The sequence below is a fragment of the Oncorhynchus mykiss genome, chromosome 7 (assembly GCF_013265735.2).
Source record: "Oncorhynchus mykiss isolate Arlee chromosome 7, USDA_OmykA_1.1, whole genome shotgun sequence".
NCBI classification, from domain to species: Eukaryota; Metazoa; Chordata; class Actinopteri; order Salmoniformes; family Salmonidae; genus Oncorhynchus; species Oncorhynchus mykiss.
Window position 1 is genome coordinate 65,245,980 of NC_048571.1, and position 116,977 is coordinate 65,362,956.

At 42.2% G+C, this 116,977-nt stretch overlaps 8 protein-coding genes, 1 long non-coding RNA gene and 1 pseudogene across 16 annotated transcripts; 4 read left to right on the top strand and 6 right to left on the bottom strand.

Moving 5' to 3' along the window:
• Positions 1 to 605: 605 nt before the first annotated feature.
• LOC110528259 (LETM1 domain-containing protein 1) lies at positions 606 to 28,041 on the top strand. Of its 3 annotated transcripts, XM_036983844.1 has the most exons (10): positions 606 to 626; positions 1,059 to 1,135; positions 18,536 to 18,669; positions 19,020 to 19,135; positions 19,419 to 19,501; positions 19,705 to 19,891; positions 20,352 to 20,453; positions 20,841 to 20,993; positions 21,424 to 21,520; positions 27,128 to 28,041. In XM_036983844.1, the coding sequence occupies exons 4-10, from the start codon at positions 19,031 to 19,033 to the stop codon at positions 27,190 to 27,192; spliced, it is 792 nt and encodes a 263-aa protein (XP_036839739.1). In that variant the 5' UTR covers positions 606 to 626; positions 1,059 to 1,135; positions 18,536 to 18,669; positions 19,020 to 19,030; the 3' UTR covers positions 27,193 to 28,041. The 3 variants fall into 3 exon arrangements, with proteins under 3 accessions (XP_036839739.1, XP_021465845.1, XP_036839740.1); XM_021610170.2 differs by lacking the exons at positions 606 to 626; positions 1,059 to 1,135 and adding an exon at positions 17,075 to 17,254; XM_036983845.1 differs by lacking the exons at positions 606 to 626; positions 1,059 to 1,135 and adding an exon at positions 17,283 to 17,703.
• Positions 28,042 to 31,240: 3,199 nt separating this feature from the next.
• Positions 31,241 to 34,437, top strand: zgc:113184 (uncharacterized protein LOC553745 homolog). 2 transcript variants are annotated; one of them, XM_036983847.1, is made up of 4 exons: positions 31,241 to 31,968; positions 32,781 to 32,935; positions 33,133 to 33,515; positions 33,611 to 34,437. In XM_036983847.1, exons 2-4 carry the CDS (start codon positions 32,824 to 32,826, stop codon positions 33,788 to 33,790), a joined length of 675 nt encoding a protein of 224 aa, XP_036839742.1. In that variant the 5' UTR covers positions 31,241 to 31,968; positions 32,781 to 32,823; the 3' UTR covers positions 33,791 to 34,437. The 2 variants fall into 2 exon arrangements, with proteins under 2 accessions (XP_036839742.1, XP_036839741.1); XM_036983846.1 differs by having other exon boundaries at positions 31,248 to 31,968; positions 32,807 to 32,935.
• LOC110528260 (NGFI-A-binding protein 2) lies at positions 34,374 to 42,581 on the bottom strand. Of its 3 annotated transcripts, XM_021610172.2 has the most exons (8): positions 42,315 to 42,580; positions 42,015 to 42,140; positions 40,321 to 41,238; positions 40,046 to 40,179; positions 39,286 to 39,337; positions 38,508 to 38,622; positions 37,507 to 37,692; positions 34,374 to 35,894 (listed from the first exon to the last, which is right to left on the bottom strand). In XM_021610172.2, the coding sequence occupies exons 3-8, from the start codon at positions 41,227 to 41,229 to the stop codon at positions 35,797 to 35,799; spliced, it is 1,494 nt and encodes a 497-aa protein (XP_021465847.1). In that variant the 5' UTR covers positions 41,230 to 41,238; positions 42,015 to 42,140; positions 42,315 to 42,580; the 3' UTR covers positions 34,374 to 35,796. The 3 variants fall into 3 exon arrangements, with proteins under 3 accessions (XP_021465847.1, XP_021465846.1, XP_021465848.1); XM_021610171.2 differs by having other exon boundaries at positions 42,015 to 42,580; XM_021610173.2 differs by lacking the exon at positions 37,507 to 37,692 and having other exon boundaries at positions 42,015 to 42,581.
• A 4,251-nt stretch (positions 42,582 to 46,832) lies between these two features.
• On the top strand, positions 46,833 to 62,357 carry LOC110528262 (dnaJ homolog subfamily C member 14). The gene is made up of 7 exons (XM_021610176.2): positions 46,833 to 47,144; positions 47,761 to 49,313; positions 52,537 to 52,643; positions 53,022 to 53,141; positions 53,380 to 53,540; positions 53,948 to 54,053; positions 58,090 to 62,357. Exons 2-7 carry the CDS (start codon positions 48,021 to 48,023, stop codon positions 58,409 to 58,411), a joined length of 2,109 nt encoding a protein of 702 aa, XP_021465851.2. The 5' UTR covers positions 46,833 to 47,144; positions 47,761 to 48,020; the 3' UTR covers positions 58,412 to 62,357.
• Positions 62,269 to 77,328, bottom strand: LOC110528263 (inositol polyphosphate 1-phosphatase). 3 transcript variants are annotated; one of them, XM_036983849.1, is made up of 7 exons: positions 76,995 to 77,328; positions 74,616 to 74,688; positions 74,141 to 74,357; positions 73,918 to 73,978; positions 73,523 to 73,729; positions 65,991 to 66,159; positions 62,269 to 64,198 (listed from the first exon to the last, which is right to left on the bottom strand). In XM_036983849.1, exons 3-7 carry the CDS (start codon positions 74,342 to 74,344, stop codon positions 63,694 to 63,696), a joined length of 1,146 nt encoding a protein of 381 aa, XP_036839744.1. In that variant the 5' UTR covers positions 74,345 to 74,357; positions 74,616 to 74,688; positions 76,995 to 77,328; the 3' UTR covers positions 62,269 to 63,693. The 3 variants fall into 3 exon arrangements, with proteins under 3 accessions (XP_036839744.1, XP_021465852.2, XP_021465853.2); XM_021610177.2 differs by having other exon boundaries at positions 74,141 to 74,362; positions 76,995 to 77,327; XM_021610178.2 differs by lacking the exon at positions 74,616 to 74,688 and having other exon boundaries at positions 74,141 to 74,362.
• A 1,832-nt stretch (positions 77,329 to 79,160) lies between these two features.
• Positions 79,161 to 81,117, bottom strand: LOC110528264. Its single transcript, XR_002474224.2, has 3 exons — positions 80,984 to 81,117; positions 80,070 to 80,159; positions 79,161 to 79,990 (listed from the first exon to the last, which is right to left on the bottom strand). It is a non-coding gene; the product is annotated as an uncharacterized LOC110528264 (long non-coding RNA).
• Positions 80,380 to 82,363, top strand: sys1 (SYS1 homolog). Its single transcript, NM_001160611.1, is given in 4 exon segments — positions 80,380 to 80,528; positions 80,991 to 81,191; positions 81,284 to 81,351; positions 81,631 to 82,363. Coding segments are annotated over 3 exon segments (471 nt in total). The 5' UTR covers positions 80,380 to 80,528; positions 80,991 to 81,029; the 3' UTR covers positions 81,872 to 82,363.
• Positions 82,364 to 91,218: 8,855 nt separating this feature from the next.
• On the bottom strand, positions 91,219 to 96,787 carry LOC110528265 (neuritin). The gene is made up of 3 exons (XM_021610179.2): positions 96,263 to 96,787; positions 92,522 to 92,672; positions 91,219 to 91,646 (listed from the first exon to the last, which is right to left on the bottom strand). Exons 1-3 carry the CDS (start codon positions 96,375 to 96,377, stop codon positions 91,421 to 91,423), a joined length of 492 nt encoding a protein of 163 aa, XP_021465854.2. The 5' UTR covers positions 96,378 to 96,787; the 3' UTR covers positions 91,219 to 91,420.
• A 1,255-nt stretch (positions 96,788 to 98,042) lies between these two features.
• Positions 98,043 to 101,289, bottom strand: LOC100136780 (signal sequence receptor, alpha). The gene is given in 9 exon segments (NM_001124726.1): positions 98,043 to 98,117; positions 98,349 to 98,442; positions 98,574 to 98,652; positions 98,790 to 98,866; positions 99,032 to 99,166; positions 99,503 to 99,630; positions 99,783 to 99,876; positions 99,989 to 100,107; positions 101,183 to 101,289. Coding segments are annotated over 9 exon segments (867 nt in total). The 5' UTR covers positions 101,253 to 101,289; the 3' UTR covers positions 98,043 to 98,046.
• Positions 101,290 to 114,090: 12,801 nt separating this feature from the next.
• Positions 114,091 to 116,520, bottom strand: LOC110529000 (annotated as a pseudogene).
• Between the last annotated feature and the right edge of the window lie 457 nt (positions 116,521 to 116,977).

Here is a 116,977-nt window from a genome sequence, read left to right on the forward strand (position 1 = left end):
GGCGCCAGTTCAGCTAGGTGCGGTCTCCGCATGTGTGGAGGTGGGACAGAGGAGCTATCTGAAGCATGTTGAGCGGTACTAGCTCCGCAGTAAAAAACAACAATGAGAGCTACCCTAAACAACAGTATACAAGTCATATTGACATTACAGAGATGCATAAAGCTATCACAGGTGTTGATTGGGAGGGCTAAGACAACAACGGGTAAAGACAACAACGGGTAAACAGCTAAGACAACAACAACGGGAAAATGGCGATTAATGGGCAGAGAGAGTCAGTTAGCTACACACAGGGCTTGAGTTCGGGCTGGGGCCGACAGATAAACAAAATGAAGTACCATGTTAATGAACAGTCCAGCAGGCATCAGCTGTGAAGCCAAGTGATCATAGGGTCCAGCAATAGATGAAACAGGAAGCCGTTCGGTAGTCGTTACTACGCTAGACGAGCGGGAGACACGGCGTTCAGGAAGCTAGTGGGCCGGGGCTAGCAGAAGGATCTTCACCGACATCCACGACGCAGAGGCCAGTTGAGAGCACATCGGCCGAATTACGTCAGCAGACCAGCAGACCAGTCGTGATGGATCGGCGGGGCTCCGTGTCGACAAAGAGCCCAGGCCAATTCGCAACAGGTATTGTAGTTGGTGTACTTCGTTTGCTAGCTGATGGGCCTAGCTCGAGGCTAACTCGAGGCTAGCTGGTGCTTGCTTCTGGACAAGAGCGTTAGCCACAATAGCCACTTGGTAGCAGCTACTTAGCTGCGATGATTTGATGTAATGGTCCAGAGCTTGCGGCAGGAATCAGGTGATGTAGTGGGAAAAAAAACAGTCCGATATGCTCAGGGCTGATATCGCGCTGTGCAGACTGGCAGGCATTATGCAGGCACCATCTTGCATAACAATGAACAGGTGCATAATGAGTGTGTGAGAGAGACAGTATGGTTAGTAGCAAGGAATAGACCAGGTAGAGTTTTACTCCTGGTTTTAATATTTTAATTATGTTTTGACCATGTTTCTTCCCTTGCAAGAGACAAATGCATTTGTTCATGGGTTTATGTACCTTAGATGGCTGTCTTACACCTTGGAAGAAGAACTCTTGCAGCTGAGAAAACGTAGTGTACTGACAGTGTCCCAGTCTGACGGTAAGACACTGCAGATTTATAATCTTCAAAGAGATTAAATTACACCCCACCACTCTCATCCCTCAACCACAGAGAGCCTGCACACACACACACACGCACGCACGCACACACAACGGCTTGGGTTTCACCGGCAGATGACAGTCTGGCATTCGGCCTGAAAGTTGTTCACAGCAATACCACCCCACCACATGCCACCCCCCTTCCCCCACAACACACACACACAAACACATACACACACTTCAGAAAGGCCCAATATAAAAGGCGGGGGGACAAGGTCAGAAGGAACACATGCTGTCAGACACACTAGTCCAGGTGAGAAACAATCAGGTAATGCTTTGATTCCCCTCCAACCTCCAACCTCTAACACAGAACCGCAAACCATTTAGGCATTATGCCTGAACCTGACTGGTAGATTACATATATAGGCTAGTATTGATTGGAGTTATAATTGGGACAGGAAATTCCAAGCACTAGTTATAGTCTATAACTATGACCCTTTATTCCGATAATTCAAGTTGGTATTTTAACTTGCTAAGCATTCAACACTGTTTTAAATATTTAGCACACTACCATAAAAATTGAATTCACAATTTAGTTTCAGGGGTTGTTTTAGATTCCTTGTCTACATAAATCCACAATTGGCCCTTCTTTAAGCCATGCCCCCCCCCCCCCCCCCCCCCCCCTTGATTACCGTTGCAACCTTGGACAACATTTTCCCGGGAAGCCCAACTACCCATTTCACTGCTGGTGAAATCCCTTCACAATGATCCCAAACTGTGTTTCTAAAACACAAAGAAATTAAACCCCTTGCTAATCAAGAAACTCTTGGGTATGTTGTGGTAGACTGTCAATACAATTGCTTTACAGGAACCTGGTAAAATTACGTTTGTAGTGTAGCTAACCACTGAAAGGCTCTGAATTCACTGTCAGCATGCAGTCAAAGCTATGACCACTTTTGGTGCAAACTAGTGCTCTCAAATTGAATCCTGATGTCGACAGCAGATGGGAGTTGTATTCATAACATTGCTAACTGAGTTAGCTAACATACATTTTAAGAAAACAAGTTGTATTAAGTGGCCAGCTACAGTAGCTAAATCAAAATCAAAATCAAATCAAATGTATTTATATTGCCCTTCGTACATCAGCTGATATCTCAAAGTGCTGTACAGAAACCCAGCCTAAAACCCCAAACAGCAAGCAATGCAGGTGTAGAAGCACGGTGGCTAGGAAAAACTCCCTAGAAAGGCCAAAACCTAGGAAGAAACCTAGAGAGGAACCAGGCTATGTGGGGTGGCCAGTCCTCTTCTGGCTGTGCCGGGTGGAGATTATAACAGAACATGGCCAAGATGTTCAAATGTTCATAAATGACCAGCATGGTCAAATAATAATAAGGCAGAACAGTTGAAACTGGAGCAGCAGCACGGCCAGGTGGACTGGGGACAGCAAGGAGTCATCATGTCAGGTAGTCTTGAGGCATGGTCCTAGGGCTCAGGTCCTCCAAGAGAGAGAGAGAAAGAGAGAATTAGAGAGAGCACACTTAAATTCACACAGGACACCGAATAGGACAGGAGAAGTACTCCAGATATAACAAACTGACCCTAGCCCCCCGACACATAAACTACTGTAGCATAAATACTAGAGGCTGAGACAGGAGGGGTCAGGAGAAACTGTGGCCCCATCCGAGGACACCCCCGGACAGGGCCAAACAGGAAGGATATAACCCCACCCACTTTGCCAAAGCACAGCCCCCACACCACTAGAGGGATATCTTCAACCACCAACTTACCATCCTGAGACAAGGCTGAGTATAGCCCACAGAAATTTCCGTCACGGCACAACCCAAGGGGGGGCGCCAACCCAGACAGGAAGATCACATCAGTGACTCAACCCACTCAAGTGACGCACCCCTCCTAGGGACGGTATGAAAGAGCCCCAGTAAGCCAGTGACTCAGCCCCTGTAATAGGGTTAGAGGCAGAGAATCCCAGTGGAAAGAGGGGAACCGACCAGGCAGAGACAGCAAGGGCGGTTCGTTGCTCCAGTGCCTTTCCGTTCACCTTCACACTCCTGGGCCAGACTACACTCAATCATATGACCCACTGAAGAGATGAGTCTTCAGTAAAGACTTAAAGGTTGAGACCAAGTTTGCGTCTCTTACATGGGTAGGTAGACCATTCCATAAAAATGGAGCTCTATAGGAGAAAGCCCTGCCTCCAGCTGTTTGCTTAGAAATTCTAGGGACAATTAGGAGGCCTGCGTCTTGTGACCGTAGCGTACGTGTAGGTATGTACGGCAGGACCAAATCAGAGAGATAGGTAGGAGCAAGCCCATGTAATGCTTTGTAGGTTAGCAGTAAAACCTTGAAATCAGCCCTTGCCTTGACAGGAAACCAGTGTAGGGAGGCTAGCACTGGAGTAATATGATCAAATTTTTTGGTTCTAGTCAGGATTCTAGCAGCCGTATTTAGCACTAACTGAAGTTTATTTAGTGCTTTATCCGGGTAGCCGGAAAGTAGAGCATTGCAGTAGTCTAACCTAGAAGGGACAAAAGCATGGATTAATTTTTCTGCATCATTTTTGGACAGAAAGTTTCTGATTTTTGCAATGTTACGTAGATGGAAAAAAGCTGTCTTTGAAATGGTCTTGATATGTTCTTCAAAAGAGAGATCAGGGTCCAGAGTAATGCCGAGGTCCTTCACAGTTCTATTTGAGATGACTGTACAACCATTAAGATTAATTGTCAGATTCAACAGAAGATCTCTTTGTTTCTTGGGACCTAGAACAAGCATCTCTGTTTTGTCCGAGTTTAAAAGTAGAAAGTTTGCAGCCATCCACTTCCTTATGTCTGAAACACATGCTTCTAGCGAGGGCAATTTTGGGTCTTCACCATGTTTCATTGCTAGCTAGCGTTAGCAATGCTTGGTTGTCAAAGAGAGTGAGAGCTAGCTAGCTAACCAGCTGAGCTAGCAAACAATGTAACAAAAGTATAATTTTGTATAATTTTTTCAATAGGCTCTGCACTTCAGGAATCACAGTAGCAAGTACTCTTGGTGCACTGTACAATTATTAAGCTATTTAAACATACAGTTTTCAAAGAAAACTATCAGTTTTTGCCATAGACCTCACTGGCTTTCATGCGATTTAAACATGAGCTTGTCTGACAGTTGCTATCCAGCGATGGAGTGCTGCGATTAGTTGGCCAAAATTTGGGGCGAGGCTTATCAAAGGGTCAATTGTTCCCAGACTTATGCCAAGGCATTAGGGTGAAAAAGCTCTCATTCATATGTGGACACTTACATTACATGTACTAGAACAATAACTAAGCAAGTAAGTACCACACATCTTCCATATGAGCTTCTTGCAACCTGAGAACACTTGCATGGGCCCCAGGTCTTAAAGAGGCATTAACATGCTAGCTCTAGCACAAAAGGGGAGTAGCATAACAAAAACATAGGCCTCTCACCACTGTGAAGTGTCAGGGGGATGAAGGCTGTCCTTCACCGAGTCTGATACATTTCAAACAATGTGTTTAAAATTGCACTCTATTCTCAATGTAGTTCACTACTACCCATAGGGCTCTGGTCAAAAGTAGTGCACTACATAGAATAAAGTCCTTTTTGGAACGCAGTGTTACGTAATACTGCCGAAGGACAAGGAGAGGGAGTCTGCTATGCGCCCTTTTAGGTATGGTTGCTGCTCACCGTAGAGGACAAAATCTATCGCACTCCATTGGGGGGATGCCACCTCCAATGTACCGTTCGCTGTCTTGGGACAGGAAGTACAGAGCTATTTCTGAACCAATGTCAGCCACAGCCCCATGACTCGTCTTCCCACATCCCAACTCGTCCCCCCACCCACCCCACCGTCACCCCCCTCCGACCCAGCCCCCACTACAAAACCCTAGCCTGGGTTCTGATTGGAGAGCACTGCTGTGTCTGCAAAATATAGCCTGGCAGACTGCAGACAATGGCTCCAGCTCAACTCTGCAGTCAACGGTCATGTTTGGGGAATAAAGCATTAGCAAGGGTCTCATAGCATCCTGTCACAGAAGATCCCTGTCTATGACGCGGTGGACAGCGGTGCCAATATATCAATATAGCGCCATGTCAAGTGTTTAGTGCCCAAGTACCTATTGACTGTTTTCTTCTCTGTGTTAGACTTATTAGCATGTCTATATTCAGCACCGTCAGTGCGGTCTGATTTATTCATATTATATGACAGGTCTTTGTACTTCCCATCTACCAGGGATGGTGTGGAGCTATTGGGAGAACAGGCCCCGAGTAATATATTTTTGTGTCATAAAGAGTAGTATATAACTGCAGTATGTGGAGAGTAGTACAGTGGTAAATAGCATTAGAATAGTATAGTACAGTATGTACAAGCCCCTAACGATGTGACTATCTCCTTCTAGCTGTGCTTGATAAAGTGGAGTGTAACTACAGTGTAGCAGGATAACAAACAGTCTTATTGAGGGATTCAATGATGTACACTATACAGAGGAGCCAATAGTGTGAATCACCAAGCCAGCATGTTCATAACAACACCAACCCCTGTACACAATCCTGCCCTTGACAAAACCTGACGAAAACCCCCAACAAAAGACATTTTCCTTCTTTTCTTTTTTTTTGTCACTTTTTTGTTCATACCCCCCCTCCCCTGCAATGGAGACATATTTGAATGTGTGGGCATTGGAAATCCTGCATCACACATTACCAGAGATTTCATCTCCACTGAATGGATGTGTTTGACCATTTTTTTGTGGGAACTGTTTCCCACTGAACGAGTAGAGAACAAGGCCCGTTGTTCGACAGAGGAACCATTGCAGCAGATGACGGTTGTGGAGGGAAGACATGAATAAAATGATTTAAAGAGGTCCCTCCCATTCACTTTGTCTTTGACTCTCACTCCCACTCATGTTTTTATGACGTGTTTCAATAATTACCTCAGGCTGAGTTCATCTGGAGGACTGGCTTTGTGAAAGAGAGAAATGGAAAAGACCCACACACATGAAGAAAAGAGATAAGACCTACTTTGTGATGGGAAGAGGACAGAAATGAGTTTGTTGACAACACATAAACATATTTTCCACCCTTTTCATTTGTAGTGGTGGCTCCTGGCTTCCTAAAATGTTTGGTCCATGTATGTTTTTTGTCACACTCTTAGTTTTAGTCTCACATCTTTAAAATGACAGTCATTCAGGCTTGTCCACACTCAGTAACTAAAACAACTCCTAAGCTGACCCACTGTCTCATAAATGTGCAGAGCATGTGGGTTTTCAATTATAACTTCAAGGCAGTAACCTGTATTGACACTTAAAACTGTGAAAGGGGAAACTTCTTATGGTCTAGTAGTAGAGAATGCCCAGTCAGCGGTCACAGTCTGAATAAGACAGGCACACTTGTACTGTATGATGTATCTACATAGATTTATTGAGTCATGCATGCACAGACAGAACACACAGTATATGTCCAAGAATAACTTTATGAAAGCCCAGCAGAATGTATACCGTACACATAGCAGCCTGTGACAATAAATCATATAGATAACGCCTTTTTACCCCTTAAAAAGGCTGAAAAGATGTTGTCATGGGCCTTCAGATCCTCAAAACGTTATACAGCTGCACCATTGAGAGCGTCTTGACTGGCTGCATCACCGCTTGGTATGGCAACTGCTTAGCATCCGACTGCAAGGCGCTACAGAAGGTTAGTGCGTACGGCCTAGTACATCATTGGGGCCGAGCTCCCTGCAATCCATGACCTCTATATCAGGCAGTGTCAGAGGAAGGCCCTAAAAAAAAACAGCCACCAAGATCATAGACTTTCTCTCTGCTACCACACGGCAAGCGGTACTGATGCACCAAGACTGGATCCAACAGGACCCTGAACTGCTTCTACCCCAAGCCATAAGACTGCTAAATAGTTAGAAACATAGCTACCCAAATAACTACCTGGACTATCTGCATTGACCTTTTTTGCACACATTTTTCTGACTCATCACATACAGTACGCTGCTACTGTTTATCTGTCACTTTATTCTTAGTTATACTGTACATGTCTACCTCAATTACCTCATACCCTTGCACATCGACTTGGTACTAGTGCCCCGTGTATATAGCCATGTTATTGTTACTCATTGTGCATTATTATAACTATTTTTATTACCTGTTTTTTCTATTATTTCTCTATTTTCTTTCTCTCTGCATTGTTGGGAAGGACCCGTGAGTAAGCATTTCACTGTTAGTCTACACCTGTTGTTTAAGAAGCACGTGACAAATAAAATGTGATTTTATTTGATTACTGAATATGCAGGTCAGTGAGGAAGGAGACAGCTTCAGTATGCGCCCCAAATGGCACCCTATTCGCCATGGTCAAAAGTAGTACACTAAAAAGGGAATAGGGTGCTATTTAGAATGCACCTCAGTTAAAGGAGAAAAATCATAAGACATTAAACTGTGATGAATGGGTCTGAACCGTCACCGAAGCACCCAGCTGCTGTGGACAACATGCTTAGTCACTGTCATCAAATATAAGTATGAAGTGAGACAGCATTAGTCTAACATGGGTTCTCTCACTTTTCCTCCAAAGCCAGGCGCAAACCCTTCAATAAAGGAACTGAAGTTCCTCTTCTAACTGATTCACATTTTAGCTGAGGGACCACACATTTGTTTTTTTTACCAGGTAGGCCAGTTGAGAACAAGTTCTCATTTACAACTACGACCTGGCCAGGATAAAGCAAAGCAGTGCGCCAAGAACAACAACACAGAGGTACACATAAACAAACGTACAGTCAACAATACGATAGAAATATCTATGTACAGTGTGTGCAAATGTAGAAGAGTTGGGAGGTAAGACAATAAATAGGTGAAATAATTACAATTTAGCATTTACACTGGAGTGATATATGTGCAGATGATGATGTGCAAGTAGAGATACTGGGGTTCAAAAGAGCAAGAAGATAAATAACAATATGGGGATGAGGTAGTTGGGTGTGCTATTTACAGATTGGCTGTGTACAGGTACAGTTATCGGTAAGCTGCTCTGACTGCTGATGCTTATAGTTAGAGAGGGAGATATAAGACTCCAGCTTCAGTGATTTTTGCAATTCGTTCCAGTCATTGGCAGCAGAGAACTGGAAGAAAAGGATGCCAAAGGAATTGTTGGCTTTGGGGATGACAAGTGAAATATACCTGCAGGAGCACGTGCTACGGGTGGGTGTTGCTATAGTGACCAGTGAGCTGAGATAATGCGGGGCTTTACCTAGCATAGACTTATAGATGACCTGGAGCCAGTGGGTTTGGCGACGAATATGTAGCGAGGGCCAGCCAACGAGAGCATACAGTGGTGTGTAGTATATGGGGCTTTGGTGACAAAATGGATGGCACTGTGATAGACTACATCCAGTGCTGAGTTGAGTGTTGGAGGCTATTTTGTAGATTACATCGCTGAAGTCAAGGATTGGTAGGATAGTCAGTTTTACGAGGGTGTGTTTGGCAGCATGAGTGAAGGAGGCTTTGTTGCGAAATAGGAAACCGATTCTAGATGTAATTTTGGATTGGAGATGCTTAATGTGAGTCTGAAAGGAGAGTTTAAAATCTAACCAGACACCTAGGTATTTGTAGTTGTCCACATATTCTAAGTCAGAACCGTCCAGACTAGTGATGCTAGTCGGACGGGTGAGTGTGGGCAGCAATCGGTTGAAGAGCATGCATTTAGTTTTACTAGCATTTAAAAGCAGTTAGAGGCCACGGAAGGAGTGCTGTATGATTTGTCGGGATCCAGATTTTGCAGAACATCAGCATCAGGAGGCTTGTGCAAGTTGCTGCAGGGGGTGCAAAGCTGTTGGCCGGGGTAGGGGTATCCAGGTGGAAAGCATGGTTAGAGTGTTGGACTAGTAATTGAAAGGTTGCAAGATCAAATCCCCAAGCTGACAAGGTAAATATCTGTCGTTCTGCTCCTGAACAAGGCAGTTAACCCACTGTTTGTAGGCTGTCATTGAAAAGAAGAATTTGTTCTTAACTGACTTGTCTAGTTAAATAAAGGTAAAAATACATGTTTTTTTAAATATCTAAGGGGGTGCCGATGGTTACGGATTTAGGCTTGTACCTGGTAGGTTCCTTGATCATTTGTGTGAGATTGAGGGCATCTAGCTTAGATTGTAGGACTGCCGGGGTGTTAAGCATATCCCAGTTTAGGTCACCTAACAGTACGAACTCTGAAGATAGATGGGGGGCAATCAATTCACATATGGTGTCCAAGCGGCAACGGTGAGAGACTTGTTTCTGGAAAGGTGGATTTTTAAAAATAGAAGCTCGAATTGTTTGGGTACAGACCTGGATAGTATGAAAGAACTCTGCAGGCTATCTCTGCAGTAGATTGCAACTCCAGCCCCCTTTGGCAGTTCTATCTTGTCGAAAAATGTTATAGTTGGGATTTTTGGTGGCCTTCCTAAGCCAGGATTCAGACAAGGCTAGGACATCAGGGTTGGCGGAGTGTGCTAAAGCAGTGAATAAAACAAACTTAGGGAGGAGGCTTCTAATGTTAACATGCATGAAAACAAGGCTTTTACGGTTACAGAAGTCAACAAATGAGAGCGCCTGGGGAATGGGAGTGGTGCTGGGGGTTGCAGGGCCTGGATTAACCTCTACATCACCAGAGGAACAGAGGAGGAGCAGGATAAGGGTACGGCTAAAGGCTATAAGAACTGGTCATCTAGTGCATTCGGAACACATAAGGGAACACCAATGTTAACTTTTATTTATGTTACAGCGAACTTAACATTCCTATGCAAACTAGGACTAGGCAGCATATCCTTGTTGTCATGTGCCCCAGGAACTTGACCTTGACCACGACCATAAAATTAGGTCAAAATCCAAAATTAAGCAAACAATGCAAAGTGGACCAAACTGATGATGTGAAGATTGCTTGAAAAATCTATATTTGGTGAATGTATTCATTCATGACAATGGAATATTCCTTTAAAAAAAATCCTACCCTGGCCTACCAAGAGTTGCTGAATATTTTCTCAACTAACTTTGACAGTTCAGCTTGAAAATAACAATCAGCAGGTGGCACATGTACCTTGGATACAAACTAGAGCTCGGCTGCATTTCCTTGTGTCCAAAATTGTAGTCAGTAATGTAACGGTAATGTAACTCACATTTTATCTTCGCAGACGATGGGGAGGAAGGAGGAGTGGCAAAGGGGTAAAAGGATTGGGGATGGGTGGGTATCATAAGAATGTTTCCAATATTAGCCTTGTCCTGACTTTAAAAATAGAGCTTCATCACATGGAATCAATAATGCCACTTAGAAGTGACAGAGTGTGTGTTGGCGGCAAGGACCCTCCGTGGATTAGCGCTCTCTGTGCTTGGTAATCACTACCACATTTGGATGGCAACACCACTAGCGGTCAGTCGTCAAAAAGGCCTGTGGGGAACTCCAGTGCACAAAGCCTATACAAATAATGTTGTTGGGCCTTTGCAGATGTAAGATCTTAATTTCATCACCCTGTTGCAGGAGAAATTAAGATCTGTATCTTCATTAAATGATCATCTTCTATTTGACTGGCATAATTGATGCTTGATGCTAGAGCTTTCAAGGTTAGGTCATTTTCAATTTTATTCATTTGCAAATATCTTTGCAAACAAACATCCATTTCCAAAAATCACTTGATACTTTATTCATAGCATTTGCATTTACCATTTACACATCAATGACAGTCAAAAAACATAGACTGAAGAAAAAAACATCATGGTGATAGATGATGATCAAAAACCAGGTAATATCCTCAAAATACACACTGCCTTGTTTTCTCTACAAAATTAAAATATAGCAGATGTTGCCTGGGAGAGCTTAGTGTGTACATATTGTAACTTTTCCAACCACATCATGAGATACCCACTAGGTCCTAGGACTTTCTCGGAACTAGCCACTACAAATCTTCCCCTGCGATGCTCAGTCAGTGACCAATATAGATCCAAGATAGAGATATCGCATGGCCGATAAACTCGAGGGACAGGCTGTCCCCTGGACGCACTGCGGCTCATTCAAGTGACACGGTCTCTGAACCAGGTCCTCCACCAGTGTCTAGTTTAGATCAATTGCATGCTAAAGCCAGCATTGTACCGTTGCATCAGCTATAGGCAAGTATCTCACTTATAGCTAGTGTCTCACCTCACCCTCATCTTATGGTTCAAATTCTCCTGTATATAATTTTATTAAAGCAGTGTCAGGTACCAACTGAATATCCTACATTATAAGTTACATTAATACTTCACTCTGAACTTGTATTTACAATTACTTATTCTGACCCTAAGGTCTTCACCTATAGTAACTTGTCTAGAGCGTATCAGTGGGCAACATCTAGGTCAACTCATTTGACAGACTGCCCTACTCAGTGGTTGTCACTAGTTACCAGAGCCACAAAGTCAAAATTGGCTGTGTCGTAAAGATGTATGACAACAAAAATGTTATTTAAGTTAGGCATAAGGTTAGCAGTGTGTTTACGGTTATGGATAAGGTTAGGGTTCAAATCAGCTTTTAAAAAGATACATTTTAGAAATGGTCGGGGTTTAGCCATAATTATTTGTGGCTGTGGTAACTAGTGGCAGCAACTCAGCCTGATGTGATGTACAAGATTGCCATCTGCTGGCTATATAGTGTCCCTACAATTTAATTCAGTTTAATATTTAGACAAATGTGGCCTACATGCTGAGATAACTTGATATTACATCATAATAGTAGTAGTAGAAGAAAATGGACTACTTAAAAATGTATATGGCCTCAATGGCGTTGCCCTTCCGGTCACAGAAGCCATTATGGGACAGATCACCGTTGCCATACATCTCTATGGGTCGCTTGTACTTTCACGCACGGCGACGGGCGAGTGGCGACGGCGGTTTCAATGTGCTGATTCGATTATGCTGAGCCGCGGGGCACCGGGCATATGTCCATCGCGTCATCGAGCGAAAGCGGGGAACAGTACTCGGTCATTTAGTCAACAAGGCTGCATGACGCATCATCCAGAAACAAACAACATATAGTTTTCCATTCCATTCCTTCCCTATCAAATCTAAAAATCTAAAAATGTCAAACAGAAAACCGAAGAAAATGAACAACAATGACAAATGGTTTGATGAAGAATGCAAAAACCTAAGAAAGAAATTGAGAAACCTGTCCAACCAAAAACATAGAGACCCAGTCTATGCCTTCACTATGGTGAATCACTAAAACGATACAGAAATACACTACGGAAAAAGAAGGAACAGCATGTCAGAAATCAGCTCAATGTAATTGACGAATCCATAGCTAACCACTTCTGGGAAAATGGGAATACACTAAACAAACAACACAAATAATTATCAATCCAAAATGGAGATGTATGGGTTAACCACTTCTCCAATCTTTTTGGCTCTATAACAAAGAACAAACAGCAAAAACATATACATGATCAAATACAAATCTTAGAATCAACCATTAAAGACTACCAAAACCCACTGGATTATCCAATTACCTTGAATGAACTACAGGACAAAATAAAAACCCTCCAACCCAAAAAGGCCTGTGGTGTTGATGGTATCCTCAATGAAATGATCAAATATACAGACAACAAATTCCAATAGGCTATACTTAAACTTTTTAACATCATCATTAGCTCAAATCAAATCAAATGTATTTATATAGCCCTTCGTACATCAGCTGATATCTCAAAGTACTGTACAGAAATCCAGCCTAAAACCCCAAACAGCAAGCAATGCAGGTGTAGAAGCACCGGCATCTTCCCCAATATTTGGCATCTTCCCCAATATTTGGAACCAAGGACTGATCACCCCAATCCACAAAAGTAGAGCCAAATTTGACACCAATAATTACCGTGGGATATGCGTCAACAGCAACTTTGGGAAAATCCTCTGCATTATCATTAACAGCAGACTCATACATTTCCTCAGTGAAAACAATGTACTGAGCAAATGTCAAATTGGCTTTTTACCATATTATCACCATACACACCCTAATTGACAAACAAAACAACCAAAACAAAGGCAAAGTCTTCTCATGCTTTGTTGATTTAAAAAAAAACTTTGACTCAATTTGGCATGAGGGTCTGCTATACAAATTGATGGAAAGTGGTGTTGGGGGAAAAACATATGACATTATACAATCCATGTACTGTACACAAACAACAAGTGTGCGGTTAAAATGGGGGAAAAACACACTTCTTCCCACAGGGTGAGACAGGGATGCAGCTTAAGTCCCGCCCTCTTCAACATATATATCAACAAATTGGAGAGGGCACTAGAACAGTCTGCAGCACCCAGCCTCACCCTACTAAAATCTGAAGTCAAATGTCTACTGTTTGCTGATGATCTGGTGCTTCTGTCACCAACCAAGGAGGGCCTACAGCAGCACCTAGATTTTCTGCACAGATTCTGCCAGACCTGGGCCCTGCCATTAAATCTCAGTAAGACCAAAATAACGGTGTTCCAAAAAGAGGTCCAGTCGCCAGGACCACAAATACAAAATCCATTTAGACACCGTTGCCCTAGAGCACACAAAAACTATACATACCTTGGCCTAAATATCAGCGCCACAGGTAACTTCCACAAAGCTGTGAACGATCTGAGAGACAAGGTAAGAAGGGCCTTCTATGCCATCAAAAGGAACATAATATTTGACATACCAATTAGGATCTGGCTAAAAATACTTGAATCAGTTATAGAAACCCATTGCCCTTTATGGTTGAGGTCTGGGGTCCGCTCACCAACCAAGAATTTACAAAATGGTACAAACATCAAATTGAGACTCTGCATGCAGAATTCAGCAAAAATATAATTTGTGTACAACGTAAAACACCAAATAATGCATGCAGAGCAGAATTAGGCTAATGATACCCGCTAATGATCAAAATCCAGAAAAGAGATGCTAAATTCTACAACCACCTAAAAGAAAGTGATTCCCAAACTTTCCATAACAAAGTCATCACCTACAGAGAGATGAATCTGGAGAAGAGCCCTAGTTGGTCCTGGAGCTCTGTTCACAAACACAAACAGACCCCGCAGAGCCCCAGGACAGCAACACAATTAAACCCCAAAAATCATGAGAAAACAAAAAGATAATTACTTGACACATTGGAAAGAATTAACAAAAAAGTGAGCAAACTAGAATGCTATTTGGCCCTAAACAAAGAGTACACAGTGGCAGAGTATCTGACCACTGTGACTGAACCAAACTTAAGGAAATGTAACAGGGTTATGTTGGTGATTCCCCTTGCCACTTTATTGTTAAGCCAATGGGTTTTTGGTTTTAGTTTTGTCTTGCCTTCACCTAATCAACATGACATCTTATTGGCTGGTTTGCGTAGCTTGCTTACGAGGGAGGATGTTTCATTAGAATCATCCCAGTGAACAAGCACCAAACCAGCGGTAAGTTGTTGGTTGCAAAGCACTGCACGTCAAAAGTGATTTTTATACTCCCAAGTGATGATTTAAATGTACAATTTATATCAATTTGTTTGTAAATGTTATTCAAACATCACACATAAGATGCAGCATTTTTTGGTGCATATTTGTTCTGCATTTTGTTGTAGAGAATTCCAGCTAATACTAGCTAGCAACTTACTGTGTCTGGTGGGGGGGTTCATATATTTTGTACAGTGCGTCACGTGCAGAGTTGGATGGTGAGCTGTGCATTGCATGACGTGCAATTTTGTGCTGTTGCTATCAGAATAAAGCTCCATGACTGGTGCTACAAGTTGGAGCTCCTGTCGATGATTGATTGTACACAACGCAAGAAGAGTACTGTTACAGAAAGATTTGACTATGTACAGAATCAGTGAGCATAGCCTTGCTATTGAGAAAGGCCGCCGTAGGCAGACCAGGCTCTCATTAGAAGACAGGCTATGTGCACACTGCCCACAACATGAGGTGGAAACTGAGCTGCACTTCCTAAACTCCTGCCCAGTGTATGGCCATATTAGAGAAGCATACAGTGGGGCAAAAAAGTATTTAGTCAGCCACCAATTGTGCAAGTTCTCCCACTTAAAAAGATGAGAGAGGCTTGTAATTGTAATCATCATAGGTACACTTCAACTATGACAGACAAAATGAGGGGAAAAAATCCAGAAAATCACATTGTAGGATTTTTTATGAATTTATTTGCAAATTATGGTGGAAAATAAGTATTTGGTCACCTAAAAACAAGCAAGATTTCTGGCTCTCACAGACCTGTAAGAGCTGTCAAAGGACACCAGAAACAAAATTGTAGACCTGCACCAGGCTGGGAAGACTGAATCTGCAATAGGTAAGCAGCTTGGTTTGAAGAAATCAACTGTGGGAGCAATTATTATGAAATGAAAGACAGACAAGACCACTGATAATCTCCCTCGATCTGGGGCTCCACGCAAGATCTCACCCCGTGGGGTCAAAGTGATCACAAGAACGGTGAGCAAAAATCCCAGAACCACACGGGGGGACCTAGTGAATGACCTGCAGAGAGCTGGGACCAAAGTAACAAAGCCTACCATCAGTAACACACTACGCCGCCAGGGACTCAAATCCTGCAGTGCCAGACGTGTCCCCCTGCTTAAGCCAGTACATGTCCAGGCCCGTCTGAAGTTTGCTAGAGAGCATTTGGATGATCCAGAAGAAGATTGGGAGAATGTCATATGGTCAGATGAAACCAAAATATAACTTTTTGGTAAAAACTCAACTCGTCGTGTTTGGAGGACAAAGAACACCATACCTACTGTGAAGCATGGGGGTGGAAACATCATGCTTTGGGGCTGTTTTTCTGCAAAGGGACCAGGACGACTGATCTGTGTAAAGGAAAGAATGAATGGGGCCATGTATCGTGAGATTTTGAGTGAAAACCTCCTTCCATCAGCAAGGGCTTTGAAGATTAAACGTGGTTGGGTCTTTCAGCATGACAATTATCCCAAGCACACCGCCCGGGCAACAAAGGAGTGGCTTCGTAAGAAGCATTTCAAGGTCCTGGAGTGGTCTAGCCAGTCTCCAGATCTCAACCCCATAGAAAATCTTTGGACGGAGTTGAAAGTCCGTGTTGCCCAGCAACAGCCCCCAAACATCACTGCTCTAGAGAAGATCTGCATGGAAGAATGGGCCAAAATACCAGCAACAGTGTGTGAAAACCTTGTGAAGACTTACAGAAAACGTTTGACCTCTGTCATTGCCAAAAAAGGGTATATAACAAAGTATTGAGATAAACTTTTGTCATTGACCAAATACTTATTTTCCACCATCATTTGCAAATAAATTCATTAAAAATCCTACAATGTGATTTTCTGGATTTTTTTTCTCTCATTTTGTCTGTCATAGTTGAAGTGTACCTATGATGAAAATTACAGGCCTCTCATCTTTTTAAGTGGGAGAACTTGCACAATTGAACTAAATACTTTTTTACCCCACTGTATTTCCCTCAGATTACACAGATCCACAAAGAATTTGAAAACAAAAAAGATTTTGGTAAACTCCCATATCTACTGGGTGAAATACCAGTATGCCATCACAGCAGCAGGATGTGTGACCTGTTGCTACAAGAAAAGGGCAACCAGTGAAGAACAAACACCATTGTAAATACAACCCATATTTATGTTTATTTATTTTCCCTTTTGTACTTTAACCATTTGCACATCATTACAACACTGTATTTAAACATAATATGACATTTGAAATGTCTGTATTCGTTTGGAACTTCTGAGTGTGTAATGTTTACTGTTCATTTTTATTGCTTGTTTCACTTTTGTATATTATCTACTTCACTTGCTTTGGCAATGTTAACATGTTTCCCATGCCAATAAAGCGCCTTGAAATGAATTAAAGCCTTCCCAATGAAGACAATCACCTTTGAATGGCGAAACACTGAATCCTACTAATTACAACACGCGCGTAAATACTGTACTTTTGAGTCGACCGGGAGGCCGATGCAAAACACGCCTATTGACGCACTCGCGCCTTATTGACGCACTCTGCAGTGTAAAAACAACCATGGCGCTGTGCAAGAGAGGGGTCCAATGCTGCGTTACAACGATAATACGATGCAGTTATCCATTTCAAGGGATCTCAACCGTGTCGACATACACTCCAATATTAGCCTACTCAAGATTAAGGTACTGAATAACGCGAATGTCACTGGAAGATGGAGAGTAGCTAGCCTATTCGAAATGGTTGGTCGGTAATTGTCGTTGGTTATTCTCTCTGGTCCTTCCAGCTAGAGCTAACGGTGATCATTCTAATGTTGCAAGCACGCGAAATAAACAATGTCGCTAACAGCGTTGGCATGCAGCCTTCTCGTCAGTTTCTGGTGGTCGGTACTAACGTTAGCTTCTATAGCCTCAAAGGCATAAACTCTGGTCTTTTATATCTAATTTAAATTAGATGTTAAACCTAACCTTAACCACACTAACTTTATGGCTAAGCCTAACCGTATTGAGACAAAAAAATAAATTATTTTTGATGTGCTCATTTAGTTTTTGTGTATGAAATCTGACTGCCTATAGAAGCTAACGTTAGTGGAAACCATTTTGGTAAGCGGGGGGCGCGGCGCCTCGCCATGGAGGTAGAGAACATTTTCTGCAATTCTATTCATTTTTCCATGGGGCAGAGTGAACATTTTGCGGGTTTAAAGCACATTTCCTGTCATTTTACACATTTTGCCATGGGATGATGAGAAAAAATGTAAAGCTAATTTCCTGCTTTCTACACGGTTTTCCATGACTTATGCCATGTTATTATGATATGTGATTTTAAAGTGACTAACACAATCGATTGCTAGGTAAGTTAGTCTAGCCAGCTATCTATAAAATGTCAGCTGACATGGGCTAATTGAGTGACTAACAAGCAGAACGGACAGTTATGCCGCTTATGCCTCAGAACAGCACTGTTTAAACGGTGACAATGTAACCAAATACATTTGCCTTCCTGATAAATTTTGTGATTTTTTTTTTTCTCCCGGCGGCAGGTGCACGTGAAAGAGCAAAGACCACTGTCAGTCAGCAAAGTCATCTTATTTCCAAAGTGTTAATCCTTTCCCTGATTTTTAGGTGACATTTGTGAGTTAAATCAGTGTCTAGGGATTGAAAGTAAGCCTGCAATCCTCCTGCAGGCTAGCACATTATGCTGCATCCAGAGGTTAAGCAGACTATTGTCAACAGAAATCTATTACATTCCCACTGAAACCTTTATAGGCTTAGGTGTCCCAAACTAAACTCTTCCCTGTCCTCATACAAAACATCACATGGGATACATACAAAAACATAATCTTGAAACCCAGAACCAAATTATTTTATGAACACTGGGATGATGGGGGGAGAGACTAACAAAAACACAATGTCACAAGGTATTTTTAATGTAATTTGTCTCTAAATCTGATATCCCTCTCTCTTGTACAGTGTATTATCCTGCAGGCACTACTCGTTATCTCAGGGCAGACTAGGCATATTTCAGAGAGCCAGTGAGAGGTATGAGAAATTCCTTGAACATCGATTCCCCCACCTCTACATCCTTTATACCACCTTTGTGAAAGGTAAGTACCCCCTAACCAAAATGACACCCTCTAATGCCTAACTGACAACTTTTCATGGGCAGTTCCAGGGAGGGGTTTGATGGTGGTGAAGCCCCTTCAAAAACAGGCTTAGCACCCCCAAGAAATAATGTATTATTACTTGCATGCATAGGTTGCAAGCAACCCTACGCAACAACCAAGCTACTTCTTAGCTACCTCAGTGCAACTTCTCCATAGACGGTCTACAGCTGTAACATTTTCCATTTGGAATTGGATAGCCCCTTTCCCGCTAGATTGTGCTGCCCAAAGTGTATGTGTTTTTCTTTGAGGCAATACCATGAAGCATTTTTGCAATGTGTTTATGTGTTCAGGATTTCGGCTCATGGTACACGATGTGAGGGAAACGAAGAGGATAAGGATGAAAATGCTCACTCAAGATGTTTCACTCAAAGAGCTGCCCTACCGTGAGATGGAGACCATCATTCTGGTCAGTGAGTCACACTTTGCAGTTCCACCCTGGCAGCCATACATTTTGTGCAGTAGACACATTGACTGTGTCCCAAATGGCACTGTAACCCCTTCATAGTGCACTACTTTTGACTAGGGCCTCTAGTCAAAAGTAGTTCACTATAGGAAATACAGTGCCATTTGGGATGCACATATCATAGAGGCAGTTTATGACTGTCATAAACTCTACAGCAGAGAACTTGATAAAATATTCAAATGTAATGCTCTCTTTCTGTCTGTACCTCTCTCTCTTTTTCTTGCAGTTTCGCAAAGACATGATAAAAGCCATTCCCCTGGTGATAATATCTATCCCGCCTTTTGCCATCATTTTGGTTTTCACTCTAATGTGAGTTGTTGTGAATCAACCAACCTGATATTGACTATCATTTGCTAACAGTTTTAAGAGTGATTGAAAAGAGTGCCAATTAAGTCAATTTTAGGGGAGTCGTGCATGCTTCCAAAATGCCTTTTTGGGGGGGGGTATTAAATGAATGGTGAATGATGGGTTACTTCCAACCTTTAATCTGATATGTGTCCCCTCCTTGGTAGGTGCCTGTTCCCTAGGCAGCTCCTGATTCGCCACCTGTGGACTCCGCAGCAGCAGCAGGACTTCCAGAGGTTGTACCACGAGCAGAGATGCCGACACCGTGAGAACATCCTGAAGGGTGTGGCCTGGTCAATACCTCACATCAAAGAGTGGACCCTCCGCAGCCATCTGCTTACTCTTATCAGCAAGGTTAATCATTTAGCTCTTTAAACTCTGAGCATGTTTGTTAATTGAACACAGACATTTCAAACAGTTGCCATGCATTTATTTTATTCTAGGCCTATACTGTAGGTAATGATTCATCACAATTTTGAAATGCATAACCAGACTGTCAGTGTATGTAAATATTACAGATCATCTAAGGGTTATCCCATCTATACAATTCTGTGTTTACTAATTATCATTACATAGATGATCAGTGAGAAATTGTGTTAATGGCTAAAGGGAAAGGTCCACACCCATATCATGCTAATAATACATTGTGATAACTTCCCACACCAGCAATTGGTTGAGGCCTTTTGTGTTATGAGAGTACAAGACTGTAAGTGGGTGTTTTTTGTGTGGAGAGTGCAGTTGAACCTGTCCTGCTTGGTCCAGTTGGTGTGTATCTGCAGAATGGGAGGGGTGATTTGAAATGTTTGTTATGCAGGTGCAGAGTGGGGCTCACCCCAGTGTGAAAGACATCAGTGCAGTGAGAGGCGTGTTTTCCGGACAACCACTGGGATTAACAGGCATGGACTCTGGTCACATGGTAAGGATTTTTGGTGTTTATTTCAGAGTGGGCCTCTGCTTGGAAAGAGCATCGCGTTTCATATTGTTATGCAATTGTGTTTTATAAGAAACTTGGAAAGAGCAGATTAGGAGGGTGAGGGTCATCCCTGTATAAAAATAGTTTACTTTCATCTGTGTTCGGTCTTAGGTTTCACAATATGCAGGTTATTTTAACTCTTTTTGATTTGTTTGGGGATTCAATTCACATGGATGATTCATCTGACAGGTGTCTTTCTCACTCTTTCTCCCCATTTATTCCTCTCTACACTTCCCTTTCTTTCCTGGTCTTTATTTTTCCCCATGCTTCCATTTCTTTCCCCCTTCCTATATTCTTATCATCTTCTAATTCCATTGTTCCCTCTCTCAGAGGCTGCTGTGCTCCCACCTCTTGCTGAACCCCTGGCTCCCTGGGTTCCTGCTCCGGCGACGGCTGAGGGCCAAAGCCCTGGACCTACTTTACTTGGATCAGGCTCTAGACACACTGGGACAGGGCCAACTCACTGACACAGAGATTAGAGAGGTCAGGTTCCCCACAACCCCTCCATATAATCCCATCTCAAGACTGCCATTTATAGATCTAAATAAAGTCAATACGGTACTCCCTCTATACAAATGGGTTGAAATGGAATAGCAAGTGATAATCGGAGAAGTCAGGGGTCTCAACACTGTCATTTTTAGATAGAAATCAATTAGCAAATGCCTTTACACAAAGCAGAATTTGTATTCAGTAGATGTGTCCGATGCAGTAAGCAAACCTACAACTCGGGTGTAGCACTATATTCTAAAAAAGAGAGCAGTTGGAACTGCTAGCTGATGTTCCAGTGTATGGTTTATGGCATAAAAATAAACATACATTATCATCTTTGGTAAGTCAGAATTACAAATTTACAAGGGAAATGTTTTATCTTAAGCGTGATGCACTACTTCTCTTCCTCACTCCACTTCCCCAGGCCTGCTATCTGCGGGGTCTCAATCCCAGTAGCCTCACCACTAGCCAGTGTCGAGAGTGGCTCCTCCAGTGGCTTCAGCTGTCTACCCAGCTCACAGGTCTGACACATTTTACTTACAGGCAGACTTGGATTCAAATACTATTTTAAATAATTTCATATATTTTGGGTTTTCAATTGAGCTTGCCTGCTGCGGTGGAACCAATAGAATTGTCGCTAAAGTGCAAACCCCTCCCGTGGCACTCAAGGCGGGCTAAAGCAATCACTCAAATATATTTGAAAGACTTCAAAAAGTATTTGAACCCAGATCTGTTTTACACACCGGGGATTGCTTGCTGTCATATTTATGACAGCTTGGTTCACAATGCCAGTTTGCTCTATACACTCTATTTTTATCATGGCACATCCTGGCTTTCACAGTGCACCTGCTATACAGCATTATGCTATTGACCTGGGCCCGGTTTCCCTATAGCGATGGAACCTAGGCCTACGAGGGTTTTAATGAAGCATCGTTCCTACAACAGCTGAAGATGTAACATGCGTTTCCCAAAACACTGCACAGAAAGAACGTTGGTTGGAGCATGTGTCGATACTGATAGGATCGAAAGACAGTGCTTCTCTCAGACCAGCTTTTTCCATTAAAATCTAACCTCAACATGGCAATTATTCCACAATAAAGATGGCGGATCAGCTCCTAAAGAGAGACCACTTATATGGTTGCAAATATTGAGGCAGCTTATTTTTATGCTTGCCCTGTAATAATGTACTGTATCACAGATTTGGCACATCATTGCGCACATTTTGTTACACACTTCAAAAAATAAATTGGTGTAGCCTACAATTTGCGAAATAGAACTCAAGTGACTGAACATTATATTGATTTCAATATGACTGAAATATATTGGCCTATGTAGCCTATACTGTATCTTTTAATGCAGTCGTTTTGATTTGAAGCATATTTTTAATCAAGAATATATAAATATTTGGATGAGCAATGTCGGAGCAGCATAGACTAAGATACAGTATATACATATGAGATGATTAATGCAAATTATGTAAACATTATTAAAGTGGCCAGTGAATTCAAATCTGAATATAGGGTAGCAGCCTCTAAGGTGCTACTGATGACTGTTTAACAGTCTGATGGCCTTGAGATAGAAGCTGTTTTTCAGTCTCTCGGTCCCAGCTTTGATAACCTCGCCTTCTGGATGATAGCAGGGTGAACAGGCAGTGGCTTGGGTGGTTGTTGTCCTTGATTTTTTTTGGCCTTCCTGTGACATCGGGTACTGTAGGTGTCCTGGAGGGCAGGTAGTTTGCCCCCCGGTGATGTGTTGGGAAGACCGCGCCACTCTCTGGAGAGCCCTGCGGTTGCAGGCGGTGCAGTACCAGGCGGCGATACAGCTCGACAGGATGCTCTCAATTGTGCATCTGTAGAAGTTTAAGGGTTTTAACCTCTCTAGGGTATGTGAGATGGTAGCGTCCCACCTGGCCAACATCCAGTGAAATTGCAGAGCGCGAAATTCAAAAATACTAAATTCAAATATTTAACATTCTTGAAAATGTGTTATACATCAAAATAAAGCTTAACATCTTGTTAATCCAGCCGCCGTGTCAGATTTCAAAAGGGCTTTACGGTGAAAGCAAACCATGCGATTATCTGAGGACAGCACCCCGCATACAAACACATGAAAATCATATTTCAACTAGGCAGGTGCGACACATGTCAGAAATGGCGATATAAAAAAATGCCTTACCTTTGATATTCTTCTGTTGGCACTCAAAGGTCCCAGTTACATCACAAATGGTCCTTTTGTTCGATAATGTCCTTCTTTATAAACTCAGTTTAGCTGGTGCGCTTGAGTCAATAATCCACTGTTTCCCTCCATCAAAATGCATACAAAATGAATCCCAAACATTATTAAAACTTTTCCAAACAAGTCAAACAACGTTTATAATCAAATCTTAGGGATCCTAATATGCAAATAAACAATCAAATTTAAGACAGTATGTTCATTACCAGAGATAAATAAGAAAGAACGCGCTTTCCTCCACGCGCTTGGAAATACTACAGAGCCACCTAGAAAAACTACCATTTCTGGGTCACAACTCTTTCTAAAGACTGACATCTCGTGGAAGCCCCAGGAACTACAATTTCGGAGGACTTGGGCTTATAATTATAGCACTAACCATTTGAAAATAGTGGTAAGCTGAATTTGTTCTTGTTTTTTGGGGGGATGGTTTGTCCTCTGGGTTTTGCCTGCCATATCAGTTATGTTATACTCACAGACATAATTTTAACAATTTTAGAAACTTTAGAAAACACTATCTAAATCTACCAATTATATGCATATCCTAGCTTCTGGGCCTGAGTAACAGGCAGTTTACTTTGGGCACGCTTTTCATCTGGATGTCAAAATACTGCCCCCTACCCCAGAGAGGTTAACTTCTTTGGGAATGGGGGGCAGTATTGAGTAGCTTGGATGAATAAGGTGCCCAGAGTAAACTACCTGTTACTCAGGCCCAGAAGTTAGAATATGCATATAATTAGATTTGTATAGAGAACACTCAAAAGTTTCCAAAACTTTTAAAATAATGTCTGAGTATAACAGAACTCATATGGCAGGCAAAAACCTGAGAAAAATCCAACTAGGAAGTGGGAAATCTGAGGTTTGTAGTTTTTCAAGTGGTTTCCTATCCAGTGTAAATGGGGTCAGATTGCACTTCCTAAGGCTTCCAATAGATGTCAACAGTCTTTAGAACGTTGTTTCAGGCTTCTATTGTGAGAGGGGAGCGAATAAGAGCTGTTTCAACAAGTGGTCAGGCTGAAAGCCTTTCGTCTAGTCTCGCGCGTGGCCGTGAGCACGACGGTCGTTCCTTTTCCTTTCTAATGACAACTGAATTGTCTGGTTGGAATGTTATTGAAGATTTATGATAAAAACATCCTAAAGCTTGATTATATACATTGTTTGACATGTTTCTATGAACTTTAATGGAACTTTTTTCACTTTTCTTCTGGACTTAGTGCCCGTGCTTTGTGCATTTGGATTAGTGAACTAAATGCGCAAACAAAAAGGAGGTATTTGGACATATAGATGGACTTTATCGAACAAAACAAACATTTATTGTGGAACTGGGATTCCAGGGAGTGCATTCCGATGATCATCAAAGGTAAGTGAATATTTATAACGCTATTTCTGACTTTTGACTCCACAACTTGGTCGGGTATCTGTATGGCTTGTTTTGGTGGCTGAGCGCTGTACTCAGATTATCGCATGATAAAGCTTTTTTGAAATCTGACACAGCGGTTGTATTAAGGAGAAGTTTATCTTTAAGTGCCAAGCCAAATTTCTTCAGCCTCCTGAGGTTGAAGAGGTGCTGTTGTGCCTTCACCACACTGTCTGTGTGGGTGGATCATTTAAGTTTGTCAGTGATGTATACGCCGAGGAACCTGAAGCTTTCCACCTTCTCCACTGCGGTCCCGTCGATGTGGATGGGGGGTGCTCCCTCTGCTGTTTCCTGAAGTCCATGATCAGCTCATTGGTTTTGTTGACATTGAGTGAGAGGTTATTTTCCTGGCACTACAATCCCAGGGCCGTCACCACCTCCCCGTAGGCTGTGTCGTCATTGTTGGTAATCAGGCCTACTGTTGTCATCTGCAAACTTGATGATTGTTGGAGGCGTGCGTGGCCACGCAGTCATGGGTGAACACTGAGTACAAGAGGGGGCTGAGCACACACCCTTGTGGGGCACCTGTGTTGAGGATCAGTGAAGTGGAGGTGTTGTTTCCTACCTTCACCACCTGGGGATGGCCCGTCAGGAAGTCCAGGACCCAGTTGCACAGGGCAGGGTTCAGACCCAGGGCCCCAAGCTTAATGATGAGCTTGGAGGGTACAATAGTGTTGATTTATAGCTCAGCATGCTTACATGGGTATACCACATGTCCAGATGGGTTGGGCAGGGTACAGTGTGATGGCGATTGCATCGTCTGTGGATCTATTGGGGCGGTAAGCAAATTGAAGTGGGTCTGGGGTGTCAGAGGTGATCCTTGACTAGTCTCAAAGCACTTCATGATGACAGAAGTGAGTGCTACGGGGTGATTTAGTTCAGTTAGCTTTGTTCCTGTACCCAAGAAATCAATGTTGGACATCTTGAAGCATGTGGGGACAGCAGACTGGGATAGGGATAGATTGAATAGGTCCATAAACACAATGGCCAGCAGCCTTGCGAGGGTTAACATGCTTAAATGTCTTACTCACGTCAGCCACGGAGGAGAGCCCACAGTCCTTGGTAGAGGGCCGTGTCGGTGGCACTGTGTTATCCTCAAAGCGGGCAAAGAAGGTATTTAGCTTGTCCGGAAGCAAGACGTCGGTGTCGGCGACGTGGTAATACCTTTGGCATTTGAGGTGTTCTAGGTCGGGTGAACAAAAGGACTTAAGTTCCTGTATGTTATCACAATCACACCATGAGTGGTTAATCATGAAACATACACCCCTGCCCTTCTTCCTGGAGAGATACATGATGAACTGAGAACCCAACTGATTGTACAGGCTTAGACAGTATATCCTGAGAGAGCCATGTTTCTGTGAAACAGAGTGTTACAATCTTTCTCTCTGGAAGGAAATGCTCGCAACTTTATTATCCAGAGACTGAACATTAGCGAGTAATGTACTCGGGAAGCGGTGGGTTGTCTGAGCACCTCCTAGAAGTCCACTCCAAATACCTCTTCTCTGCCGGTGGTGTTTTGGATCAGCCTCTGGAATCAGTTCAATTGCCCTGGGGGGGGTCGAACAAAGTATCCGATTCGGGAAAGTCGTATTCCTGGTTGTAGTGCTGGTGAGTTATCACCTCTCTGATATCCAAAAGTTATTCCCGGCTGTATGTAATAACACACAAATTGGGGATAATAATGTAAGCAATAACACAGAAAAACAGTACTGCAAAGTTGCCTAGGAACTGGAAGCACGGCTGCACGATCTGTCGGCGCCATTTTCACAATTGTTACTTGTTTGTAATAATTTCAAAGACATTGCAACTATGTATTGTAGGCAACTTCGCTCCAAAGTTATCTGCGGTCACAGAGAGACAAACAGCTTTATTCTATGTTTAGTGGAATCCTTCAGTTTATGAAGTGGTGGGGAATGGCATAAAAAGCATTTAACATCGCACTTAGCTGTTCTACAAGTGGTATAAGGCAGTCTGTAAATAACAAGGGTTTAAGTGTAACTTGAGCAACGATGGTTTTGGGGAAACAGTCTGGATTTAACGATGCTCCTTCAAATTCTAATGATGAACTTAAGTCTAAGATACTTTTGGGAAACTGGGCCCTGGTATTTACAAAAGAAATGACATGGTAAATATGGTTATTATATAGTAATTGCAGATATTACACTCCACAGTTCTTGGGGATTCGTGAAAAGACCGTCATTATACCTTGTTATATAATTTCATAGCTACAATGGTGTTGAATGCTTTGAAGTAGCCTATACCAGAAAGTAGCCATTTAATTTCTTTATCACACAAACACCTGAAAGTAATTTTTAAAATAAATGTTTTAATGTAGTAATAACTTCTGCTTCATTAATATTTAGAAGTGTATACTTCCACAGATGGGGCATGAATGTTAATTCTTTATTTTCCAATTGTCACTCATGAATCTCAGATAGTATTCACTATCCTTGTCTTATGGGTCTCCTTCTGTGCTTTCTAGAATCAGAGACATCCCTTCTGCTGCACAACATGGTCCTGCTCTCAGTAAACTATCCCAGCTCCTGACCAGAGGAACAAAAGCATGCAGCGGCAACCAGACTTCATTATATTTATTAATTTGCTCTCAGGCGAGAAAGTCTAATGGAACAGCGACAATTGTTATCTCGTTTTCTTGGGATAGAAAGGGAAAGAATGATCCAAACTGGTAAATTATTACCATGTGGAGAATCAATGATTCAGTGCATGAATGACATTGACTTTTACTGTGCTGTATGTCTTAATTCATTCCAGTCAATTGATGTCACACATTTGGTTGCAATCACACGTGTACGTACACACACACACACACACACAATAGACGTCACGCATATGTCTTGTGGAATGAATTGGAAAGAGATGCACTGGATAATGTGACTCAAAAGAAGGAGCTCGCACACACAAACTTTTATTTGGCATGCAAACATTTCAGTCTACCAACTGGTGTTCAGCATAGAATTGGGTTCCCAAATATGCCAATGCAGCCCAGCTGTACCTTGCTCTTCCAAAATGTATAAATGTCCTGTTGTGGGGCTGTGTATTGATACTTTCAAGGAGATAGTATGGGACATTTTTGTGTGTGGTGTTAATGTAAGTGTTCCTTTTTAGGTAACTTCTTGACTTGGTAAGTATGGTGCATTGTAAAATGATAGTCTGTCAGGTCAGAACACCAGTCTGTAAGGCGCATACTTATATAGGCCTACCGTAATAAATTTGAGACATAAGGAGACATTTGTTTAAATTTATCTGAATTTATTTATAACAATTTATAACACTGGAAACCATATTGCAACCAAAAGTTGCGGGTGCATATTTAGTTTCACCTAATATAAGGTACATCTAATTAAAAAATAAGCACAGTGTTCATGTGTATGACACTACAAGATCTATAAACCTTTTGTCTATCTATGCTCGTCAATCTGTCTACTTCAAACCCTTGATTCAAGAACCAGAGAACAATGTATCAAGTTCTGCTCCAAAGCTCAGCAGTGTTTCTTGGGAAAAGGCTGCTATAGAGAGCAACAGTAATGGGGGGACAGGTTTGAATATCTTCGACTACCCAAAAGAAGGCATGACTGACAAAATATTTTTATAAATTGTATTTCTTAAGAACAGTTGGAGATTGCAGTGGGCCTCAAAAGAATCCAGACAATAGAAGTTTTGTGTTTTGAACTTTAGAGTAGGAGTCATCTCAGGGGTGACGACGGATGTTCAAGTAGAATACCTGAAGAGAATTCATGGTGTGGTTGGTTCCCAGCGCCTGACCCGCTGGGTGAATGGAGAAAAAGAAAAGTCAGTCCTGTTGTTTTTTGACAAAGAGCAAATACCTACGCATGTGAAGCTTGGTTATGTAAGAGCTTTCGTCCCTAAACCACTGCAGTGTAAGAATTGTAAAGGTTTTGACCATGTTTCAAGTATGTGCATACGAACAGAGTATACTGAAGAAAGGTGTGTAGAAAGATGACAGTGTTGCAATTGTGGTGGGTTTCATGATCCTGAGTTCCTGGAGTGCCCTGTAAGGGTGAAGGAAATTGAGGTGGCAAAAGTTAGAGCGGTCAATCAAATCTATGTGAGGCGTTTATAGGTAGTAAATGTTTGCTGCCAGACAAAAGATCACTCATGAATCTCAGATAGTATTCACTATCTGTGTTAAAAAGGTGATTTTGTTGCGTTCATTGCCACAGTTATAAACTGTACAGTGCAAGTCTCAAAGAAGTTGAAGAAACTAGACATTATTGTGGCTGCAGCAGAAAGGTTTTTGGACTCCAGGAAGACTTGCAAGTGGTACTGGTACAGGAAGACCTGCCCTCCCAGGTTCTCATTGAGCCTGTGTAGGGATCAGATCTGTGTTAAGTTATTTATTTAGTAAATTCTTTTGTTAGTTTTTTGGAGGAATCCTGTTTCCATCCCTCATAGTAGGTGGCGGGATGCACATTAAATTGTGTGATCGCCAATATACCATAGAAAAATAAGTGCATATCATTGCAAAAACCAAGCCGTGAGGTCGAAGGAATGGTCCGTAGAGCTCCAAGATAGGATTGTGTCGAGGCAAAAAAATTCTGCAACATTGAAGGTCCAAGAGCACAGTGGCTGCCTGGCCAAACTGAGCAATCGGGGGAGACGGGCCTTGGTCAGGGAGGTGACCAAGAACCTTCCAGAAGGACAACCATCTCTGCAGCACCCCACCAATCAGACCTTTATGGAAGAGTGGCCAGACGGAAGCCACACCTGAGTAAAAGGCACATGACAGCCCACTTGGTGTTTGCCAATAGGCACCTAAAGGACTCTGACCATAAGAAACAAGATTCTCTGGTCTGATGAAACTAAGATTGAACTCTTTGGTCTGAATGCCAAGCGTCACGTCTGGAGGAAACCTGGCACCATCCCTACGGTGAAGCATGGGGGTAGCAGCATCATGCTGTGGGGATTTTTTTCAGCGGCAGGGACTGTTCCAGAGCGCTCAGGACTTCAGACTGGGGCAAACGTTCACCTTCCAACAGGACAATGACCCTAAGCACATAGCCAAGACAACGCAGGAGGGGCTTCAAGACAAGTCTCTGAATGTTCTTGAGTGGTCCAGCCAGAGCCTGAACATCTCTGGATAGGCCTGAAAATAGCTGTGCAGCGAAGCTCCCCATCCAACCTGAAAGAGATTGAGAGGATCTGCAGAGAAGGATGGGAGAAACCCCAAATACAGTTGTACCAAGCTTGTAGAGTACCCAAGAAGACTCCAGGCTGTAATCACTGCCAAAGGTGCTTAGACAAAGTACTGAGTAAAGGGTATGAATACTTACAGTATTTTAATACATTTGCAAAAAATCCCAAAACTGTTTTTGCATTGTCATTATGGGGTATTGTGTGTAGATTGATGAGGGGGAAAAAATATTTTATCAATTTTAGAATAAGGCTGTAATGTAACAATGTGGAAAAGGTCAAGGGGTCTGATTTTACTCTCGGAATGCACTGTAAATGCAAAACATTTACATAGATAGATAGACAAACATATTCTCAGCCTCCAGAGGAGTATGAGGGGGGATTTTAATTATAATTCTTACAAGCTTGTTTTGCTGGTAGCTTATTCTTTAGATGTTTGGGGCTGCTGGTAAATCCTGATGTGCAGGCATAAAGAAGTGACATTGGACTAGTCTTTAGGGTGTCTATAGCTAGGTTTCCATCCAATTGGCGACAGATTTTCATACCAATATTCTAAAATCTTCATAAAAACAATATACCATTTGAGTTTCCTTTATAAAAATTTGGCGTCGAACAACATGACAGGGAAGATTTTAATTTACCAGACATACATATGCATTCAGATCTAACCTGGCGCAACCAGCGCCATCAATAACAGAGTGATGTTGGTCAAATAAGCCACATTTACGTGTCCTTAACAGCTATAACAAATTACAAAAACACTTGTGTTTCGATGTGTAGTGAGTGTATGCTAAACTTCATAGCCTATTTTTTTTTATTTGTTTTTCGGCAACTTTCCGAAAACAACAATTGTCCACCTCACGGGTCAGCTTTCAGAGATTTGAATATTAAATTGCATCAGAGCATTGCATGCATAGGCCTTTAGGCTTAGGTGTCCACTTTATAATATTAATATTTTAATTATATACATACTACCGTTCAAAAGTTTGAGGTCACTTAGAAATGTCCTTGTTTTTGAAAGAAAAGCATTTTTTTTTTTTGTCCATTAAAATAACATCGAATTGATCAGAAATACAGTGTAGACATTGTTAATGTTGTAAATTACTATTATAGCTGGAAACAGCAGATTTATTAATAGAATATCTATATAGGCGTACAGAGGCACATTATCAGATTACCTCCCCTATATGTCACTCCCTTAATTCCATTCTCCAGGTAGTATTGATTGTGTTTCATGTCCAGTCGCTACTCTTGTCTTGGTTTACTACATTATTCCATATGTGTTATTTCATTGTTTTGATGTCTTCACTATTATTCTACAATGCAGAATATAGTAAAAATAAAGGAAACCCTTTGAATGATTAGGTGTGTCTAAACTTTTGACTGGTACTGTATATCAATCTATATAAAGGAAGAGAAGCTGCATTTCTTTATTTCAGATGGCTGTTGCGGCTACTATACAGATATAGACGTACAGGAGGCTAATTCGTTTCGATCAGAATATGTTTTTATAAAGATAAGCATAATATTGTTAGATTATATGAGTAAGTCTGGTAGGCCTCAAACTGACTTTCTCACCTTAAATTCAACTGACGGAGTCAGTTGGAGTGCCGCTACGCACTGCCTTCAGGAAGTTTACCCAGGACACTCCTGACCTGCAAACCAACATTTTATTTCATAATTGGTTAAAATTAGGTTACGGTAAGAGCCAGTTTTAGATGTTGGTTAGTCGTTTTACATGCGTATCCTTATCGAGATTCCCTAAAAACACACCTCTTCGATACAACTACGACCGGAAGTGGCTTTTTTCGTAGCAGGCTTGGGGAATTTAGGTTAGGTTAGGATGATTCCTAACCTGCTATAAAAAGTAACTATATCGAAGTTGCGTGTCCTTATCTCATATACTCTGCCTTTTTCCTGCAACAACTCAACTTCTCTGTTGTGCGCCTCTCATTGAAAGTTCAACAATGATCCGGTTAATGGTATTCATAAGAACTGTTTACGAAGAACAACTTTTCCTGTTCCTGTTTCGGGGTTGATTTTGTTTCACTGGTAGGCTACAATCAACATAAGGACAAGTCCTCTGCCTCTTCTCAAGATATGAAAGCGTGTTCAACGTGATTTCCCGTTGTGTCATTGAGAAAGACGAACGTAAGTTATATTAATCTTCACCTTTTGTCAGTTTAAGTGCGTCCACGTCTTAAATGCCTGTACCAAAATGATCCGAGTTGACCTTATCTCATAAGAAATTCAATCAATGAAAACAAAGTATGAAGCTAGGGGAACAACATGCTTTGTTTTCAACAATTGCAGTATGTTATTTAACATTTAATGGATAGTCAATAGTATATGCAGGTTTTCAAATACAGCTCTAAGTTTTCACAAAAATCATATGAAGTGGCGATTTGTAGGCTGGCTGTATCAAACACGAATGAAACTTTTACATTCCCTTATTAGAAAGCCTACAAGACATGTCATGGAATTGCCCGTATTTTCCTGTTATGTTATGAATGCTTTCTGTTTTATGAAGTGTATGAGTTCCTGTACAGTTTACAATTCTCTTCACAAATAGAATATGCCTCTTGAAAAAGACACGTGATTTTATTATGCCTGAAAATAAAGGCGTTGGATAGGTATCCGTTGTATTTAGTACATTTAGAGCCAGGTATTTTTAGTTATACTGTAAAACGTGTTCAGTGATTTCTGTGTTTGACTTTGGACATAGACCCCACAGATGTTTTGTATGATAGGGCCCCATTCTCTCTCCTCGACTTGGTTCCCTTTTTCCTTATCACTTCCTTCTTTAGACTCAAGTTGAGGGAGGGAAACTAGACCTTGCACACAACTGACGATAGCATAACATGCTATATAGTATGTTACACTCACAGGAGCAAAAGTCTCACCTCAACATTTATTTTTTGGACTCGAAGGTGATCATTTTTCATGTACATTGTAATGTACAGGTCTCTTTTTCACTGGTTTTGTAAAGATCCCTATGCTGCTGAGATGGAGGAGGCGTACACAGAGCTGTACAGGGAGTTCCTCCGACTGCGTTCGCTATGTCTGAAGCAGGCTGCTCTACTCCAGCAACTCACAGAGACACTGAGGAGACAGCGAGGTCACTCCCATCTCCTTTTTATAGGATAAGAAATTATATGCTTCTCATACATGCCTGTTCTGCAGGTTCTTCGTGTTACGATGAATGCCAAAATCTGGGAATTCAGTGCGCACTGTATATACAATATCAATTAATCTAGTAGGCTACAATACAGTCAATATGTTTGACAGACTTATAAGATCTGGTTCCTTCCTTAGGAGAAGCCCCTGTTCCTGATGGACAACCCAGCGTAATGGCACCAATCCCAGTCCAGTGCACCCAGGGTGGCCTGGGGTCTCTCCCTGCACGGCCAGAAACCCCAATGGTACCAACACACAACCCTGCTGCACACCGTGGCGGTATAGTCCTATCTGGGGCCTTTGGCTCACTCTCTGATCTCCTGGAGGGGGATTTGGGTAGACTACGGCTGGACTTTGCTCATCCAGAGACAGAAAGGAATGCGGTCCTCAAAGCCGCTCCCCTCAGGCCTCTGGATCTACCTGGGGGTAATAATGGAGAGGTGGCACCCTCCAGTGTCTCTGGGGACTCGAAGCAAGCAGGTCGATTTTGGGTTGATGATACGACCCGACAAATGTTCCGGGTAGGTTTCTCCCCTTGAATTCATATTTAAATGTTTTATTAGACTTAATCATTTGACTAGTCACCCCCCCCCCCCCCCCCCTCCTCCCCCCTTAGATGCCCTCGGCGTGTGGCTCCTTCTTGGACAGGGAGTTCCTGAGCCAGACCGGGGGAATGATGCTGATGTCAGAGGTGGCAATGCAGTCTCAGGTGTGTGACTTCTGCAATGCTGTGTTCCCTGGCTACACCACCACCAGGGGGGACTTCCTGCGCCACCTCCACACACACATCAGCTAAAACTCTGGTTCCATGTTGATTCAACATCATCGCATAGATTTTGGGGGGTTGAAATGACATGGAAACAATGTTGATTCAGCAAGTTTTTTCCCCAGAGGATTATTTTGTTGCCACAGTGATCAGTAATTTGCGCCATGGGTCCTGGTCAAAAGTAGTACACTATATCATAGGGTGCTATTTGGGATGGAGCCTTGGTCTTTCTCAATCAAAGCAGCGACGCAAAAGCACACAGCAGAACTCCTCAACGAGCCACCAGATTGGCAGCTATATCTCGCTATATTTAGTCTGCTCTCATCATGGTGGTAGGGGGTGCGCACTCACATGGAGTGAAAAGAGGGTGACATCACAGATACAGGTGAGTCATGAAGCATCGTTTGTACAGGATTAGCACTCAGCACAGAACTGGAAGGAACAAACAACTTGATGGTGGTGGTGATATTGGGGGGAGAGTGGGAATGTCTGTTTGGACTTAGTGCTTTTCTATTAGTTCCCTAATTGCTGGCAGCATTCGAATGACGAAGGCTTATCGTACATTTGACTCTCATGCTCCGTCAAAAGGAGTGCAACAAATGGGGCCACAAGATTAAAACAATAAAATAACATTTATTGAGATTTAACAAAATAAATAATCTTCTGTTCAACATAAACTGAGGTTGTTTAATGCTTGTGAGGCAGGAGGTTACAGTTTAGGTACCTCATGGTAATAATGTGTGCATCCCAAATGGCATTATATTTCCTCTATAGAGCACCACCTTTAACCAGAGCCATATGGACCCTGGTCAAAAGTAGTTCATTATATAGGATATTGAAGGCCTTTTGGGATGCAGAAAATGAAATGTCCTTGATTCATCCTGATTTCCTATTCATCCAAACACCTTTTCAACATTCATACCCAGTAACATCTGATGTTTTCTTAGTAAAAAAAAACCCAGTTAAATTATCCCAAACTCCATTGTCAAAGAATTTAGTGTTTAATATGACAAACATACTGTATTAAAAAAAACATTGGGGAGATGATAATTCGTCATTGTTATCTAAGTAATTGCCTCAAGTAAGAGTTATGCAAATGGTTGTTGCTTGTAAATTATTGTTGCTTGTTTAAGCCTCAAGTTAAATCAAAGAATGTTGAGTTCACCAATAAATCTAATCTAAGGGCTCAATCATATTAACATCCAAACCCACCTCTCCAAAAGAACAGTCTCAGTGGGTGTAAGTGACACTTGCTGCATTATTGGGAGGAAAAGGCCTCTGAACCTGATTATCGTCTCTGTACACTTATTTCTGTTTATCATCTAGCTATCAAACGGTCAACACTCGAACGAGTGGCACTTTGCAAACCAAGCTTTAACGGCAGTGTCATTACAGATACTTATCCTCATCACAAGTCCTTTCTCAGTTACAACCTTGTATCAACAGAACAAAAATAGCACCAAAAGTTAGTCATGATATCAACATTTTGCATCCATTGTCCCGGGGGAGGAGGGGATTATTGGGATTATGTTCATAGGGGACAAACTGAGACATTGTCACATTATGTGACAAACCTCCCACAGTTGTGTAAGTGTTACAGTAGTCCTGTGGAGATGTTTGGAGGGTTTGGGCACATTATATACAGAGGTAAAGTTGTAGAGCACCGGTTTCTCAATTTCAGTACTGGAGGGCCGTAGTATTTGCAGGTTTAAGATGTGTTGCCTCTGCCTGAACCACCCGATTCAGCCAATCGTGGGTTCTGTCCCAAATGGCACCCTATTCCCTATATCATGCACAGCTTTTGACCAGGGTTCTGATCAAAAGTAGGGCATTATGTAGGGTGCCATTTAGGATGTAGATTTGATATAGATTGGAATGATTTATTCCACGGCCCCTCCCCCATCCCTGTACTACTACTACTACTGTTAGTGGTTTAAGTACAGATGGAAAGCCTGCTGAGTTTGGCCCTCCAGGATTTAAGGTGATGAGAAGCAGGGTAGTTGATGGGTTCTCAGGATGATGAGTGGTTAGTTTCACTACTTTCCCCCTTGGTCCGAGTCATCTTTGGTGCTGCCAGGGCTGCTGCTCCTGCACACTGCTACTGAGCTCCTCCTCTCCGCCTTAGCCTCAAAGTCTGGAAGAGGAAAGATGAGGGCTGTTAGCCTATATGCCTGACTGAGACAATATAATGACAATACATTATTACTCCCCCTGAACCTTTGAGTGCTTGCTATGGTCAACTGTACACCAATTAATGCATATTAGATTGGTTAGGGTCGTAACTTTTACGAGTACTTCACTTACTCAAAGTAATAAAACTGGAAATACAACAACACCATTCAACTATGGTAGCAAACTTTAATATTTGAAATGGAAAATTAAATGTCAAATGTTTTGTCTGACAGAATGCGAGCCCACCTACAGGCGAATAGGATAACACTGTAGAGGACGTAGGTGCAGTTTGGTCAGAGGAGACAGGTCGTGTTGAGTGAGTGAAACAGAAAAGGAGAAGGAAACCAAGGTGAGTGATAAGAACAAAGGACGACGGCGGGGAAGTGAGAGGGAGACCGACGTCATAGAGAGATGAAATGGTTGTTTTTCCCCCTCTGCTTACTTCTTAAGTAGAGGGAGAGGGAGAAAAAAAGCCTGTGCCATTTCCCTGCCCACAGGTTTTTATTTTTGTTCTCTGTCGCTCGGTGAGTCAATGCAACGCCCCTCCAATTACAGCCCACTCCTTCGCCCCCTCTCTCCATCCATCCCGCCCTTCAGCCCACATGCCTAACACACTGACGTCAGCCGAGGGGGGGGGGGGGGGGGGGGGGTGTCTGTTTACCACCCCACAGCACTTCCTCTGCCCCTCCTGCTATCATTCTCTCTTCCTCCCACTCGATCTCCCTGTATCTTCTCCACCCTGCCTACTGTGACAGCCTAGTGCTACGGCACAGTAGTTTTATTAACATCTGAATGGCTGTACCTTTAACATTTTAATGATGCGTGATAAGGTGTGACAGGAAAGGGATAAGTACAATCATTTGAAGTGTCATAATCAGTTATTTACATACGCTACTCGACCTCATGGCAATTTGACTGTATTGACATCCATGTCAATTTTCAGTATGGTTTGTAGCTGATAGAGGGGAGGAGGTAGCCTATCCCCCAACTAATTTTCCTTCTTTCTCTCTTCTCCAGTCCCAGCTAGTTAGAACTCAGACCTGGCTAGTGGGAGGAATCAATAAAGATTCTGACTCACTTGGGTTCAAACCGAAGATCCTTGAAACAGTCTTTAAATGACGGTAGCAAAACTCTGGCCTTTTAGCCCTACCTCAGTTTCTACTTGTTATCAATGTAAACGATACTGGCTACAGGGACAGTATGTTAAAGTGATAGTTCACTTCAAAATTTAAGTTTGTTAAAAAGATTCCGGCCTCGAAAGTGGTTTAATATCAGGATGAGTCAATGTCCCACGCCATCTGTTGCGTAGCTCTAGTGAGATTTGGCTGTATGTCTCAATCTCAAATTAATGGTTAAGATAGGCACCGTTTAAAAACAATGAAATGAGACGGTGCATATATCCTATTCATTTGAGATTGAGACGTAGCCAAATCTACACAAAAAAAAATTGTGAGACCGAGTCATCTCAACATCACAAAAACCTTTTAGTCTGAATTTCAGGCCTATCACTTTAAGAGTGTTAGTATGATAACTCTTGGATGATAATGTTTGTAAGCCATTATTCAGAAAGTCACCTGTGGTATGTGTCCCCTCTGACCTAAGGCTGACCTTGCCAGCACGGTCATGTGACACCATCCTAGCCAATCGCAGCCCCTCATCCATGAGCGTTTGTTGCATGAGTTGGCGATTCCAGTTGGCAGGTATGGAGGTGTCGGTGGGGGGGCGGGGTGATGGAGATTGGTTGCACTGTGAGCCTACGTCTAAGACAGACAAGGTTAGGTGTGAATGCCATTTTGAACCAATCAAATATAGCTGTTTCTTGACAAGGCTGACTTTGCGTCCCAAATGGCACCCAATTCCCCATAGACCAAAACCGACACGTGCGCAACTATGGGGCAAAAAAGATGGGGTTGGCATAGATTGTTGACAAAATGTAAATACATTTTAGTCTCCAAATGTTTATTAAAAACAAATACATTTGCACAATGAGCACTTGTCTCTCAAATACAGTTACAGTTGTTGATTCGCTAGCTAGCGAATTTTAGCCATATTAGCATAGACATGAGTCAAAACGCCTCAAAAGAATACATGGTATCAATAACAAGATACAAAGAGCTGAAACGAGCCACTTACAATTCCCCATATGGCAGCTTCTTGTCATTGTTGCTAGTTATTTGACTGTTCAGAATCATAACACCACATGGCCTTCTGCCTCATCGATGCTCACATTTTTTGTGACGATGTCAGCCAACCTATCTATTGGGCTACGGTCAAAAGTAGTGCACTATATAGGGAATAGGTTGCCATTTGGGACACAGCCTGACACTACAGAAAACATGAACTATTTGGGCTTGATTATAAATGGTGCTTTAAAGTCAGTGGGGCTCTGACATTTACAGAAACACATAAAGAATGTCTGGGAATGGAATGTGATTAAGTGACACTGTACAAGATCAGTGCTAAATGTGTTCAACAATTACTGTATATAGTGTACATGCTAGACTTACTTGACTTAAGCCGATATACAAGCTAGTGTTACTAAGAAATAATATTTGGATCTGGACACCGTACATACCTTGTGTTAGGCTGTCCAGACTCTCTCCTGATAGGCTGTCCTCGTCAGCCCTCTGGGACACGCCCTCTGACCCCTCAACACCATGGAGGGAGGACACACACTCTGACACTATCACCTGAAACACACACACTTAACCATTTAAATACACAAAACATCTCAAACACACACTTCCACACTATCACCCGAAACACACAAACATAATATTGTGTGTCTTACAATGCAATTACTACTGAAAAGTACCTATGGTATAAATTGATTTATGAACTGGGTGGTTCAAGCCCTGAATGCTGATTGGCTGACAGCCGTGGTATATCAGACCATATACCATGGGTATGACGAAACATTTATTTTTACTGCTCTAATTACGTTGGTAACCAGTTTATAATAGCAATAAAGCATCTCTGGGGTTTGTGATATATGGCCATTAAACCACGGCTAAGGGCTGTGTCCAGGCACTTCGCTTTGCGTCATTCCTAAGAACAGCCCTTAGCCATGGTATATTGGCCATATACCACACCTCCTCGGGCCTTATTGCTTAAATATTGTAAAGGACTAATTGAATTGTAGCCATGGTATAAATTACAGCATATAAATTATTGCAATTTATTGCCATTACAGCTCATTCATTGTCTACCAATGCCGTATCCAATACATTACCAATATTATGTTGACAAAACAGCTTGTGTACACCCACAATAACACATTTAAACAAGAGTGAGAGAGTTTGGTATAGTTTTACTCTTTTCTGTTAGGGGTTCAGAGACTTAAGCCCACTCACCTCATTTTTTATTCTCTTTTGGGATGGTAAGCTGCAGTCATCTGCACTTGATCTGTAATAAGAGAAAGTATAATAAAGTAAGAAGGCAGTAAAAGAAGAGCAAACCTCTTGTGCAAACTCCAGGATTCAGTTGGTCCTGCTTTGTTCATTAGCAAGTAGTAGCTCACTATATCCAATTACAATATAAAAACTGATGTTGAGTAACCAAACCTCGAGGCTATTTGTGACTAAAAGTAAACACATACATTATTCAGTGAGTTTGAAAGATATGTTTTTGTTATTGATTATATGAGAAGCTTGAGGATTTGAATGTGCTTTCATTTTGTTGGTTACACAGTATGACTTTGTTTTTAAGCTGATGCACTGACTGCAGTGCTGTCTGACTAATAGCATGACCTTGGCTAGGCTTAGCTATGTGTGCTGTGGGAGTTCCCAGCTTTCCCTCTGTTCTATACGCCCACCTCTCTTCGCCCCTATGCTGCCTGCAACCACATAGTAGTTTCTCTACGATCATATCTTGTTGAGAAAAGGAATCATATATGCTCAAGGCAAAGCAGAGCATAACATTTGAATTTCTAATATCGTAACTCTATTTGGGTTTCTTTGCATCCCAAATGGCACCCTATTCCCTATGTAGTGCACTACTTTTGACCAGGGCCCATAAGGGATAAAACTTAGTTATAGAGGAAGAGACAGAGGGTGGGATGGTCATCAGATTGGGGTAGGGAAGACCTTAAACTGCGCAGGCTCGTGCCCTTACCTGGCATGCTTGAGTGTGGAGGTGTAGGCACATTCTCTTGCCACCTGTCTAGCCAATGAGAAGAGCTCTACCCGTCGAAGAAGCAGAGCGTTGTCACGCATACAGAACTGTGCAGCCGCTTCATTGATGATCAGCTGAACATAAGGAGGACATAAAATAAGGTGAAAGAGAATGTTAGAATGATATGAACAGCATGATAAAAAGAAGACCAGGCTCAAGCCTCACACATACCGGTACACAGAGACCTCTAATAGTAGAAACACTGATGCCCTTACCTCGTGATGTGTGAGCTGCTTTCCCTCCCTCCTCTTGGAGTCGAAGCGGCCGTAGATGAGGCTGTACTTACGGATCTCCTCCTCCTTGGCCACATCCTGGGGTGCCATCTTGAAGATGTGGCCCACAGTCTTGGCCATCTTCTTGTTCATCCTCAGCAGTGTCTTCACCTCTCTGGGGTCTGACCTGGGTAGGGTCCTCAGGAGCCTGTCCACGCTCTCCCCTACTGCTTGCGCCGTCTCCCCATCCAGCTGGCCCCCGGGCCAGGCCGAGAGGGCTGCCGGGGAGAGAGATGAGGAGGAGGCCGGGGGCGTGGAGGGACCTGGGGGACGAGGGGGGAGCAGAGGTGGGCTGGGCTGCTCCTCATCCACCCCTGAGGCTGAGGCGCTGTTCCCGTCCTGTTCAGGGCTGAGCCAGTGGGGGTCCATTGGGGACAGCTTGTCCCTGTAGTGGGTGTCCTGGGGCTGCGGTGAGGCCTGGGAGCAGGGGCTTCTGGGGCTCCCACTGTGCATAGGGGTGAGGCATGCCCTGTCCTCTCTGTCACACGGTGACCCCGGCTGCCCGTTGCTCAGGGACTTCCTGAGTACTCCGGCAGCGGTCCCGCTACCACCCGTCCCATCAACCTTGAACAGAGGGATTCCCCCCAGGGGTACGTTGGCCAGGGGTTGGTTGAAGAGGGCTGGGTTGGCCGCCCAGTCGCGGAGGGCCTTCTGCAGACGGCGCACGTGCAGTGGCTTGGTCGCCATGCCGACCAGCGCCATGATTTCCAAGAACTCATCCTCTGCAGCCTCACAGAGCTGCTGCACGTCGTCGCCACCCTGCTGGATGAAGGTGTCGTAGTAGGCCAGCAGGTTGGCCCTCTGCAGCACCCGGTACAGTTGCAGCTCGCCCAGCGTGCGTGGCAGAGACATGGCGCAGGACTGGAGGTGGGAAAGAAGGAACAGACCGGAGGAGAGTTACTCAAGAGTCTTAAGTTTTAATAAATGGCTTATCAATCAATGGAAGGAGTATTGTGTTGTGTGTACAGAATGCTTTATTCATTTGTTTGCTATATGGTATAATCTAAATGTATTGTTATTTCGGATTATGTTTTCTTTGGAATGTTAGCAATTTTCTACCAATCTTTTTGTGGTGTGGTAACTACTGCTGTGATGCTATATCTGGGAACAGATGTCTCATATAAGAACACCTAAAGTCCATATCCATCAGATGTCTTATATAAGAAGACAATGTCAATATCTTTAAAAAAATGTAAACCAAAATTACTAAATTAGAGACTTATACTCCAATAGCCTACTTTTCCTGATAGTATATTATTATTGGTGGTAATCTTTGGCAACATTTCACATGTGGGTGCCCAACCCTTTATACCTCAAATATGCAGGATGTGTACGCATGGTATTATTGGGGAAATGTAGGCCTACAGTTTAGAAATGCACAATTTTTTATCTCTTATTCAAGTTGTGATAATTAAAAATAGTTTGTCTACTCTTATGAGACCCGAATTTGATAGTTCATATAACGCACAAAGCGATGGTTACGAAAACAATAATTGAAAAAACTATGACAATAGTATTACGCGCACATCCGTCCAAGCCCAATACCAGACAATGCATATATCTATGGAATTACACACGCATGTAAAATGTAATATTTCAGCATAAAACATTTAAATGACTCTAATGTAATCTCTTACCTTGTCCACGTCGTCCGACGGCTGGATTGGTAGAGGGGACCCGCGCTCACTGAGTGACCGAGTGGTGTCTCCAGCAACAGAATCCAGTTTTCGCGCAATATGTGCCGCCTCGTAATAGGCTCGATTCTTGAATGATAAAGGTAAATGAGCAAAAGCCTTATGGTTATCTCACTTTTAACCTTGTCGAAAGTCCCATCCAATCCCGTTAAATTGTTATCAATGAAAGGGCTGAGACAAAAAAAAATTTAAGAAACGGTGATCAATAGAGCTATTGTACACAGCCTATTGTAAATACCTTACATTGATTTGTATAATCGCTCTCTTTCCCTGTACAATCGTTTTCTTTCTCACTTCGGAGTGGTGTTGCCATCAGCTAAATCCCTGAGCATATCGTAACTCGTCTGGATTCGTTAGCAGATATCCTCCCCTGACGAACCGTATTGGTTGCTGGCTGCCTTTTTGCTGGTTGAGTGGGTGCGAGAAACCTGGGGGCGGACTGCAGCACGCCATCTGACCGAAAAAGAGCTTTCCTCTCCCGGTAGAGAGGCGGCTTTCAAATTGGAGATGTGGGAGGCGGGGGCTTGAAAGGCTGAGGTTTGCTTATTAACCCTTTCATTTTCTGATTTTGTCTGCCCACTTCGCAATAAGATGCACCTGTCTAAGCCTATTCAATACAAACTGAGGACCACATAGGCTACCATTCTGGTCAGTCACATAAATGTGTGAGGTGGGCTGTATGATACCCTATGCTGATAATAGCATAACCTTCGATTTAATTAATCTAACCTTTATTGCACTAGATCAGTTATTTATATTGGGTGCTGTTTCACAGATACATCGTATTGATGATATACAGCGCAGTCGTGTAAACAAAATGGACATACAGTCCATTGTGCGGCAGAATCATCAAGTGGGTGGCAAGTGGTGAAGGACTGTTTCCGATCGGTTGGGTAGATTCTCTGCATGACGCATAAGATAGGGGATTCCCCAATGATGCAACAGGCATCACTGTGAATTTGATGTACAGTAGTCCTACAGCGTTTGTTGTGATAAATAGGCTATCTTAAATTAATTGAACAAAATCCGAAGTTGATTTTGCGTAAATTAATGGCATTTAGGCTCCAACATGTCTGGCCATGGTTGTTTTGATTGGTTTAACTTGGGACGAATTGGTTAAATGGTTTATGTTGAGTAGGCCTATATGTTCACCACAGCTGTGTGATTTTGCACAAAGCACCATTGTCTATGTGTCCTTCGGGTCACCACGTAGGCGTTGAAGCATGCTGACACACGTTCTATCTGCGCCCTCTCAACCAAATAAGCAATCTTTTTTTAATTTATCAAAAGCTGTGTGTGTGAAAAGAAAGTCTAGATTATTAATGAAAACGAAACTAACGAAACTATAGGCTTCACTATTTATACTAGGCTGAAGAATTTCTATGAGGCCTACAGTCCATTCGGAAAGTATTCAGACCCCTTCCCCTTTTCCACATTTTGTTATCTTACATCCTTATTCTAAAATGGATTACATTTTTCCACCTCTCATCAATCTACACAAAATACTCCATAATGACAAAGCGAAAACAGGTTTTTAGATATTTTTGCTAATTTATAAAAATGTTAAAACAAATACCTTATTTACATAAGTATTCAGACCCTTTGCTATAAGACTTGAAATTGAGCTCAGGTGCATCCTGTTTCCATTGATCATCCTTGAGATGTTTCTACAACTTGATTGGAGTCCACCTGTGGTAAATTCAATTGATTGGACATGATTTGGAAAGGCACACACCTGTCTATATAAGGTCACACAGTTGACAGTGCATGCCATAGAAAAACCAAGCCATGATATTGAAGGAATTGTCTGTAGAGCTCTGAGACAGGATTGTATCGAGGCCCAGATCTCGGGAAGGGAACCAAAAAAAATCTGCAACATTGAAGGTCCCCAAGAACACAGTGGCCATCTCTTCCTAGAGCTGTCCGCTTGGCCAAATTGAGCAATCGGGGGAGAAGGGCCTTGGTCAGGGAGGTGACAAAGAACCCGATGGTCACTCTGACAGAGCTCTAGAGTTCCTCTGTGGAGATGGGAAAACTTTCCAGAAGGACAACCATCTCTGCAGCACTCCACCAATCAGGCCTTTATGGTAGAGTGGCCAGACAGAAGCCACTCCTCAGTAAAAGGGACATGACAGCCAGCTTGGAGTTTGCCAAAAGGCACCTAAAGGAGTCAGACCATGAGAAACAAGATTCTCTGGTCTGATGAAACCAAGATTGAACTCTTTGGCGGTAATGCCAGGAAGAAACCTGGCACCATCCCTACGGTGAAGCATGGAGGTGGCAGCATCATGCTGTGGGGATATTTTTCAGCGGCAGGGACTGGGAGACTAGTCAGGATTGAGGGAAAGATGAACTGAGCAAAGTACAAAGATATCCTTGATGAAAACTTGCTCCAGAGCGCTCAAGACCTCAGACTGGGGCAAAGGTTCACCTTCCAACAGGACAAAGACCCTAACCACACAGCTAAGACAACGCACGAGTGGCTTCACGACAAGTCTCAGAATGATTTTTTATTTATTTATTTAACCGTTATTTAATTAGGCAAGTCAGTTAAGAACATATTCTTATTTACAATGAGGGCCTACCACGGCCAAAACCAGATGATGCTGGGCTAATTGTGCGCCACCCTATGGGGCTCTCAATCACGGCCACATGTGATATAGCCTGGATTCGACCCAAGGATTGTAGTGATGCCTCTTGCAATGTCCTTGAGTGGCCCAGCCAGAGCCCGAACTTGAACCAGATCAAACATCTCTGGAGAGACCTGAAAATAGCTGTGCAGCGATGCTCCCCATCCAACCTGACAAAGCTTGAGAGGATCTGCAGAGAATAATGGGAGAAACTCCCATTGCTTGTAGCATCATACCCAAGAGGACTCAAGGCTGTAATCGCTGCCAAAGGTGCTTCAACAAAGTCCTGAGTAACGGGTCTGAATACATATATAAATGGTTTATTTACATTTTTTTTTTATTTGTAATAAATTTGTAAAAATAAAATAAAAACAGTTTTTGCTTTTTCATTATGGGGTATTGTGTGTAGATTGATGAGGGAAAATATAATATTATAATAGTAGGCCTAATTGGAACAGAGAATTCTGATTTTCTTATGAATAAGAAATAATGATTGTCCTCTTAAAATATCAGATTGACTGTAGGTCAAATAAAGGTGATTCTGAGAGGTCTTCTGAGGCAGAGGACATCCATACTGTGTTCAGTCCATCCCACTTCCTTTATATCCATCCAAGGATGTCATGCACCCCAAAAATCTGAGGGGGCAAAAGTTACATGAGGATGGCGGGGAGTGGTCCGGAGGGTGCTAGATCCCCCATCTGTAAATTGGATAATTTAGCATTTTTCACCCGAATCAGCTTTTTTTTCTGCAATCTAGAGCCATAATCATTATGCTTAATTCTATGTAACAGAACATTTTATATTTATCTGTATATCTAAGTATACCTCTTGAGCTGTCTGTATCCTCCTGACTGGTGGTTCTTTTTTTAAAGAAACTAAATATGCTTCTATGTGTCGCTGCTCAAATCTGGGTAAAATATGAAAGGAATGTGATTATTGTAAAGTACATCTAGTTATTTCTAAAGTCTACCAACCTTGCCAGCAGGAATGCCAGCTAAGATAGTTAGACAAGCTAGATACTCTAACTGATTGATAGCCTAAAATGGCTTCTTGGTAGCTATTTTTTTTATTCTTTAATGTTTTAATTTTTATTTCACCTTTATTTAAACAGGTAGGCTAGTTGAGAACAAGTTCTCATTTGCAACTGCGACCTGGCCAAGATAAAGCAAAGCAGTGTGACACAGACAACAACACAGAGTTACACATGGAGTAAACAATAAACAAGCCAATTACACAATAAACAAGTCAATGACACAGTAGAGAAAAAAAGAAAGTCTATATGCAGTGTGTGCAAAAGGCATGAGGAGGTAGGCAATAAATAGGCCATAGGGGTGAATAATTACAATTTAGCGGATTTACACTGGAGTGATAAATGAGCAGATGATGATGTGCAAGTAGAGATAATGGTGTGGAAAAGAGCAGAAAAGTAAATAAAATAAACAGTATGGGGATGAGGTAGGTAGATTGGGTGGGCTATTTACAGATGGACTATGTACAGCTGCAGCAATCGGTTAGTTGCTCAGATAGTTGATGTTTAAAGTTGGTGAGGGAAATAAAAGTCTCCAACTTCAGCGATAGTAATGAGGTTGATAGATTGGAAACCCACAGGACAAATCCGAGGGGGCACGTGCCCTCTGTATCCATCTCCAGCCTAACTAACTAGACACTTGGCCCACACAGACTACTTGCACACACAAACACACACACTCCTTGAGGAACACACAGCATCCGGAATGGGCAGAAATAAGCTAGAGAATGCAATGCATCCGGGGAGTGTGTAGGTGGGTGGAGAAGGCAGACATGAGAGAGTGGATGGTGTTTGAGAGTATGAAAAAGTGACTGCATGATATCCATGTTTATATTGTTGAATAAACAATTACTTGTTTTGTTTAAATAGGGAGTAAGCCAGACAATAGTTTGCCTTTTACAATTCTAGTTTTTAAATTATTATTTCGTTATTAGGCCTAGGCTTCTTGAAGATAATACAATTGTAGACCCATGTAATTGCTTTGATATAAAGAGAAACCTGGTGATTAACGTTACATTCATCTTCTTCTCTTTACATTCAGTGGCCAATAAAAGTTTATTCGAACATTTGTGCGCACATTTTTTCTGGCAAGAATAGGGTTAATACAGCGGAAATGAGGTTGTGGTTTGTTTCCCTCGGAAGTGCAAAATAGTAAGACAAACAACAAGGACAGCGTTAGCCAAGAACATAATAAGAAAAAACGAATATTTGAATTAGGAGAAAGGACACACTCTACTAATATAGGATAATAATAGTTTGTATTCACAATTCAATAACTAAATGTTTTTTCTACGAGAAGAATTGATCAGTTTGCCACATTTGATCATTTTATAGGAGCGACGCTTACGTTACAGGGCTCAAGCTAGCCGACATTGTATCATCTAATCTTGCCTTCCCCTTTTACGGAAGAGAAAGGTGAGTTGCGTTGGTGGTCATCTTTCCCAATGTTATTCCAGTCAGTGTTAGCAGTCAAATAGCTAAAATAACATTGTCAACAATCCACCGTTAATATTATTAAAATTACATTAGCTAGATAACTATATACGAGCAAACTAATGTTGTAAGCTAGTTAGCGTTTTAGCTACGAGACAGCTAGCTATTCGTCTCGAGACAGTTGGTCATTTTGTTCGCGACGGTGACGACATGACTTATTAGCTCGAACCTAACATTGCCCCAACTATCCTCTGATATCCCTTCCCAGTCATTTCTTGTAGAATAAATTAATTGCATTTCTAGATAGCTAGCTAGTGCAACTGCTGATAACTAGATGGCTAGCTAAAGAGTTTGGTTTATCTTTTCAAAATGTCGGCGCTGTGGATCAACTCGTTTAGTGGATATTGTGGTCATCAAATATGACATTATTGCCAATAACATGTTAGAACTTTGACAACAACAACGATTAATGCAGAATCTCCACATCCCGTTTGATTTCACTTTTCGGTATACTTTAGATTAGACCCCTAGTTCTGGTGCTTGGGAAAGTGAACGTGTTACAGGTAGGCTAATGTTTAAACTTGCTGTCTCTCCACAGGCAAGAACCAGATACAAGATGAGGCCAGTCGGGTCCAAGGATTGTAACGATTGATCCTTGATTCAATGTCTGCATTGGGTAGGGTACCTAGGACAATGATGCCTGCCATTGCAGTATTATTCAGCTGTCCTTGTCTGACTCTTTGGCCTTGCTGAGGTGTGGTGTCGGAGAAGGTGCGGTCAGTGAGAATGGATCAAGGACCCCACCTGACATGACATTGGATACTTTTTTGGAACTTTAATCAAGAGACTGGGAGGAAGATGGAGAAAGAGGTGGCTGAGAGGGAGGTGGAGATGAAGGGAGAGACGTGGACTGTAGAGGCAACTGAGGAGAGTCCTGAAGAGCTGCTCTCAGGTGTTCCTCACCTCCCATCTTCAACCGCCATGCCCGACCAGTGGGAAGTCAGAGGAGATGAGGAGGAAACTCAACAACAAGTTCCCAATAAGGAGATGACTGACTATATCAAAGTTACCCCTCAGGATATCCAATCCCCAGTCAACCAGGAGGACTCGGAAGATGTAGAAGCAGAGGATTGTGGGATTGCAGAGGACAATGAGGTCTCTCTAAGACAGGAGGGGGTGGTGTATTTGGAGAGAGAAGGAAATGAGGAGACAGAGGGTGGAGATGAAGAGGAGAGCGGAGGGAAGGAGCCAAGCCTAAACGGGGAGTCAGGCTGGAGGAACTCAGGGGCCGGAGGGAGGAGAGGCCGGTCCCGGAACAGCGGAGGGGGGGGGGCAGCCTCGGAGCAAAACACTCAGGCTACATCGTCATCCTCGTCCTCCTACCTCCCTAAAGGTTCCCTGTCGTCGGGTGGCGGTAGGCACAAGCAGACCCGGAGGCGCAACCACCACCATCAACAGGGCCGGGGCCGGCGGCGGACGGGCACCCAGCTGGCCTTGGCCTTCAGGGAGCTGCTGTCGGAGTCGCTCAGCCCCTGGTGCATCTCCTGCATCCACATGGTGGTGGAGGTCATTGTCACCATGACCCACCGATGCGGAGTGGCCGTGGAGGTCGGAGGGGTGGCCCTCTACGACCTGGGCTCACAGATGCTCAACAGGGTCACTGACGTACCGGGGATGAAGGCAGATGCCCAACGCTTGCTGGAGAGGGCGAGGTGCGCCGGCGCGGTCCTGGTGGATAAGAGTGTTCGGTTGGTGAAATGGGTCCGGAAGGCCTCCCTAACTTGCTTCGGCCTCCTCTGTGCCGTGGTACTGCTGGGGTTCCAGTGGGCCCGGTTAACGCTGGTCCGGCTGGGCGGGGAGAGGGCCCAGCGGTGGTGGATTGCCATGCAGGACTCCAAGGTATGGAGGAGGGTGGCTTCGCTGGTGGAGAGGGTCAGCAGCTGGTTCAGGAGGAGAGCCACCCAGGTGCCCCCCTTGACCCCAGATTCTCCTGGTGGAGCAGGCAGATACCAACCTGGGAAGGAGCTGGAGAGACTGCTGGCGCTGGCTCAAGTCCCTGAGGAGGAGCTGGACCCTTTTACAGTGCTGGGGGTGGAGGCCCACGCCACTGAAGCTGACCTAAAGAGGGCCTACAGACAGCTGGCTGTCCAGGTGAGTTTACGGGTGCAATGAGATGTGCATTACATCTTTTGAATACATGTGTATAAAAATGTGTGGAATTCATTAAAGGAAGAGTGTAGCGGTTATAGTCAAACACAAGCCAAAGCAGTTTTGCACTTGGCTGTGCATGGCTGCATGCATCTTTTTTTTATATCCACAATAGAGGTTGACCAATTAATTGGAATGGCCGATTAATTAGGGTCCGTTTCAAGTTTAATAACAATCGGTAATCTGTATTTCTGGACACCGATCATGGCCGATTACATTGCACTCCACGAGGAGACTGCGTGGCAGGCTGATTAAATCAAATCAAATTTTATTTGTCACATACACATGGTTAGCAGATGTTAATGCGAGTGTAGTGAAATGCTTGTGCTTCTAGTTCCGACAATGCAGTAATAACCAACAAGTAATCTAGCTAACAATTCCAAAACTACTACCTTATAGACACAAGTGTAAGGGGATAAAGAATATGTACATAAAGATATATGAATGAGTGATGGTACAGAGCGGCATAGGCAAGATACAGTAGATGGTATTGAGTACAGTATATACATATGAGATGAGTATGTAAACAAAGTGGCATAGTTAAAGTGGCTAGTGATACATGTATTACATAAAGATGCAGTAGATGATATAGAGTACAGTATATACGTATACATATGAGATGAATAATGTAGGGTATGTAAACATTATATTAGGTAGCATAGTTTACAGTGGCTAGTGATATATTTTACATCAATTCCCATTATTAAAGTGGCTGGAGTTGAGGTAGTGTGTTGGCAGCAGCCACTCAATGTTAGTGGTGGCTGTTTAACAGTCTGATGGCCTTGAGATAGAAGCTGTTTTTCAGTCTCTCGGTCCCAGCTTTGCACCTGTACTGACCTCGCCTTCTGGATGATAGCGGGGTGAACAGGCAGTGGCTTGGGTGGTTGTTGTCCTTGATGATCTTTATGGCCTTCCTGTGACATCGGGTGGTGTAGGTGTCCTGGAGGGCAGGTAGTTTGCCCCCGGTGATGCGTTGTGCAGACCTCACTACCCTCTGGAGAGCCTTACGGTTGTGGGCGGAGCAGTTGCCGTACCAGGCGGTGATACTGCCCGACAGGATGCTCTCGATTGTGCATCTGTAGAAGTTTGTGAGTGCTATTGGTGACAAGCCGAATTCTCCTCAGCCTCCTGAGGTTGAAGAGGCGCTGCTGCGCCTTCTTCACGATGCTGTCTGTGTGGGTGGACCAATTCAGTTTGTCTGTGATGTGTACGCCGAGGAACTTAAAACTTACTACCCTCTCCACTACTGTTCCATCGATGTGGATAGGGGGGGTGTTCCCTCTGCTGTTTCCTGAAGTCCACAATCATCTCCTTAGTTTTGTTGACGTTGAGTGTGAGGTTATTTTCCTGACACCACACTCCGAGGGCCCTCACCTCCTCCCTGTAGGCCGTCTCGTCGTTGTTGGTAATCAAGCCTACCACTGTTGTGTCGTCCGCAAACTTGATGATTGAGTTGGAGGCGTGCGTGGCCACGCAGTCGTGGGTGAACAGGGATTATACCTGCTGATTATACCTGTTATGCAAGTGCAGCAAGGAGCCATGGTAAGGTGCTAGCTAGTGTTAAACTTATCTTATAAAAAACAATCAATCTTAACATAATCACTAGTTAACTACACATGGTTGATGATATTACTAGTTTATCTAGCTTGTCCTGCGTTGCATATAATTGATGTGGTGCCTGTTGATTTATCATTGAATCATAGCCTACTTCACCAAACGGTTATTTAACAAGGACATTTGCGAAAAAAGCACTGTCGTTGTATCAATGTGTACCTAATCATAAACATCAACGCCTTTCTTAAAATCAATACACAAGTATAGATTTTTCAACCTGCATATTTAGTTAATATTCCCTGCTAACATGAATTTCTTTTAACTAGGGAAATTGTGTCACTTCTCTTGCGTTCTGTGCAACAGAGTCAGGCTATATGCAGCAGTTTGGGCCGCCTGGCTCGTTGCGAACTAATTTGCCAGAATTTTACGTAATTATGACATAACATTGCACAACCTTCAATGTAACAGGAATATTTAGTTTTATGGATGCCACCCTTTAGATAAAATATGGAACGGTTCCGTATTTCACTGAAAGAATAAACCTTTTGTTTTCGAAATGATAGTTTCTGGATTTGACCATGTTAATGACATAAGGCTCATATTTCTGTGTGTTATGTTATAATTAAATCTATGATTTGATAGAGCAGTCTGACTGAGCGGTGGTAGGCAGCAGCAGGCTCGTAAGCATTCATTCAAACAGCACTTTCGTGCGTTTGCCAGCAGCTCGTCCCTGTGCTTCAAGCATTGAGCTATTTATGACTTCAAGCCTATCAACTCCCGAGATTAGGCTGGTGTAACCGATGTGAAATGGCTAGCTAGTTAGTGGGGTGCGCACTAATCACATTTCAATCGGTGATGTAACTCGCTCTGAGACCTTGAAGTAGTTGTTAACCTTGCTTTGCGAGGGCTGCGGCTTTTGTGGAGCGATGGGTAGCGATGCTTCGAGGGTGGCTGTTGTCGATGTGTTCCTGGTTTGAGCCAAGGTAGGGGCGAGGAGAGGGACGGAAGCTATACTGTTACGCTGGCAATACTAAAGTGCCTATAAGAACATCCAATAGTCAAAGGTTAATGAAATACAAATGGTATAGAGAGAAATAGTCCGATAATTCCTATAATAGCTACAACCTAAAACTTCTTACCTGGGAATATTGAAGACTCATGTTAAAAGGAACCACCAGCTTTCATATCTTCTCGTGTTCTGAGCAAGGAACTTAAACGTTAGCTTTTTTACATGGCACATATTGCACTTTTACTTTCTTCTCCAACACTTTTTTTTTTGCATTATTTAAACCAATTGAACATGTTTCATTATTTATTTGAGGCTAAATTGATTTTGATGTATTATATTAAGTTAAAATAAGTGTTCATTCAGTATTGTTGTAATTGTCATTATTACAAATAAATACATTTAAGAAATTGTCAGATTAATCGGTATTGGCTTTTTTGGTCCTCCAATAATTGGTATCGGCGTTAAAAAATCATAATCGGTCGACCTCTAATCCACAATATAAAATGTAATCAGAAAATGACTAGAAGTAGTCTCTTCCTTAGTTTTTCTCTCTCTTCCATTATGTTTTCTGCTGTACCCTTCTGTTTGTATTTCATTTTTCAGGTCCATCCAGACAAGAACAAGCACCCACGTGCTGGGGAGGCCTTTAAGGTGCTGAGGGCTGCCTGGGACATCGTCAGTAACCCAGAAACACGGAGGGAATACGAGCTGTGAGTTGAAGACGCACAAGCTACTGGACCAGTACTTATATGAAATGCAAGAAACTATGATCACATGACTTCACCTTTAACAAAAACATCTGAAGTTAGAACTCAGGCCTCTCACAATAGGATTACATATGGAGAAGCATTCCTTAACTGTGGTCCTTAGCATGTTATAGTCAATTTAAAGGCCTGTGGGATGTTTAGTTTAGTTCCTCAGTAACCCAGACACATGGAGAGAATACGTGATTAGTAGAAGGCACACAAACTGGACTATTACTTAATTAAAATGAAATAAACCGTGATCAAATGACTGCACTGAAGGCCGGTGGGATGTTTGGTGTAGTTGATATGGCTTTGACTTTTGTTTCCCTGCTCCTCCCTCAGGAAGCGCATGGCGAAGACGGAACTCTCCAAGTCGATGAATGAGTTCCTCACCAAACTGCAGGATGACCTGAAGGAAGCTATGAACACTATGATGTGCACCAAGTGTGAGGGCAAGCACAGGTACGTCACTGACAGAATTAATATCTGTAATATTTGAATCTATTAATAATCTATTAATAATATCTGTATCATACTTTTATAACCAGACTATTGTGAAAGTGAGGGATTGGAATAGTAATATAATTTACCTATCCTGACTACTCCCAATCACTAAAATTGTATTTGTACATTTTGCTGCTTACAAAATAATTAGTTACATACAAAAAGCTCAGGCCCTGACTCCTCCCTGTGTGTGCAGGAGGTTTGAGATGGACCGGGAGCCTGCGGAGGCTCGGTTCTGTGCAGAGTGTAACAGACGCCACAGCGCCGAGGAGGGAGACCTGTGGGCTGAGTCCAGCATGCTGGGCCTACGCATCACATACTTTGCCTGCATGGATGGCAAGGTCTACGACATCACAGGTACTGGCTTGACAATGACAGTTTTTGAGAGCTTCAAAACTGTAATGCATTGTGGGTACAAGTTATTTATGCTGCGCTGTGATTTGTAGATCAGTCAGTCTGCAATCGCCACTGTCGAACAAGCCCATTGCTTTGACAAGCTGTGTAATGACACCCACATGGATAGTTAGGCTCTCATCTGTGCTAATGCAATACTGTGTATTGACTTAATGTTTCTGTTTCATCTGTAAACTAAAAGCACTCTTAACAAGCCAACTGACAGGCTCAAGAGCTCTACAACTAAATTGAATTCTAAGCTGCTAAATAATGTTAAGATACCTAAAGTCAGACTGACTATTTCTCCTTGCCGCTTGCTTCAGTACTGTCACATTGATTAATTTGTCACCTTTTCCGCTCCCACATTTCAGAGTGGGCCGGCTGCCAGAGGATAGGAATCTCCCCAGACACACACCGCGTTCCCTACCACATCTCCTTCGGATCCAAGAACAACAGCAACTCCACGCAGCGCCACAGGTAGGTCCCAGGGCACTGAGGGTTGCGTTCCAATCTAATTTTCCTCCTGAAGTTTGCAATCGTAAACTAATCCACACTAATGTAAAATGATTGTATTGGTGTCTGCATGGGCTAGAGGGAGTTTCCATATATACCAGTCATATCCTTTCAAATTTATGAAGGGAAGGGAACAAGTGCATATTTCGTGAGAAAGGAGAGATTATTGGGATACAACCTAGGTGTTATGTAACCAACCGTCTAAAAGACCACAGAGGCCTAAATTAGATTGTTCTCTGAAATACAATTACGCTCTGGTCAGTGCAGGTTCTCCTGCATGTGAAAGAGTTACATATTTATGGACAGAGATTAGTTTTGGAGCTCCAGATTATTAAGCATCTCTGATGCTTGTGAATGATGCCTCCTCTTGGCCAAGGCAAAAGAGGCAACAATCTCAATGTGACTTGCATCAGGGTTAACTATAAGCTAGATCAGGGATGGGGGTGGGGCCACAAAAAATCTGAACTCATTATGAGAGGCCGCAGTTGCTCGCGGGTCTGCGTACCCACATGAGACTGAGTTAATTTTTTGGGGGGGTGGGATTGATCCAAGGCCATTTGGCCCACGTGCCCCCGGTTGCCCAACCCTAGTGGGCTAGATGGAAATAGAATGAATGTAACCAATCAAATTTATTGATATATACCTAGAGAGGAACCAGGCTATGAGGGGTGGCCAGTCCTCTTCTGGCTGTGCCGGGTGGAGATTATAACACAACATGGCCAAGATGTTAAAATGTTCATAAATTACCAGCATGGTCAAATAATAATAATCACAGTAGTTGTTGAGGGTGCAGCAAGTCAGCACCTCAGGAGTAAATGTCAGTTGGCTTTTCATAGCCGATCATTAGGAGTATCTCTACCGCTCCTGCTGTCTCTAGAGAGTTGAAAACAGCAGGTCTGGGACAGGTAGCACATCCGGTGAACAGGTCAGGGTTCCATAGCCGCAGGCAGAACAGTTGAAACTGGAGCAGCAGCACGGCCAGGTGGACTGGGGACAGCAAGGAGTCATCATGCCAGGTAGTCCTGAGGCATGGTCCTAGGGCTCAGGTCCTCCTCCTCCGAGAGAGAATTAGAGAGAGCATACATAAATTCACACAGGACACCGGATAAGACAGGAGAAGTACTCCAGATATAACAAACTAACCCTAGCCCCCCGACACAAACTACTGCAGCATAAATACTGGAGGCTGAGACAGGAGGGGTCAGGAGACACTGTGGCCCCATCCAATGATACCCCCGGACAGGGCCAAACAGGAAGGATATAACCCCACCCACTTTGCCAAAGCACAGCCCCCACACCACTAGAGGGATATCTTCAACCACCAACTTACCATCCTGAGACAAGGCCGAGTATAGCCCACAAAGATCTCCGCCACGGCACAACCCAAGGGGGGTGCCAACCCAGACAGGAAGATCACGTCAGTGACTCAACCCACTCAAGTGACGCACCCCTCCTAAGGACGGCATGGAAGAGCACCGGCATAGAAGAGATGAGTCTTCAGTAAAGACTTAAAGGTTGAGATCGAGTCTGCGTCTCTCACATGGGTAGGCAGACCATTCCATAAAAATGGAGCTCTATAGGAGAAAGCCCTGCCTCCAGCTGTTTGTTTAGAAATTCTAGGGACAATTAGGAGGCCTGCTTCTTGTGACCGTAGCGTACGTGTAGGTATGTACGGCAGGACCAAATTGGAAAGATAGGTAGGAGCAAGCCCATGTAATGCTTAGTATGTTAGCAGTAAAACCTTGACATCAGCCCTTGCCTTAACAGGAAGCCAGTGTAGGGAGGCTAGCACTGGAGTAATATGATCAAATTTTTTGTTTCTAGTCAGGATTCTAGCAGCTGTATTTGGCACTAACTGAAGTTTATTTGGTGCTTTATCCGGGTATCCGGAAAGTAGAGCATTGCGGTAGTCTAACCTAGAAGTAACAAAAGCATGGATTAATTTATTTTTCTGCATCTTAGGACAGAAAGGTTCTGATTTTGCCTCCCGGGTGGCGCAGTGGTTAAGGGCGCTGTACTGCAGCGCCAGCTGTGCCATCAGAGTCCTGGGTTCGCGCCCAGGCTCTGTCGTAACCGGCCGCGACCGGGAGGTCCGTGGGGCGACGCACAATTGGCCTAGCGTCGCCCGGGTTAGGGAGGGCTTGGTCGGTAGGGGTGTCCTTGTCTCATCGCGCACCAGCGACTCCTGTGGCGGGCTGGGCGCAGTGTACGCTAGCCAAGGTGGCCAGGTGCACGGTGTTTCCTCCGGCGCATTGGTACGGCTGGCTTCCGGGTTGGATGTGCGCTGTGTTAAAGAAGCAGCGGCTTGGTTGGTTGTGTATCGGAGGACGCATGACTTTCAACCTTCGTCTCTCCCGAGCCCGTACGGGAGTTGTAGCGATGAGACAAGATAGTAGCTACTACACAATTGGATACTACGAAATTGGGGAGAAAAAAGGGGTAAAATAAAAAAAAAAAAAGAAAGGTTCTGATTGGACTGATTGGACGGATGCAGAGCCTCGGTCTGACGCCATTAAAAGGTCATTTACCACCTTCACAAGTGCAGTCTCAGTGCTATGATGGGGTCTAAAACCAGACTGAAGCATTTCGTATACATTGTTTGTCTTCAGGAAGGCAGTGAGTTGAGGCGCAACAGCTTTTTTTTTTTTAAATTGAGAGGAATGGAAGATTCGATATAGGCCGAATCGTTTTTTTTATATTTTCTGGGTCAAAGTTTGGCTTTTTCAAGAGAGGCTTTATTACTGGCACTTTTAGTGAGTTTGGTACACATCCGGTGGATAGAGAGCCGTTTATTATTGTTACGCACGCATCTATGAAGAGGGAACGCAACACCCTGCTACAACTAAACTCTCCGTGAAGCGAAAAAGGTATGGACTGTAGGTGCGAGTAAGGATGACAACAGGCAGAATGTGGTACCGTTTACAAGGACTTTATTCCTTTACACGGTAATATAGGGAAAAGGGGCTGGACGGAACCAAAGCAAAGAAAGTAAATCTCAAAGCCCCCCCCCCCTCTCCTATCTTACCTGCCTACCCACTACTTACCTAATTTAGCACCACCTGGTGCTCTAACCAAAATACAGGGGGTGGTCCGCCCAGGTCTTACCTAGTGTGCCTAGACAGTGAATATACTACGGGTATATGTATGCCCGTGGGCCTCTTGCCTAAACACTCCCAAGGTGCCTTCCCCTTTCCCCCTGGGAACAAATGAAACAGAATATTAAACAATTTTACAAACAAACTAAGAAACAAAGGACATCAACTAAGCTCTACCTGAGCAACAAACTCACAGAACATACCAACTTCCCAGCAATGAACTATGAATGAATTATCTAGCAAAATCTCTGCAATGACCTCCCAGAAAAAAAAAATAGCTATCAAAAAACTCTCTCAGCAATCCCTACCTCCAAAATCTCTCTCTCCTGAACAGAACACTGGCTTTTATATAGCTTCAGAACGAATGGGTAATTGGAGACAGCTGTGTCTTGACGAGGGGGCGGGGTCAGCTCTCCAATTAGCCCTGGAGTCGACCAATCAGTAGTTGGAGTAGGGTCCGGTATGCAGCTTGAAGGTTTAGAGTCCATGATTATTTTCATCATTGTGTCAAGAGATATAGTACTAAAACACTTGAGTGTCTCTCTTGATCCTAGGTCTTGGCAGAGTTGTGCAGACTCAGGACAACTGAGCTTTGGAGGAATACGCAGATTTAAAGAGGAGTCCGTAATTTGCTTTATAATGATCATGATCTTTTCCTCAAAGAAGTTCATGAATATATTACTGCTGAAGTGAAAGCCATCCTCTCTTGGGGAATGCTGCTTTTTAGTTAGCTTTGCGAAAAAAGAAATGAATGAAAGGCTATCCAAGGCTCTGATGGTTTTTTGTTTCTCCCGTGAATAAAACTCAGACACCGAGTGCTCCTTTTTCTTGATTTTCCTGGAGTCACCTGTTGAATGTTTTTTTGTTTTTTTAAATTAATGTAACTCTCCTTTCATGATCTCCAGGACACCTCCAGGCCCAGAGCACCCTCCTCCAGGCCCGACCAACCCTGCTGACCTGCAGGACTTTTTCAACCGCATCTTCCAGGGGGGACCTCCCCCTGATATGGCTGCCAACGGGGGTTTCTTTCCCTCAGGACCGCCCCCCCATCACCCCTCTGGTGCTGGACTGGGACCTAGTGGACCTTTTTCCCCTCCTCCACCTCAGACTGGCTTCTTCATGCCTCCTGGGGGGCCCCGGCCAGAACCCAGCGATACGTGGGCTGAGAGCGGAGGCAAACCTCCACCCCGCAGGAAGAAGAAGGTCCGCAAGCCCTTCCAGAGGTGAGAGTGGCCATTGTTGTGATACGTCATCATAGCAACACAGGGACACTCTACACATGGCCATATCTGTCTTCTTGCTTGTCTGTCAGCGAGCCCGGACCTCCCCTTACTGTACATGAGTCGAAGGATCACTCGAGCTCAGGAAGATTCACACTGGTCGGGGCTACCACCCGAATCAATGACTGACAACACATAGGTCCCAAGCCAGAGATGAGACTGGACCATGTACAAGAAGAAGAAACTAACTCCGTTTAAGTATATTTGGGGTAAGGAGGTGGCAGTATTTCTGCTTCTCCCACTCTCATTTGTTTTCTTCTTTGATGAAACAGCTGTAGCCATGCCACTGAAATCACAAGCCTATTGCTTATAATGCAAACACATTTCCTTAGGTCTTACTTTCCTGCACAATTCTGCATACACAATTACATGCCATTGGACTCTTTTAGTCCTTGAGACTTTTGTGGTACATTTTTGGGGATATGGTAATGTAATATTGCTTCAGGTCTCTGTGCATTTGTGTTTGAGAGGGACATTGCTAGAAGAAGCCAATCAGAATTGATTCATTTCTGAATTTAACTGCTCAAGCTGAATCCTGTGAGAAGACTGTCCAGAGAGAGGGCTCCTCTGCCTGTTACTGCTTGTACACATCCTTCCTTCCACCTGTTGCCTTCTTTGATCAATTGTTAGGTTATCATTTGAGCAACTGCTTTTCTGCCATTTTTATTGCTTTGAATGAAGTTAGAGTGAAAGTTTGTCACTAATTTATATTGGGAAGTAGGTTTGTGGGGAATGCTTTTGCACCTGAATTAGAGTGCAAGTATTCTCCCTGCCAAACATAGATACACTGCTCGTTGAACATCTTATTCAAAAATCATTGGCACTAATATGGAGTTGGTCCCCCTTTGCTGTTATAACAGCCTCCACTCTTTCACTAGATGTTGGAACATTGCTGCGGGGACTTGCTTCCATTCAGCCACGAGCATTAGTTAGGTCGGGCACTGATGTTGGGCGATTAGGCTGGCTCGCAGTCGGCGTTCCTATTCATCCCAAGATGTTTTATGGAGTTGAGGTCGGGGCTCTGTGCAGGCCAGTCAAGTTCTTCCACACTGATCTCGACAAACCATTTCTGTATGGGCCTTGTTTTGTGCACGGGGGTATTGTCATGCTGAAAAATAAAAGGGCCTTCCATAAACTTTTGCCACAAAGTTGGAAGCATAGAATCGTCTAGAATGGCCTTGTATGCTGAAGCGTTAGATTTCCCTTTACTGGAACTGAGGGGCCTAGCCTGAAACATGAAAAAGAACCTCGAACCATTATTCCTTCTCCACCTTTACAGTTGGCACTATGCATTCGGGTAGGTAGCGTTCTCCTGGCAGATGATGAAGCGTGATTGACGTTGCTTCCGGAGGTAGTTTGGAACTTGGTAGTGAGTGTTGCAACCATGATGCTACGCGCTTCAACACTCAGCAGTCCCATTCTGTGAGCTTGTGTGGCCTACCACTTTGCGGCTGAACTGTTGTTGCTGGTAGATGTTTCCACTTCTCAATCACAGCATTTACAGTTGACCGGGGCAGCTCTAGCAGGGTAGAAATTTGACAAACTGACTTGTTGGAAAGGTGGCATCATATGATGGTGCCTTGTTGAAAGTCACTTAGCTCTGTAGTATGAGCCATTCCACTGCCAATGGCTATGTGCTCGATTTTATACACCCCTCAGCAACGGGTGTGGCTGAAATTGCTGAATTCATTAATTTGAAAAGGCATCCACATACTCTTGGCCATGTAGTGTATCAACTCTGTCTAGCTACAGTGAATACTGTATGTTTAATCTGTCTCTCAACACATTGAAGCCCACTTAGAATCACTTTGAGGCATCAGAGGTTAGCAGGTTCATATTCAAATCCAGACGGTTATATTGTGAGTCAAGGACCTAGGCTATTTACTGCTTGCAGTCCCTAAGTATTGGTGTGAAACATCAGTGTTCAGTTGATTTTGTAGTAAAGTTGATTTCAGATGGATGGATGAATGGATTTCAGATGGATGAATGGACAATGTTTGTTTTGTGAGTTATGTGGATTAAATTCCATCTTCAAGTTCCGACTCTCACAAGACATGTGAATGCTGGATAATTCCAATGGAGCAGAAACCAGGGGACCTGTCTAGAAGGCATCGTGTTGTTCCTGTGGCTCAAGAGAATGTCAAGATGCAATCCACCCCGAATTGCATCTTGATACCCTTTAAGATTGGAGGTGACTGAACTTCCATTGAGAACACAATGACTAGCAGTGCACAATATTGTTATCAGAGATTAGTCTTTGGCAGATACTTACCAACAGTTTAAAGGTTGGTTGAATGACGGGGGAGCTGAATATCAAGACTAACAGTCCTACCACCACTTTTTATTTTTAAAAAAAGCTACCACTGCCCTCTTTTGCCCCTTTCTCATTAGTCAGTATGCTCCAGATTGAAGAGGGATAGTATTCAGATCTCATTAGTCAGTATGCTCCAGATTGAAGAGGGATAGTATTCAGATCTCATTAGTCAGTATGCTCCAGATTGAAGAGGGATAGTATTCAGATCTCATTAGTCAGTATGCTCCAGATTGAAGAGGGATAGTATTCAGATCTCATTAGTCAGTATGCTCCAGATTGAAGAGGGATAGTATTCAGATCTCATTAGTCAGTATGCTCCAGATTGAAGAGGGATAGTATTCAGATCTCATTAGTCAGTATGCTCCAGATTGAAGAGGGATTGTATTCAGATCTCATTAGTCAGTATGCTCCAGATTGAAGAGGGATAGTATTCAGATCTCATTAGTCAGTATGCTCCAGATTGAAGAGGGATAGTATTCAGATCTCATTAGTCAGTATGCTCCAGATTGAAGAGGGATAGTATTCAGATCTCATTAGTCAGTATGCTCCAGATTGAAGAGGGATAGTATTCAGATCTCATTAGTCAGTATGCTCCAGATTGAAGAGGGATAGTATTCAGATCTCATTAGTCAGTATGCTCCAGATTGAAGAGGGATAGTATTCAGATCTCATTAGTCAGTATGCTCCAGATTGAAGAGGGATAGTATTCAGATCTCTAACAATCTGCCTGTACTCATTATGGCAAATCATTGTGTTTTTCCTGTGGAGATACAGTATTTGAAATAAATGTGGTGAAAGTTGATCATCTAATTCCTTTTATAAGCCACAGGTCTAGCTAGGTTCCAGTGAAGGAGATAAAACATTCAAACGTTAATAGGTCTGATTCCATATTTATCGATAACCCCAGAGTAGCAGCGCTGATCTAGGTTCAGGCCTTTCCATGTAATCTTATTCATTAGGATCAAAAAGGCTAAATTGATCCTAGATTAGTACTCCTACTCTAAGACGCTTTATGAATATGTGCCCTGCCCAGGTATCGGTTCCATTTTACCTTTTTGATTTGTGTTATTCTGTGGATGTTGGGAGATGGGTTGTAGCTTTGATTTAAAGGGCCTAGGTCCCTTGTTGCGCATGTTTATTTGTTCTCCTTGAAGTGAAATGTTTTCAGTGCAATTGTCCACTTGCTTTTTATTTTTTTATGGAGGTATTAGAGGTTTAATTTAACCTGTTTTAGTCTGAATTGTCAATACTGTCAGATTGTTAGATACCCTAGTTGACTTGAGAATGTATGGCTTAAGTAGCAGTCTAAAGCGGCAAGTCAACTAAGGGCTCCCAACGTGGAAGAAGAGCCAATATCGCAGATTCTAATTTGTTCTTGAGATATTTTTAAACAGTATATGCAAAAACAAATATTGCAAAAAAATCTGACAATCAGGGTTAAATGTGCGGGGCACTTGCATTTTTTTCAGTTTTTTGGGTAGGAAAGTGAGTTTGCTGGCAAGAGTTTATTACAATTGTGAAACATCAGTGTTGATTTTCTTTTTGTCTGGATTTCATAGTAAAGTTGATTTCAGATGGATGAATGGACTTTCATTGTTTTGTAGATTGAATTCCGTCTTCAAATTCTGACTCACAAGACAGGAGAATGCTGGATAATTCCAATGGAGCAGAAACCAGGGGACCTGCTAATGGCACTTCTGGAGCACACTCATGAAATGGCGTTTTACAATACACAAATTTTAAACATACAGTAGATCAAACCAGTCTTTATACACAAGTGGTCCACAACACAGACCTGAGTGGTTGTCATGCCTTTCTGGTGGAAGACCATAGACAGCCATATTTAGTAATGACAACCACTTTGGACCACATCCCAATAGATTCTTGGGTGTGCAAGTGATAGTTGTGGAAAATAATAAAAAATGAATCTCCACACCACCCCCTGGGTACAGGACAGGTGGACTTATGTTGAAAAAAACCTAATCCTGTCACTATTTTTATTCTATAAATGGAGTACCTGACTAGGTTTAAATACCCCTGAATTCTGCTACATCTCCATAGATCCACTAACCTGGCTGTGTGACAGTTCCCCTCCTTTCCTTAAAGGGGTTTAATCCTTAATTTACAGTAAATGAACACTAGCCCCCGTTTCATTGTTGATTGCTGCACCTCGTGTTTTTCCATCCTCTGCTCTGATTTATCCTAAGTCATACAGCTAGAGCTATGGAAAGTCTAAAATGCACCTCTTTTCCATAAAAGGCCTTTTCTGGGCCGCTGCAGATTCCCAGAAGCCAGTTTGAGTCCTCTCCGCTCTCGCCTCTCACACACCATTAGTGCTTCTGTCAAGGGGGGACACTTGGGATATTTACTATGTCTCCCTGTTCCACTATACCACAACTTCAACTAGGCCATCAAGTAATATTCAGGTAAGTCCAACAGAGATCCTTAACCAATCAAAAGCAGGGTTATAGCCATGTGCCACTGAGACAAAAAGCATGTTTCAGCTACGCAGTGTGTGCTACTGTTCCCTGAACCATGCTTGTTCCCATTCATACCAGTCTCTCGATTCTGATTATCTTGCTTTGGAATAAGTTTTACTTAAACAGCACCCAGGTCTTTCCTGAAGTTAGATTTGTTTGCCACCAACACACTTCCTGTCAATGAGAAAACCAGTAACTGTAGAAGTTAGAGGCAGCTTAATCCTTTACGAAACACCTTTAACATACCAGCTACTGTAGATAGTTTAACCATTTTACATTCCTTACTATATATTTACATCTAGCTTTTACAAAATAACTGACAGCATAGATTTTTTAAAAACACAACTCCTCCAAAAATTGACATATTAAGCAGCATGTCCCTATAAGCAATGATACTGCTACTTGTGCCCTTCACCATAATCAATGCCTCTTCCTTTAAAACTTGCCTTTCAGTTCCCCAATAACCCTATGAAGCATTTGACAGTCTAGGTAGGCCACCAGGCCACCCTGGTTGGCCCAGCGGTCTGCCCCAGGGCTCTCTGAGTGGGATTGGTGGTAGGTCAGTTCCCCCTGGTCATGGTGCCCCCCCTCACAGTGGCCGAAGCGGAGGCACTCTTTAAGGTCCAGCATCCCCCCACCCAGTGCAAGGAGCAGGGCATGGGGGCCGCAGGAGTCCCACTTGAAGGTGCTGCCTTCTGAGAGGACGTAGATGTCAGCTAGGCCCAGGATCACACACAGGATCTTGTATCCGGCCCCCGAGGCATACATCAGCCTGTCAGGCCCACACAGAGGGGCCAAGGCCTCCTTCACCGCCTGCTTCTCACTGGAGCTCAGCACCACCGATAGTCCTGGACACTCCGCAGGTCTTTCTTTAGGTCGAAGCACCGAGCAGGCTTTGACACTCCCACATGACACACCCCAGAAATGCTTCCCCTTCCAGCTGCAACAAATATGCACATCACATCAACCATATGTCATTAAAGGAAGCTTAGATGGTGAGGTCTGAGCATTACTAAGTATGTTAAATACTGTGTTAAAACCTGTTAAGGATATGGCAGACATACGCCCCCTTTGGAGAGATTGGGTACCCCTAGTAAACTGGAAAAAAAATCTGTCAAATTGTTAATATATGCAAATAAAAATTATTATTGGATCGAAAACACTCTAAAGATTCTAAAACCGTTGGAATTATGTCTGTAAGTATAGCAGAACTCACAGGGCAGGCATTCTTCCAAACTAGTTTTTGTGGCCATGAAAGTTGGAGCAACTTTGACGTCATGGCCCCCACCCTTCCCAACCAGCTATGATTCTGGGGACACTTTCTATCTCTTCCGCTAGATGTCCTCTTTCATTAGAGCTTCAAACCGTTCAAATCCCGCGAGAATTGACCCTATGGGGAAATGAAATTAGTGCGTGCCACGAGAGAATAGGCTGTGCGTATGGGCGCGAATTGGTCCCAGCCATTCCTTTGTTTCCAGCACTCAAGAGAAGGGCAGACGATGGCCGATTGAATTGAAGTTTGTTTTGCACGTCTAAAACATCATAAAGCTTGCTTCTGCACTTAGTTTGACCTGTTTAGTCGACATATAATGTGTAATTTTGAAGTTTTGATGCGCAACTTATCCGGACCAGAGGACGTTTTGGGTGCATTTCAGCTGATGTTATTAGCAGTAGCTAATACAAAGACGCAAGACTTGAAACCAAACGATGTATTGGGTAAGTATGAAGCCTTCCAGAACATTCTGAACGAAGACCATCGAAGGTAAGGGAATATTTATGCTTAAATCTGTGTTTCTGTTGACTCCAACATTACGTGGAAATATAGCTTGGAACTGAGCGCTGTCTCAGCATATGGAATAGTGTGCGATTTCTGTAACGTTAAAAATAAATCTAACACAGCGGTTGCATAAAGAAGCAGTGTATCTTTCTAACTATATGTAGAACATGTATATTTAGTCAAAGTTTATGATGTCTATTTACGTTATCTTGCCGCGCTACATAGATTTCCTGCGGGCATTTTTGAGTAATTTCTGAAGGTGAACTCACTGTAAATGGACATTTATGGATATAAATGGCATATTATTGAAAAAAAAAAATATGTACTGTGTAATATGTCATATTACTGTCATCTGATGAAGATTTTCAAAAGGTTAGTGAGCGATTTATTTTTTAATCCTGCGTTTGTTGATTGCATGTTTTGGCTATTGAAATGAGCTGTGTCTGGTGGTGGTTTTACATATATGTGCTATGTTTTCGCCGTAAAACATTTTAGAAATCTGACTTGCTGGCTAGATGAACAAGATGTTTATCTTTCATTTGAGCTATTGGACTTGTTAATGTGTGGAGGTTAAATATTTGTAAGAATATTTTTGCGTTCCATGCGCCACCGTTTCAGCTGAACGTGGGAGGGTTGATTCCCAATTGGGAACCAGTATCGTAGACAGGTTTTAACGCTATTTAAATTCAGTAAGTGGATTGAAAATAGTAATTGCAAATGAAAATACCTTTTCCAATACTTAACTTGAAAGAAATTGGTAATTTAATCAACAACTTAATTAAAGCATTGACCCTAACCCTGGTGTCAAAATGATTGCTGTTCTGGTTCTAGAGTCAAATCCAATTGTTTTTGTCACATGCTTTGTAGACTAACAGTGAAATGCTTAAATACAAGCCCTTCCCAACAATTCAGAGAGAAAGAAAATAGATAAATAATAGAAAAGTAAGAGTCTCACCCTGTTGGGTCTTTGTGGTTGAAGGGCTGGTTTATGACCCCTATGATTGGTTCCCCAGTGGTGCGGAGGTATACCCCAATCAGGACCAGGGCACACTGCAGACCTGAAGGACAGAGACAGCCCTCCTCCACCACCTCCTCACGACCCTCAATGTACTGGCTAGTGGCATCTGAACGAAAACCAAACACATAGAAACAACACACTATATATACAAAAGTATGTGGACATCCATTCAAATGAGTGGATTCGGTGATAGGTGTACGGGGTTGCAAACTAAGAGGAGTGGGGGTTGGATCCCCACTGGCTGTAAACGAACGAGTGATGCGCGTTTGGAGCAATTCTGGCTGTATCTAAGGCTCAGCCAATGGTCCACATAGCAAACAGAATGCAGCGCAGCACGCAACTGAAGGAAGAAGAGACAATGTGCTAGTTACAGCATCAGCGCGCACTCTGGAAAGGCAGCTTGCCAGTCAGAGCAGCGAGTCCCCTGAACCGTAAGAAAGAGGTAACTTTAGGTGAGAAGCCTGACCATGGAGACGGGTGAGAAGGTGATGAAGCGTACTTCATGAGCTGTAACCGAAGAACTACTAACAGTTGGAAAGTTTGAGGTACGGGAGAAAGTGGTGGAACAAGCATTGTTAAGTATCTTGCTAGCTGGATCAAATTCTCTGTTAGCTAGCCAGAGAAATGTTGAGCAACATTAGCCAACTTATCTGATAAAATAATTTGAGTTTATGGTGTGAAAATGAACTTGCTAATAAAGTCAGACCGCTAACATTACAACATCAGATGAGCTAACATTAGTAACCTTGGGGCAGCGGGTAGCCTAGTGGTTAGAGCGTTGGGCCAGTAACCTAAAGGATGCTAGATTGAATCCCTGAGCTGACAAGGTAGAAATATGTCGTTCTACCCCTGAACAAGGCAGTTAACCCACTGGTCCTAGGCTCATTGTAAATAACTGGCTTAACTGACTTGCCTAGTTCAATTAAAAAAAAATATATATATATATATATATATATATATATATATAACCAATTCACTATAGTATTAAAACCTCTAGCGACTCCCAAACCCGCATGCGGGAGCGTAATCATCGCCTGAAACTAATTAGCATAACGCAGCGGACATAAATGTCCCTAGAAAATATTCCTATTCATGAAAATCACAAATGAAATATATTGAGACACAGCTTAGCCTTTTGTTAATCACCCTGTCATCTCAGATTTTCAAAATATGCTTTACAGCCAACGCTAGACAAGCATTTGTGTAAGTTTATAATAGCCTAGCATAGCATTATGCCTTGCTAGCAACAGGCAACCTTGTCATGGAAATCAGAAAAGCAATCAAATTAAATAATTTACCTTGGATGAACGTCGGATGTTTTCACTCACGAGACTCCCAGGTAGATAGCCAAAGTTCATTTTTTCCCAAAATATTATTTTTGTCTGCGAAATTGCGGTCACCACAACGCCTAATTTTTTTCCAAATTAGCTCCATAATATCCGATAGAAACATGGCAAACGTTGTTTAGAATCCTTCCTCAAGGTGTTTTTCTAATATCTATTCGATAATATATCTGTCGGGACAATTCCTTTTTCTCTAGGACCGATTGGAGTAATGGCTACCTCTGTACTTTACGCGAGAATCTCTCTCGGAGCCACCATGTGACCACTTACGCAATGTGTCCCCATACAGCTATTCTTCAACAGAAATGCGTAAAACTACGTCACAATGCTGTAGACACCTTGGGGAATACGCAGAAAGCGTAAGCTCGTTGATGGTACATTCACAGCCATATAGGAAGTCATTGTAACGCAGCGCTTTCAAAACCTGGGGCAGTTCTGTTATACTCAGACAATATCTTTACAGTTTTGGAAACGTTAGTGTTTTCTATCGAAAGCTGTCAATTAAATGCATATTCTAGCATCTTTTCCTGACAAAATATCCTGTTTAAAACGGGAACGTTTTTTTTTCCAAAAATGACAATACTGCCCCTAGAGTTCCAAGAGGTTTAATTAACTGGTATATGACTCCTTGCCATTCCTCAAGCTATAACGGGTTAGTTGCTTACTAGATCCGTTGTGAAATGTTAACTAACTAACCACTCACTATCTGTTAACTAATGTTTTCACTCTACAGTATGTGGTTAATTTTCAGAATTAGGTGAAAATGAGGCGTTGCTTGTTAAACAAGTGGATTCAGGGATCAAGTGTAGCTGGAGCTGGGCCTGGCTTAAACTGGATGCCACTATAGAGGTGAAAGGAACACCACACACTTTCCCTCTTTCTCACTTTTGCTGGCACATTGTAGAACAGATGTCCACAGGCAGAAAATGTAATACTGTGCAGTGTAGCCCAAATATATTGCTTTTGTTGTGTTGAACTTGACAGTAATACCTGTGTGAGTGAGGGAGATGATACTTTTTTTCTCAGTGAATGTTATTTTTGCACACATGTAGCCTCTTGTGCACTTACTTAATCAATGTCTATAGTGGTGATAATAGAGAAAAAAATAGAATGCCCGTTTGTTTAATTTAATTTCTACTTATAGATGGGGTTTTTTCTCCCAAGTACAATATTAATGTGTGTGGTCACAAGCGTTCTATTATGAAGGCTATCATGACTAACTGCAATATTAGTGTATTGTTTTTTTCTCAAGATGAGTGTAATTTGCAGTCAAGTCTAGGCAACAAATAACATTGGATTGCTTTCTTAACATTTTTTAGCTGTGAGTTAGGTTCACATTAACCACTTTATTTTACACACAGAGACTGATCATGTAGATTATATTATTTGTTGTTTAATTAGTTAACCTGCAGTTCCCCCTAGCAGGGATTGTTTTGCATGTTTCAGTGCAAAAAAACAATTTGTCACCTTTTTGGGCCCTCAGCAGTTTGCATCCCATGCACCTAGGATGCCACCTTTCCAACAAGTTCATTAAATTTCTGCCCTGCTAGAGCTTCCCCGGTCAACTGTAAGTGCTGTTATTGTGAAGTGGACACGTCTAGGAGCAACAACGGCTCAGCTGCGAAGTGGTAGACCACACAAGTTCACAGAACGGGACAGCCGTGTGCTGAAGCGCGTACAAATCATCTGTCCTCGGTTGCAACACTCACTACACAGTTCCAAACTGCCTCTGGAAGCAACGTCAGCACAATAACTGTTCGTCGGGAGCTTCATGAAATGGATTTCCATGGCCGTGCAGCCGCACACAAGCCTAAGATCACCATGCGCAATGCCAAGCATTGGCTGGAGGGGTGTAAAGCTCGCCGCCAATGGACACTGGAACAATGGAAACGCGTTCTCTGGAGTGATGAATCACACTTCACCATCTGGCCATCTGGTTTGTCGAGATCGGTGTGGAAGAACTTGACTGGCATACACAGAGCCCTGACCTCAACTCCATTGAGATTAGTTGGAACGCCGACTGTCCGTCAGGCTTAAGTCCCCGAAGAAATGTTCCAACTAGAGGTCGACCGATTAATCGTAATGGCCGATTTTTTTTAAATATATTTTTTTATTTTTTTACACCTTTTACTTAATCTTTATTTAACTAGGCAAGTCAGTTAAGGGGCAGAACGACAGATTTTCACCTTGTCAGCTCGGGGGATCCAATCTTGCAACCTTAACTAGTCCAACGCAATAACGACCTGCCTGTTTCTCGTTGCACTCCACAAGGAGGCTGCCTGTTATGCGAATGCAGTAAGCCAAGGTAAGTTGCTAGCTAGCATTAAACTTATCTTATAAAAAACAATCAATCATAATCACTAGTTAACTACACATGGTTGATGATATTACTAGATATTATCTAACGTGTCCTGCGTTGCATATAATCTGCCTGAGCATACAAGTATCTGACTGAGCGGTGGTAGGCAGAAGCAGGCGTTGTGCGTCAAGCATTGCGCTGTTTATGACTTCAAGCCTATCAACTCCCGAGAAGAGGCTCGTGTAACCGAAGTGAAATGGCTAGCGAGTTAGCGCGCGCTAATTGTTGTGTTGCTGGTTCGGGCCCAGGGAGGAGCGAGGAGAGGGACGGAAGCAATACTGTTACACTGGCAATACTAAAGTGCCTATAAGAACATTCAATAGTCAAAGGTTAATGAAATACAAATGGTATAGAGAGAAATAGTCCTACATTGCCTTGCGAAAGTATTCGGCCCCCTTGAACTTTGCGACCTTTTGCCACATTTCAAGCTTCAAACATAAAGATATAAAACTGTATTTTTTTGTGAAGAATCAACAACAAGTGGGACACAATCATGAAGTGGCCCTGTCCGGGGGTGTCCTCGGAGTGGGCCACAGTGTCTCCTGACCCCTCCTGTCTCAGCCTCCAGTATTTATGCTGCAGTAGTTTGTGTCGGGGGGCTGGGGTCAGTTTGTTATATCTGGAGTACTTCTCCTGTCCTATTCGGTGTCCTGTGTGAATCTAAGTGTGCGTTCTCTAATTCTCTCCTTCTCTCTTTCTCTCTCTCGGAGGACCTGAGCCCTAGGACCATGCCCCAGGACTACCTGACATGATGACTCCTTGCTGTCCCCAGTCCACCTGGCTGTGCTGCTGCTCCAGTTTCAACTGTTCTGCCTTATTATTATTATTCGACCATGCTGGTCATTTATGAATATTTGAACATCTTGACCATGTTTTGTTAAAATCTCCACCCGGCACAGCCAGAAGAGGACTGGCCACCCCACATAGCCTGGTTCCTCTCTAGGTTTCTTCCTATGTTTTGGCCTTTCTAGGGAGTTTTTCCTAGCCACTGTGCTTCTACACCTGCATTGCTTGCTGTTTGGGGTTTTAGGCTGGGTTTCTGTACAGCACTTTGAGATATCAGCTGATGTACGAAGGGCTATATGAATAAATTTGATTTGAAGTGGAACGACATTTATTGGATATTTCAAACTTTTTTAACAAATCAAAAACTGAAAAATTGGCCGTGCAAAATTATTCAGCCCCTTTACTTTCAGTGCAGCAAACTCTCTCCAGAAGTTCAGTGAGGATCTCTGAATGATCCAATGTTGACCTAAATGACTAATGATGATAAATACAATCCACCTGTGTGTAATCAAGTCTCCGTATAAATGCACCTGCACTGTGATAGTCTCAGAGGTCCGTTAAAAGCGCAGAGAGCATCATGAAGAACAAGGAACACACCAGGCAGGTCCGAGATACTGTTGTGAAGAAGTTTAAAGCCGGATTTGGATACAAAAAGATTTCCCAAGCTTTAAACATCCCAAGGAGCACTGTGCAAGCGATAATATTGAAATGGAAGGAGTATCAGACCACTGCAAATCTACCAAGACCTGGCCGTCCCTCTAAACGTTCAGCTCATACAAGGAGAAGACTGATCAGAGATGCAGCCAAGAGGCCCATGATCACTCTGGATGAACTGCAGAGATCTACAGCTGAGGTGGGAGACTCTGTCCATAGGACAACATATATTGCACAAGTGGCAAGAAGAAAGCCATTTCTTAAAGATATCCATAAAAAGTGTTGTTTAAAGTTTGCCACAAGCCACCTGGGAGACACACCAAACATGTGGAAGAAGGTGCTCTGGTCAGATTAAACCAAAATTGAACTTTTTGGCAACAATGCAAAACGTTATGTTTGGCGTAAAAGCAACACAGCTCATCACATTGAACACACCATCCCCACTGTCAAACATGGTGGTGGCAGCATCATGGTTTGGGCCTGCTTTTCTTCAGCAGGGACAGGGAAGATGGTTAAAATTGATGGGAAGATGGATGGAGCCAAATACAGGACCATTCTGGAAGAAAACCTGATGGAGTCTGCAAAAGACCTGAGACTGGGACGGAGATTTGTCTTCCAACAAGACAATGATCCAAAACATAAAGCAAAATCTACAATGGAATGGTTCAAAAATAAACATATCCAGGTGTTAGAATGGCCAAGTCAAAGTCCAGACCTGAATCCAATCGAGAATCTGTGGAAAGAACTGAAAACTGCTGTTCACAAATGCTCTCCATCCAACCTCACTGAGCTCGAGCTGTTTTGCAAGGAGGAATGGGAAAACATTTCAGTCTCTCGATGTGCAAAACTGATAGAGACATACCCCAAGCGACTTACAGCTATAATCACAACAAAAGGTGGCGCTACAAAGTATTAACTTAAGGGGGCTGAATAATTTTGCACGCCCAATTTTTCAGTTTTTGATTTGTTAAAAAAGTTTGAAATATCCAATAAATGTCGTTCCACTTCATGATTGTGTCCCACTTGTTGTTGATTCTTCACAAAAAAATACAGTTTTATATCTTTATGTTTGAAGCCTGAAATGTGGCAAAAGGTCGCAAAGTTCAAGGGGGCCGAATACTTTCGCAAGGCACTGTATATTTCCTATAATAACTACAACCTAAAACTTCTTACCTGGGAATATTGAAGACTCATGTTAAAAGAAACCACCAGCTTTCATATGTTCTCAAGTTCTGAGCAAGGAACTGAAACGTTAGCTTTCTTACATGGCACATATTTTACATGGAGCATATTGCACTTTTACTTTCTTCAACACTTTGTTTTTGCATTATTTAAACCAAGTTGAACATGTTTCATTATTTACTTGAGGCTAAATTGATTTTATTGATGCTAAATTAAGCTAAAATAATTGTTCATTCAATATTTTTGTAATTGTTATTATTACAAATAAATATATAGTTTTTTAAATCAGCCAATTAATCGGTATCTGCTTTTATGGTCCTCCAATAATCGGTAAAAGGCGTTGAAAAATCATAATCGGTCGACCTCTAGTTCCAAGCCTTCCCAGAAGAAGGTTGTTATAGCAGCAAAGAGGGGACCAACTACATTTTTCTTTTTTTAACCTTTATTTAACTAGGCAAGTCAGTTAAGAACAAATTCTTATTTTCAATGACGGCCTAGGAACAGTGGGGCAGGGGCAGAACGACAGATTTGTACCTAGTCAGCTCGGGGATTTGAACTTGCAACCTTCCGGTTACTAGTCCAACCACTAGACTACCCTGCCGCCCCACATATTAATGCCCATGAATTTGGAATGAGATGTTCGACAAGCAGGTGTCCACGAGAGGTCGACCGATTATGATTTTTCAACGCCGATACCGATTATTATTTTATTTATTATTATTATTTTTTGTAATAATGACAATTACAACAATACTGAATGAACACTTATTTTAACTTAATATAATAGATCAAAATCAATTTAGCCTCAAATAAATTATGAAACATGTTCAATTTAGTTTAAATAATGCAATAACAAAGCGTTGGGCACGTTTTATGTTACTTTGTGCTGTCATTTTGGACCGGAATAAAAAGTGTGCCTGTTCACTACACTCTGCTCTCCTGCACCTGACTTCGCCTCCAATACACACTCCTAACACAAGGACAAATCTCTGCCCTGGAATTTGTGTAGTATTTACACCACACAATAAGTGGATCTGCTCAGTGCTCACACATCCCTTCTAACATTATCCATAATATCATTCCAAGTATATCTACGAAGACAACAAATCGGGTTTTTAAAATAGTGACTCCTGGTCAGGTATTACCAATGGGGTCAATCCAGATGCCCAGGTCAGAGGGGCTGAGGGGTATGTGGAGGTCGTCTGTGCCCGTGTCTGTGAGTGTGAGCGAAGCGTCTTGGTGGATGGCACACGCCAGGAGAGTCGCCGCCATCTGGTTCCCATCCAGCACCGTGGCCAGCAACGCGGCCGTCTCCTTCTCTGTCCCACACACTGTGACTATCACACTCTCACCTGAGACGCACGCATGAACAAACACACAGAGCCAACAGGTAGTCGACAAGTCCAGTGTTATTAAAAAATTTGATGGTAGAGTGGAATTGTTGCTCTTATCTATCTGTGTAGTAAGTAACACTTATTACCCAAGTAGCTGTATATGTTTCATAGTGATAATAGTAATTGTGGATGCTGTTTCTACTAACCTAGTCCATTTTCAAACTTGTTAGACTCCTCTCCTTGTATATGATCAATAATTTCGGGAAACTAAGGTAAAACAGGATAAAACCAGGGGAGGGGTTAGGGTTGCCATAAACATTTTATCATACTAGAGAGGGATATGCCACAAATCCTTCAGAGGGTTGCCTGGATTTCAGACATGAAACAATCCTCATCATGATAACATGAGAAGTGTTTTGGTTCCTGTACCTGAGCTCCAACATCATGGCGGATCATCTCTTGGATTACCACATCGGCTAGCGTCTTGAAGTCCTGGACAAACTTCTTGTTCTTGTCCACCCCAGTCTTCTCCTGGACCAGCAGCTGGAAGAGAGGGGCCTCCTGCCTGCACACGCGGGCCACGTTGGCCGCCTTCTCTGCCACATGCAGCAGCAGCTTCAGCAGATCAGCCATACCTAACTGACACCTGACCTGAGAGGGTTAACACATTAAATACCTATGTGTAGGCTAGAGGGGCCTTAGATATGGGGTCAGAGTTTCTGGAAGAGGGTGTTTTACAAAAAACATGTGCCACAGCGTGGCTGAACTGAGGGGTTACAATTTTTTGTTTTGTTTTTTGCCACAGCATAGTAGTGGGCCATAGCTCCTCTCAATGGGGAAAGGATCTTGAAGATGTCAAAGATTAACTCTGTAGGGGTTATAATGAAGCAATTGACTGAATTACCTGAGGTTGTCTACTCTGGGTTCACGCCTAATTATAGCCTCTCAAATGATGAAACCAGGACATCTCTACGTGGCTGCAAAGGAAAAGAATGAGCCCATTTAATAAGAAATAACCTAACCTGTTTAATGAAGCCAAGCACTCTATCCACATACAAAAACTTCAAATAAGTCCAGTAACCTAAAACTGATCTTTCTGGTTCCTCCTCACTGCTTTAAGTCAAAACAATCTATGGCATTTGGGCACGTTGAGGCATCTGTGTGGTTGCCCCATTGGGTATTTTTGTACAGCCAGTGTTTCTCTGGTTATGGCCCTGCTAACACATTGTTTGGAGACACACAATTCAAGAGTTAAACTGATTACAATCTTCTAGAGTGCACAGTCAAGAATAGGCCACTAACACAGAGAACACCAGTTTACTAACACAAAGAACTGCAAAAGTTTCCAGTGAGTATCAAGAATGGTCCACCACCCAATGGACATCCAGCCAACTTGACACAACTGAAGGAAGCATTGGAGTCAACATGGGCCAGCATCCCTGTGGAATGCTTTCAACACCTTGTAGTCCATGTCCTGACGAATTGAGGCTATTCTGGGGTTCTTAATGTTTAATACACTCACTGTAAATGCTAAATAAGTTCAATTGTAATTGTGTCGCCAGTCACTCAGTAATGTCTTCCGTCCATCCACAGTGCATTCAGAAAGTATTCAGACCCCTTGACTTTTTTCACATTTTGTTACATTACAGCCTTATTCTAAAATGGGCTAAATAGTTTTCCCCACCTCATCAATCTACACACAATACCCCATAAATGACAAAGCAAAAACTTTTTTCTATTTATTAAAAATAAGAAACTGAGATAACACATTTACATAAATATTCAGACCCTTTACTCAGTACTTTCTTGAAGCACCTTTGGCAGCGATTACAGCCTTGAGTCTTCTTAGGTATGACGCTACAAGCTTGGCACACCCATATTTAGTGAGTTTCTCCCATTCTTCTCTGCATATCCTCTCAAGCTCTGTCAGGTTGGATGTGGGAGCATCACTGCACAGCTATTTTCAGGTCTCCCCAGAGATGTTAAATCGGGTTCAAGTCCGGGCTCTGGCTGGGCCACTCAAGGACATTCAGAGACTTGTCCCAAAGCCACTCCTACATTGTCTTGGCTGTGTACTTCGGGTCATTGTCCTGTTGGAAGGTATACGTTTGCCCCAGTCTAAGGTCCCGAGCAGGTTTTCATCAAGGATCTCTCTGTACTTTGCTCCGTTCACTTTCCCTCGATCCTGACTAGTCTCCTAGTCTCTGCCGCTGAAAAACATCCCCACAGCATGATGCTGCCACCTCCATGCTTCACCGTAGGTGCCAGGTTTCCTCCAGACTCTGAGTCTAGGTACCTTTTGGCAAACTCCATGCAGACTGTCATGTGCCTTTTACCGAGGAGTGGCTTCCGTCTGGTCACTCTAACATAAAGGCCTGATTGGTGGAGTGCTGCAGATATTGTTGTCCTTCTGGAAGCTTCTCCCATCTCCACAGAGGAACTCTGGAGCTCTGTCAGAGTGACCATTGGATTCTTGGCCACCTCCCTGACCAAGGCCCTTCTCCCCCGATTGCTCAGTTTGGCCAGGCAGCCAGCTAGCTCTATGAAGTGTCTTGGTGGTTCCAATCTTCTTCCATTTAAGAATACCGAATGCCACTGTGTTCTTGGGGACATTCAATGATGCATAAATGTTTTGATACTCTTCCCCAGATCTGTGCCTCGACACAATCTTGTCTTGGAGATCTATGGCCAATTCTTTCGACCTCATGGCTTGTTTTTTTGCTCTGACATGCACTGTCAACTGTGGGACCTTATATAGACTGGCATGTGCCTTTCCAAATCATGTCCAATCAATTGATTTTACCACAGGTAGACTCCAATCAATTTGTAGAAATCTCAAGGATGATCAATGGAAACAGAATGCACCTGAGCTCAATTTTGAGTCTCATGCAAAAGCTCTGAATACTTATGTAAATATGTTGGGTTTTTTTTATATACATTTGCAAACATGTTTTCATTTAGTCATTATATGGTATTGTGTTTAGATCATGGGGAAAACATTGAATGTGATCAATTTGAGTATACAGCTGTAACAAAATGTGGAAAAGGTCAAGGGGTCTGAATACTTTCCGAATATACTGTTGGCTACTTACTGTACGTGCGCATATTTCACGCAGCTGTAGTTCTTTACCGTAGTAACAGAAAAAAACGATCAACCCAGACACTCCGCACTTGAGTAGATTATCTGATCTAGTAATTAACACGTCTTTATATAAAAATACTATCAACAGTGGATGCTACCCTAAGTGAAATATAAAATAATTGTAGTTTATTCTACTCTTACCGGGAAAGGTTCCGGCTGATTCGTACTTTGGTCTTTTCTCGCCCTTCGAAGCTGGCCTGTCACGATCACTGCAGATGTTTTCTGTGTCAATGCACACAGGGTGGGGATTTCCAGAATGGGCGTGAAGCGGTGTAGGCTAGTCTACAATCGGCTACAAAAACAAATGCACTATGGGCAAAACTCCAATGTAGAGGATCTGAATTCCTTAATTCAGGGAAGGGGTTGCCTTTTCTTGTTTGATTACGTCGGTGCAGATGTTGCGTTTGGGAAGGGCGGACGAGGTGATTTTCCACAGCTCGTGAAGGCTTTTCCTGCGCAGACGAGGGCGGAGTTTAGAATGTAGTGCTTACTGTAGCCTACCAGTGGAGAGTTATGTGCTGCTACAATGTAACCTAATTTAGCTTGTGTAAAAGTAAGCACTGCTACAATGTAACAATTTGAACATCAACACTTCTGGACCCGTCTACGGCGTAGTAGACGTCTACGGCGTCCACTCCTGTTTATTTCCTACAACATATAATTAATTATTCTACATCCCCAATATTTTTATCTACATAGAAAGGTAAAAGGACTGGACAAAAGCTATGCAACACAACATTTAGAAGTCTGGGAGAAGAATAATCATTGCATCAATTCTAAATGCTCAATCCTAGGTTAATGCTTAATCCAAGGTAAAGGTGACCTATGCAGCAACTTGGTCAAACGTTTCGGGTAGCCTTCCACAAGCTTCCCACAATAAGTTGGGTGAATTTTCCTGACAGAGCAGGTGTAACGGAGTCAGGTTTGTAGGCATAGTTCTCTATTTTTGTTTCATTAGACCAGAGACCATTTCTCCAAAAAGTACGATCTTTGTCCCCATGTGCAGTTGCAAATTGTAGTCTGGCTTTTTTATGGCGGTTTTGGAGCAGTGGCCTCTTCCTTGCTGAGCCGCCTTTCAGGTTATGTCTATATAGGACTCGTTTTACTGTGGATACAGATACTTTTGTACCCATTTACTCCAGCATCTTCACAAGATCGTTTGCTGTTGCTCTGGGATTGAGTTGCACTTTTGCGCACCAAAGTACGTTCATCTCTAGGAGACAGAACGCGTCTCCTTCCTGAGCAGTATGACGGCTGCTTGGTCCCATGGTGTTTATACTTACGTACTATTGTTTGTACAGACAAACGTGGTACATTCAGGCGTTTGGAAATTCCTTGGATTTCCCCATGATGGCAAGCAAAGAGGCACTGGGTTTGAAGGTAGACCTTGAAATATATCCACAGGTACACCTCCAATTGACTCAAATTATGTCAATTAGCCTATCAGAAGTTTCTAAACCCATGACATAATATTCAGGAAATGTTTAAACTGTTGAAAGGCACAGTCAAATTGGTTTATGTAAACTTCTGACCCACTGGAATTGTGATACAGTGAATTATAAGTGAAATAATCTGTAAACAATTGTTGGAAAAATTACTTGTGTCATGCACAAAGTAGATGTCTTAATGACTTGCCAAAACTATAGTTTGTTAACAAGAAATTTGTGGAGTGGTTGAAAAACGAGTTTTAATGACTCCAACTTAAGTGTATGTAAACTTCCGACTTCAACTGTATGTGTCAACATTCCATCTTCAAAATGACCATTCTATGGATTACATTTCAATGAAATCCCCCAAATCATGGTATTTATTTGTTCTAGCTTTGTGAGGAATCACCCAATATATACATAGTTTTATCATTTTGTTATACTATCCCTTTTAAAAATCTTTATATTAACTTTGTTGAACAATAGCATTTGTCTCTGAATCATTTTCAATGCTTTGCATGCTTTGTTAGTTTTATTCCCTGTTCCAACCTCAGACCCTCTCTCTCTCCAGGTGCAGGCTCCAAAACAATCCCATGGGCTCACAGCCCACATAGGAACTCCCTACAGACACATCTGTGGTCACTGTGAGAAGAGGGTTAGGGGAGGGAGAGAGAGAGCATAAATCGAGAGATGGGAGAGAGTGAGATAGTCTCAGACTAAATAATAATAGCTGTTCAGACAAAACAATCTGTCATCTGAGATTCCTAGCTCCTGCAGTGATCATATAAATATTATTGCTAATAATTCTACTACTAATATAAAATAGGACAGGAGCTGTCAATTCACTAACAAAACAGACCTAGTAATAATTTCCAACATGAACAGTTTAGTTATTTTATTTATTTATTTATTTTTTATTTTTTTCAGGTAACCGTAACACATTTCGATACTCTCTTCACTTTTATCTCTGTCTGTCAACAATCCCTAATGGGAAACCTACAGATTAAGTATTTTTGGTGGCTGGGACAGATGCCCGCAGCGTGAAAAGACAGGGGGCTTGTCTGCGAGGACTGCAAGTTCCCGCACAGGCATGTCACCTGACTGTCTAAGGGGAGTATTAATGGGTGAGGGAGCGGCCGACCTGTGATCCCCTGGCTCTTTGCCCAGTGCCTCAGGCCCCATGTGACTTGCTGGGGTTCCGTCTTTTGTCATGCGACCCCATTGACCATCAGGGTTCTGAGTAGGTGCTGGCTCAGCAATCCGAAAGTTAACCCTGTTACGACGGTACAGTGATCCATTCACGTCGACCGGAGCGTGGTTTCACTTTCTGTACACAGGATCAGAGTCTCCAGAGGCCCGTTTGGTCCACTGTCCCTTTAAAATGTAGGTACAAAAACATTGATTTCAAAGTTTAACAAACCATACAACTCTATGCACAGTGACTACTTTGAACAATTTACACAGTAAATAAACAAAAACATTTACTGGAAAAACTGCAGATGCAAAGTTTGATAAACATTTTATCTGCACAGTTCTTCCTGGAAATGTGTTTTTGTACAATTTTCAGTGGAAATTGTTAAAAGTGGTCCTTATGCACAGAGTTGTATGGTTTGTTAAACTTTGACATCGATGATTTTTGTATTGTATACATTTTAAAATGAAACATCTGAATCACAGCGTAAAGTCTTTACCATGGGATTGCCCACTTGCCTGAGAGAGAAGTGAGCAAAGCATTTAGGGACTGGTAATTGTTTAAGAACATTTATATGGCATTGTATTTTATACCTACCTCCTATTTTTCATATGCACGGCTGTTGGCAAAGTCTTGACTGCTTGCAAATTTTTCTTGGGCGTCCACCTGGCCAGTGAAGAATGGGCCCTGCAAAAAAACACAAAAAAAAAAGTTTCAGAAGAATGAACTACAATACTGCAACTTGTAAAGGCCTTAAAAAAAATCGTAACACCAGACGTATTAATTTCGGCACCCAAAATCAGTGAAATAAAATTTTTATTAAAGATGTTCATTCACTTTTCAAAAAGCCGGATATTCCTTACATTATTTTATTTTGAAATGAATGTATTAGAGGTTAATCACTTCCGGGTCATTTGGTGGCGTTGTTGTTTTCATGTTTCTGTTATTTGTCATCAGCTTTACGTTATCTGGTAGATTTATCGTGGCATTTCATGTGTTGTACTTTTGGATATCTCACTACCAAACACCCCGATTCGATATTGATTATCAGCAAAAGTAGGCAAAAGTTTGTAAACTCAATAACAATCACTGCTGCTAACAAGTTAATAGCTAGCTAACGTTACCAGCTAGGTAGCTATGTCACCAAGCAGTTGTTGACATAGTTCGCTAGCTACCAAGCTAATCCAATTAGCCAATCAGCTAATGTCGGCCAGCTACCAAACATTTAAGGTAGCAAGATTTTTTCAAAAGAGGACATGTAACACACGAGTTTGGTTGTAACGTTAGCTAATTTGCTAAATTAAATTAGCTATGTCACATAGCTAGATAACTACTGTAACAAGTAGGCCTAGCAACGTTGTTAGATATCTAGCCAGCTAACTATCTTGAATAATGCGTGTAACAGAACAGCTTATAGCTAACGTTAGGTTATAATGTACTAACTCAACTATAATGGACCTTTGAAATGTCTACAATTTCATTTCAGGTTTTGATTCACTGACACTCCCTACTTTTCAGCTGTTCGGCGGTCCCTGTGTTCCCTCCTAAAGCTTTGGAATGGGCAGTCATTTCCGCAGTTACATCTGGGACCCGGTCCTCATTTTGTCTCAGATTGTGTTGATGCAATGCATCTACTACAGCTTCCTGGGTTTGTGGCTGGCTGTTGTGGACAGTCTTGTACAAACCAACAGATCACTGGACCAGATCTTCAGTTATGAGGTGAGTCTTTGTGAAATGTTTCCTACATTTTCCTAATTTTTGTCTGTTGAGTTGACAGTAGACTGATTCACAACATGGCTCTGTGCTTGCAGGTTCTTGGATTTGCAACAATGCAGGGCAGACTCTCAATGATGGCGTTCATCTTGAACTCACTTACCTGGTAAGTTAATGGGCCGACTTCGAGTGCTGCATGTTCCCTCAACACTTTGGTATGAAGAAGTCTAGTCATATACCATTGATGAAAGGCTGGTTTGTTATGAGGTCAATAATCTTTGATGCTTTATAGTAAATGACAATCTTAACGTTTGGTAAACTTAGCCTAACTACAAGCTATGAATCAAAAACTATCATAACATTTACACACACACGTCAGTTGAATGACCAACCTGTTTTGTGGCATGTTGTCTTTCATCGTATATCTGTCTTGCTGTTTCGTCAGTGCCCTGGGCCTGTTGTTCTTTATCCGCCGAGGGAAGCAGTGTCTGGACTTCACTATCACCGTGCACTTCTTCCACATGATGGGCTGTTGGCTCTACAATGCCCACCTCCCGGCGGCCCTGTCCTGGTGGCTGGTCAACGTGGCCTGCATGGCTCTGATGGCCGTGATTGGAGAGTACCTATGCATGCGGACTGAGCTCAGGGCCATCCCAGTAAACAGTGGACCTAAGTCTAACCTTTGACTGCTGACCACCTGACCTGACCCCACTCTTTGACTCTGGCTCATTCCCTGTGAACTGTTCACTGACAGTATTCTGACCAGTATGATGTAGGGTATGACATTTGTGCCCAAAGACTTGGTGGGACTGGGATGTCAGCTGCTATAACGCAGTAGTTGGATCTAGAGACAGAGATGCTCCAAGTTGGAACATTGCACACCTCTCAATAGATTCAAGGACTTGGAAATTAACTTAAATGGTGCTGGTTGCTGTATTTATTTGTAAACATGTACGACCTGTCTAACAGTGAATGCTAACTTTTTCCTCGACCCACTAAGATATCACTTGCTTTGAGACAGTTCGAAGCAGAGTTTAGTTTAGCTTAATGGTTTCATGATTTGATTAAATAATGATGATATCACATGATTGTGGCAAAATGATTGTCATGCACATGCTTTCGGTTATGTCCTTTCCAGTTGAGAAAAATAAAAACGACAACAAACTAGTCATACATGTAAACAACAGATCACCACATATGGAATTATATTTTATTCCTAATTATAGTTTGTGAGCTTGAGGGGTGAAAGGAATCAGCAATGCTCATTCATACGTCAACATTATGAAGTTAACATGACAACGCTATAGGAGCAGCAAGTATCTGATAATCATCGCTTAGAATGATCATAGTGTTGTGTGTGTACAAGATGTGATGCTGTGGAGAGCAGATGGCTCCTCTGGGGATGGTCTGTCAGCCACCAGCTGTGTTCTGACAAGATGCTGTCACTGTGTGTGTGCCTGACTGTGTGCTCGATGGTGCAGTGACTGCCATCTATGGTCAAATTATATGTAAACCTATTTTAGGAAGCATGCTTAGTACTCCTGGTTCTCTGCTGATTTTCAATGCACTTTCTCTTTCCTTCTCATATCCTATTATTTGTCAAAATGATTTTCAGACTATGTCTGGACCTTACACATTTTTATATCATTCTGAACTTTGTGTGAGATCACAGAGGTTTTACTTGAATTGCGGTAGAAATCTGGACTATGCAGTGAGATCTTTCTACACCTCACCTGTTAATGTTTTTTCCGCTGGCATTGCTGCTGTGGTTTTTATATAACTAAGGTATTGAACTCTTGATAATAAGTGGGACCATTTAGTGTCTTAAGACCAAATATTTTTATTTTGGTTTATAGTCACCACAAAGAGTGCTTCTCTTCACATTACATATTTGACTCATACAGTGGGGAAAAAAAAGTATTTAGTCAGCCACCAATTGTGCAAGTTCTCCACCTTATAAAGATGAGAGGCCTGTAATTTTGGAAAATAATTTTTGGAAAATAAGTATTTGGTCACCTACAAACAAGCAAGATTTCTGTCTCTCACAGACCTGTAACAACTTCTTTAAGAGGCTCCTCTGTCCTCCACTCATTACCTGTATTAATGGCACCTGTTTGAACTTGTTATCAGTATAAAATACACCTGTCCACAACCTCAAACAGTCACACTCCAAACTCCTCTATGGCCAAGACCAAAGAGCTGTCAAAGGACACCAGAAACAAAATTGTAGACCTGCACCAGGCTGGGAAGACTGAATCTGCAATAGGTAAGCAGCTTGGTTTGAAGAAATCAACAGTGGGAGCAATTATTAGGAAATGGAAGACATACAAGACCACTGATAATCTCCCTCGATCTGGGGCTCCACGCAAGATCTCACCCCGTGGGGTCAAAATGATCACAAGAACGGTGAGCAAAAATCCCAGAACCACACGGGGGGGCCTAGTGAATGACCTGCAGAGAGCTGGGGCCAAAGTGACAAAGCTTACCATCAGTAACACACTATGCCGCCAGGGACTCAAATCCTGCAGTGCCAGACGTGTCCCCCTGCTTAAGCCAGTACATGTCCAGGCCCGTCTGAAGTTTGCTAGAGAGCATTTGGATGATCCAGAAGAAGATTGGGAGAATGTCATATGGTCAGATGAAACCAAAATATAACTTTTTGGTAAAAACTCAACTTGTCGTGTTTGGAGGACAAAGAATGCTGAGTTGCTTCCAAAGAACACCATACCTACTGTGAAGCATGGGGGTGGAAACATCATGCTTTGGGGCTGTTTTTCTGCAAAGGGACCAGGACGACTGATCCGTGTAAAGGAAAGAATGAATGGGGCCATGTATCGTGAGATTTTTAGTGAAAACCTCCTTCCATCAGCAAGTGCATTGAAGATGAAACGTGGCTGGGTCTTTCAGCATGACTATTATCCCAAACACACCGCCCGGGCAACAAAGGAGTGGCTTCGTAAGAAGCATTTCAAGGTCCTGGAGTGGCCTAGCCAGTCTCCAGATCTCAACCCCATAGAAAATCTTTGGAGGGAGTTGAAAGTCCGTGTTGCCCAGCAACAGCCCCAAAACATCACTGCTCTAGAGGAGATCTGCATGGAGGAATGGGCCAAAATACCAGCAACAGTGTGTGAAAACCTTGTGAAGACTTACAGAAAACGTTTGACCTCTGTCATTGCCAACAAAGGGTATATAACAAAGTATTGAGATAAACTTTTGTTATTGACTAAAGACTTATTTTCCACCATAATTTGCAAATAAATTCATTAAAAATCCTACAATGTGATTTTCTGGATTTTTTTCCTTCTCATTTTGCCTGTCATAGTTGAAGTGTACCTATGATGAAAATTACAGGCCTCTCATCTTTTTAAGTGAGAGAACTTGCACAATTGGTGGCTGACTAAATACTTTTTTGCCCCACTGTATGTGACCTTAACATATACTCTGAGATTATCTGGGATGGTTTTTCTCTGATTTTAAACCACAAGTCCTGTTTTTTCAGGACTTGCGGTTGAATGAAATCATAATTGCCTGCAGTATAGTAGATGCATTTGCTCTCGGTGTGGGAATAATCTATTCGACTAGACTAGATGATAAGCACTCAGGAAAGTCATGGATAAGCTAATTTTCTTGGACTTTGTAAGGTTTCTCTGTAAGGAAGTGCAATGCTGTAGTTTCCACTTATTGCATCACTGGATCCATGTTAAGATTATTTGTCTTCCATCAATAAAATAGATCTGAATATTCAGTCATTCATTACTTGTCATCAGATTTCTATCCACCAGAGCATTACTAGACAGTGCAGGAAGAAGTTACTTACTGCAACATGCAATACAGACCTACTTTCTTATTAAGTGCATTATCATTGGCACAGACGAAGTGATCGTGTGCATTGTAATGTGGGATATTGTGGGTGATAAACTGGACTGTAGAAATGTCAGCGACGGAGAAGGCAACATAATGAGAGGCTTACACCACCACCACACATGGATGTTAGCCTTCCATGGGGAGTCCTGGGGGCCCTGAGCCCTGCTGCACCCTCTGCCACTCCCCCCACTCCCTCTCTGCATTCTCTGTGGCCAGGTTGGGGAGAACAGATGGTAGCCCACTAACAAGCGGCTGACTGCCAGCTGGGCTGTTCCATACTGGATCCAGTCCTGATTATTAGCACCTTGCCACGAGGACGACTAAAAAAGAAACCATGGTGCAGGGGAGGGACATCATATCAACAATAAGTGTCTCGTGCCTAGAATCTATAACTGTGATAGAGCATATACTGAGTAGGAGCAAGTATAATCTTGATCTAGCAGATCCCTCTGTGGTCATGCAGGTATAAACAGAATAATATGTCATATTTTCAAACTTGATACTTTATTATTTCAAACGCATTACTTTGCAATACAATACTTAATACAATACTTAATGTACTCTGTAGTTTGTATCGCTGAAAAACCACAAACATTTTGAATTCCTAGTGTTTCCTGATGTAGGCCTATTTTTCCATGCAGTAATTCTTTCAATAATCAGTCATACATAATGATATGCTTAGTGTTTATGATATCTCCCTTTAAAAATGTGATATTGCTCATGCTTTCGTTAGCTGCCGATCTCACAGAAAAGGAAAGTAGTTGGTCCCTCAAGTGTTTCCCATACATATTGCTCATGCTTTGTGAATAGCACAACTCTGTTAAAAAAATAAAAAAATGTGGACTCTTGAGATACATGGATGTGGATGTAGCTTTAGTTTAGGCGTAAATCATGCATTCTTATCAATGAGAGATTTGCACAAAAATCTTAGTACTAAGGCCCCGATTCCAACCCAAGTTAAGCGTGCGTAAATGGAAGGTAATTACCTTTTTATGCTCTTTTCTCTTTACATATTATGACCTTGAATTTAAGCTTGAGAATAGCATGATATTCACCTGCTATTCGTTTGAGGTGGAATACATTAAGGTGTGGTGGAGTTGTGTCTACGGACACATCATATTTTGACCTTGATTTAATTCCCCTCATAATTCCGCCATTTTAAACTTGCAGGGAAACCATGAATAAGGTCAAGCTAGCCTGACAGTTCCAAGTGGAAAAAGCATGTGCTTTCTTTTTTTCTAATTTAAATAACAGCATTCTCCATGCACTGTAATTGATATATTGATAAGAGCTATTAATAAGAGCTAGGTAAATGAGTATTCCATTTGGAGAATTGTAAATAAACATGGCAGTTGTTTTAGATAATATTTTCTTATGATCCCTGGAGACATGTGACACCAGGCATAAAGAAGCAAACTGAAAATCATATCAACATGACATGTATTGCCGCCCCTTTAACACAGTGAAATAGAAAACAAAAATTGCTGTGTCATTATTCAGAATTGTAATTGTGTGCCCTCATAATTTGCATTGATGAAATTTGTAGGCTTCTGTAGGGCTGAACCTGCCAAGTTGATGTATGCTCTTTAGAATGTTTTGATTATATGCCCAGGATTTTCTCCTTTTTATTTTACAATTTGTATCACTTTTAATATTAGCCACTATCTCGAGCCACCGTCAGTAATACCCACACATTTATTGTTTCATAATTTCATTCCATTCCGTTTACCTTTCTTTCCTCTGTCATGTCCTTGTAAATTGTTCCTGAGTGTTGCTAGCATTAGTGGATCATATTCGGCTAACGTTGTGCAATAAGTTGGGACATATGTAGCCTATTTGAATCATTATGGAACTAAGAACACACGACTGGACTGTTGTCATACAGTTCCATGATTAGTGGGAATTAGAGTAGATTTATAGGATTATTGTTCAACCTCTTGTACTCTTTTTTTTCCACCTTCCAATATTTTATGGATTGAACTTGAATATGCCAGCTTTCAGTTTGACTCGAACCACTGTATTTTTTATTCATCAGTATATTTTGTGTGTAAAGCTTCTCCAAACCGTAATTCGTTTTAATTCATATATACTTTCCTACCCCAAAAATGTGCCTAAATAATCTACAAGATCAGAGTATTTTTAAATCTACCAGTTGGTGCTGAAACAGAGACGAATATGCATAGATGGCTTTCTTTCATTAATCCCTATATTCTGACCCTGTTCTCTCTATGTATTCTATTAAGTCTGTCGACTATATTCTAACTATATTTGTCTTTGGACACTGTGTTAAAAACCTCCAAACGAGCTTCAATGCCATACAACACTCCTTCCGTGGCCTCCAACTGCTCTTAAATACTAGTAAAACGAAATGCATGCTCTTCAACCGATCGCTGCCCGTACCGGCCTGCCCGACTAGCATCACTACTCTGTACGGTTCTGACTTAGAATATGTGGACAACTATACATACCTAGGTGTCTGGCTAGACTGTAAAGTCTCCTTCCAGACTCACATTAAGCATCTCCAATCCAAAGTTAAATCTAGAATCGGCTTCCTATTTCGCAACAAAGCCTCCTTCACTCAAGCTGCCAAACATACCCTAGTAAAACTGACTATCCTACCGATCCTTGACTTCGGCGATGTAATTTACAAAATAGCCTCCAACACTCTACTCAGCAAATTGGATGCAGTCTATCACAGTGCCATCCTTTTTGTCACCAAAGCCCCATATACTACCCACCACAGCGACCTGTATGCTCTCGTTGGCTGGTCCTCGCTACATATTTGTCGCCAAACCCACTGGCTCTAGGTCATCTACAAGTCTTTACTAGGTAAAGCTCCACCTTATCTCAGCTCACTGGTCACCATAGCAACACCCACCTGTAGCAAACGCTCCAGCAGGTATATTCCACTGGTCATCCCCAAAGCCAACACCTCCTTTGGCTGCCTTTCCTTACAGTTCTCTGCTGCCAATGACTGGAACGAATTGAAAAAATCACTGAAGTTGGAGACTTATATCTCCCTCACTAACTTTAAGCTTCAGCTGTTAGAGCAGCTTACCAATCGCTGCAGTTGTACATAGCCCATCTTAAATAGCCCATCCAACCAACTACCTACCTCATCCCCATATTTGTTTTTCTGCTCTTTTGCACACCAGTATTTCTACTTGCACATTCTCATCTGCACATTCTCATCCGCACTATTTATTTCCTTGCCTCACTTAATTTGCACACACTGTATACAGATTTTTCTATTGTGTTATTGACTGTACGTTTGTTTATCCCATGTGTAACTCCATGTGTTGTTTTTGTCGCTCTGCTTTGCTTTATCTTGGCCAGGTTGCAGTTGTAAATGAGAACTTGTTCTCAACTGGCCTATGGTTAAAATAAAGGTGAAATTTAAAAAATTAAGTTACACTGTATTTAAAGGGATGGCTTAAGATAAATGTACTGAAAATACCATTGAATGAAAACTCATCTAGAAAATATGGTGGCCAGCAAGTGGGAGGGTTTTACATTTATTCAGAGTGCGCAAGGTAGCCACACCTGCAGAGCGCATTACACAACTGTGTGTAGGATAGGAATAAATTCCTAAGTCAGGATTCACCCCTCATTGCCTATTCAGTCAGAGTAGTAACGGAGAAGCTATACAATAACACCACATGTTGCTATAAAACTACAAATTACATAGATTTTATATTTATATTTACTCAGTTTGATGTAATATTACAACTGTTGACAAAATCAAATATTGTAATGCATTGAGACATTAGCCCTAACAATGCAGGGTGGTGCCATAGGATAATCCTATGACTTAAGTCCTATATATTTTAGCTTCCATAATAAAGTGAATATTTGTGGCATTACCTCATCTTTATTTCTACTCAGTATGCTGTGCGTTTTCTATAAGGGTGAATGTGCTTGGAAGTGAACTGTGTACAATTGTATATAGTTGTGGAGTCAATGATATAAAATGAATTAACAGCCAAAAACTATGACTTCCATACAAGACACAGGTTCATAAAACAACGCTGAACATTCTCACATAACCAGGGATAATTTTCAGGTACAATAACTAGTTGGCAAGAGAGAAACTAACTAGACTGTTGTCCTTACAATATTTTCAGTTAAGAGCATTACCTGACTTTAACAGCACCTACTGTCTAACAGGATGACCAAAGAAACGGTTTAACAGAGCAAAAATATAGAAAATACCTTTTTGGTGTCATTATAGCAGCCATGCAACTCCAACCATTTGGGGTTGGTGTGTATGGGTCAAAAGGTCATTGTTTATAAAGAATTCACCTGATTGTCAACAAAACCGACCAATTGCTTTTTTTCATAGGCGTATACTGTAGTAGGTAATTTCATTACAATTGCTTGGGTCTTGGGTATGTATGTTTATCCAGACTCCTAGATATCGATGACATTAACATCTAAGGCCCTGATAACATAACCCTATAATTACTTAGTGCCAAAGACATCTATGGTGACATCTATGGTAACCCAGAGCCATAAGTATCCATTAATCTCTCCATAGACATACAGTGCCTTGCGAAAGTATTCGGCCACCTTGAACTTTGCGACCTTTTTCCACATTTCAGGCTTCAAACATAAAGATATAAAACTGTATTTTTTTGTGAAGAATCAACAACAAGTGGGACACAATCATGAAGTGGAACGACATTTATTGGATATTTCAAACTTTTTTAACAAATCAAAAACTGAAAAATTGGGCGTGCAAAATTATTCAGCCCCTTTACTTTCAGTGCAGCAAACTCTCTCCAGAAGTTCAGTGAGGATCTCTGAATGATCCAATGTTGACCTAAATGACTAATGATGATAAATACAATCCACCTGTGTGTAATCAAGTCTCCGTATAAATGCACCTGCACTGTGATAGTCTCAGAGGTCCGTTAAAAGCGCAGAGAGCATCATGAAGAACAAGGAACACACCAGGCAGGTCCGAGATACTGGTGTGAAGAAGTTTAAAGCCGGATTTGGATACAAAAAGATTTCCCAAGCTTTAAACATCCCAAGGAGCACTGTGCAAGCGATAATATTGAAATGGAAGGAGTATCAGACCACTGCAAATCTACCAAGACCTGGCCGTCCCTCTAAACTTTCAGCTCATACAAGGAGAAGACTGATCAGAGATGCAGCCAAGAGGCCCATGATCACTCTGGATGAACTGCAGAGATCTACAGCTGAGGTGGGAGACTCTGTCCATAGGACAACAATCAGTCGTATATTGCACAAGTCTGGCCTTTATGGAAGAGTGGCAAGAAGAAAGCCATTTCTTAAAGATATCCATAAAAAGTGTTGTTTAAAGTTTGCTACAAGCCACCTGGGAGACACACCAAACATGTGGAAGAAGGTGCTCTGGTCAGATGAAACCAAAATCGAACTTTTTGGCAACAATGCAAAACGTTATGTTTGGCATAAAAGCAACACAGCTGAACACACCATCCCCACTGTCAAACATGGTGGTGGCAGCATCATGGTTTGGGCCTGCTTTTCTTTAGCAGGGACAGGGAAGATGGTTAAAATTGATGGGAAGATGGATGGAGCCAAATACAGGACCATTCTGGAAGAAAACCTGATGGAGTCTGCAAAAGACCTGAGACTGGGACGGAGATTTGTCTTCCAACAAGACAATGATCCAAAACATAAAGCAAAATCTACAATGGAATGGTTCAAAAATAAACATATCCAGGTGTTAGAATGGCCAAGTCAAAGTCCAGACCTGAATCCAATCGAGAATCTGTGGAAGGAACTGAAAACTGCTGTTCACAAATGCTCTCCATCCAACCTCACTGAGCTCAAGCTGTTTTGCAAGGAGGAATGGGAAAAAAAGTCAGTCTCTCGATGTGCAAAACTGATAGAGACATACCCCAAGCGACTTACAGCTGTAATCGCAGCAAAAGGTGGCGCTACAAAGTATTAACTTAAGGGGGCTGAATAATTTTGCACGCCCAATTTTTCAGTTTTTGATTTGTTAAAAAAGTTTGAAATATCCAATAAATGTCGTTCCACTTCATGATTGTGTCCCACTTGTTGTTGATTCTTCACAAAAAAATACAGTTTTATATCTTTATGTTTGAAGCCTGAAATGTGGCAAAAGGTCGCAAAGTTCAAGGGGGCCGAATACTTTCGCAAGGCACTGTAAATGGCTCTGTGACATCATAGCCTTCTGATTACCCAGTACTATAGATATCAATGGTGTCTCCATGGAGACATGGCTCTGTGTGCTAACCTAATCTTCAATCCATATCCCCTCTCTACTCACTGATCGTCTCGCTACTCACCCCACCTCGGGGAATGTGAGAGCGCATGGTGGTGGAAGCGAGGAGGAGGAGAGAGGCATCCCTCACCTATGTGGGGGGCCAGATGGGCCCTCCCAGGATCAACAAGCCCAGGAACAGCAGGGGTAGAGGCGAGCGCAGGCTTGGGGCCGAGCTAGGGCTGCACAGGTCGAAGAGGCTGCCCTGGAAGCGGATCTTCCTGGAGTCTTCTCTTAGCGTCTCCCAGATGGAGCCCACCTCCTCCTGACACCCGGACAGTGCCGTCAGGGCACACGTGTGGAACGCCTCCCAGTGGCTAGGGATGAAAGATCAATCAATGAATCAGTCAAATATATTTTATAAAGCCCTTTTTACATCAGCAGTTGTCTCAAAGTGCTTTTACAAGAGGGTCTTCCACAAATCCACTACCTGTTTCATATTTGACATGAAAACATGCCATTGGTTTTCAATCTATTGGATTGAAGATTGTCATTGATTTGATTTATCTGGCACTTTAATCGCCTCACATGCCATGCTTCAAAGCTCACCTGTAACACATATGGCCAAAGGTGTGTTTTACAGGAGTATTTTTGGTTTATTATTGTTTTTTATACTACTGTCCAGTGAAACTGTAACAGTTTTTATTCTAGCGTTTTGCAAGATCAACCCACCTTTATTTTGTAGTCACAGAAATTAGATTCAAAAAAAGAGCTGATGCTGCACAGGGAACTTCTTTCACCCGGGGAAGGCAAGGCCTGCGTAAGCTTTAGACAATAATATGTTTTACTATGTATAGGAATGCACTCAGTAACAATAAAAAAAAATAGAAGATGGCCTCTGAGTTTCATTACTGCTGCAGCAAAGTCGTACATTCTTCAGTACAGTGGCTCAGTGTTTCAGCACCATTCACTTATGCTATCTTCCTCAGAGGTTGCAGCATCTCTCTCTTCTCTCCACTGTTCTTACGCAAGGTACACACCTTACTGGATTTCGATATTAGATCTTATATGCACAAGCAGAAGGAGACTGCTTAAAAAAACACAGACACTGTTTTATACGTTCTGCCTACAGTCGTAAGAGTAATCAGGTCCCATGAGATCCCGGTGCACTGCAAACACAGATGCAGAGGATGTAGAGGATGCTGTACGTTGCACACACACACATGCACACAGACACACACACCCCTCTCACCTACACACAGCTTCCACTCCCATCTCGCTGGTCACATTCTCCTGGTAGTTATCCATGCTCTCCCCCAGCTCCAGAACACAGTCAGAGAAGTCCCTGTAAATATTCTCACACTTCACATCTGCCGCTGAGACTCTTGCCACAGCCAGGGACACTGCAAAACACACACAGAGAGAAAAACATATCCAAATGCATTAAGGAAAGAAAGGCCATTATATTGCCTGTTGTGAAAAAAATAATACTGTATCCATATGGTACATATCCTGCTTGTTCATTTTTACCATAGGTTTTATTGTACAATTCAGGAATTGCTCTTACAGAGGCCAAATATAATTGTTTTATGTCATGATAGAATAGCAATAGGCTCTCATCTTTATTTAGATCAGTGGACGCTGGTGAGAGGAGCTGTAGGATGACAGGCTCATTGTAATGGCAGGAATGCAGTGAATGAAATGGAGTCAAACATGTGGTTTCCATATGTTTGATGTGTTTGATACCGTTCCATTAATTCCATTCCAGCCATTACATTGAGCCCGTTCTCTTATAGCTCCTCCCACCAGCCTCCACTTTTTTTTTTTTTTTTTTTTTTTTTTTTTTACCTTTATTTAACCAGGCAAGTCAGTTAAGAACAAATTCTTATTTTCAATGACGGCCTGGGAACAGAGGGTTAACTGCCTGTTCAGGGGCAGAACGACAGATTTGTACCTTGTCAGCTCGGGGGTTTGAACTCGCAACCTTCCGGTTACTAGTCCAACGCTCTAACCACTAGGCTACCCTGCCGCCCCTGATCCAGACCTTTATCCATCTCCCTGTTTGAAGAGAAGTGTCTTCTGAAACAAATGGGAAGATGCCAGAAGTAGGTCACCCTCCTTCTTTGTTGTTCTTGGAGTTAAAATGGAGGAAACAGAGACATAACAGCTCTCAGCATCCCTCCCAGGAAGTTTGGCTAATGTTTTTCTTCCAGTCTTTCAAAATGGCCTTTCAATGTAGTTTTAATGACGAGATTGCATTAGAGATATTTGTCCTCCTGTGATTTAGAGATGCTTCAAAGGGTGGATGATGCCATCAGCAGATATGTCCGTTGCCAATAGATATAATCAGCATAGGCTACCTGTGAGAATGGTTCATGTCACAATTCTCTCCCATCTACCTCCTCCCTCCCACCTCCTTATTGATCATTTAGGCTCAGGGGTCAGGTGTCAGGGATAAGTTGTCCAAGGCCACTGTAATAGCCGCTGTCTGTTATATAAGCTTGAATGATTGATTTTAAAGCATAGAAAACATTGAAGTATATCAGGGCATGGGTTATATTGTGATTCTGAGAATAGAGCAACTGCCCCCAGATTTGGTTGCTTGCCTGGATCATTTGCAGTGTCCCACTGCACATTCAATCCAATGCCCCCTCCCCAAATACAGTGGCTTGCAAAAGTATTCACCCCCCTTGGCATTTTTCCTATTTTGTTGCTTTACAAACTGGAAATAAAATAGATTTTTGGGGGGTTTGTATCATGTGATTTACACAACATGCAAAATATTGTTTTTATTGTGAATCAAACAAGAAATAAGACAAATAACTGAACTTGAGCATGCATAATTATTCACCCCCCCAAAAAAGTCAATACTTTGTAGAGCCACCTTTTGTAGCAATTACAGCTGCAAGTCTCTTGGGGTGTCTTTATAAGCTTGGCACGTCTAGCCACTGGGATTTTTGCCCATTCTTCAAGGCAAAACTGCTCCAGCTCCTTCAAGTTGGATGGGTTCCACTGGTGTACAGCAATCTTTAAGTCATACCACAGATTCTCAATTGGATTGAGGTCTGGGCTTTGACTAGGCCATTCCAAGACATTTAAATGTTTACCCTTAAACCACTCAAGTGTTGCTTTATCTTTGGTCTCTTTGTTGTCCTCTCTGCCTCTCTATTAATGCCCTCATTGCTTGGTCCATCAGTTTTGGTGGGCTGTCCCCTCTTGGCAGGTTTTTTGTGGTGCCATTTTCTTTCCATTTTTTAATAATGGATTTAACGGTGCTCCGTGGGATGTTCAAAGTTTCAGATGTTTTTTTTAATCCAACCTTGATCTGTACTTCTCCACAACTTTGGAGAGCTCCTTGGTCTTCATGGTGATGCTTGCTTGGTGGTGCAGCTTGCTTAGTGGTGTTGCAGACTCTGGGGCCTTTCAGAACAGGTGTATATATAATGAGATCATGTGACAGATCATGTAACATTTAGATTGCACACAGGTGAACTTTATTTAACTAATTATGTGACTTCTGAATGTAATTGGTTGCACCAGATCTTATTTAGGGGCTTCATAGCAAAGTGGGTGAATACATATGCACACACCTCTTTTTTGTTTTTCTAGTAATTTTTTACATTTCACTTAACCAATTTGGACTATTTTGTGTATGTCCATTAAATGAAATCAATATAAAAATCTATTTAAATTACAGGTTGTAATCCAACAAAATAGGAATAATGCCAAGGGGGATGAATACTTTTGCAAGGCACTATATAATAATAATGATATTTAAAAATATATATTAGCTGTAATACTACTGGCCACCTAGCAATTTTATGACGTTGGCTTTAGCTAGCCTAGATAGGCCCCAATCTCCCAACCTCATAAGCAGCATACCACCACGCTGCAACCCACTGCTGGCTTGCCACTGAAGCTAAGCAGGATTGGTCTTGGATGGGAGACCAGATGCTGCTGGAAGTGGTGTTAGAGGGCCAGTAGAGGGCACTATTTCCTCTGATATATATATATTTTTAAAGATCCCAATGCCCCAGGGCAGTGATTGGGGACATTGCCCTGTGTAGGTTGCTGTCTCTGGATGGGACATTAAACAGGTGTCCTGACTCTCTGTGGAAACTAAAATATCCAATGGCATTTATTGTAAGAATAGGGGTTTTAACCCTGGTGTCCTGGCTAAATTCCCAATCTGGCCCTCATACCATCATGGCCAACTAATCATCCCCAGCTTCCAATTGGATCATTCTGCTCCCCTGTAACTATTCTGAGGGTTGTTCCTGTAGATGATAAAACTTACCTGGTAAAATAAGGACAACATTAAATAGCTGCCATACCTGCTGGCAAGGTTGGTAGACTTCAGAAAAGCAAGCAATTACTGAATACAACTCACATTCCTTTCAATCATTTACCCAGTTTTTACCAGAGAAGCATATTTAGTTTCTTTAAAAAAAAAGAACCACCAGTCAGGAGGATACAGCTCAAGAGGTAAACTTAAATATGCAGAGACATTTACATATATATTTTTTGTACATAGAATTAAGCATAATGATTAAAAATGTTTCAGGTGTTTGAAAAATGCACAATTCTCCAACTTCAGGATGGGGCCTAGTCCCCCTCCAGACCACCCTCCAGCCATACTCAGTACTTTGTGACCCCAAACCAGCACAACATTGCAAGTCTATTTCTTGTCAAATATCATTCAAGCACTCCAAAATCTATCTGCACACACCTGAGTGACAATGCATTATTGATAAGCACTTAAAATATGAAAAAGGCTTGGCACTATCAAATAGTAGGCTACAACTCTATTCTCACTCTGCATGCAACATCTACATTTAGCCTACACCCTTAATTAATAAAATATTGCGTTTCATCCAATATATTATAAAAACAGAGCCAATACAGTGGTGTCGAAAAATAAATTAATTGAATATGACAAATTATTATTCTACAAATACATATGTATCTAGAACGGTTATTGAACCCGTCTTACCTAATGTAATACATGCACAAAATATTAGAATCTTCGCTGACGTAAATCCCATTCCCATATCAAACCCAGCGGAGGGTGCCTCTCGCCATCTGTGGGATCCAACAAAGTCGCTCATAAATTGAGAAAAAAATCAAAGCGAAGTAAGATGAATCGATCAAGATAAATTACTTATGACGTCCTATCTGGTTACCAGGAGGCGATTGACATTTGCAGTATCAGGTGCAGTTTATTCTCGATCCAAAACATGATAACGGTGACGTTACTTAACCTGCCCCTCGCGTGCGTGCTTCGTCTCAGAGCGCTTCTCTCACCTCATCAACGCTCTTCGCCAGAGATACGTTTAGTGCCATCCCATGTCTCTCATTTGCTGACAAACAAATAGCCCATTGGTACATATGGACAGTCTCCTCTCAGTCGGATCCCTTGTCAATCTGACATCAGTCATCTTTGGTTTCTCTGAGAATAATATTGAGCAAAATCAAAAGACCAAATAAAGTGCTTATTTCAGAGCGTCATAAATTGAGGCATGAAATCAAAACAAATGTATTTGTCACATGCTCCAAATACAACAGGTGTAGACTTTACCATGAAATGCTTACTTAAGAGCCCTTTCCCAACAATGCAGATTGAAAATGACAATTATTCAAAATAAAAAGGAAATAGAAACACAATAAAATAACAAGGATATATATATATATATATATATATATAAAATGGTACAAGGAGTACCGGTACTGAGTCAATGTGCTGGGGTACAAGGTAGTTGAGGTGACTGAGGTACCATGTACATGTAGGTAAAAGTGACTAGGCAATCAGGATAGATAATAAACAGAGTAGCTGCAGTGTGTGAAAGAGTGTGTGGCGTAAATATGTGTGTGTGAGCATATGTAGTTTGTGTGTGTTGGAGTGTCAGCGCAGTATGTGTGAAAAAAATTATAATTCATAATTCAACCAGTTACATTTATTGTAGTATGGTTTGGGAAAAAATTAAACCTGACTCTAAAAGCAAGTACCTTTTCAAATGCATTTGTATCATTCACATTTAACAATGTAACCTGGTAGCTGATGGCCTTTTCTTTTGAAATTCTCTTCACTGAGCCTTTCAAAGCATCTTTATGATATTCCAAAGTATGACACTGAAAAACCTGGTCCACATTAAGGAAAACTTGGGAGACTTAGGAACTTGGGAGACCCTTTTGGTCACTATCTCAATTCCTGACCGTGCAGACAGGGAGTCTGCCACTAAGGCACAGAATAAAATAGAACTAAAAGCTCAATATCATAATACTTCAGGAATTTAAGTATTTAAATACATTTGTAAAAGTAAAAAAAAGAAAAAAGTTTGATTGAAATACTTGGTGTAGCATTATAGCTTTCTTTGGCAGGTCTAAAACTCCAAGTCTTCCCCATGTCTTTCATGGAGCTGGCATGGTGATTCAATTACTCAGTCTTTAGTCTCATATCAGTCCGTTAGTGTTTCAACCACACAGTGATAAAAAAACAAGTTCCTTTATTAAACTAAATGTGGGCCAAATATGCACAATTATGACCATGTCCAACTAGAGTGGTGTCTAAATGGGACACATTCGTGACACCAGTGTCTTCAGTCCAAGAACCCTTGACATTGAGACATTTGGTGTATGCCTATGTAACAGCGGCAAAAAGCTCTTGGATAACTAACTAGGTCCACCCAGAGGTTGATGGTGTTGACGTTTGTGATGTCATGGGCCTTGAACATGGGCCTGGTGGACATTGATATGAAGACGGCCACATCATGGAATGGTTTACTGATCTACTCCCACCGCTCTCTTGGTGCGTTTCCTTGGGGAGGCTTTAGGGGATGCCGATGCCTTGCCTGTAAGAGAGAGCGAGACAAAGAGAGTAAGAGAGAGAGAGAAAGAGGGATGGCCAATACAGCCATTTGCGTTGATATTCATCTTTGTACAGACAAGATAAAAACAGAGGAGGCCTTTTCAAGTACACGTCCAAAAAAGTGGTTGTTATAAGCAGAGTTTGAATTTGTCTTCCTGCACTCAGGAAGAAAAGCTATGACAGAGGACAAAACCCATGACAAAGCTCAACTTACTCATGATGTTGAGGGTCTCTTGGGGAATCCAGCTTATGTCCACACCGTTCATCCCACCAGTGCCCGTCTCCACCTTCACAGGGAACCTCTTCCTCTGCACAAACATAGATGAAAGGTCATCACTTCATTCACCCTGGTGCTCATTTTTAACGTAACATTCAACACCTTATGTAAAGATGTGGAGATATTTTAGACTATGACAATTTAGATTCATGAAACTCGTACCGTCCTAGACTCCAGCACCTGGTACATGCCAAAGACCGCCAAGACAACCAATCCAGTCAGGAAGATATACATGAATATTCTGGAGGAGAAACAAAGGAAAACATGTCATACTATAAAAATGAGTTAAAATAATTAAACAAATGTACCTAAAACATAAATTAAAATAACCAAATACTGGCATAAAAATAGAATTGATGTATGCAAAGAAATGCTTACGTCTCTCCATCCAGTCCCTCCTCCAGCTCAACGATAGTGACGGTCTGGTTGTAAATGGCCGTCTGGAAACCGTTGCCCTGCAGGACAGTCAAAACACAAGCGCCTCAGGACATACATTCCAATGAACTTCTGAACCTGGTCATGGTGATGTCTGAACACCTGGTCAACAACCCATATGAGCTGGGCATACTGAAGATGCAAAACATTACAATAATAAAAACAATCAATAAATCTAGTCTCACCTCACTGTCCTGGTAGTTGAGTAGGATAACCAGGCCGAAGGGACGACCAGCCATAGGCTGAGCAGGGATGAAGGAGTACTCAAAGGAGGCCTGCTTCTGGGGCTGGACCACAGTGCTTAGGGGCAAGGCTGTGAACTAGATACCAAAAAAATCTTGTTTACTTTTCTGATCAACAATGGCAGAGAGTTCCCAATACTACATTTTACAGGGCATTCCATGTATATTTGGTAAATACAACACTGTTTTTGAACTAACTGTCATCTATCATAGGTAATACATATGTTATCAGGTTTGTAAAGGCTTTATAATAAGTTAATATTATAGTAATTGTTAGTTAATAAATTGGAAGTAAACATATTACAAACCCCATTATAATGTATGAAGTGTTACAGAATCATGTGTGTTTCATGGGGACTTTCTATTCCTCAGATGAGGCATGCAGGCGTCATGCATCCGAGAGACCAGACTCACATTCTGGATGTAGAACTGGAAGTCCTGAGGGTAACGGAAGGAGGCCTCTAGGGAATGGACAGTGAAATCCTGGCTTCCCTTGTTGGTGAAACCCACCAGGAACTTCACAATCTCATTGGCTGGGAACTCTGGATAGAGGGCACAAAGATATACAAATTAAACCATTGATGTGAATGAATAATTAAATTCAACGCTGTCTTGCATATTAACCTTTACATTTACAATGAATGACTGAGTGTAAAATGATATGAAAGTCTTCATCAAGGAAGAGAAGGCCAACCTTCCCCAGTCACAAAGACAATGGTGGTGTCAGCATCAGGGTGAGAGGTTACATCTCCAACTGCAGCATCTTCATCTATGTCATCTTCTGTTTCCTGAGAGATTTAAAAATATCAAATCAAATAGCAATATGTCAAATGACTGTCTGGTTCATTTGGCAGGGACAATAGAAGCCGCTTTCATCCCAGTTCGACCAACGACACATACTGAGCCTGGGACCTGATCTTCTTCCACCAGCACCTCATCCTCTTCCTCCTCCTCCTCCTCATCGACTGTTGAATCCGGGAAAATGTCCTCCGCAGACTCAGAGTCTGCAGATACTCGGCCTGTCCAAACAGAGAAGAAGCCATTAGCAATGTGTGCATTTTAACACATACACATTGCATAAATTGCTATAATAACTGATAAGTGTGACTTCAACTCACCACCTGTTAAAAAGGCCAGGTCTCTTAACCTAAAGTTACCCCTAGTTTGTCCATCTTCACAAAAAATACACATAGGATACAATGGATCAAATAAATGTAAACTAGTGACACTACTAAATAGATACAAGTGATAATGAAAAGAGATTAATTAGTTAATTGTGCTCGTTCACAAAGAATGTGTAGCCTAAAGGCTAAAACTAGGTCCTGTTATGCTTCATGATTGGTAGGCCTAATTAATCGAAAATGCTGTATAAACTTTGTATAACAAATTGCAAAGCCAATCATTTAGTAGTAGGCCTGCCCTATTGTATCAATTTGAACACTATGTAACAGGCAAGATAAAACGTAAAAGTAAGCGCCTCACACGGGTGTTACAATGCATCAACACAGTACTAACGCAACGATGATCCTGGGACACGTCACCATAGAGAAAAGGGGAACTCAGTGTAGAGATTACCGTTCTCCTAGCAGCAGTATATTATGCTGGCAGCATGACCGCAGATATTTTACTTGTATTTTTCAAAATAAGAGCCCCCCTGCAAAGATAGGCTAAACTTTGTGAATATCATTTTTTAGCGCTCTAGTGCAGAATACTAGTTGTGTATAGAAACGAATATTGCCTACCAGACACATTTTGTCTTGAAAAATGTGTCATTTTTGTTTCACCACAAAACTACATCTATGGAAATGTTGCATTTGCATAGGCATGCGATGTCTCAACAAGCCTATATTGAGAAAGCTTCCCAAAGTGTTATGTTCCTGCTATAATTTTGTGTTAAATGCATTTGTTTAATTAATCAAATATGGATATTGAGCACGAAGCTTTAAAATAATGCAGTCTTCAAACGTTAAATATCACTGAATGAAAAACTGCGTTATGCCACGTCAATGTTAACTTTGTTAACGTTTCATTATTGCAATGAACTCTGGACCGTTGTAGTGACGAATACAAATTCAAAAGGATAAAATGACTTACCGAAGGATATCAGGCCACATGGGAAAGCCACGAGAAAAAGTACAAGTATTTTTGATCCAAAATTGAACATTTTGCTGCGGTCAAGTTCGTAGCTTGCTACATACACACCAGCACTCAGGAAAAGGAAGAAAAGTTAGAGAAGACGTGGGATAAGAGTTTTAAGACACGCCCATACTATGCACGTATAGGTATTGTCAAACTGTTTAGGATAAATTAATTGACTCAACAACAACAAAAACACATGTCATTATTCCATCCGTCATCGATAATTAAATTAACTTATGTTGGGGGGGGGGGGGGGGGGGTCTCAGTATAGGTAACCATTGTAGATCATTTTAGGCCTACGCTGTCTAAATATTTATAATGTTTTTTTGTATCTTTGCAGACACTATAATTTTCTTTTTTTAGCACAATAGCAAACACATTAGTACATTTCCCAAAACGTACAAACCAAAAATGAGTCCTAATATTTCAGTCAAAAATAAAGCGGTGCTGCATCCCTTGGTATAAAACTCACACAAAATATTCTCTCTCTTTTACGCATTACCAAAATGTGGCTCAGCATGAGTTGTTTTCATAGGAAGGATTGTGGTTTTCTGCAGATTGCCCTGCTGATGCACAAAAGAAATGACAAGCTAACATCCTGCAGCAAACTCCCAGAAAGAACCCTAGATGAACCTGCATCACTAAAACCAACACCTTAAAATACAAATGTAATAGTTTAGTACAGAATTACGCTTCAATATAATTACATCTTGGATCAATCTTTTAGAGAGTCACAGGGAGGGATTAAATTATTTATTTTTTATTTTTCTCAAGCGAGTCTGAATTGATCAGGTTTATAAACTCGCAATCATGGCAGATAGCTGTAACAGCAGCACTCAAACAACAGGTAAGTCTGATCTATTTTAACTCACAATATTATTTAGATTTTTTTAACCTTTATTTAACTAGGCAAGACAGTTAAGAACAAATTCTTATTTTCAATGACGGCCTAGAAACAGTGGATATTCTGGTGCCCTTTTTAAAAGCTTGTTTGAAGTTAGACAATATTTTATTCTCATGAAGAGGTCAAAAAGGTCAAATTTACACGCCATAAAACAAAAATGCAGCTCAAAACTCTTCAGGTTCAAAGATTGGTGTCAGCGTAATAAAAAATAAAAAAAGTATTACACCGTGTAATCCAAATGAACCCACACACTGTTGTAGGCTCCCAAAAGACATGTGGGAGGATATACAACAGTGTGTTGGTTAATTTAGTTTACTTTGAACTATTTATTCAATTCAGTGTCTTCTGGAGCTATAGACATATTACACATGACAAGCCATCAAATCTTGAAAGAAAGATGAATACCCACACACTATTCCATGCACCTGCCGTTTTATTGTGCAAAATCTAGACCCGAAAGTCTTGTCAGCCGAATGCAAAGAAAACAACGTATACTAACGGTTATACACCTGTTCTGTTTCTTGTTGTTGTTCTCCCTATAGTTTTTGGTATTTTCTGCGGGTCTTTTGAGCTGTGGATCCTACTGTCAGTTGTCAGCACAATGTTGGTCTTTTCAGTGTGCTGGAATATTCTTTGCTGTATCGAAACACATTGTACAGGTAAGACTGAAGTCAATGGTTAACACAACCTCTGATTGAAAAGAAAATACTGACAGAGAACACTCTTTTGTTGTTACAGATAAAGGAAATACATTTCTGCCCCGCTTCAGAAGGAGGTGTGTATCTAATTGCAGTTTTTCTCAATTGCCTACAAGCAATTTTTTGATTTGTGCTCAAATCCATTTACAGATCTTCTGATCATATTCTTGGTTTTGTACCTGACTTGTATATCTTAGACCACCTTTTGCAAAACTTTAAATACATATGTCATCAGTGAATACGAAATTCACTGTTATGTGCTTTGTTCACAGAATATTAACACAACGTTTTTGTCAGAAGAGAAATGTGTGCAATTGTGTTCTGTTTCCGGCAATCAGTAAACTATTAATCACCCCATCAGTGTCATAGCCATGTACAATAAAGGGAAGGATCTAGGCAATAGGGACAATATCATTTTTATACTTTTTACAAAATTGCAGACATTCAGAGATGTTACTTTCAGTAACTTTTGGTTAATCTTAAATCATAATCTTCAACAATTTTACATTCCATTATAGATAATTACTTTTGGTATACAGTGCCTTGCGAAAGTATTCGGCCCCCTTGAACTTTGCGACCTTTTGCCACATTTCAGGCTTCAAACATAAAGATATAAAACTGTATTTTTTTGTGAAGAATCAACAACAAGTGGGACACAATCATGAAGTGGAACGACATTTATTGGATATTTCAAACTTTTTTAACAAATCAAAAACTGAAAAATTGGGCGTGCAAAATTATTCAGCCCCTTTACTTTCAGTGCAGCAAACTCTCTCCAGAAGTTCAGTGAGGATCTCTGAATGATCCAATGTTGACCTAAATGACTAATGATGATAAATACAATCCACCTGTGTGTAATCAAGTCTCCGTATAAATGCACTTGCACTGTGATAGTCTCAGAGGTCCGTTAAAAGCGCAGAGAGCATCATGAAGAACAAGGAACACACCAGGCAGGTCCGAGATACTGTTGTGAAGAAGTTTAAAGCCGGATTTGGATACAAAAAGATTTCCCAAACTTTAAACATCCCAAGGAGCACTGTGCAAGCGATAATATTGAAATTGAAGGAGTATCAGACCACTGCAAATCTACCAAGACCTGGCCGTCCCTCTAAACTTTCAGCTCATACAAGGAGAAGACTGATCAGAGATGCAGCCAAGAGGCCCATGATCACTCTGGATGAACTGCAGAGATCTACAGCTGAGGTGGGAGACTCTGTCCATAGGACAACAATCAGTCGTATATTGCACAAATCTGGCCTTTATGGAAGAGTGGCAAGAAGAAAGCCATTTCTTAAAGATATCCATAAAAAGTGTCGTTTAAAGTTTGCCACAAGCCACCTGGGAGACACACCAAACATGTGGAAGAAGGTGCTCTGGTCAGATGAAACCAAAATTGAACTTTTTGGCAACAATGCAAAACGTTATGTTTGGCGTAAAAGCAACACAGCTGAACACACCATCCCCACTGTCAAACATGGTGGTGGCAGCATCATGGTTTGGGCCTGCTTTTCTTCAGCAGGGACAGGGAAGATGGTTAAAATTGATGGGAAGATGGATGGAGCCAAATACAGGACCATTCTGGAAGAAAACCTGATGGAGTCTGCAAAAGACCTGAGACTGGGATGGAGATTTGTCTTCCAACAAGACAATGATCCAAAACATAAAGCAAAATCTACAATGGAATGGTTCAAAAATAAACATATCCAGGTGTTAGAATGGCCAAGTCAAAGTCCAGACCTGAATCCAATCGAGAATCTGTGGAAAGAACTGAAAACTGCTGTTCACAAATGCTCTCCATCCAACCTCACTGAGCTCGAGCTGTTTTGCAAGGAGGAATGGGAAAAAATGTCAGTCTCTCGATGTGCAAAACTGATAGAGACATACCCCAAGCGACTTACAGCTGTAATCGCAGCAAAAGGTGGCGCTACAAATTATTAACTTAAGGGGGCTGAATAATTTTGCACGCCCAATTTTTCAGTTTTTGATTTGTTAAAAAAGTTTGAAATATCCAATAAATGTCGTTCCACTTCATGATTGTGTCCCACTTGTTGTTGATTCTTCACAAAAAAATACAGTTTTATATCTTTATGTTTGAAGCCTGAAATGTGGCAAAAGGTCGCAAAGTTCAAGGGGGCCAAATACTTTCGCAAGGCACTGTATATTGAGGGCTATACATTCATATCAATTGTGTTCCTCCATTGTATTCACCTTTCCTTATTTCTACTGTGGATTTTGTTTCTGTGCGCCAAAGGAAAGTCTCCAAAACTACGAACAAATCAGCCTATGTATTGACTACATGGAATTAGATTGTGATGATACCGATGAATGAATCTGGCTAAAATGTTGGCTGGCTGGCTCACTTACTCACTCACTAGCTCATTCTCATAGCAGGCAGGGGCAAAACATCCAGCCTTTCTGGGGGGTATAAATCTGGTCTGGAAAGATGGGGAGGCCAAATAATCCACGTGTGGGCGCTTGTTCTCCGGTACAATGTTGGCTAGCAGCAAGCCTCTTTCCACTGTTTTATGCATCACTACAGCTGATGTGCATCTAACAGTCAAAACTCTGCTACAAAAAAAAGAAAAAAAAGGGAAAGTAACTGAACGACCACCGACCACCGACCAGTAGCACTCACCTCCTCGCTCCCCAACACACTCGACCCTCTCCAATTCGCCTACCTCCCTGACAGCTTCATGGACGATGCAATCGTCAATGCACTGCACACTGCCCTCACCTACCTGGACAAAAGAAATGCATAAGATGCTGTTCATCAACTACATCTCGGCCTTCAATACCATAGTGCCCTATAAGCTCATTAGAAAGCTCACAGCAATCAGTCTGAACTCCTCCCTATGCAACTGGTCCTTGACTTTCTGACCGGGCACCCCCAGTGAAGGTGAAGGTAAGCAACATTACCTCCTCAACAGTGATTCTCAACACGGGTGCCCCACAAGGGTGCGTTCTCAGTTCCCTCCTGTATTCCCCTGTATACCCACGAGTGTGTGGCATCACACAGTTCCAACTCTATCATCAAGTTCCATGACGACAACAGTAGTAGGCCTGATTACCAACAACGACGAGACAACCTACAGGGAGGAGGTAGGCACTCTGACGGTGTGGTGCCATGTAAGCAACCTCTCCCCCAGCGTTAGCTAAACAAAGGTGCTGATTGTGGTCTTCAGGAGGAACCAGGCTGGGGCACGCCCCCATCCTCATCAACAGGGCCGCCATGGAGACGATCAATAACTTCTATTTCCTCGGCGTACACATCTCAGAGAAGCTGAAATGGTCTAACCACATGGACACGTGGTGAAGAAGGCACGACAGCGACTCTTCATCCTCAGGATGCTGAATACATTTTGCCTGTCCCCGAGAACCCTCACAGTGTTCTACAGGAGAACCATTGAGAGCATAATGTCGGGCTGCCTCATAGCCTGGTACGGTAACTCCACCTCTGTGGACCACAGACGCAGAGAGTACAGGAGCATCATGGTAAAAACTGGAAGACTGGCCAATAGTTTCTACCCTCAGACCATCAGGCTGCTGAATAGCCACCACTAGTCAGCTACCTGCTCCCCCCTCTCCCCTGCTACTCCCACTATGGACACCCCGCAAGGGACTTTTACTCTGCCCCCACACCGACGACATTCATCCCTTTTGCAGTTATTAATATATACAGGGGGGCAAAAAAGTATTTAGTCAGCCACCAATTGTGCAAGTTCTCCCACTTAAAAAGATGAGAGAGGCCTGTAATTTTCATCATAGGTACACTTCAACTATGACAGACAAAATGAGAAAAAAATCCAGAAAATCACATTGTAGGATTTTTAATGAATTTATTTGCAAATTATGGTGGAAAATAAGTATTTGGTTACCTACAAACAAGCAAGATTTCTGGCTCTCACAGACCTGTAACTTCTTCTTTAAGAGGCTCCTCTGTCCTCCACTCGTTACCTGTATTAACTTGTTATCAGTATAAAAGACACCTGTCCACAACCTCAAACAGTCACACTCCAAACCCCACTATGGCCAAGACCAAAGAGCTGTCAAAGGACACCAGAAACAAAATTGTAGACCTGCACCAGGCTGGGAAGACTGAATCTGCAATAGGTAAGCAGCTTGGTTTGAATAAATCAACTGTGGGAGCAAATATTAGGAAATGGAAGACATACAAGACCACTGATAATCTCCCTCGATCTGGGGCTCCACGCAAGATCTCACCCCGTGGGGTCAAAGTGATCACAAGAACGGTGAGCAAAAATCCCAGAACCACACGGGGGGACCTAGTGAATGACCTGCAGAGAGCTGGGACCAAAGTAACAAAGCCTACCATCAGCAAGGGCATTGAAGAGGAAACGTGGCTGGGTCTTTCAGCATGACAATGATCCCAAACACACCGCCCGGGCAACGAAGGAGTGGCTTCGTAAGAAGCATTTCAAGGTCCTGGAGTGGCCTAGCCAGTCTCCAGATCTCAACCCCATAGAAAATCTTTGGAGGGAGTTGAAATTGCGTGTTGCCCAGCAACAGCCCCAAAACATCACTGCTCTAGAGGAGATCTGCATGGAGGAATGGGCCAAAATACCAGCAACAGTGTGTGAAAACCTTGTGAAGACTTACAGAAAATGTTTGACCTCTGTCATTGCCAACAAAGGGTATATAACAAAGTATTGAGATAAACTTTTGTTATTGACCAAATACTTATTTTCCACCATAATTTGCAAATAAATTCATAAAAAATCCTACAATGTGATTTTCTGGATTTTTTTTTCATTTTGTCTGTCATAGTTGAAGTGTACCAATGATGAAAATTACAGGCCTCTCTCATCTTTTTAAGTGGGAGAACTTGCGCAATTGGTGGCTGACTAAATACTTTTTTGCCCCACTGTATATTATATATCATTTTGATTGTTTTTATTTCACACCCCCTCAATGGTCATGCTTCTCACCCTATGGTCATTCCCCCACACCCCGACACCCCCTAAACATTATTTACTCTGCCTCCACACCAATGGACATTTATTTATTCATCACTACTACAGTTAGGATGTGTATATAGGGCTATTTCTATTGTTTTTGGTTTTTATTACCATTTTCATTATTTTATTTCACTGCATCATTTTAAGTCCTGCATGCTGGAGCTTGGAGCCTAAGATTTTCCCTGTACCCTGCAAAAACACCTGCAACCCTGTACATGTGACTATTAAACACTCTGAATCTGAATCCTGCAAACAATGCATTTTTTACATTATTTTTATTTGAATAATTTGGTAAATGAAATTGTGTATGAAATTGTTTGCTGAAATATGCAAAAATAGTTATAATTGCCCATAGTTCTGCACCTTTGGATAGTTGCTCTTCCAAATTTGATCTTCATGATTTAGTGACTGCAAAAACAATGTATTTATCTACTGGGATATTTAAAAGACAGACTAACTTTGTTTTGTCTGCATGGACTCAAGGTAAATATGGTTGTGTTATTCTTTTTGCAGGCATTCGTGTTCTTTTGATTTATGAATTTGCAATTCTGACTGTATAATATAGTTTTGATGAATTTATTTATGTTTTGAGAAGGCAACTACATCTGGAAAATGTATTTACTGTTTTGTTCCAAAAAAAAATGCTTGTAGGCAATTGAGAAAAACTGTAATGATTAGACAGAGGGACAAAGGGACAAAAAGGTTTAATGACAGATTAATTGTCTGTCTGATGGGGCTGCAATGAATGATGCAGAGCCATATATACAGTATATAGACAGATATAGATACAGTATCTGCATGGCTCTGGATCACAGATTTTTGTCTTTATTCATCTTTAGATTTATTTATCTGGTTTGATCGTGATGGCTTTGGACTATTATTACATGCTGACATCTGTTTCGCTAACGACCTCACTGTTTGCTCTCTCCTCATCCTTGATGTGAATCAACCAGTCTTAGTCTGAGACTGAGGGACATGGAGGACAACCCTATCTATGGGAACATCAGCTACACCCAGACAAGTGAGAAGAAGTTCCCAGAAGATGCTTGCTTGCAGAATTTCAGTTGAATTTCATTTTGAATGTCAATGTTTCACTGTTGTCAGAGTAGTGCACATATTCCATGCAGTAAGATGGAACTGTATTTTCTTGGTGTTATTACATGTAAGTAAGTACATAGTAAAAACTAAATGACCTGTTTCATTACATTACGATTCACAATGCAAGCACCCGAAAGCAAAGCATTGTGAATCGTAATGTAATGAAACAGGTTTTGTAGTATAGTTACTATGTACTTACATGTAATAACACCAAGAAAATACAGTTCCATCTTACTGCATGGAATATGTGCACTGCGATGTGATGAGTGACACAGGGTTGAATTATTCTATTTTTCACAACTGGTTTCTCTTTGTTGACAGGAGTAGAACTTCCACTCAGTTCCTCATCCATCAGAGATCGTCCGATCAAAAGTGGTTCTCAGGTGCTACTTTTTCTACACCTTCTCCTTGTGAAGCACAGATGTCTCCTGTTATTGTTCATTATTTGTGTTACCTATCTCTTTGTGTCATGTATAGGCCCATACCAAAAGGTCCTACAGGATATTAAACCTAACCTTGTCCCCAGGCTCAATTGCTAGAGAGTGCTGGCTGGTCGACAAGATTATATATAAACGGTCCAGTGCAGTCAAAAATGGGATTTCCCTTTGTGGTTGGAATTATACTGCGAAATTGAGAAAATTCTGATAATACCCTTTTTGTGTGAGAACTGTTTGAAAAGACTACCTGAAATTTCAGCCTGTATTGGAAGGATGACGTTTTGGTGAAATCACCAAGCGGTAAATTAGTTAGCAGACCAATAGGAAAAAGAGTTCCAAACCTCTCTGCCAATAACAGCTAATTTTCCGTTTTCTCCTACCCATTCAGACCAATCCCAGACAGTCCTAGCTAAATTCTTTCTTGAGAAATTGCTCTTTGCTAAGAAGCTATTTTTGTTTCTTTTTTACTATTTTAATTTAAACAATCAAAGTAAGGTACTTAGCTGTTACTCAGAAATAATTTGATATTCAGATAAAAAGGGCTGCATTGGACCTTTATTAAACATATATTTACCATTTCTTCTTTCTGTCAGGCGCCCTCTAAAAGGCAGGACTGTTATGCCAACCTGACTCTGAAGGCCCCAAAGATGGTGTCTGGCCGCAGCTCCCCACAGCCCCAGATTGAGTACTCTGACGTGGTGACACTACAGGGGCCACAGGAAGTGGAGAAGGTGACTGTGACCAACAACAACGCTGACACGGTCTCTGTGCTTTCTGACCTCTATGCCTCAGTGCAAACGGACCGCACCAAAACTCTGGACACAGAGGATGGCAATGATGGCTATGCCAACCATGTCTGAGAGACAAAATGTTGGTGATATGCTTTCCAATCTGTTATTGAATTTTTGTTTTTATTTGGCAAGATTTGGAGACGATGTTGGTTGTCTAGCCGCAGTTTCACTTCTTAACCATTGAGTGTCGCTATTTGTGAGTTATTGAAAAATATATCCCCTTGCTCTTCTTAATATCAAAGTCTGCAGAGCGGTGTGTGTGTGACAACGGTGTGGTTTAACTTCAGTAATCAGTACATGCAGCCAGACTTTATTACAACTTGTTGAGGCCCGTTCTTACTTATCTAATTCCCCTGACCCTTTGTCTGAACTTTTGGCTCAAACAAGAAGCCAGTAGGAGGTAAGAGGCTACATGCAAAGCACAGGAGGATGGTGGCACCTTAATTGGAGAAAACGGGCTCGTGGGAATGACTGGAACGGCATTTGTGGAATGGTATCAAATACATCAAACACATAGTTTCCAGGTATTTGATGCCATTCCATTTGTTGCATTCCGGACATTTTTATGAGCCATTCTCCCCTCAGCAGCCTTATGTGATGCAAAATTATTATTATTTCCTCAATTTTTTTCAATGACACATTTTCAGATGCCTGTTAGGGTAGAGTGTCTACCGTTTTATAATCTCCAGATCCTGCCTAACAGTAAGGTTGAACTGAACATGAAATGTATGAAGAGAAAATTGTGAAAAGCAATCCATTTCTATATTGTTGAGATTATCACCCATATTGTTTATGTCTAAATTGCTAATACCTCCTTTCGAAATAAACAAAAAACTGGTCATTTATTTAAGTTCGGTGTATATTTATTTTGTCAGTAATATTTGGTAGTGAGTGGAAAACACAAGCCGATGCTTCACAACTATATATCAGGTGAAATATTTGTCTCATTTTTCTATCTGCGTTATTATGTGGATTATCGACATTTTTGTAGGGGTTGATAAATTTTTCGTAAGTGAATATCAAGTCTGAAATTTAAAAGTGGAAATTACAAACTTCAAAAGCCTGTTTACACCTCAAATACAGTACAAGTTTTACATTTATCCTGTAACAGGGTGATCAAATTAAGATCCTACATCTGTATTGTTGACCGGCTCAAGGTGTTCTATTGGAATAGGCAACAAGTACCATGAAACCATGTGTTTGATACGGTTCCATTCCAACCATTACAATAAGCCCATCCTTCGATTTAAAGTGGCACCAGCCACCACTGATACTCATTACTGTTGCTGAGTGGTGGGAGCACGTGTACTTCATATCTTTGTTGGATCTTTTAATTGCCACTTCAAGGTCAAGGCCCAGAGTTGTTCCTGGTCAGGTCACATGGTCAGGACAAAACCCTGTCGCCCTTCCAATGTGTGTTGGACAATCAGCCGATTCTGGTACCATGGCATCAGAGCCAGACCCTGTCTCCTGTGGTGGACGATTGGGTGAGACGCTCAAGAGAGACCTGGGAGGCCGCCAACGGGTACCCTAAACGGGCCAAACGGTGGCGGAAGGCAAGTGCTGACCGCCACCGCAGCGAGGCCCCGGTGTTCGCACCGGAGGACCGGGTCTGGCTCTCGACCCGAAACCTGCCCCTCCGCCTGCCCTGCCGGAAGCTGGGTTTGCGGTTTGTGGGGCCGTTTAAAGTCCTGAGGAGAATAAACGAGGTGGGTTATAGGTTACAGTTCCCAATTATTACCGTATTAACCCTTCGTTTCATGTGTCTCTCCTCAGGCCGGTGGTGGCTGGTCCGCTTCAAGAAGCTGAGGTGTGGGAAGTCCCTGGACATCGAGGGGGTGCCGGCGTATGCAGTTCGGTCCATACTGGTCTCGAGGCGTCGGGTGGGGGAACTTCAGTACCTCGTGGATTGGGAGGGGTAAGGTCCGGAGGAGAGATGCTGGGTGCCGGGGGAGGACTTATTGGACCCACCTATGCTGACCGATCCCTTTTTCCTTTTCTGTTGGTTTTGTCTTTGGTTCCTTTTTCACACCTGGTTTCATTTGCGTTCATTTCTATGTATAAGGGTAACCTGTTGCCTGCCTAAGTTTGTGCGTGATTAGTCTTGATTTTCACGGTTACGCAAGTGTATATAGTGTCGGAACTGTGTTTGTTCCTCCGTTTGTTTGCACGGGTTCTATGTTACAAGGGCGTAGTTCTTTTCGACTGTTGGTGGACTGTCTTACTTAAACACTCTTCTCAGACATCCCTGCTCTCCTACGCCTGACTCCTACACCTATCACCTAGATGCACCTTATCACACTTATGAAGAGAACATCCCTGGTCATCTACTACCTCTGAACTGGTGGACTCACTAAACACATATTGTTAGTTCGTAAATTGTGTCTGAGTGTTGGAGGGTGCCCCTGGTTATCTGTAAATAAATAAAAACAAGAAAATGGTGCAGTCTGGTTTGCTTAATATGAAGAATTTAAAATGATTTATACTTTTACACTTATGAATATTTTACTTATGTGCATTTACTTTTGATACTTAAGGATATGTCAAAACCAAATACTTTCAGACTTAGTAGTATTGTACTGGGTAACTTTTACTTGAGTCATTATCTATTAAGGGATCTTTACTTTTACTCAAGTAGGACAATTGGGTACTTTTTCCACCACTGTCTGTAACTGTAAAGTCTCCATTGGCCTCATAGTGAAATCCCTGAGTGGTTTCCTTCCTCTCCGGCAACTGAGTTAGTAAGGACACCTGTATATTTGCAGTGACTGACTGTATTGATACACTTTATATGGTGTATGTATTAACTTCACTATTCTCAAAGGGATATTCAATGTCTGCTTTTTTATTTTACCCATCTACAAATAAGCACTGGAAAACCTCCCTGGTCTTTGTGGTTGAATCTGCGTTTGAAATTCACTGCTTAACTGAGGGACCTTACAATTATCTGTATGTGTGGGGTACAGAGTTGAGAGAGTCAAAAATCATGTTAAACACAGTGAGTCCATAGAACTTATTATGTGACTTGTTAAGTGAACTTATTTAGGCTTTCCATAACAAAGGGGTTAAACTTATTGTCTTAACATTTCATCTTGAACCGTTTTATTAATTTGAAAAAAGTAATGCCACTTTGACATTATGGGGTATTGTGTGTAGGCCAATGACAAAAAAAATCTTAATTTAATCAATGTTAAACACAGGCTGTGAATTGTTGGGGGAAAAAGTCAAGGGGTGTGAATACTTTCTGAAGGCACTGTATCAATAAATCTTGTGACCTCGTTGATGCCTAATATGTACTCCCAATGATATCCCCTCTGTGTTGTGTGCAATCAAACTTGCAAACAAGGTTTGCCATAACAAAGGAGTGGAATATTCACTCAAGCCATTTCAGTTTTTCATTTTTTATCAATTTGTTGAAATCTCTAAAAACAGAATTCCACATTGACATGATGGAGTATTGTGTGTAGGCCAATAATGGTCTGGGCTGTTTTTCATGGTTTATGCCGCATAGTTCCAGTGAAGGGAAATCTTAACGCGACAGCACACAATGGCATTCTAGACAATTCTGTGCTTTGTGGCAACAGTTTGGGGAAGGCCCTTTCCTGTTTCAGCATGGCAATGCCCCAGTTCACAAAACAAGGTCCATACAAAAAAGGTTTGTTGAGATCGGTGTGGAAGAACTTGCCTGGCCTGCACAGAGCCCTGATCTCAACCTCATCTAACACCTTTGGGATGAATTGGAATGCAGACTGCGAACCAGGCCTAATTGCCCAACATTAGTGCCAGACCTCACTAATGTGCTTGTGGCTGAATGGAAGCATGTCCCCGCAGCAATGTTCCAAAATCTAGTAAAAAGACATCCTGGAAGAGTGGAGGCTGTTATAGCGGCAAAGGGGGAACCAACTCCATATTAATGCCCATGATTTAAGGAATGAGATGTTCGATGAGCAGGTGCTCACCTACTTTTGGTCATGTAGTGTAGCTGCCACCTGGTAGAGGGCCTGCTCATTGGCGGTGCGGCCCAGGCCGGACTTCAGCCCTGGGGATCAGCTGCTGCAGCTCCAGCAGCTTTGGGTCTCCTCCCATGGGTGCACGAATATCTGGTATATACTGGGGCCATAGGTTTCTTTGTTGGACATGAGGATGGCATAAATGCCGGTCATGCAGGATATGAGACCGGTGAGGCCTTGGAGATTATGGATGCCAGACTGGTCTTGGATCCTGAAGCTGTTACGTGTATGCTAAGAAATGGGAAGCAAGTATAGGGAGTGAGTTTAATGAAAAACGGAACAGAACAAAACAAGAAACACGAGTAGCGTACAGACGTGAAACACAGAAACAGAGTCAATAACGCCTGGGGACAGAACCAAAGTAGTGACGGATATAGAGGAGGTAATCAAGAAGGAGATGGAGTCCAGGTGAGTCTCATGAGGCGAAGGTGCGCGTAATGATGATGGCAGGTGTGCGTAATAATTAATAAACTGGCAAAGTCGAGCGCCGTAGAGGGGGAGCGGGAGTAGACGTGACAGAAGCAGTAGGTCAGGAAAGGGGTGAGGTACCTGTATCCCGTGAAGCAGGCTGTGCAGACCATGACCCCCAGGGCGTAGGCTGCAGGGGAGATCATCATGTCCACGGAGGCACCAACAGTCACACCACCCACCAGAGTCACATTCTGAATGTCGGCCATGGTGATCTAGCCTCTCTTGTTGAATAGGGCAGATAAGGCAAAGGCTTTCATCGACAAGGAGCTGAGGCCTATGAAGGTCTGCAGAACAAGCCTGTACTGGTCAAAGTTGAAAGAGGGTCAGAACACCCAGAGAACCAGGGTGCCCATCACTGACAGGATGTCTGACTGGTAACTAGTCATCCCTTTGACGTGGCCATCGTTCAGGCTTGGCTGGTACAGCACAAACGTGACCCTCAACCCAAAGTAACAGACAAACAGATGAGGATGGAGCCACCTGCGTCATTGTTCTTTAGGTATTTCAGCACAGCCCACTCTGTCACAGCAAAGATATGGACCTCTAGCAGGTCCTCTAGAGGGCTGTTCTTTCCCAGCACCGCCCCAAAGGAGATAAGCACCACGCCGCATGTAAACTCAGCATTGACCAGGTTGACGACCCCAAGGTGGATCTTTCCATCGGAGTGTAACTGGAAGTAGCCCTGGACCAAGTAGCCCTTCCCACTAGATGGCGAAGTTGGCTGTCAGGAAGTTGAAGACCATCCCGCTAAAGCCGTAAAGCCACATGAAGGCCAGCAGGCAGCCGCAGGAAGGCCAGCAGGCAGCCAAAGATCATCATCTGCATGTCAGGGAAGAAGGGACAGTCTCGATACAGGGAGTTGTCCATAGGGTTGGTCTCATTGTTCCTGAAACTTGCCGTTGGCATTGTCGTCATAGGGGACAAAGCTGGCACAGAGACCAAGGAATACCACTTCCATCACCAGTTCCAGCACTGGCAAGCGCACCCTCAGGCTAGTGGACTTATTAATGGTGCAATGGACAGCTCACAGAGACCAATTACTCTAGCAGCAGCACTCTCTCCTTCGCACACACACCACACAGCTACACAAGGACTCCACATCTCTCCCACTCAGGACAGAGTTGTACTTTGGTCCTTTTTTTTTTACTTCCCAACTATTTGTTACTGTAAGCCTCAAATTATAATTTCTATTGTGAGAGGGATTAATTTTTTATTTTCTATTTTTTTTTATTTAACCTTTATTTTACTAGGCAAGTCAGTTAAGAACAAATTCTTATTTACAATGACGGCCTACGTCGGCCAAACCCGGACGACGCTGGGCCAATTGTGTGCCGCCCTATGGGACTCCCAATCACAGCCGGTTGTGATACAGTCTTCATACTGTAAAAAGCACTGAGCTAATGAGCTAATGCCTTCAAGTATTATAGTATTCAACACTTTTACTAAACACAATAATGCCCAAACAATGTACTTGGATTTTATGTATTCATTGCAATTACTAGTAATTATACTTCATTAGAATACAGCACAATATATTCCACAACATATTTCTGCAGTCCCACCCACCAACGAATTTCTGACTACACCTCTGCATTGGAGTAAATACCTTTGCTTTAGCCTCTATCAGTGAACAGGTGTTGGGTTGGTATGTGATTTTGTAAACGTTGACGTACTGCAGGCAAGCTCTGTTTCAAATTGTGTTTCATTGTGGGAATATGTTGACATCTAGTGGGAATACATAGACATTACAGGAACTCTCTACAACAGTGATCCTCCAACATCGACCCCACCTGATAGTCATTATTTTTTGTATTCTCACAATTTGTAAGCTATGATTTATTTTCAGGGATGACATGCACTATTTTGCTGTGCCAATTTCCCACTCAGTTTATGAGTAGACCTACTCATTCTCATCTATGACATCTCTGAGTGGGGTTTTAGAAAACCCCAAAACTGTTTTCTTGAATTGTGCATGTCATACAATAAGATTTGTAGATTTGGCATATTTTTGCATGTGTAATGCTTTCTATAGGATATTTAAAATGTAGCCTAGGATCACATTATCTAGCCTATCTCAATTTATCACCAACCGCTTTCTTGACTAGCCTACCCTAGCCTACGTTTTAGTTTCACATATATTAGGCATGTAGGTAGCAGCCTATAACTTTAAACATATTTATCGGCAGGAACCTGCTCTAAGCTCACCAATTGCCGATCTCCATTGTGTCCCTCACTCCCTCAATCTATCTATGCTGGCTGGGAGGAGAGGGGGAGAATCACACTGGTAGACTAGACTAGACGTAATATAGTAAATGTAAATCTGTAATACTCAAATTAGTATGATATGTTACGTTTGGAATGGTTA

Excerpts from the sequence above, each read along its gene's own strand:
- LOC110528259 (XM_021610170.2), top strand. The coding sequence starts at position 17,133 with ATGGCGCTGTGCAAGAGAGGGGTCCAATGCTGCGTTACAACGATAATA. Across the intron at positions 19,502-19,704 it reads ATTTTGGTTTTCACTCTAAT|GTGCCTGTTCCCTAGGCAGC; the intron begins GTGAGTTGTTGT and ends CCTCCTTGGTAG. Across the intron at positions 19,892-20,351 it reads TGCTTACTCTTATCAGCAAG|GTGCAGAGTGGGGCTCACCC; the intron begins GTTAATCATTTA and ends TTTGTTATGCAG.
- LOC110528260 (XM_021610172.2), bottom strand. The coding sequence starts at position 41,229 with ATGTCTCTGCCACGCACGCTGGGCGAGCTGCAACTGTACCGGGTGCTG. Across the intron at positions 37,693-38,507 it reads TCTGGACAGCCTAACACAAG|ACGTAGGCTCACAGTGCAAC; the intron begins GTATGTACGGTG and ends TGTCTGTCTTAG. Across the intron at positions 35,895-37,506 it reads AGAGGGGACACATACCACAG|ACTTTGAGGCTAAGGCGGAG; the intron begins GTGACTTTCTGA and ends TTCCTCTTCCAG.
- LOC110528262 (XM_021610176.2), top strand. The coding sequence starts at position 48,021 with ATGGAGAAAGAGGTGGCTGAGAGGGAGGTGGAGATGAAGGGAGAGACG. Across the intron at positions 52,644-53,021 it reads ACACGGAGGGAATACGAGCT|GAAGCGCATGGCGAAGACGG; the intron begins GTGAGTTGAAGA and ends CTCCTCCCTCAG. Across the intron at positions 53,142-53,379 it reads AAGTGTGAGGGCAAGCACAG|GAGGTTTGAGATGGACCGGG; the intron begins GTACGTCACTGA and ends CTGTGTGTGCAG.
- LOC110528263 (XM_021610178.2), bottom strand. The coding sequence starts at position 74,344 with ATGGCTGATCTGCTGAAGCTGCTGCTGCATGTGGCAGAGAAGGCGGCC. Across the intron at positions 66,160-73,522 it reads CATCTGGATTGACCCCATTG|ATGCCACTAGCCAGTACATT; the intron begins GTAATACCTGAC and ends GTTTTCGTTCAG. Across the intron at positions 64,199-65,990 it reads AACCACAAAGACCCAACAGG|CTGGAAGGGGAAGCATTTCT; the intron begins GTGAGACTCTTA and ends TATTTGTTGCAG.
- LOC110528265 (XM_021610179.2), bottom strand. The coding sequence starts at position 96,377 with ATGAGCGACTTTGTTGGATCCCACAGATGGCGAGAGGCACCCTCCGCT. Across the intron at positions 92,673-96,262 it reads TTGTGCATGTATTACATTAG|TGTCCCTGGCTGTGGCAAGA; the intron begins GTAAGACGGGTT and ends TGTGTTTTGCAG. Across the intron at positions 91,647-92,521 it reads GGAGTGGAAGCTGTGTGTAG|CCACTGGGAGGCGTTCCACA; the intron begins GTGAGAGGGGTG and ends TTTCATCCCTAG.
- zgc:113184 (XM_036983847.1), top strand. The coding sequence starts at position 32,824 with ATGGAGGAGGCGTACACAGAGCTGTACAGGGAGTTCCTCCGACTGCGT. Across the intron at positions 32,936-33,132 it reads GACACTGAGGAGACAGCGAG|GAGAAGCCCCTGTTCCTGAT; the intron begins GTCACTCCCATC and ends TTCCTTCCTTAG. Across the intron at positions 33,516-33,610 it reads CGACCCGACAAATGTTCCGG|ATGCCCTCGGCGTGTGGCTC; the intron begins GTAGGTTTCTCC and ends CTCCCCCCTTAG.